General features: G+C 43.6%; 1 protein-coding gene and 1 non-coding gene across 2 annotated transcripts; both read right to left on the bottom strand.

Annotated features, from left to right (window-relative positions):
- Positions 1-28,606: 28,606 nt before the first annotated feature.
- On the bottom strand, positions 28,607-103,092 carry LOC126937294 (putative uncharacterized protein C9orf92). The gene is made up of 6 exons (XM_050760701.1): positions 103,030-103,092; positions 102,815-102,830; positions 102,248-102,362; positions 41,405-41,532; positions 40,845-40,908; positions 28,607-28,710 (listed from the first exon to the last, which is right to left on the bottom strand). Exons 1-6 carry the CDS (start codon positions 103,090-103,092, stop codon positions 28,638-28,640), a joined length of 459 nt encoding a protein of 152 aa, XP_050616658.1. The 3' UTR covers positions 28,607-28,637.
- Positions 29,841-29,947, bottom strand: LOC126938215 (U6 spliceosomal RNA). Its single transcript, XR_007720026.1, has one exon. It is a non-coding gene; the product is annotated as a U6 spliceosomal RNA (small nuclear RNA).
- Positions 103,093-144,179: the final 41,087 nt, after the last annotated feature.

The raw sequence follows: 144,179 nt of genomic DNA, 5'->3' as shown, positions 1-144,179 counted from the left end.
TCATCTTTGAATCTACTCTGTTAGTTTGCATACTGTGTTTAATTTTGTCAGGTTTCTCCAAAATCCAGTTGCTAATAGGACCTAAATCTATAAAATATTGACTCCAGCTTTGCCATGCAGCAACATTATTCCGTTAATAATGCAGTTCTGTTAAACATCATTGATACCGAAAGTGGAATAACGTCTCAGTTCGAGTGGCTGTGTTTCCTCTCAGGCGAGATACTAGAGAGGGCTTTTCTGACTTGATGTTAGCCAGTTTCTACTACCGTGGGGATGCTCGTGAAAGAAAAAATTGACCGAATTAAAATTGGCCTGTGGGCTTTATTTTTTATTTCCTGTAGCTAAAAGTGTATAAATTGAACTGCGCTAAATAAAACACAATAATTTGTTCTCGAAATTAGCAAACACACATTCCACCCATAAAACTGTTGCTCTGTGATGTGAGACTGGATTTCATTTCAGTGGTCTTGATTTATTGTTTGGTTTGTTTTATTTTGAGGGGGTGGGGCTGAGACCTCTGCAGGACAAATCTATTAAAATGGTTGACCAGAGCAGATTTGTGAAGGTTTATTAATCTTTAAAAAGTCTGAGTCAGTGAATTGAAAGTTTTTAAATGTTAGAAATGATTTTTAAAGGCCTTCAAGATGAATATATGTAGCTTAAACCAAAAGATTTGTGTGAGCTCAGACAGATCTTCCTCTATGTATTTCGCTCTTCTCTTGAAGGTCATTCTCTATGGACTTGCATTTTGTGCTTAAGGGACAGATTTTGTGTCATGCGATTTGAGAACATAGTGAACTAGGATACCTTAGCTGGCCTGACAAGGGTCTGGATGCTGCTCAAGTAACCTCCCCTACAGCTTCCCACCAGCCCCCCTGCTCACTACATCCATGTGCATCCTCTGAAATGAGTGGGCATAGATGGGAAAGGTGAGAGGCATGTTAGTTGAAATTGGGAGCCAGGGGGTGATTTGGAGAGAGGAGATGGGTTTCCGTCGACTCCCTTGGGCTAGTTTTAAGTTTCTCTAGGAAAGCAGACTAAAGGCAAAAGCCATCAGAACAGCTCAAAAGAGGCTTAGTGAGTATCGAGGTGTAGATATCTTTATGAAGTGGTGATTTCATTTCTTTTGGGTATATTCCTTTGTGTTGCTAAATCATGTGGTAGCCTTATTCACAATAGCCAAGATATGGAAGAAATCGAAGTGTCCATCAATGGACGAATTAATAAACAAATTGAGATATGTATATGTATATATATATAATTTAAGGCTAAATTTATACCTATATATAGAGATATATAATCTCTTTATACACATTATATATACATATTTTATATATATATATATTCATATTCCATAAGGAAGAAGATCCTGCCATTTGGAACAACACAACATAAATGAACCTAGACCACATTATGCTCAATGAAATAAGTCAATCACAGAAAGAAAAATACTGTATGACCTCACTTATATGTAGAATCTCAAAATAACAACAACTTAGAGAGTAGAAAGGTGGTTATCAGGAGTAAGAGAAATGGGGAGATGGAGGTCAAAATACCAAGTTGCAGTTATGTAGGATAAATGAATCTAAAGACCTAATATACAGCATGAGGACGATAGTTTTAGTAATATTGTACACTGGAAATTTGCTGAAAGTAGATTTTAGATAGTCTTACCACACACAAAAAAGTTAACTATGTGAGATGATGGGTATGTTAATTTGCTTGATTAGTAATCATTTCATTATGTTTATGCATATCAAAGCATCACGTTATATATCTTAAATATACACAGTAAATAATGTGCTAAGGAAAAATAGACTTGGGAAGTTGCTGGACGCACGCGTAAGTGCTTTGGGGCTCAGGATTCTTAGTTCTAGTGGCACCTAGTCTAAGGAAAAGAAAAAAAGAACTTACTGGTTCATGTGAGTGATAGGAATTACCTGGTTTTAGCTCTCAGGTTGTCCCAGGGACCCAAATGATGTCACCCTTCCCTTTCTCTTGGCTCTGTTCCCTACTAGTTGGCTTCATAACCAGACTCCATGCAGTGGCAAGATGGCTGACAACAGTTCAAGTCCAGCAGAAAGAATTCTAGCCTCTCTCCCAGCCTACCCAGCAAAAATGCCTTTGCATCTTGTTGCTTCTGATGGGGCCACCTGACCGTCTCAAATCAATTGCAAGGTCCAGGGGAATGAACGCTCTGATTGGTCAGGCCTGAGTCATAGGCCCAACCATGGAGCCAGGCCCACTTCTGGCACTGGCAGAAGAGGATAGATGGTTACCCAGAGGAAAAGAAGGTGTTTGAAAAACAGGTGGCAGAAACAACAGAAAGCTGGGTGCTCTCTGCAGGGTAACAGAGAGACGGTAGAAGAGAACGAACAGGGCCAGCTCCACAGGTGGCTGCTGCTGTCACAGTTTGGGACATGAAAGGCATCCCTTTGGGAACTCCCAGAAATAGCTGAGAAACACTCTGAGGGGGCTAGTTTCTGGCAATTAAATGGACTTGGACCATTATGATTTGGGTATAAAAACAATGTGTTGATTTTCCTTCCAAAGCAAGGCCTAGGGCATTTGATTCTACTTGGAAATCTAGTAAGACAGATGTCACTTAACAAAGTTGTATGAACATATGTCATCAAATCCCTAAAATACTCTGTTTAAACCCTTCTTATGGTTTGTTTTTGCAGTTTTTAAATGTCTCATTCTGGTAAAAATTCATTTATAGACTGATTCTGAGGACCTGGAGACAAAGAAGTCTTTATCTAAGGCAGTTATTAAGTTGAAATTTTCTGAGGCAACCTCAGCAGCTAAGAGATGTGATTGCATTTGTCTCCTAAAATGCATTCAGTCTCTTCAGTATCTGTGACTGTGCCATTTATTCTTCATTCCTCATGTTGTAGGTTTTAGTTTTCTCTCTTTATTTCTTATGCTTGCCAGGGATTGGTTAATTTTGTCTTTTCAAAGAACCACTTTGGTTTTACTAGTCACTTACACTTTGCTATTTATATTTTTCTAAAATTAGCCATAGCAATTTCTAAAATTGCTATTTCATTTTTATATAATTTATCTTCCACCTTTGTTTTAGTTGATTTTTTGCTGTCATTTTTCTATTTCCTTAAGTTACATGTTTAGTTTGCTTGTTTCCTTAAATACTAAAACTATACATTTTATTTTGAATACAGCATTAGCCACTACTCATAAATTTGTATCATGTCATTTTTCTGCTAATTTTCTATGTAATTTATTATTTGATTTGATTTCTGCTTTGATTCAGGAATTGTTTAAAATTTTCCTTTGAATTACCAGATGAGTAAGTTTTGTTTGGTTACCTTTTTGTTGTGGTTATGGCTGGTTTCTAGCTTTATTTCATTATACTGAGAGAATATGACCCTTATGGACTCAACATTTTACATTTGTACAGTTTTCTTTTTGGTCAAGCACACTATCAGTTTTTTACATATATGTATATAACATAATAAGAAAAATGAATCTTTGTAACATACATATGTGCATGTGTGTGTGTATATATACTCGCACATGTGAAATATTAGAATTTATTATTTTACTCCTTTATATCTTTTTTTGTTGCCAAAATTCACCTGTTGGAATCTCAGAGAACTGAAGTTCCCCACTATGATTATGGTTTTACCTAATTGTTTGTATATGGTTAAAATGTTTTTTATATATGACTTATTGCTACTATATTTTGCTCACTTCAACAACTCAAAATATTCCTTGTTACCTAATTTCATGCTTTGGCCTCAAGTACTACTTAATCTGACATTAATATTGGTATTCTTCCTTTCGTTTGGTTTGTGTTTGGATGATATAACGGTAGCTATCATTTATTTTTAAACATTTTCATTTTGTTTTAGGTATCTATAATCTTCTAAACAGTGCCCGATTAAATTTTGTTTTTTGTTGGTTGGTTTCTTTTTCTAACCTAATCTGTGAGTCTTTGTCTATTAATCAGAAAAATAAAGCCATTCACATTAATTGTGATATCTGATATGTTTGTTCTGATGCCTTCCATGTTATATTTTCTTTAATTCTTATTTTTTCTTCTTCTTCCCTGATTTGAATATTTTTAAAATCCTCTTTTCTTCCTTTAATATGAAATTCTGCTATGTTTCTTATTTTGTTGATAAAGTTATATCTATAAAAGTCATTTTTAAACATATGTCTCTGCCACAATTAAGTAACAACTGTATGCCTGCCCCCCTCTCCTAAAAAGCACAGGGCCTTCAGCAGGGTTTTTGCCTTCTCACTCTTAATTCCTACACCTACCTCTACCCCCACTCCCAATTTTGAGTATTGTTTAATTAATATGAGATTTTAATTCAGACAATTATTAAACTTTTATTATAATACATCTGTTTTCAAACATTCTTTTTTATCATTCACATTATCATTTATACTTGCATTATTATGAGGCTATGCATGGCATTACCATATACAGAGTAAATGTGCAGGTTCTGAAATCAGTTTATCTGACTTTAGATCTTGGTTGAATGAGCTTGGACGAGTTACCAAAGGAAAAGTAATAGCAAAATGTGATATTTGCCTCTAATGTGGGGAAAGTAATAGTAAATAATAGATATAATGTACTTAGAAAAATGTTGACAGATGGTAGGTAGTCAAAATCTGTAAGGTAGTATCATCATCATTGCATTTAGATCGAATTGTAAACGTCATTGCATTGTTGCATTTGGTCTCCTCTAATTCTTACACTCCATTATCTGCTACCTTGAGATTTGCATTCTGATTTTATTTTTATGTGACTTTCACATTTTATTAAGTAATTCCTTTATAAGAGGTACAAGAGTCTTTGTTGTGTGGAAATGTCTTTCTTTGGCCATCCCAGTATCTTGGCCAGGTAGATAATTTTGAAATTATAATCCTTTTCTTACATATAAGAAAACCAATGCCTGTCTCATTCTGTTCTGTGTTAAGTAAATCATTCTCCCTCTATTGTCTGATTTCAGAAACTTTATCATCCAGTTATAGCTAGCTTTGTTTCTTTTGTCTTATTAAGTCTGCCTGGCACTAAGCAAGCATTTTTTTTATCTGAAAATGCAAGTCATTTTTTATGTAAGAGGAATTGTCTTCTAAAATGCATTTGATTGTTCTCTTCAAACTATTCCTTCCTTTCCTTGTAGACTGCTATTTTCACATTATAGATGTCCTGGATCCATCTTCCACATCTCTTATCTTTTTATTCATTATTACCATTTCTTTATATTCTCTGTCTTGTGAGATAATTTGTCCATTTAATCTTCCAAGTCACTAGTTGAGTATTCATCATGGTCCAGTTTATTGTTCAATTTTCCTATTCTAGTTTAATGTTTAGAAATTATATTTTTATTCTAGAAAGATTTATGTTCTTGGGTTGTTCCATTGCAACCTCATCTTTTATCATTTTAAGAGTTTTCATTTTAGTTTTATATTGTATTTTGTTTTATATCCTCTTTCTATCATTAAATCAGCCGCAATAGCAGCCATGTACCCTGGTTTTAGCTTGGTTTCCTTTTCTGGAGTCTACTGATTTTACTTGCAATCTTTCTATTAGTGTGAGTTGTTTGGGGACCTGTGTAGATAAGGCTACCAGTGTCTACTGGGCATGTATACATAGTGGAAGATTGACAAGTGAACAAAGGAAAAGGAGGACTATGTTTTCCACCAGTTAGTTACCAACAGATTAGCAAATTGAGTCCTGTTGTCTGGGACATGGGGAGCCCTCTAAGATCTTATTTTTCTCCATGACTGACAGGGAAGCACTGTCTTCAAGTCTATGGAAGGGAAGCTGTTCATCCCAAGATTGTTGTTCTTGAAGGCAGCCAGAACCAATGAGATGAACAGTTGTTTCCCAGGGTTGCATCCAGCAAACAGATGGGGCAGTTTCTGTGCCTGTGCCGCAGAATCCATTGACTCAGTTGGGGATCCCCCTTAGGCAGCCAGGGGAGAAGTGATCTCACCTGGTGAGCCCTTCAAAGCCAGACCACATCCTTCAGCTCTCCTCCCCACCAACCCTTAGTGTCAAAAACATGGCTCAGAAAAGCTACCCTTCATTGGCCCCTCATAGCACTTCTTCTTAAGAACCCAAAGTGTCAATTGCATGTAGATTCCCTCGAGGCTCCAACAATAGACCTCGCTCAATCTACAGGTTTTCTTCTGTGATCGTATTTGAATTGTAAGGCTTCCTATGACACCATTTAGTGCTAGACATTTCTGTTGGGAAATAAATAGTTTTCTTTCTTCTTTAAAGAAAAAATAGAATATTGTTCCTTTCATATTTGGAGAGAGAGAGAGAGAGAGAGAGAGAAAGAGAGAGAAAGAGAAAGAAACTGTATAGATTTCATGCGACAGTTAAACAATTTTTTTCTTCTTTGTGCCTGAAGACAGAGGGCTCAGAGGAAGCAGGAAAGGTGAAATTTCCTAACTCTATGTTTTCCAAACTGCATGTGGCAGACATTGTTAAGTAGCCCCCACTTATCTGCTGTGATGCTTTCCATGGTTTCAGTTACCCACAGTCAACTGCCTCCGAAAATGGATGAGTACAATACAGTAAGATATTTTGAGAGAGAGAGAGAGACCGCATTCATATAACTTTTATTACCGTATATTGTTATAATTATTCTATTAGTGGCTATTAATCTTTTACTTTAATTTGTGAATTAAACTTTATCATAGGAATGCATGTGTAGGAAAAAACATAGTATATATGGCATTCTGTACTACCGGTGATTTCAGGCAACCATTGAGAGTCTTGGAACTTGTCAGCTATGGATAAAGGGAGGCCTTACATTTGTCTATCCAATAGATATTTCCTGCCTCCTTATTCCCAGTTAGCCAGTTAAATGAATCAGGATTAGTCTAAACCAGTCATGGGAATTCTATTCCACTTTGCCAGAACTTACATTCCAGCCTCCCTTGTAGCTAGAGAGAATCATAGCAAGTGTCACCCAAAGAGATTTATATGTATATATTTTGGAGGGCCTGTCCCTTACCTTTCATTCTTCTTGGAATGATAGTATGAAAAGGAATGCCTGGAGCTATGGTAACCATTTTGTGATCATGAAAAAACAAAACAAGACCATCATAGAGAGCCAACACATTGAAGATGGTGTATTAACTTAGGCTCGGAAGAGTCAGGTCACTGACGACAGAGTTGAACCACTTAAACATGTTAAGTCATAATGTAGGTACCAATGGCTTAACCCACTATGGTTGGGTATTCTGTTACCTGCAGCTGAAACCCTTTCTAATTGACACACTGATGTTTGGGTTGGTATACTGCAGTTATGCAAAGGTCAAAGATGAACATTATTTTGTTTTTAAAACAAATACCAATGTATTATAAAAAGAATTCAAAACCCACATGAATTTTTAAAATAAAACAGGAAGCATCAAAGTGAATTTCTATTTGCCAGGAAGTTCTTTGGCTTATGCCTATGGATGGTCACTCTCCTGTGCCCTTAGGAATTTGGAGGGCAAGAGTTTCAGAAAGACACTAGAGAGGCAGACCAATGTTTTTTGTTTAATAAAGATCAATAGTCATGCAGATTATTGCTGCCACTACTGCTGCTGTTATTGCTGCTGCTGTTGCTGTGATATCATTATTTTTCCACCAGTAATGGAAGAAGAACACATTGCTGACGACTGTAAGACATTGATGCCAAATATCCCAGCCTGGGAAATACCTGATTTCACCATAAAGATTCAGGGAGAATTACAAATACATTTTTCAATTGAATTAAAGTTAAATGAGGCTGTGATTCATAACAGTTAGGGGTTTGTGTTATTTATTATATTTTGAGTTGCCTCTGAGGTGAGCTGCTCTTTAAGTACTTTTTCTTTCCAAAAGGGAAAATGGGCAAAATAATAATGAATGCTACCTATTAGGTACATATCATGTGCCATTCACTGTGCTGAGCACTTCATAGGCATCATCTCATGAAGTCCTTCCAAGAATTCTAGAACAAGCTGTCATAGTCATTGTTTTACAAATAGGCAACTCAGGGCTTAGAAGCATTGTATAACTAGTGGGAGAAATTTGTATCTGCCAAGCCCATATTCTTAATATAACACTATGCTATCTTCCATAAAGTAATTTAATGCCACTTCAAGGCCATGAAACTTACAGTTTAACATAGTGGTCTGGATCTTTTAACCAAGGTATCTATTTAATAGTGACATATTTTGAACTTCAGATTTAGTTTTTTATTACTTTACACATCTTTGAAATTGAATTGGCAGAATTACACCAACTGATTATCAACAGAATATGGCATGATTTGTTTCTTCATTATCAACCAGGGCAGTGTTTATCAATAGTCACATGTATACTTTCATTGTATTAAGTTTTTGAAAAATCAAATTCAGCACAGTACAGATAGTCCATGAGCCATTGACTAAGTGAGAAAAAAAATCAAGGGGATAGTGAGGCACATCACAGATAATTTGGACATAGAACAGTAGTTTTCTTAGTTTTCTTCATAAGACAGTGCTCAATAGTCTCTGACTATTTTTCTATATTGACAAAAAATAATTCCAATTTTCACACTGTCATGGTACAAATAGAAGTGTGACTTACATCTCACAATTTGCATAGCTGATTTCCTGTCCTTTTGACCATTCCATCATCTGTATGACAGTTACAAAATTGTTTTTCTTTGGGACATCATTGGTATATGCTTATGCTTCAAGGAGTTTCCAAATTAAGCCATGGGTTTATTACATGACACACAAGGAATCTGATCCCAAGTAGCATGATAACCAGACTCTGCAACTCAATAAATCAGGCTTCACTGATACTCAGAGCTGCAACTCCAGCCTCAGGAAGCACTTGGCTTTACTCTGGGTACCAAGCTACTCAGATAACCAGTTGTGAATAATAAATAGACTCAGCCTTCCTGAGGCCTGGAGTTAACCAGTTCGGAATCCTATTCTCCTGATATAGAACAGCCCTGCTATATACTTAGTGTGAACACTGTAGAGATGGGGTTTCACTATGTCAGCCAGGCTGGTCTCCAACTCCTGCCCTCAGGTGACCCACCCGCCTCAGCCTCCCAAAGTGTTGGGATTACAGACGTGAGCCACTGCACCCAGCCATTTAATGGTCTTTACTTGTAAATATGGGGATAATGAAGGAAACCTGGATGACTCTCAGATGAGACCAGTCACCTGCTTTAGTCACACTTCTCACCTTGATTATGCTGGTATAGCACTAAGACTACCTGGCATGCCAATGTTCCCCTTCTTGGAGAAACTTCCCTCCCTACAGCTTCTACTTAAAAGTCTTAGGGCTGTCATCTTTGATACCATATGACTTGGACCAGGTATGGATGACTGGACCAGGGATGGGCAGTGCTCTAAGGAAGCCAAGCCAAAGACACAAGGCATGGCCTGACCCCCCAAAAGATGAGCTGAATCAACCAAGATCTTCATTTGAGCTGAGAGAATGCAATGAGGTATCATCGATGGGAGGTGAAGTAGAAAGGACATCCTGGGGTAGAATCAGGCTGGACAAGATCCTGGGGAAACAAATTCTGAGATGAGGAAGTAGATATTATAGGGACACAGGAGCTATGAGGCAGGGAATATATGTAATGCAAAAACGTGGTGACAGGGTGAATGTAGGTCACTGAAGGATGGAAGAGAAAGAGATGTACAGGGAGAAGCAGAGTGTGAGAGACAAGAAAGAAGAAACAAATAGATGGAGAGACAAGAGAGAACTAGTCTCTAAAACTGATGAAACTGTCTCTAATGCTAACAGTTTTCCCATTCCTGCCCATGACTGGATATTCACAATAAACCCTCCTTGTTTTGCTGGATGTTGTGCCCCGTCAGGCCATTTTCAGAGGCAGAGAGTTTGAGAGGCTTTCTCTAAAATGTGTCTTAGAAGTCTGGAAATTGAAGTTGGCTCCACTCGGTATGACCTTGACTATGACCTAAGCAGTGTTATTACTAAGAACTAACCCTTAAGAAGGGGCACGCCTAGTAACTAATTCAGATAAGCAGAGTTTGCTTGGTTGGGAATCCTCTGGACTGCCTGTGGCCTAATTCTATGAACAAAACCACAGAGAAGAGCCACTGCTTATGGCTGAGGGAGGGGTCCATTTACTTAAATAGGGTCCAACATGCTGGTAGCTTGATGCTTTGACAAGTGGGAAAGGACAAGTGGAATCATCTAAATGGCTCTGGCTATTTATCTATATATTGTAAGTGCTGTATTTCCTGGAAAGAAGCTGGGAGTTAAGAAAATAGTTTTAACCTGTTCTCTCAACTTCCTGGCTGCCGTGATACTCAGACCACATTTCAATATTCCTGGGTTTTGTCTGCCAAAGTAGAAGTGTGTGGAGGTAGAGGTGAGGAGGGGAGGAAGGAGGAGGATGTAGTGAAGATGAAATCATAAAACCGGAAGGAATTCAAAGGGTCAGACACTATAGGCCCCATCTGCAAGCGAGACTGTTCTAAAATGGGGGGAGATGCACCTCCTGTTTCAAATTGGCAACAAGGGCATTCTATGTATTTAGGCCATTTTGCTCACGCTGCCAAAAGCCTCCTTTGTCAAGGAGAGTAGACCTGATATCTGATCTATCTGAAGGAGTACCAGGTAGTTGCCCTTTTTTCCAATCTCTCTTCCATTGCTGCCTTAAAATTTTGTAAGTTAAAAGTCATCTGTTTGGGCTACCTATCTCCAGGCATTCTCTTTCGATCTTTATATAAACTTATCAAATAACATTTCTCTAGGGCAGTAGGGAATTACTGAGTGATTTTGAGATTACTGGGCGTCTATGTGGACTGTGGAAAAAAACAAAGCAAAACTATGATATGATATGGTGTGATATGATATATGAAATGATATGACACCATCAATCTGTGGTTTTTAAAATTCTTCATGTATTTATCTCATTTTTTCCCCACAACACAAAAGACAGATACTTTTATTATTCCTGTCTCTCAGATGAGAGAAACCAAGGCTTTGAGAGATTGCATGACTTTTCCAAGCTCTAGACTTAAGGGGCAGAGTCTAGGTGTGACTCGGGTCCTTGGGTTGGGTGGTTTTTTTCCTGCTCTAGGTGGGTTCTCCAGGGAACTGAAGATATTCACAAACTGTTTCAGGTTGGTTTTTTAGCCAGTGACCAGCAGCCAGCAGAATGCAGGGGTAGCAGCATGCAGTGGGCCTTCCTTTCGCCATGAGCAGACCAAGCCCTCTCCAGGAGGGGAGCCTCCGGGAGGTCATGGCACCCCCGAGGAGTAGCAGCCTGGCCAGCCCATTGGGAGAGATGACAAGAGTTGTCTCTTTACCTAGCACATAAAGTTTTGCAATAAATTACCAATCCTATTCTCTGCCTTCTCTTTCCACTCAAAGGCATGTCACTTTCAGACAGAAATCTAACTCAAAATTTACTGTCATCATCTATATTAGTTATCTATTGGTGCATAATAGCTTACCCCAACATTTAGCAGCTTAAAACAATAAACATTAATTATCTTAGTTTCTGTGGGTCAGACATTTCAGAGTAGCATAGCTTAGGAGTTCCAGCTCCAGGTCTCTCCACGGCTGCAGCCTCTCCACAGCTCTCCAGGCCATGAATGGGCTGGAGGACCCACTTCTGAAATGGCTCACCCAATGGCTATTGGCAAGAGATTTCAGCTCCTTGTTGGCTGTTGGCAGGAAGCCTCACTTCCTTGCCACGTGGACCTGCCCCTGGGCCTGCTTGAGTGTCTTCATGACATGGCAGCGAGCTTTCCCCAGAGTGAGTAATCCAAGGTAAAGGAGGAAGTCCTGGTGCCATTTATGTTTGAATCCTGGGAGACCCACACTGCCCCTCTGGCACACTCCATTCCTTAGAACAAGTCACTAAGTACAGCTCACATTTTAGAGAGGGAATTAGGGCATACCTATTGAAGGAAATAATATCAAAGTATTCGTGGATGTTTATTATTTCTATTTTATTTTATTTTCCATTTTTTGAAACGGGGTGTCACTCTGTCACCCAGGCTAGAGTACAGTGGTGTGATCATGGCCCACTGAAAACTCAAACTTCTGCATCAGCTTCCCAAGTAGCTAGGACTACAGGTGAGCAGCACCATGCCTGGCTAACTTTTTAAGTTTTTTGTAAAGACCAGGTTTTGCCATGTTGCTCAGGCTGATCTTGAACTCCTGGCCTCAAGCAATCCTCCCGCCTCGGCCTCCCGAAATGCTGGGATTACAAGTGTGAGCCATCATGCTGGGCCTATTTGTGGATATTTAAAAACCACCATGCAGGCCCACAGGAGCACTCAGAAATGTCAACAACATTCAAGAAATGTGTGACTCTCACAATTGTCAGTTAATAAAACCAGAAGGATGAAGGTTTATCTTAGTTATGCACCTCATTAGACTAGATTATAGGATTGTTTTGATGGAGCTCTGAGAAACATTCCGAGAAGCACACAGTTCTAAATATAGCAGGCAGATGATTACAGTCCATTGCACACAGTGCACTAACCACCATGGCCAGGATGTATTGATAGTTTACTGTGTGCCCACCATTGCCAGAGAGGTTCTACTTGCATTAACTCAACCTTCACAACAACACTATGAGATAGGTACTGACATTATCCCCATTTTACTTACAGGGACAGCTCATAATTGGTAGAGCTGGGATTTAAAAAAAGGCGTGAACAGAGTGCTGGCGGAGTCCAGCGGGGAGGAGCCTCTTCCTGCCTGGGTGGGGGTGAGAGTCTGAAAGCCATTCTGAAAGAGAAGATATTTGAGATGGACTATAAAGAATGAGTAGAAGTTTTTTGAGCAGTCAAGCTAGAAGAGAACACAGTTTGGGCAGGGAATTATGACTACTGAGGTTAGGTTGTGTAGAGCTGCTGGGATTTTCTTACAGAACCCCTTATATTCAGGTAGATGCAGACAGATTTTCTGTAATGTTTGCATCTGAGTCTTACACAAGTCGTGCCCACAGTCTGATCTTGGTCCCTCCCCAAATAGAATTTCCCACACCAATAGGCCTTTGAGGAGACAGTGGTGGGTGTGGGAGAAAGAGGAAAATGTCTTCATGTTGCCTGTGTCTAGTTAGACTGGGCAGACTGGGAATGAAGTGAGTCTCTTGATTTCATTTCCCACATGGTCTGGTTTGTTTTCTTTGATGCCTGCCACAAACGGTAACCACCACTAGCTAGTTTTCCCACTGGTGTGTCTGGCTGGTCATGCTCAAGCTGGGTAAGTTCCATCCACTTTACTGGGGGTAACTGAGAAGCCTTAAAGCACACATGTTAATGACAGAAACCATACATCTACAGGAAAAGTCACATCATGGCCATAGCAAGCTCCTACTTAGCATGGCTGGGTAAGTAAAGTTGTAGTGGTTAATTGACTATTTCATTTAACTAAGGGTTACCCATACCTTACTGATTTTCAAATAGTTAGAATCCAGTTAGGCACCACTTTGGTCTGAAGTAACTCTGTGCCTGATTCAATATTTCTATCAAGACTCACTATCAAGAAGGCACTGCAGATTTTGTGGGTTCTTAAAGTCCGTGTTGTAAAGATAGGTTAGGTATATGAGGTTGAGAGGGAAAAACAGGGCAAAGAATGTTTTCCTGTGGAAACCACCAAGTTTGCTCTGGGGGCTGAGTGTGGATGTCAACTTAGGAAGTCATGGGTCTTCCAGGTTATTCCTGGAATGAGAAGACCTTCAAAGAGCAACATGGGGCCATTCCAGAGGACAGATGCCACCACAGGCAGTGTCTTGGGTCTTCTCTGACCCAGAGCTAGAAAGGCATCTATGAAAAAAATTCCCTTCTAATCAAAACCAGCTGCTGAGTAGGGTCTATGTGCAGTTTTTCAGGCGCATTGCTTCCTATGGGAGCACTGAAGTATCACTTAATGCTAAACCTTACTGGAAATGTAACAAGATGAGAAAAGTTGTATTCATCAAAAGTACATATGTAGATGGAATATTTCAATTAAATATTCTTTGCAGAAGGTTGGGGTTTCACAATACTTGCATGTCTTTTCATCTTCAAAGGAAATCAGGTCTCGTTTGCTGCAGAACTTTTGTTTATTTGAGTGGGATATGCAAATTTGAGGCAGAGCAGAATTGTTAGAAGAGCAAAGGAGAGGCCCATCACATTTATCAGCTGTCCTTTTTCTCTTTCCCTTACTCCTCCACAAAAATGTTGAACAGATATTTAAAGAAAATATGGAGGCATGCTCCATTATTAGGCTTCCTACTAAGACCATCATGTCAGGGTCCGGCTTTGTTCCTAATGCATTGATTGTTTAAAGCTCACTGGCCAACTTATCTTGTGACCCTAATCACCATGTTCACTGTTAATCATACTTTCATGGCAAAACGGGAAGGATAAAAAAGAAATAAGGAAGGGAATCTAAAACATCAAGTATTCTACTTTTTGACGATTCTAACTTTTAAAAGGGGTAAAAATCAATGGAGAGGGTTCAAATGAATGTTTAAATGAGGTTTAGCACATGGAGGCCAGTTGGGGGGTGTAGGGGGCAAGTGGACGGAGAGCATTAGGACAAATAGCTAATATATGTGAGGCTTAAAACCTAGATGACACGTTGATAGGTGCAGCAAACCACCATGGCACACGTATACCTATGCAACAAACCTACACGTTTTACACTTGTATCCCAGAACTTAAAGTAAAATAAAAATGAGGTTTAAAAGTTGCCTATATCTGACTTTTAAAATCATGTACACTTAAAGGGATTTTCAAGAGGCTTTGCAGATGAGGAGGCATTGCAGATTTTCAAACTGACTGCAGGTCATGATGCTATTTTTTTTTTTTTTTTTTTTTTTTTGAGACGGAGTCTCGCTCTGTCGCCCAGGCTGGAGTGCAGTGACCGGATCTCAGCTCACTGCAAGCTCCACCTCCCGGGTTCACGCCATTCTCCTGCCTCAGCCTCCCAAGTAGCTGGGACTACAGGCACCTGCCACCTTGCCTGGCTAGTTTTTTGTATTTTTTAGTAGAGACGGGGTTTCACTGTGTTAGCCAGGATGGTCTTGATCTCCTGACCTCGTGATCCGCCCGTCTCGGCCTCCCAAAGTGCTGGGATTACAGGCGTGAGCCACCGCGCCCGGCTTGTCATGGTGCTATTATAACGTGTAATAAAGCTAATCAATGAGGTACAGGAAAGGGTCCCTAAGATGGAAAAAGTATCAAGGATGTGTCTGTCTGGTCATCACGTCTTTTCCTTTTTCTTTCCTTTTTTTTTTTTTTTTTTTTTTTTTTGGAGATAGGGTCTCACTCTGTCACCCAGGCTGTAGTGCAGTGGTGCGATACTAGCTCACTGCAGCCTTGACCTCCCGGGCTCAGGTGATCCTCTTATCTCAGTCTCCTGGTAGCTGTGGCTATAGGTATGCACCACCACACCTGGCTGATTTTTGTATTTTTTTTTTTTTTTTTTTTTTTTTTTTTTTTTTTTTTTTAGAGACAGGGTTTCGCTGTGTTGCCCAGCCTGGTTTCCAGCACATGGGCTCAAGTGATCCACCATCTCGGCCTCCCAGAGTGCTGGGATTCCAGGTGTGAGCCACTGTGTATGGCCCTGGTCATCATTTCTTTGTGTTCTTTTCTTCCTTTTACCTAATGAGAGATAGGGGAAAAGGCCCCCAGGATTACTCAGGAAATAGCACAACCAGCCTGGGTTATGTACTTTTATTTGACAAAGATTTATATAGTGGTTATTATGTGTCAGATACTGTTCCAGCAGATTCTGAATATTAACCCATTTTATGACCATCACAACCCCATTAGGCAGGTACTGTTGTTATTTCCATTTTATAGATGAGGCAACCAAGGCACACCACCAGTCCATGACAGCACTGGGGTGCACACAGACAATCTGGCTCAGAATCCATGCTGTTAGCCAGTAAACCTGCCTGACCTCAGAGCTTTGTTCTTTAAATTTTTCCAGAAATCTTTACTGAAATCCCCTGTGATCTGCCTAAACTAATGAACATACAGAGATGTGGTGCCAGTGGGAGCACACAGACTTTGCTATCTGGGAAGGGGTCCCTGGAAGGGCCTTCAGGATGGAACAATAGAGCAACAGGATGACTCCCAGAGGAAATTTCCCAAGTTTCACACAACTTGGGAGCAGAGGGAGGAAGGCGGGGAGGGTGAGTCTGTGGCTGGAAGATGCAGTCCATATGGGATTACATGAAGACATCTGTATATATGTGTTTGGAAGTCTGTGTACATGTGGTTCTGGTTGGGTGTCCCTGCGTGTGAAAGTGTTCATGCATTTCTGTTCTAATACCCACCATACGTGTGTGTGTGTGTGTGTGTGTATGTTTGTGCACGTGTATGTGTATGTGTATGTATATACATCCTCGGGCTTGTTAATATACACGAAAGGTGCAAGAATAGACTCCTTGTAAAGTGACTTGGTTTCTGTCTTCTTAGTGAATTCAAATTCACATCCAACAATTCTAAAATCAACAATTTTTATTTTTCCTGAAAGGGCCATTAATTGCTTAGAAGTCCATAGGATGAGCAATACATTTGGCATTTTTCTCTTATCTTTACTGAAGCTGAGGCCCAGTTGGAGATGAACACAGAGTTCCCTGGTATGCAGGCTCCCTAAGCCAGAGCCCATTCCTGTGGGCAGTCAGGACCTGTCCCTGGGGCTCGTAGGCATTAGCCACCCAGCTATCAAATAGAGATATGTAAAGACCCTCCAGGTTCTATTTCTCCAAACCTTTAAATCTTAAGATCCCATCCAAGACCAGCCCTTCTGACCCCAGCAACACTGTTTATTCAAGGGCTTTTCAGGGAGCCACTGCCTACGCTGACAGGGACAAGGAGGCAGAGCATATTGCTGTCTGTTGCTGCTGCTGCTGCAGTTTTAGCACAAACTGTGAGCACGTCTGTGGGCATTTGTCTGTCAGCAGAGAGGTCAGTCCAGACTTCTCTCACGGGAAGGCGATGGCTGAAGTGCTATTCCTAAGGAAGCAAAGAATAAGGGGTGGAGAGAGGAGTCCCCGGAATTGCATGGCTTGGGGCTTGGTCCAGACTGCGTGGCGAGGAGGGAAAGCAGGCCCAGCAGAGGGCGCCACCGCGCTGGCTCTCATCTCCCTGGCAATGCAGGCAACGGGGCGGTGTTCAGGAAGGCCAAGGAAGGATCGATTCAATACTGTACCCCCACCCCACCCGCCTCTGCCTCCCTCCTTCTCCTATCTCTTCTCTCCTCCCTGCCCCCTCCCTCCCTTCCCACCCCTCTCTCAGTCTTTCTTTCTTTCCATCTCTAGCCCCCTCATCCCCCTCCCCAACTTGAGCAGCTCACCCCAGGGAACCTCAAGTCTAGTAACTGAGTGTTAATTATGTCTGAGTGGATTCTGGAGAAAAAGAAAACCATATACTGTATCAGCAGAGAAATGGTTTCACTATGAGGAAACTAATGATGCTTTTATCAGGAACAATATAAAGATTGCTTTTTTACTAGTGTGTGTCCCATAGGGTTCAGGGCTATGAGATATTTCTGTATCTGGCTTTAGGTTCCTCTGAGCTTTTACATAATCAAATCAATAGAGCCATGATTCACCCTCTGGCAACAACTGCTCCTTGCAAGTTTGCTGTTGCTTCTTTAGTGGCGAAAGAGAAAATAAATAAATATATGGAAAGGAACTTATTATGAATCTGTAAACATTGATTTGTTTCGTCTTCAGTCTTCCTTTTTAATTGCTCTGCATACACATGTACACACACTGTGAGTGTCTAAGTTCACAGCCGGTCAGAGAATGAGGTGACTGACGATTGCCCAGGTATTTGCCATTGTCTGATGGGAAGATACGGGTTCTGTTGAGCAGAATCAGAGGTGGAGATGTGCTGCTTGCCTGTCCTCCCGTGTCCTTTTCAGACATTTTATTCATCTTCTTTCCCATCCCTGTGAATTCCCTACATTCCAGGCATGATTTTGGTTCTTCCCTTTTTTTTGAGTTGTATTGTTTTTATCAGAAATTTCTCTCCCCTCCGCCTGGCAGAAATGATCACCCTTGGACCTACATCTGTCCCCAGCAGCATCAGTGAGGCCGCAGACTTCTCACCCTCCTCAGCCCCCATTCTAAGAACAGCTGGTTAGGACCTCAATGAGAATACAAGATGGGAGTGGGCAGGAGCAGAGAGAGCAGATCTCACCATTTACTCTGGAGACACATCTTTCCTTCTCATTTCTCCTATCCCCAAACCTCCGAGTTCATAGAAAGACAGCGCCAGTAATAACTCCTGAATTCTTTCAGGACACATGCAGTTTGCCACTCCTTTCCCTCCTTTCTTTAAGTAAATAAGCAAAGGCATCTTTCAGGCTAAAACACGGGGGAGGATTTAGTGTTGTGCTACTGTGTCATCGACTTTTCACAGGCAAATTTGGATGACCAGGGCCTCAAAATACAGGTGTTTCAGTGTCACTTGCTGCTTTGCATTGACGAAGTCAACTGATAAAATAGGTATGTTCAGCTGGGCTTGGAGAAATAAAAACAGGGCCTCACTGGCAATCCAGCTGGTCACAGGGACAGGCAATGGTTGTTTTGTATTTTCTACTCCAGTCCTCAACTTACAGGCCTTCTTCATAGATATGCTTCATTTTTCCCATCCTTCAGAAGAAGAAAAACATTAGAAGAAATAACAGAGACGAGGAAGGAAAGAAAAGCCACTTATGTAATCAGGTGTGCTGGGCCCTGGGGATGACAGTATCACAAAAATAAAATGGCTCCCTAAGGATGACAGTCTTATTACCAAAGCCATGTTCCTGTGACCATGCTGCCAGGCTCCTCTGAGAGGACAGCAATGACAGAATTCTGTAAGGACCTGCCTTCTTTGGGTAAATATTTGTCCCTAAAGAACATCATCTTTCAGGACCCTCAATCCTCCTATATTCTGGGAGTTCTAGGCATTTGGACAGATGGGATCTAGCTTGGGTTTCAGGAAAGAAAGGGACTTTCACACAGCACTGGGGATTGTGATACCAGCAACACAGTGTATTAGCATACAGACAATTGCAATGGTGGCCATTTATTGAACATCTACCTTGTACCAAAGACTGTGCCAGGAGCTTTGTGCGGATTATTGCATAAGTTAACTTTAACCCTTAAGACAGTACAGCAAAGAAAGGCTTATTATTCCCATAATTGGGAATTGAGACTCAAAAAGATTACATAATTTGCTCAAGGCCACAGACCTGGTACAAGATTGAGCAGGGGTTCCAACTAAGTCTCTTTGAGCCTCAAATCTCTGGTCTTCCTGCCATGCCAGCATCATAGAAAGTGTTGAAAACATGCCAAGTTAACCTTCAATGGATCCTGGACAACTTTATTTAAAAATTATGTAATTATGTACTTTAAAAAAATTCAAAATCTTATGGTTACCACATTAAATCAGGAATATTATTCTTAGAAAAAGGCTATTCTTTGGCTTACAAAAAAGGGAATCACTGTAAATCAATTAAGTAAATATATTGAGATGACAGGGAGGATAGATACAGTCAAAATCATGAAGGAGATGAACAGATGACTGGAGGTTGGGGGATGCCACAGCTGGCTGTGCTGCCTTGAAGGGCAGTGAGAATGTTGTTAGTAGCTGCTTACAATGTTGTGTAGAGAAGGAGTCTGAGGCCCCACATGTTGTCTGTTAGTGACGTCTGCCATGGCGCACGGGCAGCCCTGGGGGTTGCTGGGGGTAACAGCAACTTGTGAGGTCTCCTTGCTCTCTTGAATCAAGCCCAACATGCTCCTTTTTCAGAGGAGGAGGAAGCCCAGAGAAATTAACTGAACTCTTCAAATGTCTCAAGGCAATGATTCTATAACCAGTTGCCTCTTTATAACAGGCCCAATCATTTACTCGTGGTTCCCAGTCAATATATTTTGTCTTTTGGGGAGTGGGGATCACGGTTTTGAATAATTTCACCCAGTTTAGATTCTTTCCAGTAGAAAGGCAGACCTGGTTGAGAATCCTGCCTTATTCCACGTGTGCTACAGGAAGTAACCATATCCCTTTTAACCTCTGAAGTTTCTTCCTCTGTGTAGTGAAGAACATCATCATCACAGTGCTGCTGTGAGGGTTGAATGAAATAAACTACATACAGCACCAATTACGAAATGCAAAGTAGAAGTTCGATAAATGGTACCTAATGTTCTCTCTTTCCCTTGTCTACAAAATGGATACTTGTTAAAAACCTACCAGGTGCCTCAACCTTTAACCAGTAGGGTTTTCACTACCATGAAAGCAAGGGGCAATTCCATTTTCCAAGCATGCTCAGGAGGCTCTGCTGACTCTCCCAGGCCTTCATGGTCATCATCATTGGGCATGCAGCCCGCCACCCTCCCAGCACAGACACACAGATCCCGACCACATACTCTCAACCAGAAATATCCAAAAATACACTAAGAAAAATCTAATAATACTTACTTGAGGTTTTTAAACTCCTTGGGGGTAGGTAGATACAAGGCAGTAAACCAGCATAGGGAAAGAAAAATAGCAAAAAAAAAAAAAAAAAAAAAAAAAACCCTAATAAATCCCATAGGAAGGAAATTGAACCCCCCCACCCACCCCAAAATGGATCTAAATTGTGTGGTTGCTGGAGCTGCTTTCCTGAAAAGAGGGCCAGAAACTGAGAGCATGGAGCGCTTAGACCGGAATTGTTTTCTAAATAGATTTTTTTAGGGTATATTTTTCACTATATTACCCTTTCTCAAAACGGCCTGGCCAAAAGTAGTAAAAATGCTGTACTATTAAACTTAAATTAGGGGCCTGTGTCGGCTGAGGGACCCAGCTGGGTTTCTTCTGGCGGCTGGAGAAAGAAGGGGGCAGGAAAGTGCCACTGCACCCTGTTACCCTCAGGTGCCCATTTGGTGCCGACTGGGGGATGCTTGATTGGACTTGGCCCCCAGCTAAGAACAGTGAGGGTAGAAGTGGGGGGAAAAGTAAGAGAAAGTTTAGAAAATAATGCAGGGACATAGGTATATTGAGAGAAAAAAAAAAAAAAAAGAAAAATCACGTCTGCATATTTTCTGAACCAGCAAGAGAGGCTATAATTACAGCTTCATTTTGTGTTTCTTGTTAAAAAGAGGCAGGGCTTCTTAGGACTTGGCAGAGGTGCCTAGAGGTAGGGTAAGAAGAGGGTGGAGAATGGCCCAAGTTTTATTCAAAACAGTAGGTTTTAGCTAAAGCCAAGTTGGGCAAAAGACATGTTCACAAGTCATCACCAGTTGTGGCCAAAGAAAGGTCACTTTCCATCTTGTGATTTTCCACGGTCCTTGGGGACCAAATTGAAAGCTTTAGGGCTTTGCCTTTGTCCTCATGAAAGCAAACTCAGCTTGAAGTACAAGTCCCTGGTGGCACACTGGGTCACATTGCCACAATGAAAGTCCAGCACACCCTGACTTGTTGGAGGCTACCTGAGGAAAGGTCTGTAGTGAGAGCTGAGTGAGTTTATTGATCTCATTTGAAAATGGGCATTTCAGCTTCTCTCCAAGGAACCAGCCCAGATGTGTCAGCAAAGAGTCCGTTTGGACACATCGACCCAAGCTGAAAAATGTACGAAAACACTTCATGTCTACTGATTCTGGTACTGCTAGCTATACTGTCTGATGATCCATCCAAGAAGAAAGGGAGGGACTGGGAACAGTGACTGCCTCTCTCTCAAGTCCTGTGTCTGCACCAGAGCAACCTCACAGGCCTATGGACAGGCATGGAAGCTGTCAAGGACCCACTAAGCCTTGGCACAAAGATTGTTGCAATTGGGAAGAACCTTTAGCTTACAGATGTTTTGCAGCAATGGATGGAACAAAAAAAAAAATGTCTGTTAGTGCCACCAGGCCTTGCAGTTGGAATCTGAGTTTGGGCTGCTAGAACATGACCAAAGGAAACAAATGTTTGACCAGACATCTGAGAACATCTGTTGTGTTTTGCTTGTGTGGATGCAGACTGCTGGGCTGAGGTGTCTGCTTTTGGCTGAGATGCAACATAGAGGCCCATTGCAGACATGCGCCATGCCAAATACAGGCAAAGCCAACCTAGAGGATTGCACTGGTTTCTGTTTAAATCCCTCAGTAAGATGGGTTTCCCCCTGTTCTATTCCAAATCTAAACTTACGGTGGTTGAAGAGACGGGACAAAAAAACGGATGTGTGGTTTGAACTCTCTGGACTTTGAGCTCTTTGTGTCTCTCCTTTTCCTAACTTGGATACCAAAGAGCCTCAACTCACCACTGCTTGGACCACCCCACAATAGCCCCACTTCTTTTCTGACGAGGACAAGAAAGGGGCTCCTGAGGGAAAGGGTTTATAATAGACCCATCCTGGGAAACCCTGGAGGCAGTAAAATAAAAGGAAAGAAAGAAAGAAAACCAATTCTGTTCTGGTGATGTTTACGTGGGCTTTTTAAGAATGTCCAGGCTCCTGTCCAGTGGTGGCTGCCGTTTCTCGGTGGCAGAGATAATGCCTGGTTTATTCTTAGTAAAGTGTTTAGGACGCTGAGCCTGAGGGGCTCTGGAATGAAAAAACAACAAAATAAACAAACCGGAGGCCTGCTCTGCCTGGCTCCCAGAGACATGCCAAGCTGGGCAAAGGAAGGAGATTGAGGTGGGACTGAGACATTGTTGCATTGTGAATGCCCCGTTTCCCCACCTCCTGCCCCCCAAATCATGATTGTTTTATGTGGTTATTTTTCCCTTTGGTGAGGAAAATGGGATGTGGTGTCAATTACTGGGAAAAATATACAAAGTCCTAATGGCTAATCTATTCTTCTAAGTATGTGGAAGGCTACTACACCTAAGAGACTTGATCTAATTGTATAATAAAACTCAAATCATTTCCAGCCAGATTGGACATGCCAGGGCCGCCGCTGCCGCCGCTGCTGCCGCTGCCCTGGGCAGAAGAGAGGTGAGCTGACCCTGGAAATTGCTCGTGGGTAAAATCAGCGGAGGATCTGAAGGCAGTCGGGAATATGGCTGCAGGGAGCAATGAGGGACCATAAAGATGTTGTACCGTAAATAGTATCTTCTTGTTTTATGTGTCTCGGTGATGGCAGTTGTTTTCTCCGCTAGAATGTCTATGTCAAGAGTCTAACCTTGGAGAGAAATCCACAATCCTGCTCCATGATGTTCTCTCCCTTCTTCCCCCTTCCCTGGACTCGTCGTTTATAGGTTGTCGTTTAAAAAACTCACAGCGCCAAGCATTTTCACATAATTTGTCTAGTTTAATTTCATCCTCCCAATGACCCTCCCAGGAAAATCCAATTATCATTTTACAGATGAAAAATCGAAGAGAGGCTAAGTTGTCCAAAGTTGAATGGCTAAAAAATGATGGTGCCAGGACTCAAACCCAAGCTTTCTAACTCATGTTGGCCTTTTCTGCTCTTCCACAGCTGTCCCAGTTTGGGGCCAGCAGGCCCTCTTTGCAAAGCCCTGTTAAGTGATTTTGGTGTCAGGGCATGGTGGAGACCTGAGGCTTGGGAGGAAGGTGTGCGCAGTGTGGAGGTGGTGGAAACACATTTTCTAAAATTAGCTTTCTCCTTTCAACTCTTTCTGATCTGATCTAAAAACATGAAAAGGCTTGCAACCACCCCCTTGCATGTAAATCCATTGACAGCGTCTTAGGCCACCACAAAAGGCAAAGCCTCTGTTTATTTAAGCATTGGGATTTACAAAAGAAAAAAAAAGAACAATACATCTGGGAGTAGAAGTCTTTTGGTTATAAATGAGCTCTCGCCCCACCAAAGAAAAAAATAATAATTATAATAAAAATAATGGCACCGTATTCTCTGATAAACCAGTGCCAGAAAAGCTCTTGGGGATCAAGTTTTGTCAGTCCCCAGCTTTTACCAATTTAAATTCTTGGCAGAGTATTAAAAAAAAAAAAAAAAAGTATAAGGTATTTGAAACTCCAGTCCCTCAGGTACTAAATCTAGCGTTTCCTGGCAATAGATGAATGTTGCTGGAGTGAAAACCTAGCATCACAGGACCATATCTCCATGGCTGTTCATATTTATACTTAACAGACAAATATGTCATTCTTTCCGGATCCCTTTATGGGGCCAATTTTTTTTTCTCACGTGTTACCCACCCACTTCTGATAAAAAAGCCCAGGACACAGACTTTGAGTAAGGAGGATGCTCTGTGGTATCAAAAACCATGCTTCCCCCCAGCTGCTTAATTCCCTAAGCCACAGGTATAATAAAGTAGGAACAGGATTCTAGACACTCAAACCTCAGTGGAGATTGTGAGCGGGCGCAGGATCGATGTAGCCTGGTGACATTCACTCCTTGGTCCCTTCACATGTTCTTGTTCTTCATAGGGTGGTTGTGATCCACAGAGAGAGTTGGAGCTAAGATGATCTTGCCAGAACTTGGATTGGCAGAGGCTGTGTGACTCTTTCTGGGCAGTTAGCAAAAGGACCACTTTTCAGTGTTAAGGTCTACACTCGTTCATAAACTATGGATCATTTTCTCTATTCGGGGGTCCTGCAGTTCCACTTCATCATAAAGTGTTCTCTAGTTGCCTTTCAGAATCAGAATATCTTTTCTATTCCACTCCTTTTTTTTTTTTGAGATGGAGTCTGGCTCTGTCGCCCAGGCTGGAGTACAATGGCACAATCTCGCCTCACTGCAACCTCCACCTCCCGGGTTCAAGCGATTCTCCTGCCTCAGCCTCCTGAGTAGCTGCGACTGCAGGCGCCTACCACTATGCCCGGGTAATTTTTGTATCTTTAGTAGAGACAGGGTTTCACTGTCTTAGCCAGGATGGTCTCAATCTCCTGACCTCGTGATCCACCTGCCTCGGCCTCCCAAAGTGCTGGGATTACAGGCATGAGCCACCGCGCCTGGTCTATTCTCCTAATTAAGTTTCTTCTCTTTCCTCTCCTCTAACCCCTGCTAATGGCATTAAGTGTAGCCTGGAAATATCTCAGATTATTCACCTCCCTGAGTCTACAGACCGCATTTCAACCTTTATCACATAAGAAGGGAAGAGGACACACATTAATTGAACACCTACTAGCCTTTGGGCTCTGTGCTTACTCCTTACCCACCTTTAAACTTGCATGGAGAAAGGAATGGAATTAACATCTTCAGTACTTTGAGGCCCTGAGAAACACTGATAAAATATTGCAATGTGACATGTCCATTTCTTTGTCCAATCTAGAGTTTCATATTTTTGTAAGTGGAAAATGCATCCTTTAACTTTCAGAAACACGAGTTTTCAGTTAAAGTGTTAAGGTATCTCAACCCTCTGTGTTTCATAAAATATTTATACCATAACCTGAGGGACACAGAGATGTCTCAGCAGGAATGGAAAATAACTGGGGTGAGGATTTTCAATAAGAAGTTGCCACGGGAACTTTCCACATATTCTGTGAGTACCACTTAAGCTTTAGCCCACACGGCAGCCTTTCCTTAGCTCAGGCTGATGAGATGCTACTCAGCTGTCTAAGGCAACCTGAGAACCACAGCATCTTCTGGTAACAGCAACAAGGTCGACTTTTCTTTTCGTTCTCCTGCTCCCAAAATAAGGCAGCTGCCCAAGGCAGCCTCTTGCTCTCTGCCCTTTCTTTCTGTTCCCTTTATAGAGTTGCTCATCTATTCTCTCAATTTCAGCCATGCCCCATGCTGACCCCTCCTTAGGGTCTCAGTCCTATGTGCTTAGCTGCTTGTGGGACATTTAAACATGCTTGCCTCACTTCAAACTCAATATGCCCCGAAACAAACCCTTTTCCTCCCAGAGTTTCAAATTTGAGCCAGTTGTCCCAATTTTCTGAGTACACACATCTGAAATACCAAAACTATTCTCACTCTCCTGTCTTTCGTAATATTAACAATGGTTGCCATGTATTAATAATCATAGCTAATTTTAGTTAGATTCTTCCATATGCCATTGTCATTTTACAGATGAGGAACAAGCTCATAGATGGGAAGGGACTGGCCCAAGGTCACCTCACTGCCTGTGATGCTACAAGAGGTGGGTCTCAATTCTGATCTGGGTCTGTCCCTCCTGAGAGCCTGCACTCACAACCTCTCCACACTTTGTGGCAATCAGGCAGAGCCCCATGAGTTCTTCCCAAGAAATATCTCTTGAAGCCATAAACATTGGTCTATTCCCAGTTCAGCTTGTCCCTCACCGCCTTTCTCCTGAACTGATTTCCCCGGCACCATGATTTCCCTGGCTTCAACCTTTTTCCATCAGAAACAACATCAACAGCTCATCTTGTTAAGGTGTGCCATGTTTACCATATTGAGCAAGAAGCAACCTCCAGTGGTTCCCAGGAGAGCAGCCTTGCCCAAACTGTTTCTGGAGTATTCCACATACATCCCCTCATTGAAGGAGTGAGAATCTGCTCTGTGCCAGGAAGTCAATGAGACAAATGAATGGAGTTTCATGGTAATAAAAAAGTAGACGTTGAATTAAAAACTGCACAGGTGATGAATGTTTCGAAGAAAAATACAGAATGCTTTTGGGAGCCCCTGAAAGGTGAGCCAATCTCACCTAGCTGGCTGGTCAGGGAGGTTTGCTGTTTGTGGGTGTATACTGGGTTGAGGAAAGCTAAAGCCATGTCTTTGTTCTAGGTCTTCTCAGAGCGTGACAATGTGCTAGAATGTAGTATGACTTTTTTGAGGCGATGACTTTGTACACAGCATCTTCCAAGTGTCCTTCATGTTGCTGCCCTCTTTTGTGAAGCATCTTAGAGGGTGGGTGTTCCATAGCATACTAGTTTAAGAAAGACTGCCCTAGAGGATAAAGTCCAAGTTTGTTATCCTGGCCTTGGTGTTCCAAACACAATGACTAACTTGACTTGAATATCGTTGCCCTGCCCTGCCCATCCACCTCACCTCCTGTTAGTGCATCCCCTTCCACAGTAGTGTAGCCATTTGCTATTAACGTGGCTCTATGCTGCTCATCAGACACACAGGCCCCCCTCCCACAGAGAATACTGCCTTTTCCCCCAACCCTTGTCAAGTCGTTCTCCACTCTCCAAGGTCCAACTGGAAATTCCTACTACCACCAAGAAAACACTGTTTCCCTTTCACTTTATTAGTTCATGTGTCTCTTGCATTTTTCAGTCCTCTAACCCTTAGCTATATGATTCAATTAGATTAGGTAGCTATTGGAATCTAAAGACCTTGTTTCTAGTCCCTGCTGTGAATCCACTCTGTGCAACCCTATGCTCTTGGCCTTTCTAAGTTTCAGCTTTCTCATCAGTGAAAAAGAAGTACTGTTCCCTCAGAAGCTGAATTAGTTTTTCCTCTAACGAGTGTCTTTTTGTTGTTGTTGTTTAAAACAAAACAAAAACAAAACAAACAAACAAGAATGTGGAGAGAACACATCTTTGCAGAAACGCTGTCTCTTGGTCTTTGAGCTAGTCCATCCAGGCTCTGTGCAGAATTCTCCATGAGTTCTTTGTGAGTCCAAGCAGCACGTTTTGGTTGTTTCCCTCAACTCTGCTTCTCTGTTCCCAATACTTCTATCAAAGGAATGAATCAAAGAAGAGCAGTAATGAGTCTAGTAAAGCAGATGATTGGCGGCTAGGAGCTGTGTGATTGGCCTGCCGGTTGGGGACTGGGTGCCGTGGGAGGGCTCATGTGAATCCACGTGTGAGATTCAGCTGCGTATTGATCAAGTCCATTTGCACGGGAACCTCATCATCAGCTCCTGCTTAAGCCCTCGCTTCCCCGGTAATTGACTCTCGCATATTGATTAAGATGTTGATGTGTCCCAGGATTTCTCGGTGGTGATGCAGGCGCGCCTCCCGGCAGGGCAGGCTGGCAAAGCTCTTGCTGCACGGCTGTCACCAGGCACTCCTTAATGGATAAAGCTGTCATCTGAGAGCTGGAATGTCTTGCAGGCACAAAGACGAAATTAACTGTTCAATAATGTATGGGGCACGGAAAAAACTTTACCCAACAACTCGAATTGATTGCTGTAAGTGTTTTGACTGCACTTGCCTGCTTTGCATAAAGTCAGCGACTTTGGCAAGCCTGATGTTCACGTACATCCATTTCTCGGTTTCTTTCAGAATAAGAGTTGCGAGACTTCAGCGGCTGCCAGGAATGGGCTGTCTGGAGGGAAGGGGGAAAAGGGGTTGGGGAGTAGATGGCACCACTGACACCTCTCCCTTGAGAGCCTTCAGCAATTTCTGGGCTTTAAAACAATGTGTTACTGGCAGTTTATTGGAATCTTGCTGGAATGGATCAGCTTGGGCGAGTTGGGTGAATCACCGGGTATGGAATTCCTGGAGCTCTGTGTCCTCACTTTGCCCCTGGCTTGCCTCCTCCCCTTCCCTGTTAGGCTGGGACCTCTTGCAGAGAGAGGCTGTCAGTCAGACCTATGGGAGGAGGTCTGCTCTTGGTCACACATTTAACACCAGTTTGATAAACAATTTTCATGCATTTAAGTTGGACCCTGCTTATTATTTGGGAGTTGGTTAAACACGTGCTGTCTGACGATCCCACAGGTACTAGAAACCACTGTATGTGTCTCCTCCACTTCTCCCTCTCTCACCTGGAAAAGGAGGAAAATACCAAGGTAGCAAAGCTATACTCTACATGTTTTCTGCCAAGCTCAGCCCTTTAAAAACATAACAAGATCCTTTGAACATAGCTCTGTTTTATCACAGGATCTTTATTGAAGTTTTAATCAACACAAGCAGCTGACAAAATAGGAGACTGTAGATTCGGCTGTACATTATGTATCTTCCTTGTGAGTCTGAAAAAAAAATCATCACATTAAAAGAAGAGAAAATAAACAGCCTCGTTTAAAAAACAAACGAATCCCACCAAACCAAGGAAATCCTTTCACACCCGAAGGAAGGCCTGCCGTGTGGCGTGCCGACTGCAGCTCCAGAGTTTGGAGCCTCATGGAGATCATTACCATAAGACAAATAACCATCTCATTTTTTTTTTTTTTTTTTTTTTTTTTTATTTTTGATTTATTTATTATTATTATACTTTAAGTTGTAGGGTACATGTGCATAACGTGCAGGTTTGTTACATATGTATACTTGTGCCATGTTGCTGTGCTGCACCCATCAACTCGTCATTTACATCAGGTATAACTCCCAATGCAATCCCTCCCCCCTCCCCCCTCCCCATGATAGGCCCCGGTGTGTGATGTTCCCCTTCCTGAGTCCGAGTGATCTCATTGTTCAGTTCCCACCTATGAGTGAGAACATGCGGTGTTTGGTTTTCTGTTCTTGTGATAGTTTGCTAAGAATGATGGATTCCAGCTGCATCCAAGTCCCTACAAAGGACTCAAACTCATCCTTTTTGATGGCTGCATAGTATTCCATGGTGTATATGTGCCACATTTTCTTAATCCAATCTGTCACTGATGGACATTTGGGTTGATTCCAAGTCTTTGCTATTGTGAATAGTGCTGCAATAAACATACGTGTGCATGTGTCTTTATAGCAGCATAATTTATAATCCTTTGGGTATATACCCAGTAATGGGATGGCTGGGTCATATGGTACCTCTAGTTCTAGATCCTTGAGGAATCGCCATACTGTTTTCCATAATGGTTGAACTAGTTTACAATCCCACCAACAGTGTAAAAGTGTTCCTATTTCTCCACATCCTCTCCAGCACCTGTTGTTTCCTGACTTTTTAATGATTGCCATTCTAACTGGTGTGAGATGGTATCTCATTGTGGTTTTGATTTGCATTTCTCTGATGGCCAGTGATGATGAGCATTTTTTCATGTGTCTGTTGGCTGTATGAATGTCTTCTTTTGAGAAATGTCTGTTCATGTCCTTTGCCCACTTTTTGATGGGGTTGTTTGTTTTTTTCTTGTAAATTTGTTTGAGTTCTTTGTAGGTTCTGGATATTAGCCCTTTGAAAAATATGGAACGCTTCACGAATTTGCGTGTCATCCTTGCGCAGGGGCCATGCTAATCTTCTCTGTATCGTTCCAATTTTAGTATATGTGCTGCCGAAGCGAGCACAACCATCTCATTTTTGTCACCCACTATGAGTGAACTCAAAACCTCAGGCCCACATCCAGAGATTCCTTCTCCACAGGCCCAGCCAGCTACGAAGGGAAGGAGGGTACCAGCCCCTATATCCAAATCCGTATCCTTTTCTCGGTCCAGCCACTGTGCCATGGCTCTGGATGGTGATGCAACATTCTGGCTGGCAGAGTCCCCTCCTCACCACTGCCTCCATCTCCTTTACTTGCTTCCTTTCTTCCCAAAGGAAGGGTCTCCACTTAGTGTGTGAGGGATCACTGGACGAGAGGGAGGAGTGCTTTCCTCTTTCTATCCCAATCTCAGTTCCCTTTTTGAAGCCCTTCTGCTGTCTTGCACTCCAAGAAAGGTGTCTCCCAGGCCGACACAGTGATGTTATTTCCACAAGTGGTGTATGGAAACTATTGAAGAGATGGATCCTGGGGGCTACAGCCCAACTGATGAGACTCTTGCTTTTCCGGTCAAAGTGATGTCTCTTTTCACTGAGAAAAGAAGCTAAGTCTATGTCAAAGAGGCCTCAGGGGCGGGTGGTGCTGTGGAGTGTTGTCATGGAGAACCAGGCTCTTTAGTTGTTTAGATCTGGATTTGAATCTCAGCTCCGCCTCTCACAAAGTATGGGCCTGGCACGTGGTAAGTTTCTCGAAATATGCATTGACAGAAGGAATGCATAGGGAGGAGGAGGATGGGCAGGATGTGGTCCAGACGGGGCACCCGAGCAAGGAGAACATACAAAGTGTGAGAAAGATGAGCTGGATGTGGTCCCTCAGAAAGATTTCTTGAAATAACAGATGAATACCTATTGGCACAGAAGCATTGAAAGGTCCGAGCTAGGACTAAGCACACTGGGGATGACAGGATTGGCCTGAGCATCTTTGGGGAGTCTGGAGGGTTGTGTGGTGCCACCGGCACTGTTGGAGAGCCTCAAAGGCCAGGTGGGGCCTGGGAATGAGCATCTGATTCTGGAATAGGACAGTGGCAGGATCTGTCCTTTGGGAATGATTACTTGGCCATAGTGGAATGACGCTGAGTGGGCCAGCAGGAGCCTAGACACAGGCATTGTCCAGGATGGCCATCTTGTGTTGGATATCAAGGACCAGAGCTAAGACTGTCAGCATCAGATAAGGAAATGACATAGTCTTGGCAGGTCTTGGGGGAGATGGCTGCCCAGTCATCCTGATCCTATGAATACTGTGGTGACATTCATATCAGAGTTTCCATCTGAGAGTAAGATTTTCCAGGGAGCTTCCCTGGAAGTTCTGTTTCTGTGCATCTTATCAATTTGCAACCACATCCAGGGAACTGGGCCAGTAGGCCAAGACTTCTTCCTGTCATCCTTCCCCTCCCTTGCTTTCCTCAGATACTTGTTCCCTGTGTGCTCTGGCAGATGGTGGAGATACAATGATGAGACACATCAGGTTCCTCATTCCCAGATGTTCTCAGCCCAAAGGAGGTAGACAAACCAATACGCAGGCATGGCCAAAGTGCAGAGGAGGCCAAGAGAACAGGATGACTAACTCAAATGGGAAGCATAGTTCACAGAGACTCCTAACTCCCTATTGATCAAGAGTACAGAGGAACTTGGCCTCTCCAAAAAAGTAAGAGAGGTTCCAAACCTTACTCATTGCAGTGGGATGAAAGATTGGGAGAAAATGGAAGAAATACACAGGAGAGTATGATTGGCTCTTATCTGAGTCCATTTGTGCTGCTACAACAAAATACCTCAGACTAGGTCATTTTCAAATAATAGCAATGTGTCTCTTATAGCTCTAGAGGCAGGGAAGTCCAAGATCAAGGTGCCAGCAGGTTTGGTGTCTGGCAAGGCCTTGCCTCTGCTTCAGAGATGGCCCCTTGTGCTGAGTCCTCACATGGCAGAAGGGAGAGCAGAGGTGGGTGGGGTGAACTTATTTCCTCAAGCCCTTTTTATAAGGGCACTAATTCCATTCATGAGGGCTAATCACCTCCAAAAGGCCCCACCTCTTAATGCTATTGGATTGGGAATTAATTTTCAACATGCCTTTTGCAGGAACACAAACAGTCAAACTACAGATCTGTCCAGGTATGTGATTTGGTAGAAAACCCAGGCAAGCCCAGCCACAGCAGCTCATTTGAGCACTCGGGCCTGCAAGAGGCCACTTCGGAGTCAACACACAGGTACAGGATCCTCAGAAAAACTTTGCAATTATTCTGGCCACCTTTAACTTCTAGATTTCCCTGGGATACAGAGAGTACTTGCCCTTCAGCCTTAGGGAAGATAAGTAAATTAGGTCAGAACTGCATTTTGTCCTCATGGGTAAATGGGGGGAATTGTCGCAGAGCTTAGGTAACCAACGGCCAACTCCCCCATTCTGTCTCAAGGCAATTACAGTAAGTGATCTGAAGTGGTGAGAATGGAAATGATTTATTCTGAGAACCTTGTCAGTACTGCTGTTAAATCATTTGTATTTCATTATGGACCATGAGCGGGCTAGACTACATTCCTTTGCTTCAGGCCCCCGTGCCATTTCCACAACTGGTTATTTCAGGTGACAATTAACAGGAAATGATGCTAACAGCCCCAGGGTGGTCACTTTTCTGGGGGACTCTGTGTATTAAGTTTCAATTACTTAGAGTCTCCCATCTAAGTCTCCAAAAGGAAATGAACTGCCTTTATAGTTGTCACAGAAAATCAGTTACTTCTTCTTTTTTTTTTTTTTTTTTTTTTTTTTTTTATCTTTCCCAGTCTCTGTTTTGTCAGTCAAGTTTTGGAAAGTTAAACTAAGAGTTAAACCCAAGGTTCTCTGGGGTCTCATCTGTAAGAAACTCATCTATTTCTTCTACAATCCAAACACCAAAGACAAAAAATGAAAAGCATACGAAGCAAATCATAATGTGGAATAAAATAGTGTTTGTCTTTTTCCCTTCGGTATTTTAATCCCATGTTATGGAGAATGCTCTCAGCAGGGAACCCAGCATTTCCTGCCCCGATGGTCTCCATGTTCTTTCCTTCTTTTCTGAGGACTTCTGCTTCAGGACCACGGAATAGGATGTGTTGGTTTCCAGTGCAGTGTAGCAAACGGAGGTCCTGCCCAGACAGGCAGGATGTGCAGCATTTTCTGCTGACCGCAGCCGTCGCAGCTGCTGTGGTGCCTTTCTGCTAAGACAGCGAGCAGTGTCTGTTTGAAGTCTGGTCTTTGGGAAGGAGACCCAAGAGAACTTGAGCTGGGCTTGTCTGGATATCAAAGTCCAAATTAAAAATTTATTCTAGTGTTTGAAAAATTCCTGGCCAAAACCTTCATATGGATTTAAAAAATACAAACTCACTGCTTTCTTCAGTGTCTCCGATTGAGGACGAGAGGATTTATTTCTATAAAGAAAAAATGAAAGTGAGTCCGAACAGTTCCATAAAAGGACTCAGGTCAGACGGCCTCTTAGCTAAATCTGTAAGAAAAGTAATCTGTTAAACCACTTTGGGCAACTGGGAAGCGCTTGTATTAGTTATCATTTGTGAATCTTCGTTTTCCCCCTTTCCTATTGCATGTCGGATCACCTGGCTCTTTCTGCTGGATGTAAAGGGTGAAGAATGAGAGAGTTCCTATTCCACACCCCATACTCCTACCCCATTAGACAGAAAAGTAGAGGAGAAAGCTCTGTTTAAAAGTCGTGATATTGGGAAGGAAAAAAAAGATTGCCAAGCAGATAATGTAATAGTAATTATGAAATTATCGATAAAAAGAACATAAAAATCATTAGGCCAAAACAGAAAAAAATTAAACAAGGAAAGGGTGAACATTTAAGCAATAAAATTAAACCAAGGCCATTAACAAAATATACAGAAGAAGTAGAACTACCTGACATGGGACATTATTAGTGTAATGTGATTTTGGTGGTGGTTGTTATTACTGTTTTTGTTTGTTTGTTTGAGATGGAGTCTCTCTCTGTCACCCAGGCTGGAGTGCAATGGCGCGATCTCTGCTCACTTGCAACCTCTGCCTCCTGAACTCAAGTGATTCTCTTGCCTCAGCCTCCTGAGTAGCTGGGATTATAGGTACCCACCACCACACCCAGCTAATTTTTTTTGTATTTTTAGTAGAGACGGGGTTTCACCATGTTGGCCAGGCTAGTTTCAAACTCCTGACCTCAAATGATCCACCCGCCTTGGCCTCCCAAAGTGTTGGGATTACAGGCGTGAGCCACCACGCCCAGCCGTGAGCCAACACACCCAGCCATGAAATGTTGAAACAGAAGTTGAGAATGAGAAATTCGCTCCAAGGGCAGAACAACTCGATGAAGGATCAGGATGAATATATCAAGTTTAGATTGAAAGCAAAGTGCTGAATAAAAGAAAGTGACAGAACCATGTCAACAGACAGAAGCAATGGCAACTATGAAGGCAGACAGCCCCAGAACTACAAAGACACAAAACAGCCTGCAAAAATGAATGCTAAGCCTCAAATGAATTCATACAGATCCTCTGGTAAAGGGTTTTTGCTATTGTGGTTGTTTTGGTAAACTTCATAATTTGAAGTATATCTAAGATACCTAGCATTAGTGTATAGTTTGATTAATTTTTCAGAGTGAACACACCTACGTGACCACCATTTGGACCTGGCCATGGAATAATGCCATTTCTGTAAGGCTACCATCTTGACTCCCACTTTCCAAGAGTGACCCCTCTTTGGACAGCCATCAGTATAGATTAGTCTGTCATTGAAGGTCCATAGAGTCATACAATATCTTTTATTTCTTCCTTCACTCAACATTATAATTTTTATCCATACTGTTGCACATAGTGGTAGTTTGTGCATTCTCAGTGCTATATAGTATTCCATTGTATATATGCCATAATGAACACCTTTCTCCTGTTGATAGACATTTGTGTTGCTTCTAGGCTCTGGCTAGTAGAAATAGCACTGCTATGAATATTCTTGTGTGTGACTTTTGATGCCGTTATATGTACATCTCTTTGTGTATATATCTAGGAGAATGGTTGTCAGAGACTATGCATATGTTAGCTTCAGTAGATACCACAAAAACAATTTTTCAAAGCATGGCATCAGGTTCCATGCCTGCTAATGGCATGTAAGAATTCCCATCACTTCAGATTCTCACCAGTATTCAGCATTGTCAATTTATCTTAAATTTATATTCTGATAAGAAAGTGGCTTAATATTGAATTGTGATTCTAAGTTTGCATACTTTCATAAGTTTGTTACCAATTTAGACATCTTCTTTTGTAAAAGGACTGTTCAATAATTTTTTGTCCATTTTTAATACATTATATGCCATCTTGTTGTTATATAAGAAATATTTAAATATTCTGGATATATTTTTGGAAATACCTTCTCCCACTCTATGACTGGCCCTTTGATTCTCTTAAATGTATGTCTGTGTTTTCTTTACTTTTCTTTTTTTCATGAGAAGTTGTTAATTTTAACGAGACCAATTCATCAATCTTTAGTTTTATAGTTAGCAAATTTTATGCATTGTTTTGATTTATCTACACCAAGCTCATGAAGATATTCTCATATGTTATATTTTAGAAGCTTTATTGTTCAACCTTTTACACTTAGGCCTACGTTCCATCTGTAAGGGACTTTTGTGTGTGGTGTGAGATGGGGGTCAAATAATTTTTTTTCTTTTGGAAATCCAATTCACCCAGCCATTTATTTTCACACACTACATTGCAGTGGTGCCTGTGTTGTACATCAGGTAATTTCTATGCAGCTCTGTTTCTGGACTCTCAACTCTGTTCCATGGATCCATTTGTCTCTATTTACACCAATATCATATTGCCTTAATTACTGTGGCTTTATAAGTTTTGATATCTGGTAGTACAAGTCCTTCAGGTTTCTTCTTTTTCAATTTTGTCTTGACTATTTTTGACACTTTGTATTTCTAGGTAAATTTTGGAATTAGCTTACCAATTTTAGGAAGGAAGGGAGAGAGGGAGGGAGGGTGGATGGGAGCGAAGAAGGAAGGAGAGAGAAAGAAAACCTGCTGGAATTTTGACTAGTATTGCATGGAAGCATAGGCCAATTTGCAGAGCATTAACATTTTTACAACTGTGGGTCTCCCAATCCAATTTACATGTTAAATCTCCTCATTTATTTAAGTCTTTAAAAACTATTCTCTGTAATGTTCTGCGTTTGCTATGCATTGGTCAAGTGCATATTTTGCTAAGTTTATTCCTAACAAGGTGCTTAATTTTTTAAATACTATTATAAATGGCATCGAATTTAAAGTATTATTTTCTAATATTTGTTGCAAGTATACCAAAACATAGCTGATTTTTGTATGTTGACTTTATATTAATTAGTTTAGCTAAATTTGCTGACTCATCCTAATAATTCACCTGTAGATTCTATGCATATAATCATGTCCACAGATAATATCAGGTTTGTGTCTTTTCTAATCCTTAAATTTTGAAATTTCTTTTTCTTGTCTAAACTATGCTGGCTAGAACCTCCAGTACACTGTTAGACAGAAGCGGTAAGAGCAAACATCCTTGTCTTGTTCCTGGTCTCCAGTAGGAGTGTTCCTATTTCATTATTAAGTATAGACTTTTATAGATGAAAGGGTTCCCTTCTAATCCTAATTTGATGCCAGTTATATTTTCAGTGATAAACAAATTCTGAGTTTTACCAAATGCTTTTTATTCATCTTTTGAGGTATTCATATGGTTTTTCTTCTTCTTTATTCTGTTTCTGTGGTGAATTATATTGATTTTTAAGTGTTAAACCAACCTTGCATTTTTAAAAGAAACTATTTTGTCATGCTATCTGATACTTTAAAAATATCTCTAGATTTGGTTTGCCACTATTTTGCTCAACAGTTTTATATCTATATTACAATGAAGGATTGGCCTATAATTTTCTTCTCCTGGAATGTCCTTGACAAGTTTCAGTATCAAAGTAATGCTGGCCTCATAAAATGAGTAGCAAAGTATTTCTTCCTTTTTCCAATCCCTGGAAGAATTTGTGTAACACTCATATTTTTTCTCATATGTTTGAAATAACTCCTCACTCAAATGTCTAGGCCTCATTTCTTTGTAGGAATTTTAAATTATATATTCAATTTCTCTAGCAAATATGTGAATATTCAAATTATCCATTTTTTTCTTCTACCAATTTTTGCATTTTTCTAGGAATTTGTCCATTTCACCTGCATGTTCAGAGACATTGACATAAAATTCTTCATAATATCATCTTAATATTTTGTTTAATGTTTGTAGGGTGTGTGTTAGTAGTTTATGCTTTTGTTTTATCTAGGTTAGTCTCTCCAGGGATCTATTTATTAGGCTTTCCCTGAAAATATGGACAAATACATAGAAATTCATTATTCAATAAAAAGTTAAGAGAATGCCAACTGAAAGATATATAGTGTGTTGGTAGTTAAAAGCAAGATTTATAATTGATTGGGAAGCTCACAGGGACTTAAAGTGGGAAATAATTAAGATAAACCTTGAAGGAAAGTAGAATGTTGACAGTATTAATAGAAAAGGCGTTGTTGGCATAAGAGAAATTTGGATAATGTGTAGCAGAAAATTGGGAAAAGATGGGACGGTCTGGACAATCAAGAGATTTGAGTCATAGACAATGAGAAGACACTGAATTAATATTTTCAGTATTTTCATATGTTGACTATTTGGAAAATATGAGGAATGATGTTGAGGAAAGACACTAAGTTTTCCAGCCTAGTGACTGGGAGAAGAAAAAGAAGGCAAGAGGAAGAGCATTTCAGGGTTAGAAATGTAGACTTTGTAGGTCCTAGTCAAAAGTTGCAGGCTGGAGCCAAGACAGTGGAGGAGCTGTCAAGACAAGGAACAGCACAAGGATGTGATCAAGCTGTGTCCAGAACCATGAGCTTTCTCTCTTTACAGCATAAGAGGAGGAAGGAGTCAGTGAGCACAGACCAGAGAATGGAGCCTGGAGCCACACAAGCCAAGAAAACGGGCTTTCTAGTAGGGCAGAGTTGATTCTATCAGACTCTACAGCTCAGCCGAGGGATGAGGACCCAGAAAGCCACTGGACTCAGCATATGGGAAGTCACTGTGGGCCTTTGTGGTATATAGGGAGATAGTAAATGTCTGGCGTCATTGGGAAGAGAGAGAAGAGAGGGCTTCATTCTAAGGGGCATGCTTTTCCAAGCTGTGCAACCCACTATGTCTTCCATTCACAATTATTTGTTGGTTGCCTCCCTATTCCAGGCACAATGCTAGGTATTCGTTATATAGTAGTGAGTAAAATAGACATGATCCCTCTCCTATTGAGCTCATATCTAATGAGGAGCTAAACATCAAATAAATATAAAGAAATGATTAAAAATCATGATTAGTGCTTGGGGAGAAGGAAGAGGGAATTATGAGAGAGAATAAAAGAAGGAGGCCAATTTAGATTGCAGCGGGGATTGGGGAACGCCTGACCATGGATTACACGTAGAAGCATGAAAGAGTTCTGACAGCATTGAAATAACAAGATGGGCTGTTCGAGTGCCTCCTTCAGGGGCCAAGTAAATTCTGGGGTTCTAGAACTTGCCGGGCATCATGACCCCACAACTTCATCTAATTCCCAAACCTCCCTCCCCATCACATGCCTGTCTTCCGGAGACAGAGAAATCAGTCAGAAAGCAGAAACCACCACAAATCAAAGGAGAAAATGTGTAGCTCAAGGCAAAATCTTCTTCCAAAGAACACAAAGAAGATGAATCTACCATTGTTGAGTTATAACGCTGGGAGATTATGAAGGCTAATATGATTAATTGTAATTATCATTTATAATGTATACTCATAATGATATTGCTTCTAGAACATCTTCATTATCTTTCACTTTTGAAATGCTTGGGCTTCCCAACAGATTTCAGAAGGGGCTTTTATTGGGCCCAGATCATCAATCCAAACCTTTTAAGGTAAGGGTGTTGCTACCTCAGAAGCCAAAGACACATTTCCTATCCTGGAAAGCACTAAGTAGTCATTAGCTTCTTCAATCTGTTTACCAGCCCGCCTGTCACTGGGGTTCGACAGGCCTCAAAATTAATACTCTGCTCTATTTGTCCATCACAGGGCTGTCCCACAGACTGCGGTTCTCAAGTGGCCTCAGGCAAGCCTTATTTCGTGCCAGAGCTGAGTTCCTGGGGAAAAACATGTCTAAATTGAATTTGGTTTATTCAGTTCCATTTGAAATGAAGCCTTGTTTAAAAGAAAGCCATACTCGATTTTTTTCCAAGCAAATCTTCACCGTCTGACCTAATTGGTCTCAGAGACCCTAATTTGGAGAGTTTTCATGCCCTTCATTTATCATTGTGGCAATGTCAAAATCAGGATGGTTTCTTTCAACCACCTATGCTGCCTTTGTAAGAGCAAGGATGCTCCAAGCAACACTGGTCTCCCCAAGCGTCATCGAGGCCCCTCTCTCCATAATCTCTGGCCACCCTCTGTCTGTCTCAGTTTCCTCTGACTACACTGTAGGGCTCCCCAGGCCTCCTCAGTCTTGTCTCACTTGGACACCTGCTCAGTGGGAACCCACGTCCTTGACCATCTCGGCTGGCCCATGCACCTTGGCCTGTTTATATTCAGACCCTTTGGAATCCACAGGGACAACTCACCAGTGACCAGGGGCAGAGCAGCTGTATCAACTCAGCTTGGGGAAGCTCAAGTATCCAGTGATCTTGGCTGTGTGGAGTTTGAAATTAAGCCCAATGTATTACTCACAGCAAAACCAGGGGCCAGCCAAGTTAAATAGAGCACTCCCCGAAACATTCACGGACTGATTAGAGAAGGAAGCTCTGATTTGAAGAGAGGCTATTTTGTGTCTCCTTTTATTTTTTTAAACAACACACTTTCTATGAGTGAGATGGGAAAAGTAGAAACCTCAAAGAATGATATTTATTAATTTTAAAAGTTCAGGTCTGTGACCATATGCCATGTCCCTTTAACTTCATAATAATGGCCACACTTTTATTGAGGTCTTCCTTTGTCCAGAAACTGTGGTAAGCACTTTGTAAGCATGTTCTCATTTAATCTTTAGGAAAACTCTGTGATGTAGGTACCATTCTTATTCCCCTTTGCAGATGGGCAAGCCGAGGTCCAGAGAGAGTAAGCACACACACGTTTTAAGTGGTAGAGCTAAAATTTGAACCCTGGCAGTCTGCCTTCCTATTCTTGCCCACTCTTAAACAAATGCAAGTACCCAGGAGCTTTCATGAAGAGAACCCCTCAAGAGAAAGCTGTGACATCATCCCATGGGTTCATAAGTGGGCGAAAGTTTTTTTTTTTTTTTTTTGAAAGATCTCTGAAGGCCAGGAATTCAATAAGGCGGAACACACCCCACTGAACCTAGCAGGGCTTGAGTTTGCAGATTATTTTCCAACCAGAAGGAGTTCACTGACTTGGAGGAAGAAAGGAGATCATTTAATGGACTTACAGAAAATATTTTTGTTTTCACCTTTTTTCTCTCGCAGAACACTTCAAATCTTCCAGGCCATGGTTCATTCCCTCTGTTGGCCTTTCTACCTGGGATTGTTATGAGAGGCCTGAAGCTAAGTCCCCGTGTCCCCCACTGGCCAGGCCTGCCCTCTGGTTTGGTCAGGGCACCCACACTGCCTTTGCAGCTGCATATCCACATAGACATGTTTATTGGAGCGCTGAGAATCTCACTTCTCAAAAAGCCCCGGGAATTAGATTGTTTTCCACACTGAAAGTTTTCGTTTGAAAAATAACCCTCTTTGTTTAACTAATGAAAAGGAGGGGCTGCTGCTCGCTTCTCAGGCTGGGTAAGAATTCCATGGGCAGTAATTCTGTTTCTCAGTGGAAAATGTTTCGGTTTCTTAATGTTGTTTTGCAGACTGGTCCCTGCCCGGCCCTTGCTCCCAGGACCACACATACACACATGTGCACATTCACCCATGCACAGTGCAGCATTTTCCACCCTTCCCTGTTGGGGATGGTTGCATCCTCTTTCCAACACCTGCAGAACAAAAACTAGGTGGGTCAGTGGCTGTCACCCAGCCAGAGGCACCCCTGCATGTACGGGAACAGAACGCTTTCCCTGGCCACACTTTCAACCCCAGAGGCTGGGTGGGCCACAGAGGAAGGAAATTGGACTCCAAACTTCTCTTGTTTCTGTGCATCTCCATGTCAAGCAATTCTCTCACACCGTGGAGGGGGTGTTCTGTAACATTCCCTCCTCATTAGGTTCGTATGAAATGGCGATAAACACAGTGCTGTCATCATTGGACTTACAGTGTGGCCAGCATGGTGCTGAGTAGTCTGGACTGCACAAAACAAATCAAAACATGGCCCCAGGAGACAACTTAGTGGTGGTAGAAAAAGCATGGATGCTTGCATTTAGACAGACCTGCACTGTCACTTAAACAGCTCAGCCCACGTGCAAGCAACTGCTGAACTACTCCGAGCCTTTGATTCCACAGCTACGGACAAGAGAAGTTATATAACTCACTCACAGGCAGGTGCCGTGCCCTGGGTGGTGGTTCTCACATAGTAGATGTTCAAGGAACATCTCTCTTCTTCCCTCTCCTTTGTTCTCTGAAAACTAGCCGTCTCCCCTCTAGCTGGGGGCCAAGCCCCATTCCTGCAAAACAAGTTACAAACAATTGAGTGCAGCCACAGCAGAGCTGAGTCCAGAGCAGGGTGTCCTCACCAAGGTCCACTACAGAGTTAATGTGTACTGTCAAGGGGGTGCTGTGTGCTGTAGGGCTGGGGGATCCAACACCAGTGGGAACTGTTAGGTCTGTTATCCCGAAATTTGAAGTATTCCTTCTCTCTACAGTCTTTTTGTGAGACAGATATATCTGCCCTGAGTATGTGGCTTAAACACAGTTCTGCTTAAAGCAGGCAAAAGGACTGGGCAAAATAACCGCCACGTGAAAATAGACATTTAGGAGATCCACATGCATTAAATGTAAAGAGAAGATTAGCTGTTAGCATGGGGCAAATGAATAGCTTTAAAAGTAGACAGGGATAGTATGAAACAAGTCTGTCAGTCAGACTGCTTTTAGTTTTAAGCGATGAAAACCTTCTTCTATATTACCTCTAGCAAATAAATAAATGAGTAATTTATTGGTTCATATAACCAAGACATTCTGGGTTAGAGCTTCAGCTGGGGCTGAACACACAAAGTCATATGATGCTGGTAGGGCTGGCTGCTTTGCTGGCTCTCTTTCTCTCTCCATATTTTCATTTTGTCTAATAGCCTAATTCTCTCCTCTTTTGAATTAGCATCCTATTCTCGACTTAGTAAGTCCAACAGAGAAATTCTGTCTCTTGGCATAGGTACATCAAAACCAGGGAGGATTCTAATGGACCCAACCCTGAACATATTACTGGCTAGAGGATAAGGCACTATACTTTCTCTGCTACAGAAAGTGCAGATCTAGACAGATCTGTTTAAGTGACACCCTCTCTAAGTGGCAGTGCAGGTCAAAGTCTCCACTCAACCCAACGTTTTAGCGTCTACTCCGTTCCAGCTATGATCTAGCCACTGGGAACACAGCAGTGGACAGGGGAGGCGATGCCCGGCTCCCAGGCAGCTTACGGTCTTGTGAAACGCCAACACTTTAGTTGAATCCTGTTACTTCCTACTACTCTGCATCAAGAACCCAACAGAAGTACAGAGTCCTCTCAGTTCACAAAAAAAGCCAATTTCTTTATAAAATTAACAAAGTCACCAAATACAGTTCTATAAACTGAAAGTTTCCACATGTAAAGCAAGCATACGTATTGTCTCACATTCCAGCCAGCAGGGCAGCCTCAGTGTGGAACCTGCCTGTTGAATGACACCTCCAGAAGGTATGCAGCAGGCAGTACTGCCAACCAGAAACAGCTGGGGCTTTCAGAAGACATCACTGCTTTGGAGCTTCTTGCAGAAAACTTTCACATTCATCTCACACACAAGGAATGCAAACTACTTCCATCACGTATATATGTATATTCCTCTGTGTGTGTGTGTGTGTATATATATATATATATGTTCTCTGATCAAAAGAAAGTGGGATACTCCGTAATACTCTGTAATCAATGATATGAAATGGAATTACACCCTCAGTACACTATAACGGGCATTGTGGATTTAGGTTAGGGGAGAAAAGGCCTCCCAAAATTGCTGTATTTGGAGGGACCAGTAGACTTGTTTTTTGATGACTTGGATGTGTGATGGTATGGGAGGGCAGTCTCATCAAATATAATTTACTCAGTATTTATTGAGTGCCTACTATGTACCAATCCTCTGGTTATATAAAAACAGATAATACAGCATTTCTGCTTCATGGATAGAGTGGCTAAGTTGGTGACCTGCACATAAACCAAGCACACTACAAGTGGGTAAGTGTTCTAAGCATATGTGCACAGCACATTACACTATGACATGTCTAAGGCATGCAGTAATCTCTTAGTGCCTATGGTGGGGATTAATGGTTTTCTCCTCATCTCTGAATGGCTGGCTGGAACCCCAGCATGGAGCCTTGGCTGGAAACTAGAGGATTCTGGACAAAGACGAGGACAGGCTTTAATGTCAGACCTTGGAACCATCTGAGGCCACTGCCTGTTAAGCACGCTTAACCTCTGTGGACCCAAGGTGGTGTGTGACAAGCATCCCCAGGGCTTTGCTGGGCAATGATTACTTTTTATTATGTTTCTTACTGTCAGGTGCTCTGAAATCCACATGGACTGCTTTTATGATTTCAGGTTATCCCAAAAGAGAAACTCAAGAATCAGTGATGAGCACAGCGGGGAGTGAGCCGGCTGCCTATCTCAAAAGGGCACATCACCATAATCACAGATATACCGTGAGCATATGCAGAAAGAATGTACCAAGGGAGTGTGTGTCAGGAGCAGCCAAGAGGATACATACACCAGGTGCCCCTCCCAGCATCCCTCTCCCCCACCAAAGCGGTGCCTTTAAAATATGTGATAGGTGCCAACATCATCTCTCTGGCCCTGCAGAACAGCCCTCCCCCAACAGCCACCTTTGCTGCTCTTCCTCTAAATCCACCCTGGGTCTCCCCTGGGCTGGCTGTTGCCTTCATATTTCATGCGGAATGTGCAGCTTCCCAGGAGCCGGAGGCATGCCCTGCATTCTGATGCATCGGCTGGCTCTGACACCAGCCAGCTCCAGAGCATGCCTAATGAGGAGGCTGACACTGAGGCAGAAGAGCCAGGCCAGGCTGCGGACGGCCCGCTGCAAACATGGAGTGGGGTGACAGGAAGGCACCAAGGGTGAACCTGGGGGAAAGATGGCGGTTGCCTTTTTAAGACACTACTCTAGCATCAGATACCACAAACATGGGCCAATTTAAACCACACCAGGAATGAATCACAGCCTTGAATAAAGAGCAATTTGGATCAAGGAACATCCTTGGGGAAAGCATAAAATTAAAAGAGGAAGGAGAAGCGGCAAAGACTAAGAGAAGGCAGAAGCTTTGAAATCACTCATATTTCAGTAGGCAGAGTGGTTGCACATTTTAGTTTTTCTTCCAGTGTAGAGCGCCTTCAAGTTTCCTTAGAGACCACTTCATTATCTAAAAGATCCTGCTGAACAGAAGTTTTTCCTTTCCTTAAAGCCTCATCTACCTTAATTTCATGCATTATTCCTCGTTTTGACTGGCTCTATCAGGATAAATTGACCCTTGCTTCCATGGTATTTCTGGCATTTATCCTTGGGGTAGAGCGAGTACCTATAGTCACCATCCCAAAGCTTCGAGGATGCAATGGTAACAGGCTCATCAGCCATCTACCTAACACTTTGCCCAAGCCTGGTCCCGTTTCATCATTCCAGCAACTGGATGAGTTAGGTGCAGATGAGAAAACCAAGAATGACACAAGTTTATCCAAGGCCATACATCAGACCAAAGGTCTCAAACATGGGCCTGCCTTCAGTACTTTCAAATGAGCTGGATACCCACTAAAAAAAAAAAATCAAAATCTACCATTCCACTTGGTTCTATGTGGAATGATGTGGCAAATCATGATTTCTAATTATTTAATGTAGATAAAATGTAAGCAAATGAAACTTCACATTGACAAAGGAAAGATTGTTATTTACATCATGGACTCTTAACAAAGAAATTTCCTTTAAAGCTTTTATTTTGTCATTTGTGTTTCTCTCTCTCTTTCTCTCTCTTTCTGTGTGTGTGTGTGTGTGTGTGTGTGTGTGTGTGTAATAAGCCTTTGGTTTTGACTCTGAAGACGCTAATTTCACAATGAAATTCATAGTTCTTTATTGAATACTTAATGAAATTTGTAGTTCTTTATTGAATGCTTACCATATGTCTCACAGTTTTCATTAATTGTCTCATGTCATCCTCCTGACACTGTGAACCAGGTGATATTGTCCCACTTTGCAGATGAGGAAACTATTGTTCAGACAGGTTACACAGATGGACCAAGAACACAAAGCTCTTAAGTGACAGGACAGGAACCTGCCTGGATTAAAGCTACAGATACTGCTCATAGTAAACCACCCTGTTTTGCAGCCATGTGGTATCAAATGTATTTAATATCATTCAATGCCCTGTGTTTCCCAGCATCATTGTTCTTCTTGTACTTCCTGCCCACTGGGTTCTTGAAATATTTTCCCTGTTAATTCTTGCCCTTTTCCAGAGGAATTGAGTATCAGGATATCAAAGAGATATCTGCATTCCAGTGTCCACGACAGCATTATTCACAACAGCCAAGACATGAAAGCAACCTGAATGTTCATCAACAACTGAATAAAGAAAATGTGGTGTATACATATCACGAAATACTACTCAGCCTTAAAAAGAAGGAAATCCTGCCTTTTTTTTTTTTTTTTTTTTTTTTGAGATGGAGTCTTGCTCTGTCACCCAGGCTGGAGTGCAGTGACGTGATCTTGGCTCACCCCTCCGCCTCCTGGGTTCAAGCAATTCTCCTGTCTCAGCCTCCTGAGTAGCTGGGACTACAGATGCCCACCCCACCTGGCTAATTTTTGTATTTTTAGTAGAGACGAGGTTTCACCATGTTGGCCAGGCTGGTCTCAAACTCCTGACCTCATGATCTGCCTGCTGTGGCCTCCCAAAGTGCTGAGATTACAGGCATGAGCCACTGCACCTGGCCCCTGCCCTTTTTGATAGCATAGATGAACCTGGAGTCCGCTGTGCTAAGTCAAAAAAAGCCCAACACGGAAGGACAAATACTACATGGTCTCACTTATGTTAGGAATCTAAAATGGTCAAACTCAAGCAGAAAGTAGAATGGTGGTTGCCAGGGTAAGAGGGAGGGAAAAAATGAGGAGAAGTTGGACAAAGGGCATGAAGTTATGTGACACACATAAGTCCTGGAGAGCTACTACACAGTGTGGTCCCTAGAGTTAACAGTATTGTGCTGTATACCTAAAATTTTGCTAAGAGAGTAGATCTTAGGATAAATGTAAAAGAAAACTTGCACTTTTTGGTCGGGTGCAGTGGCTCACGCCTGTAATCCCAACACTTTGGGAGGCCAAGGTGGGCGGATTACCCAAGGTCAGGAGTTTGAGACCAGCCTAGCCAATGTGGTGAAACCCCATCTCTACTAAAAATACAAAAATTATCCAGGTGTGGTGGTGCACGCCTGTAATCCCAGTTTACTTGGGAGGCTGAGGCAGGACAATTGCTTGAGCCCAGGAGGCAGAGATTGTGCCACTGCACTCCAGCCTGGCCAACAGAGTGAAACTCTATCTCAAAAAACAAAACAAAACAAAAATTTGCACCTTTTCTTGTGTAGAATTACATTTTACTGGTTCTTTTTTAATGCTTGTTTAGATTCTGTCCTTTCTAAAAACAGAACAATTCCTAATTTAAAATCTTCAGGTAATTTTTTGTTTCCAAATACTTTTGGAGTTAGAAGCATAGAATTTTATAATTGAAGGAAATCTTGGAGATTATCCATCCCCGGCTTGCGGGAATTTTCCCTATAATAGCTCCAGAAACTGGTCATCTCATCATCTCCACTTACACATCCTCAATACTACAAAGCACACTACACCAAAAGGCAGCTCAGCCCACACTCAGACCATCTGAAGTGTTAGAATGCTCTTCCTTTGTGCTTTCTTCAACATACAAATCTGGGGATATAAGGAGGGGGGGGATTCAAACCCTAACAGTCTCTTGTCTGCAAATCAATGCTTTAGACACATGAAGAAGTCAGTTGTGTGATCCCTGAAGCTTCTCTTTTTCTGGTTTAACAGCCTCCAACTTTTCGCCAGACTCCTCTGTCCTGGGAGTCTCTTCTGAACGCACTCTTCTCTTTGTCAGCGCCTGAAAGGGTGGCACCCTGCCAGCTGGGCTCAGAGGACCCTACTTCCCCATGTCCGCTCTGGTCGAGTTCACACACTCCGCTGCCTATGTGTGCAGAGCTAGATGTATATTGATCACAGGCTCTGCTAATTCTCTCAGGTCCTGATCACATGGATGATTCTTAAACCTGGACTCCCACATCCAGTACTATGCTATTTGATTCTCCTTCTAGAACATCAACAAAACAACCCTGGCCAAAGAGAGATCCTTTTAGTACTTTGCTGAAAACCTCTTTTCTGCGTTTGGGGCTGTGCCACGTATTTGAGGGTCTTTCCATTTCTCACTGCTGCAAACCCTATTCTAGTCTTCACATGAAATCCAACAAAGAAAGGAAGATATGTGAAGCAGTGTAAAGCCACCATATTTGCTAATTCTGAAACTCCTGAAACTGAAGTATGCAAAGAGCTGGAGTTTGTTTGGCAAACTCAGTTTTTCAGAAACTTGCCATGTTAATTTCTCATTGTCCTGTTGTCTTGTACATAGTGAGGCTTTTTCTCTTAAGATTTGTTCCCTTTTCTTGCAAAACATTGAACTTCCCAGTTCTATGTTTTCCCTGGATTATTTCCAGGGAAATAATGCTTCCCTATTCTGGAAATCAGTCCCACATGTCTTCTTTTAATACTTCTGATAAATCCCCCCTTTCAGTCCTTTAACAAGTTCACTTCTTAAGCAATTGTTTTGATCAGTTTCTAATTTGGGGGCAGGGAAGGGCAATTCCTTCAAATCTACTGATCCGTATTCTCCAAGAGCACCCTATCTCTTTAGGCTTCCTTTCGAGATATCAAAGAACTAAGGCGGGGCCGTAAAGAAATCAGGAAGTGGAAAGAGGGTAAAACAAGTAGCAGGCTTACAAGAAGAAAACAGTCAAATCGGTTTTTCAAAATTCTCTTTGTGGAATATGAGGTAGGAGAACTCTAGTCCCGAGTGGAAAGTCTCGTGGAACAGGAAGGAGAAAGGTAGGGGGACGTGGGATTATAGAGGGACCTGAATTGCCATGGCATGTGAAAAAGATAACTCCACCAACCCAAGCCACATCCAGGTCATGAATTCAGGTCTGAATTCTTCCAGGACAAGTTCTGGAATTTCTAGAAAGCAGGGATGTCCTAATATATTTTACACTGGGAGCATGTCATTGTTTAACACCCTCACCTATATCACATTAATTTTTAGGAATCGGCATGTAGCATTCGATGATAAAATTTTTGCTATTTAGTTTTAAAACAATTAGCAATTTTAAAAGGAGAAATATCAACCTTAAAGATACTAGTCAAAGTCAGCAAAATATTTCATGCATGTACTAAAATGTATATTTATTAAACAAAAACATTACATCTCACAGTTTGCCCTATTTCACTGTCTTGAATTTCAAACACAAAAACTCCAAGAGGTCACATAAAATGACAACATTGATATAACCTAAGTTTTGTTTTTTCATCCTTACAATCACATACCATCACTTTAAAGAAAAAAAAAAAAATCTGTTGTTAAGGCTGGCAAGATGGCCCAATAGGAATAGCTCTGGTCTACAGCTCCCAGAGAGATCAACACAGAAGGCGAGTAATTCCTGCATTTCCAGCTGAGGTACCCGGTTCATCTCACTGGGACTGGTTGGACAGTGGGTGCAGCCCATGGAGGGCAAGCCAAAGCAGGCTGGGGCGTGGCCTCACCCAGGAAGTGCAAGGGGTCAGGGAATTTTCTCCCCTACCCAAGGGAAGCCATGAGGGACTGAGTCCAAGGAATTCCGGCACAGTAACTGCGCTTCGCAACTGTCTTCGCAACCCACAAACCAGGAGATTCCCTTAGGTGCCTACCCTACAAGGGCTGTGGGTTTCAAGCACAAAACGGGGCGGCCATTTGGGCAGACACCAAACTAGCATCAGGAGTTCTTTTTTTCCATACCCCAGTGGTACCTGGAACACCAGCGAGACAGAACCATTCACTCCACTGGAAAGGGGTGCTGAAGCCAGGGAGCCAAGTGGCCTGGCTCTGCAGGTCCCACCCCCATGGAGCCCAGCAAACTAAGATCTACTGACTTGAAATTCTCACTGCCGGCACAGCAGCAGTCTGAGATTCACCTGGGATGCTCGAGTTTGGTGGGGGGAGTGGGCGTCTGCCATTGCTGAAGCTTGAGTAGGCAGTTTCATGCTCATGGTCTAAACAAAGCTGCTGGGAAGTTCCAACTGGGTGGAGCCCACTGCAGCTCAGCAAGGCTGCTGTGGCCAGACTGACAGATTTCTCTTCTCTGGGCAGGGCATCTCTGAAAAAAAGGCAGCAGCCCTAGTCAGGGACATATAGATAAAACCCCCATCTCCCTGGGACAGAGCACCTGGGAGAAGGGGCGGTTGTAGGTGCAGCTTCAGCAGACTTAAACGTCCCTGCCTGACCGCTCTGAAGAGAGCAGCGGATCTCCCAGCACAGTATTTGAGCTCTGCTAAGGATTAGTCTGCCTCTTCAAGTGGGTCCCTGACCCCGTGTATCCTGACTGGGAGACACCCCCCAGTAGGGGCCAACAGACATATAGGAGAGCTCTGGCTGGCATCTGGCAGGTGCCCCTCTGGGATGAAGCTTCCAGAGGAAAGATGAGACAGCAATCTTTGCTGTTCTATAGCCTCCGTTCGTGATACCCAGTCAAACAGGGTCAGGAGTGGACCTCCAGCAAACTCCAGCAGACTGGCAGCAGAGAGCCCTGTCAGAAGGAAAGCTAACAGAAAGAAATAGCATGCCCACTCAAACACCCCACCCAAAGGTCACCAACATCAAAGACCAAAGGCAGATAAATCCACAAGGATGAGGAGAAACCACCGCAAAAAGGCTGAAAATTCCCAAAACCAGAATGCCTCTTCTACTTCAAGGGATCACAACTCCTCACCAGTGAGGGAACAAAACTGGATGGAGAATGAGTTTGATGAAATGACAGAAGTAGGCTTCAGAAGGTGGGTAATAATAAACTCCTTCAAGCTAAAGGAGCATGTTCTAACCCAACGCAAGGAAGCTAAGAATGTTGATAAAAGGTTAGAGGAATTGCTAACTAGAATAACCAGTTTAGAGAAGTACATAAATAACCCGATGGAGCTGAAAAACACAGCACAAGAACCTCATGAAGCATACACAAGTATTAGTAGCCAAACTGATCACCCAGAAAAAAAGGATATCAGAGATTGAAGATCAACTTAATGAAATAAAGAGAGAAGACAAGATTAGAGAAAAAATTAGAAAGAATGAAAAAGCCTCTAAGAAATATGGGACTATGTGAAAAGACCAAATTTACGTTTGATTGGTGTGCCTGAAAGTGACGAGGTAAATGGAACCACGTTGGAAAACACTCTTCAGGATATTATTCAGGAGAACTTCCCCAACCCAACAAGACAGGCCAACATTCAAATTCAGGAAATACAGAGAATGCCACAAAGATACTCCTCGAGAAGAGCAACCCTAAGATACATAATCATCAGATTCACCAAGGTTGAAATGAAGGAAAAAATGTTAAGGGAAGCCAGAGAGAAAGGTCGGGTTACCTACAAAGGGAAGCCCATCAGACTAACAGTGGATCTCTTGGCAAATACCCTACAAGCCAGAACAGAGTGGGGGCCAATATTCAACATTCTTAAGGAAAAGGATTTTCAACCCAGAATTTCATATCCAGCCAAAGGAAGCTTCATAAGCAATAAAGAAATAAAATCCTTTACAGACAAGCAAATGCTGAGAGATTTTCTCACCACCAGTCCTGCCTTACAAGAGCTCCTGAAGGAAGCACTAAACATGGAAAGGAACAACCAGTATCAGCCACTGCAAAAACATACCAAATTGTAAAGAACATCCTGAAGAAACTGCATCAACTAACAGGCAAAACAACCAGCTAGCGTCATAATGACAGGATCAAATTCACACATAACAATATTAACCTTAAATTTAAACGGGCTAAATACCCCCAATTAAAAGACCCAGACTGGCAAATTGGATAGAGTCAAGACCCAACAGTGTGCTGTATTCAGGAGACCCATCTCATGTGGGAAGACACACAAAGGCTCAAAATAAAGGGGTGGAGCAATATTTACCATGCAAATGGAAAGCAAAAAAAAAAAAAAAAAAAAAAAGAAAGAAAGAAAAAAAAGCAGCAATTGCAATTCTAATCTCTGATAAAACAGACTTTAAACCAACAAAGATCAAAAGAGACAAAGAAGTACATAACATAATGGCAAAGGGATCAATGCAGCAAGAAGAGCTAACTATCCTAAATATATATGTACCCAATACAGGAGCACCCAGATTCATAAAGCAAGTTCTTGGAGACCTACAAAAAGACTTAGACTGCCACACAATAATAGTGGGAGACTTTAACACCCCACTGTCAATATTAGACAGATCAACGAGACAGAAAATTAACAAGGATATTCAGGACTTGAACTCAGCTCTGGACCAAGCAGACCTAACTGACATCTATAGTACTCTCCATCCCAAATCAACAGAATATACATTCTTTTCAGCACCTCATCACACTTATTCTCAAATTGACCACATAATTGGAAGTAAAACACTTCTCAGCAAATGCAAGAGAACAGAAATCATAACAAAGTTTCTCAAACCACAGTGCAATCAAATTAGAGCTCAGGATTAAGAAACTCACTCAAAACTGCACAACTATATGGAAACTGAACAACCTGCTCCTGAATGACTACTGGGTAAATAACAAAATGAAGGCAGAAATAAAGATGTTTTTTGAAACCAGTGAGAATGAAGAAGACACAACATACCAGAATCTCTGGGACACAGTTAAAGCAGTGTTTAGAGGGAAATTTATAGCACTAAATACCCATGAGAGAAAGCAGGAAAGATCTAAAATTGACACCCTAACAACAAAATTAAAAGAACTAGAGAAGTAACAGCAAACGAATTCAAAATCTAGCAGAAGACAAGAAATAACTAAGATCAGAGCAGAACTGAAGGACACAGATACACAAAAAACCCTTCAGAAAATCAGTGAATCCAGGAGCTGCGTTTTTGAAAAGATCAACAAAATAGACCGCTAGCCAGACTAATAAAGAAGCAAAGAGAGAAGAATCAAATAGACACAATAAAAAATGATATAGGGAATATCACCAAAGATCCCACAGAAATACAAATTACCATCAGAGAATACTATAAACACCTCTATCCAAATAAACTAGAAAATATAGAAGAAATGGATATATTCCTGGACACATACACCCTCCCAAGTCTAAACCAGGAAGAAACCAAATCCCTGAATAAACCAATAACAAGTTCTGAAATTGGGACAGTAATTAATAGCCTACCAACCAAAAAAAAGCCCAAGACCAGATGGATTCACAGCCAAATTCTACTAGAGGTACAAAGAGGAGCTGGTGCCATTCCTTCTGAAAAATAGTCCAAACAATAGAAAAAGAGGGACGCCTCTCTAACTCATTTTATGAGGCCAGCATCATCCTGATACCAAATCCTGGCAGAGACACAACAAAAAAAGAAAATTTCAGGCCAATATCCCTGATGAACATTGATGTGAAAATCCTCAATAAAATACTGGTAAACAGAATCCAGAAGCACAGCAAAAAGTTTATCCACTACAATCAAGTCGGCTTCATCCCTGGGATGCAAGGTTGATTCAACATACACAAATCAATAAACATAATCCATCACATAAACAGAACCAATGACAAAAACCACATAATTATCTCAATAAATGCAGAAAAGCCCTTTGACAAAATTCAACACCCCTTCATGCTAAAAACTCAACAAACTAGGTATAATGAAATGTATCTCAAAATAAGAGCTATTTATGACAAACCCACAGCCAATATCATACTGAATGGGCAAAAACTTGAAGCATTCCCTTTGAAAACTGGCACAAGACAAGGATGCCCTCTCTTATCACTCCTATTCAACATAGTACTGAAAGTTCTGGCCAGGGCAATCAGGCAAGAGAAAGCAATAAAGGGGATTCAAATAGAAAGAGAGGAAGTCAAATTGTATCTGTTTACAGATAACATGATTGTATATTTAGAAAACCCCATTGTCTCAGTCCAAAATCTCCTTAAGCTGATAAGCAACTTTAGCAAAGTCTCAGGATACAAAATCAATGTGCAAAAAATCACAAGCATTCCTATACACCAACAACAGACAAACAGAGAGCCAAATCATGAGTGAACTCCCATTCACAATTGCTACTAAGAGAATAAAATACCTAGGAATACAACTTACAAGGGATGTGAAGGACCTTTTCAAGGAGAACTACAAACCACTGCCCAAGGAAATAAGAAAGGATACAAACAAATGGAAAAACATTCCGTGCTCATGGATAGGAATAATCAATATCATGAAAATGGCCATACTGCCCAAAGTAATTTATAGATTCAATGCTATCCCTATCAAGTTACCACTGCCTTTCATCACAGAATTGGAAAAAACTACTTTAAACTTCATATGGAACCAAAACAGAGCCCACATAACCAAGACAATCCTGGGCAAGAAGAACAAAGCTAGAGGCATCATGCTATCTGACTTTGAACTATACTACAAGGCTGCGGTAACCAAAACAGCATGGTACTGGTACCAAAACAGATATATAGACCAATGAAACCAAACAGAGGCTTCAGAAACAACACCACACATCTAACAACCATCTGATCTTTGACAAACCTGACACAAACAAGCAATGGGGAAAAGATTCCCTATTTAATAAATAGTGTTGGGAAAACTGGCTAGCCATATGCAGAAAACTGAATCTGGACCCCTTCCTTACACCTTATACAAAAATCAACTCAAGATGGATCAACGACTTAAACATAAGACCTAGGACCATAAAAATCCTAGAAGAAAACCTGGGCAATACCATTCAGGACATAGGCATGGGCAAAGACTTCATGTCTAAAACACCAAAAGCAATGGCAACAAAAGGCAAAACTGACAAATGGGGTCTAATTAAACTAAAGAGCTTCTGCACAGCAAAAGAAACTATCAGCAGAGTGAACAGGCAACCTACAGAATGGGAGAAAATTTTTGCAATCTACTCATCTGACAAAGGGCTAATATCCAGAATCTACAAAGAACTTAAACAAATTTACAAGAAAAAAAACGCCATCAAAAAGCGGGCAAAGGATATGAACAGACACTTCTCAAAAGAAGACATTTATGTAGCCAAGAGACATATGAAAAAATGATCATCACTGGTCGTTAGAGAAATGCAAATCAAAACCACAGTGAGATACCATCTCACACCAGTTAGAATGGCTATCATTAAAAAGTCAGGAAACAACATATGCCAGAGAGGATGTGGAGAAATAGGAAAGCTTTTACACTGTTGGTGGGAGTGTAAATTAGTTCAACCATTGTGGAACACAGTGTGGTGACTCCTCAAGGATCTAGAACTAGAAATACCATTTGATTCAGCAATCCTGTTACTCGGTATATACCCAAAGGATTATAAATAATTCTTCTATAAAGACACCTGCACACCTATGTTTATTGTGGCACTATTCACAAAAGACTTGGAACCAATCCAAGTATCTATTAATAATAGACTGGATAAAGAAAATGTGGCACATATGCACCATGGAATACTATGCAGCCATAAAAAAAGATGAGTTCATGTCTTTTGCAGGGACATGGATGAAGCTGGAAACCATCATTCTCAGCAAACTAACACAAGAACAGAAAACCAAACACTGCATGTTCTCACTCACAAGTGGGAGTTGAACAATGAGAACACATGGACACAAAGGAGGGAACATCACACACAGGGGCCTGTCAGGGGGTAGGGGGCTAGGGGAGGGATAACATTTCGAGAAGTACTTAATGTAGGTGATGGGTTGATGGGTGCAGCAAACCACTCTGGCACGTGTATACCTATGTAACAAAACTGCACATTCTGCACGTGCATCCCAGGACTTAAAGTATAATAATAATAAGAAAATCTGTTGTTTAAAAGCAGGGATATGTTCTATCACAGTAGTGGAAGGCATAAACCTGGACTCCCTGCAAATACTGCACCCAAAGTGAACCCCAACAATCTGTACCTGCACGAATTTACTCTCAAAAGGAAGATAAATATCTGTGTCTATCTGTATTGAAGACCATGTGGATGAGAATTTATCAATTAACTTCCACGTGGAATACAATGTTTATTAAATTATAAACAATAAAAATGTACACATATGTAAATAACACGCTATAGAAATTTTCAACAGTTGCTTAACATTATCCACCAGAGGATTTTGGGAGGTAGGGGAGGCATATTTTATCACTGACTTTTTTTTAGAATCACGGGTGTATAGTGATAATAAAGATCTGGCCAACAATACTCCAATACTGGGGCCTTTAGCTCTGGCTGCCCCATCCTTGACGTCTACATCTAAAAAGTCATGGGAATGGTGAGCAGAACTGGACACTCAGATATGCCTGGAGTACTGTTGCAGGCAACAAAAATTAGGGCTTGAAATAAGGGTCTGGGTATGGTTTGGTTAAATTATACATGGTTATTTCATTTCACAAAATTATGCTTTGTCTCCTTAGCTCTATAGATATCTTCAGGGAATTGTCATCATGAGCTGTTTGAGGGCCAAAATCCTGTTTTGTGCTTCTCTGGATGGTACCCCCTCTGACTGTCTCCTCAGGTGCTTGGCACACCTGAAGTCCTCTGTAAATGTCCACTGATGGAGAGATTTCTCTGGTATCATCAACAGTTTAAAAGCAGCTCATCCTCTTTGTGCTATTCGAATTCATGAATTGCACTCTCCTCGTCTTTCATTTATTACCTACACTAGTGGGCTTGTTTTTCCCTAAGACAGTTATATAAGACTCTTGATTCTCTGCAACCCTATTAGCTCATCTTCACTTCTTTGGCTTCCACTGCCTCGGAAGACCAACACTGGGGAAGGAAGACAGGCAGGCAGGAAGCAGGAAGAAGATCCCCAAAGATTTAAGTGCGTTGGATCCGCCTGTGATGATTCAAATCCGGTTCTTAGCGCCCCAGGCCTGGTGAGGTTTCCCGATTATCTTTACAAAATGGAAGTAACATGTCCATAAAGGTGTCCCGGGATCCAGGTTGGAGTATCTAGTGGGGGCCACAAGATGTAGCCCTTAGGAAACTCTGCCTGCCCTTGTGTGCCTTCCTCAGGGAGAGATTCAGCTCTGTTAGTTGGAGCAATTCCTCCTGCCCACTTCCAGACCCCGCATTTAGCTCTTCATTAAAAGAAAGTCCATCGAGGGGCTTAAACACAAAACTCCCTATAATGGTGAATACTCAGAATTACTTTCCACCTGATACTGCTTCATTTAATTGGACTAAAGCAGGCTCCCCTGGCTCCAGGCTCCCTTGAAATCCTGCCCAAATTTGCCTGGCTCCTGCGTGGGCCTGAGTAAATATGCGGCAGGTGCGCCGAGGGGTTGCGAGCTGGGCGCCCATGAACCGTAATGGTTGCTGCATGACTGATTCCCCAGCCCCTCCGCCCTCCTGCTAAATCCCAGGACCCTCCCTGCTTATGCAAAGAGCGGGCTCCCCAGTGCTGCCTTATGAAGAAGTGGTAGAGCAATTTCATTTAATATTGCTAGTGCTTCCATTAACCTGAGTATATTGCTCTCCATCCTCAATTTAAGACTCCCTCTTTCTCTTGATTATCGCTGTATTTCAGAGCACCTGAATGTCCTCCCCAGACCTCTAAGCCAGCCTGGAATAAGTTGATGATCAAAAGCTACAGCTCCTTGAATTTTCTGGCTTTGGAGTAGTGCAACCTTCCTGTGGCCCACCTGGAGGCCTTGAAAACCCGCCTGGGTTCTCCACTTTGCTCTGAATGAGGCTCCCTTTGGTTGGCTCTGGTGTTGCCTGTACTCTCCACTAGCACTTTCCTTCCTTCCTTTTTTTTTTCTCATTCTTTTGACTGTTGATATTTGCGAGACAGGAAAGTGTTTTGAAGCTTTGCAGGGTGAGGTGCAAGTGGACACAAGTCGGCTATGGACTATTTTGAATCTACTGGGTCATTACTTGGATATGTCTATGACTCTACATGATTGATAAAATCATTAATTCAGCAACCCTGTATTAAGTGCCTACTATGTGCCAGGCACTCTTTTTGGTGCTGAGAATGAATTCTGAGCCAAACTAGTAAAAGTTTTGCTCAGGAAGCTTAAATTCTAGTAGGGACAGATAGTAAGCAAACATGTTTCCAGCAGATGCTGATAAATGGTATGAAGAAAAATAAAATAGGGTAAGGGCTGGAGAGTGGTGCAGAGGCCACCATGAGCACTCTGGTGCACATACACCCTCCTTTGAGTGATACAGGCCTCCCTACACCTGAAGTCTACATAATCTACAATAAGAAGGATGGTGGGGGCGAGCTAAGGACACCGTTCCTAGGGAGATCAGAACTGGCAGTATACTTGAGTCAACTCCACCCATCCGCTAGCCTCCCTGTCATGGCTCGCAGGAAGCTGGGGCAGTCCCTCAGGGACACAACCCCAGGCTTTCCTCTGGAGGGTAGGCCTGGGAGGGGGAGGCATTGATATGACTATAGCATACACAGTGGTAATGCATCCTGCCCCATCCTGTCACCACCATCAGAACCACTCACTCTACCTCTATGCCCTTGCCAAGCTTTAGGGAAAGGCTATTGCTCACCCTGCCATCCCTTGACTGCTGTGGGCAACTCAAGAAGGAATTAAAGCTGGCTTTTCAAAATCTGTGATCAAGGCCAAGTGCCGTAACTCAGGCCTATAATTCCAGCACTTTGGGAGGTCAAGATGGGAGGATCACTGGAGCCCAGGAGTGTGAGACCAGCCCTGGCAACATAGTGAGACACCATCTCTACCCAAAAAAAGAAAAATTAGCCAGATGTGGTGGTGCATGCAGGTAGTCCCAGCTACTCGGAGGTTAAGGTGGGAGGACTACTTAAGCCTGAAAGGTCAAGGCTGCAGCAAGCCTTGATTGCACCACTGCATTCCAGCCTGGGTGACAAAGGAAGATCCTGTCTCAAAAAAAAAAAAATCTGTGATCATTGGGCAACCAGATTCCTAATGCCTTCAGGGCAGTAGGCTAGGCCTGGCCTGAATCGAAGTACAGCCTTCTGAACTTGGGGGAAAAAATGGAAATTGTGGGGTCAAATGCTCCAAGGAAAAGACAGTTTCCCAAGACAAAGATGCCAGGTCAAGGATGGGTCCCCAGGGGGAGAAAGATCATATGCCGTCCATGCAGATGAGTTTCTAGGCCATTGTGTGCAGCTAATGACTGAGGGAAAGCTCTACGGCCAGACTTGGTTTTGAATCTCGGCTGCACACATCTCTAGTTACCTGGCCTTGGATAAGTCACAAACGCTATCTGAGCCATTGGGTCCTTGTTGATAGAGTTGGCCAGTCATACCTTCTTCATAGAGCTGTTGTGATTATTAAAAGAAAAATATAAATGGACACTGCTGAGCCCAGGGCAAGAGTTGGCACTGAGTTGATGAACCTAGATGTCATTTCCAGGATTGTGCTTAAGTAGGAAGATGTCCTTATTTTGTGAATATGTGCACTAAAGAAATTAGGAGTGAAACATCATGTCCATAATTTACTTTGAAACGTTCCAAAACATATTGTGAAGTAAATATGACACCTTTCTTCCTTCCCTGGAGGACCTCTAGCCAGCACAATACTTATTCACTTGTATTCAAAATCCAGGTAACATCATTCATTGCCATGGTTTTAAAAACCATCTACTTGTCAACAACTCCAGTTTTATATCTGCAAGCCAGACCTGTTTAAGAACTCTGGACTCAAATATTTGCCTGCCAATTTGACATCTCAGTGCCAACATGTCCTAAATGGAATATTTTGTTTCTCATCCCCAAACCTACCCCAACAACCTAGTTCCCTGCCTACCCTATCCCACCTTTCCCATCTTGACAAATAGGACCACTGTTCACCGAGATGTTTGACTCAGAAGCCTGTGCAATAGTCCTGGTCCCTCATCTTTCTGATGGCAGTGGCAGCCTGTGTGCAGTGGCTGCTGAAATGACAACAATTGCAGTGGGCCACTCATGGCTGGGGCAGTGCACTCCATGGAGCTGGCAGGAGTCCTACCCCCTCTCAAGTTGGAGGGGTGGAAGCCCCACCCTCCCAGGTGTAGCTGCAGCCACCCAACCATGGCTGCAGACCCGGGCATCCCTGTGTTCTTGGGGACCAGGGAAACCCCTCTGTCCCTGCAGACTCAAAGTGTCTGCTCCTGCTGCCTGGCCTTTCCCCACTCACAGCACCTGCTCTGATTTCACAGCAAAGTTGTGGCTCAGCCCAGGCACTATCACGACCCGGTCTGGTGTGCACGTGCTTGGGGCAGTGCTAACATGCCAGCCCTCTGCTGCCTTGGCCCTCTCTGAACTTTAGGCACCAAAGAGCATGGGAGGGAGGCCAAGAGGAGGCTGAGGACAGCTTGCTGTGGGCCTGCAGGCACCTCTTGCCACGAACAGCCTGGGGACCATGGACACCGTAGATGACATATGGATGGCAGCAGGAGGCAGACAGGCTCTTGGGTGGAAAGGGGTAGGCCCCTGTTGAGGTCCCACCTTCAAGCCAGGGCCAGGCTGCCAGTTCTGTGGACTAGAGTGAGAATTTTTGGTGCTTTTTCTGGGCCCACCTATGGCCACCCATGGATCAGTCAGCACACACATTCTCCCCTCGGAAGCTCATAAAAACCCCAGACTCAGCCAGACTCGGGCAGAGGACAGAATGACCTGCCTATGAATAGGAACCCACTCCAGGTCTCCACTCCATTGAGGGTTGCAGATCATGGGGTGACCTGCCTGAGGATAGGAGCTACCCACCCCAGGTCTCCTCTCTACTGAGGGCTGCACAGACATTGGGGTGACCTGCCTGTGGGAGGGAGCTACCCACTTCAAGTCTCCTCACCTCTAAGAGCTGGACACTCACAGGGACAACCTGCCTGCAGGAAGGAGCTACCCACTTTGGGTCTCCTGAGGACTGTTCTGCTGCTCAATAAAGCTCTTCTCTGCCTTGCAAACCCTCCAGTTGTCTACGTGCCTCATTCTTCTTGGACACAGAATAGGACTCAGAACCCACCAAATGGTGAAACTAAGAGAGCTGTAACACAAACAGGGCTGAAACACGCCCCTGCTCCCCACACCCTGCTCACCATGTTGCAGACAACAAGGAGAGAAGAGCTCTAGCCCTTTGGGATCCCAGACCTAGGGGCTCCCCAAGCCAGGGCTGTGACACCTTTTTAGGTTTCTGTGGTTCCTGGCATCTCCATGCTTCCAGGCAGCACTACATTCCCCTCATCCGGAAATGTGTGGCCTCAGAGGAAGCCACATATAGTATATCTGGTGCAGCTGCAACCTTGCACAGAGCCGGCACCTGGAGTTGCCTGCCCTGCCGCAACAGCCAGTGTGTCTAGCTGTGAACAGTGGCTGGACGCCATGCTTGCTTGCCCACACACCCCTCGCCACTCTGTATGTGGCTCCTGCTTGGCAGGTGTGGGATCCTGGCCAGTAGTGCAAAATAAGTAGCGCACAGCCTGCTGGGCCAAGTGGTCAGAACAACCCCAGTGGGCATGAGCAATACTCAGGCAGAAGGTGCCACCAGCCACAGAGGTTTCTGGCTGGCGCCATGACTCCTCCTCACTGCCACATCTGGTCCATCAGCATTCCCTGCTGATCTTACCCTAAAGACTGCCTGCCCTCTTCCCACCATATCCACTGTGACCCATATCTACACCACAGCAGCAGCCTACGAAGTTCACCTCCCTGCTTTGACTCTTGCTCCTTGTAATTCACCCCCTCTATGGCCAGCATGAAGGCATAAACCCAATAATTTCACTTGCCTATTAACAACTACAAGTTCCCTTGTGTATACAGTTAAATCCAAATGCCTCACCTTGGCCTGTAAAACCAGGCATGACTCCCATCTTCATCTCCACCATCTTCCTCCTCCTCTCCTGCTCTGCCTTTCACTGTACTCCAGCCACACTGGCCCCCTTTCTGTCTCTCCAACGTGCCAATCTCTTTCCCCTTCCAGGCTTTCCATTAGACTGTTTCCTCTGGCTTGAATTCTCTCTCCCTTCCTCTTCCTGTTTCTAGCTCATTCCCATCCTTCTAGTGTCAGCTTAAATTTTATCTCTGAGTGTCCTTCTATGACACCTAAATCTCAAATAGACCCCTCTGTCATTCTCATAGCTCCCTAATCTCTTAACTTTCATAAACAGAAGTATCAGCTGTTTACCACGTATATCCAGTGCTTGGCATAGGACTCATGAAGTACCTGTTCTGCAAATGAATTGAATGAATTAAACGTTCTACTGCCCTTATTTCAAATTCCTATCTCTGAGCCCCACTTCTCCATTCTCAGCCCCAGGTTCCAGGTCACACCCATCTGCCAGCCACACTGTGGCCAGAGACCCCCTCTCTGTGAGGCTCTGCAGCTCTCTCATACTTCCTACCTGCTTACCACTCTGCATCCCAGGGCTTTTGGAAGGCAGGTTGGTTGACTTGGTAGATGAAGTGGTACCTATGGTCCAACACACTGTTGTGTACACATACGTAAGTGTTAGTTCTGTGTGTTTCGTATGCAATCTTTTTGCTTGCAACAACTGCTGCCACTAGGTTGCCCGTCCAACAACTTCTGCAAAATGGGACCATGCAAACATGAATGGCAGACTACATGCCCTCATTTTCTCATGTTGGGGCTCCTTCTCCTTGAGCCTTTTGCGGTGATTTTCTGCTATTGCTGGGGTCAGCGTTTGGACCAGCTTTGAACGTGGAAGCCTCTCCCATCCCAGGGTGACTCTGGCTTTCCTATGAGACTCTGCGCTAATGAGAAGTGAATGCTGCAATCGCAGTGCTCACTCTGAGGTCGCAATTACGTAAGGATTATTAATGAAGCAACAATGTCAAAATTGTGTGAAATCAAACTCAGATTTAAGTACTTAAAATAAACAGATATAAAGTAACAGATGTCCCGTTTTGTTCTCAGATGATTTCATCCCTTGTTAAAAATAAATGTCTGGCTTGAAAGGAGAAAAAAAATAAAAGGGACTTTACTTCCATGTTAAAAATTAATTGAATCCAGAGATTGGTAAAGCAACTAAGTGGTGTGGGTTCTTTTTTATTATTATTATTAAGGCAAAGACATATTTGTGTTGATTTTTATTTCAGCAAGTAATAAATTCATTGCATAGCCCCAACTTTCGTAGGCCTAAATCACATCCTTTGAAACCCAAAGGGAAAATTTCTCCAAAGTTATTATGTAGATAAGAATGAGGCCTCGTGTGTCTATCTGAGAAGAATTTAGTTTGACGCTAAACCCCGAAGGATGCAATAGCAGAGGCTTCGAAAATCAGGGCTCCAGAGTGTCATTTTCCGAAGCCACAAATTCCCATTGTGGAGCTCTTGCCTTGGAATTTCAGCGTGGAATTCCCAGAGACGACTCCTACTGAAATTAGTAATGGGAAAGGCAAATTAGGTCATCTTGTCCGTCCCCCTGCCAGTTTCCTACACTGTGGTTAATTTTCTCCTCCTTTGATCAGATACATTTTAAATGTTTCAAGAGATGGAAATTGCACCAGTTGTCTCTCTCCAGAGTCTTACCGTCTACTGAAGTTACAGGACTCCATTTTCCGCCCGTGAGACTCAGAGGAATTTTTCCAAGAGTGGAAGGTTGTTTGTGGGCTGGAAACTGTCTTTACCTCCCCCAAATTTCTCATCATTTTCTGGTCATGGCCCAATTCATGGGGATTAGGAATCCAGAGGTATGTTCATCTGCCCCAAATCACAAAATGGCCCCCAGAACATTCAAAGAAAATAATTTATTTGTAGAATCTGAGTACTAACACAAGGGGATTGATACTGATGCCCTTGAATAAAAGATGGGGCAGCTTGGCCCTGATACCAGATTTCTGTGCAAGAGAGTTACACATAACATTTATTGGAGGGGGATAAATAATCCAGATCAGAAACCACATGTTCCCAGGAAGGAACTACATGTCTTTCTAAACTGTTAGACACATCCAATAGTAAAAGCTCTTTGGGTTTTTGAATGAATTAAACATTTCACTGCCTTTATTTCCAATCTCCATCTCTGAACCCTACATCTGGAAAACCCAACATTACATTAGCAATGAAAAGCAAAATACAGAATAGTGGCAATGATTGCACAAGAAGTACATTGTAGACGCAGTCAATGCCACTGAATTCTAAACTTAGAAATGGTTAAAATGGCAAAGAAAACATGTAAAAAACCAAAGCCATTCTAACTGTACCAGAGGACAGCAGGGGGGCTTTCTGCAATGGGTAGTGTGGGTGGCCACCGGAGAAAGGGGGACCTCTTCTTCCTTGCTTTAAAGCACACCTCTTGGCTCTAGGAGATGAGACGTGGGGTGACGGAGTGGGCAGTGGGCTGAGAGGCAGAGACTGGTGTGGTTTCACACAGGTCCTTCCCTTCCCTTCTCAGCACTTCCCTCTGCACCTTTTCCATAGAGGAATCGGGTGGGACAACATGTTCTCTGAGGTCCTTTCAGCCCTAGCATGCTGCTGTTTATGGCAGACACTGTTATTGCCAATTCCCCATCCATTCTCCTTTCCACTTACTAGTAGAACCTCCTTTTTGATTTTGCATGTCACCATGCCAAATTATTTTAAATAAATAAAAATTAAAAGCTCTCTTCCACAGGCTCCCTTGCAGCTAGGGGTTGGCTATGTGACTCAGTTCTAGCCGATGAGATGTCAGCAGAAGTCACTGAGGAGGTAGTCTCTGTGTCTTCCACCTTTTTCATCCTCTTTGCCCCATCGTGGTTGCAATACTTCATGTGATCTTCTTGCAACCATGGGGATGAAGCAGGAAGAGAGAGGGAAGTTTGGCCTGTAGTGATGGAATAGAGCTGCCACATAAGCCCTGGAGAGACGAATCAACAATTTGCGTAGGTGTGGCTGTGAGTATGAATGTGTGTCTATCATAAACACCTTTACTTCTTTAAGCCACTGTAGTATGGCTTTCTGTTACAGCCAAAGGCATTCTTAACTGATATAAATTTCATGTCAATGACATTTGAAATTCCACATTCCTCCTTTGAATGAAGTGCTGAAGGTTTGTATTAAAATACAAATGCTTTTTGGAAGGGGAACATTTTAAGTTATAATAAGCCATTGATATCCTAAATTCAAGAGCATTTATCAAAATAGCTATCCGGTCCAATGGCAGGAACCTAGAGGAATAGGAGACATGGACTTGGGTGTGAGGGAGGTTCCTTTAGCAAGGTTCTGATGTAAAGGAGCTTCCTTACTGAGTCACAGTACAGATGGAGTCCTGAGGTCTGGGTCAGGGGTGCTGGGCGAGGTGGACAGAGCTTATGGAGAGATGGAGAAAGGCTGGAAAGAATAAGGAGAATGATATGGTTTGGCTGAGTCCCCACCCAAATCTCATCTTGAATTGTAACTCCCACAATTCCCCCATGTCATGGGGGGAACCTGGTGGGAAGTAATTGAATCTTTGGGGCGTATCTTTCCCATGTTGTTCTTATGATAGTGAATAAGTCTCACGAGATCTGATGGTTTTAAAAACGGGAGTCTCCCTGCACAAGCTCTCTTTTTGCCTGCTGCCATCCATGTAAGATGTGACTTGATCCCTTTTGCCTTCTGCCACGGTTGTGAGGCCTCCCCAGCCATGTGGAACTGTAAGTTCATTAAACTTCTTTCTTTTGTAAATTGCGCAGTCTTGGGTATATCTTTATCAGCAGCGTGAAAATGGACTAATACAGAGAATGCCAAATTATTCCTTGGATTTGTCTCCTATAGAGGAAGCTTCAATGCTGAATGGCACCTGTAGGCTCTCAGAGTGGCTCTCAGACATTTAACAGGGAGACAGGAAATTTTGTAGGATTTATCCTGGGAGTTTAGAATTTAGTTTGAAGATACCTCCAATTGTGCTTTCTCCTGCTTAGGTGTGTGTTCCCTCCCGTACAGCCACTTCTTATCTTACCCCTTCCTCCAGAGGCTGTTCAAAGCCCAGAGCCTGCACTGTCTCTTTCTACCCCCTGGAACCCGCCACAGTGTGTCTGTGCTGGCTTCCCAGCTCTTCCCTCCCACTGCAAATATGTACTGCCTCAGCCCTTTTGGCCCAGGCGTCCCCTGAGCCTGGTGTCTCCTGCAGCACCAAATGCCTCATGGCCCTTTCTTTCTTTAACCACATTGAGTACTCACAGCCCAGCACCATTCTAAACTGTATCTATGAACCAGCTCCTTCCATCCTGGCCCTCGGCTCACCCCATCCCAGCCAGGGCCCAGGGCCCTCAGTGTTGCCCTGACAGAACAGGGGCCCCTGTCAGCTGTGTAATAACCCTAAGCCTGTTCATCCTCCTCCTCCTCCTCCCTGCAACCCTCACTTGAAGTAACCTCCTGGCTTCTCCTGCCAACAAGTGCCATGCCCTGTGCTATTTTTGCTGTTTAAAGAGGGACCAGTCCCTATAACATTTTTTATGAAGGAAATGACTGATGAGGCTCAGGGTCAGAGGCAGAAAACAAGGACCCTGGAGAAAGGGCATTCTGAAGAGGTCCCACGCAAGCCAGTCTCACACAGCACAGGCAGGAAGCTCCCATCCCTGAATACCCAAAAGGCCCTGATAAACTCACCCAGGGGCGGCGAGCAGAGGCGTTCTTGAGGGGCAGAGTTAAATGCATGGATTTAGCCATCAGACGGACCTGATTTATGTCCCCACTCTGCCACCACATAGCTGTGTGACCTGGGGCAAGCCACTTAGCATCTCTTAGCCTCAGTTACCTCATCTGTGAATAGGAAGTATAGTTTTAATAGCTCATCTCTCCCAGGCTTCTATGAGAATGCAGTGAGATAAGCCACTAAAAGTAGTATCAGTCAGTGTCCTGTCAGGAAACAGAAACCACCCTGGGTATTTCAACAAAGGAAGTTTAATGCAAGTGATTGGGTATGAATGTTTTGGAAGGGCTGCTGGAGCAAAACCAGGAAGGCAGTATTGTTCAGAGATAGGTACCTACAGGAAGACCCTGCCCTCTGGGACAGAAGCCCACAGGGAGGTGGGGTTGCCCATAGCTCACAAGCTGTGCCCCATGGGGCTGCTATGGTGCCTCCGCTTCCTCTACTGTTGTTACCTTGGCTGCCATGATGAGAAAGCAAGGACCTGGGCCTTTGTGGTCACTGCAGGGGCCCAGGAGCTCGACAAACCCCAGGGCATTGTCACTCACCGGCTATGTTAGGGGCCCCATGGTCACCTGCTGCTGTTTGCTGCTGCAGCCGCCAGCACAAGACACTGGATTAGTTAAAAATATCAAAATAATGACTTTTTGCTCCCATTTGCCAGTATTCTGTGAGTGCTTCCTATTGACAGAATGGAACTGAACCTGGCAAGGACGTCTGGGAGATACAGTTTTCAGGCTTCCAAGCCCTGGATACAGAACAGGAAATCACTAACACAAACAACACAACTCCTGGCAAATAGTAAGTGCTTGATTATTTTAACCCTCATCATCATCATTGTTGTTATTTGCAGCATACCTTGTTTTTTTTCTCTTCCTGCAACTGACAAGTAGTGGGGTCTCGATCAAATTATTTCACCTCTTCACGCTTTCATTTCTTTATCTTTAAAGAGAATGGATGAGTGCCGGGGCCACATGCAACAAATACTTTTCTTCTTTCCCTCATTTATCCAATCAACAAACATTGCTAAGTATCCTGTATCAGCCAGGCATGGAGCAGGCAACCATGGATATAAGATCAGCAAGATCAGGTTTGTGCTAAAGGTCGCTGTCTGCAGTGAAATGAAAAAATGTGCTTCTTAGCCATCTTGAATTCACCCTGCTAGTTAGAAGCAAAACAAATGGACTCCCAGTCCAGTGCTCTTTCCTGTATATTTTATTACCTCTCTAATTGTTCTAGCAAAGCCCATGGTCAGGGAACATTTCTTCTTCTGTTTCTGGGTGTGCACATAACCAATAGTCCCTTTCTCCAATAAGTTCCATTACCCACTGCCCTTCATCCACCCACCCCCGCCCTGCCATCACCTGGGCCCCCATATCAACTTGTCAATGATGTAGCAGGGAGATGAGCTGCAGAGTGGGTCAGCAGCCTGGGGCCCTGGTCAGCACCTGCAGAGCAATCAGGGTAATAAAGAATGTAAAAATATGAATGCTCTGGGTCTCCATGATTTCCCTGTTTGCCCAATCCGTCACTCTGCTATCCATGGATTTCCCACTATTACTCATGACCCTAATGTGGAGTGGGAGACCCTGTGTATTCCATCTCTTATTCCTGCGCGCTCCGAATGCATTTCAAATATTGCCGTGGAAACGTCAATTCCCCAAGCCAAGAAGACCCCCGTTTCCCAGAAGCTACTTCTACAAACTCTAGAATATAGATGAGCCTGGCCCAATCACGCGCTGCATCTGGGCCCAGCGGATTTGCAGCACACCTGCATTGGAGGTAAATCGATTGGCGCTTCTTAATCCTGGCTACTACCAGGCAGGTTCTCTCCTACTCATTGAAGCTTAGTAGCAACATGCCCTTCACTGTAAAGAGAATTTTTTGTCCTCTCACTTGGGACTAAAGGTCAAAGTTTAAATCTATATTTAATGCCATTTTCTGAAAACTGGATTTGTGATTCCCTTTATGTTGGTATTACATATCTTAAGGGATTTCAGGGGGAGAAAGCTGGGAAGCCCAGTTTCTGAGAATGACCTTTACTTTAAATGTGTAAATAGGATGGAGCTTGTGTTTCTGGTTTTTAAACTTTCTAATTGTGCTTCCAAAGACAGCTCTGGAAAGCATGGACTGTGGTGAGTGGTTATACAGAAGCCACTTTGAAAAGGAAAGACTTTGATTTTTGTCTTATACACATGAAAGGCCGGAGGCCATAAGGGCTCATGCTCTTTTGGCCTGCTAGGGACAGTTTCTTTTGAAGCTTTGTACCTCCAGCTACAGTGATCCCACATTAGAATATGCAAATAGTACGGCCTTTAAGTGTCTCGGAAAAGGGAAAGTTCAAATTTACTTAATTCTATTTTTCCTCTGAATTTTATAAAACATTATTGAAGTGGCATCAGAATATCATTCAGAATGTCAGTTTTAGAATATTTCAAATATTTACCTAAAGGTTTTTTAACAGCAGCTTTTACAGTCTGAATGTGGCACTAAAAGCAGATATAAAATCGACTTTTTTTGTACTTCATAAGCTCACACTTGCATATTTAGAAGGTAGGGATAAGGGTCTCTCAGTTTGCCAAGTATCTCCAGCCAGGATTAATGGATGGATGGCTAGATAGACAGATAGGATAGATTAGATAAAGAGAGATGAATAACTGTAATAATAAATATGCCATGATAAACTTATTTTTTAAAAAACAGATCGACCCTCATATTATTATCACATAATCCCCAGCTCTCAGACTCCTAAAATTTGGCATCTGTTATTTTGAAACAAGATATGATTTGTCCTCCCTGGCTATACAGAAAAGAAGGGTGACTATAAAATTATATTTTTGTATTACTTAACACCATCGTAAAATCTGGCTCTGGGAAATTTGCTCTCTGAGTCCTACCAGATTCTTCTGCCCTCACACCTCCCTGCCACTCCCACAGCAAAGGTACGGCCCCCTCCGCTGCCAGCCACTGTCTGGATGCTAACTCTGCACATTGATGAGAACTGTGAGGACATCACAGCCCAGGCTCAATTCAAAAGTGACAGGACCAGGTCACAATCCCCAGCCTTTCTGACCCAAAACCCACATCCTCCCTCTTTATGCCACTCGGGTGCAAAGTGAAGCTCACTGGGCCTTCAACTTGGAAAAAAAATGTCTTCTTTACAGAGCGAGCCATTTCTTGTAGCATTTAATTTTTTTACCCTCATTCACCCATGTCTATCAGATGCCTCCTCCATCAGAAAGCAAACTCCCAGAAACAGGTTATGGTAGATTTGGGCTGGTGTTTGCAGCCACTCTAATGACCAGATTAGGTCTCTGTGTGGTAAGCACTGAGCTGGCCAGATGGACCAAAGCTGTACATGCCTGGGGCACATCTGTTCACAGTTTATAGCCACAGTGAACTTCAGTTTTTAGAGAGACATCTAAGTACCCTCTTATGACTGCCCCAAGCTTTCCTCTGCCTCCTGTGGTCATACAGGCCTTAACTGCCACCCTCCCACCTGCAACTTCCGGCCCCCAAACACCCCCTAGGGAGGAATACAGCCCTTCTCCTGCCTGTGTCCCTCCATTGATTTCCTGGTTGGTGTTTGTTTCCTCATTCTTGCAAACTGGGCTCCTCCCACTGTCTTCCCACCTTTGTTACCTTGCCCCCGAATAGCTGTCACTGAAACCACTGTTGACCCTAGACTTTCCAGAATGCCTCCCCTCCTCGCCCTGCATCCTTTATTTAACGGTGGCTGCCTTAGGCGAAGCTGATTAATCTCACCTCCTCCACGGCCACGCTTTCTTCCCTGGGGCTCTGTACTACCTCTGCGCTTTGTTTCCAGATGACCTCCTCTATTCCATCACTTTTAACTGTAGCAGACTCAGGGAATGTCTTACACACACACACACACACACACACACACACACACACACACGCGCGGAACTTGAATTCACCACCGTGTCTCTCCCAGCTCCTCCTTCTTTTAAGGAAAGTTGCCACCATGTCAAACTACAATCAAGTTTTACTGTCTTTGCCTGAGGCCATTTTCTTCCTCATTCTCAACTCCTCATCTTCAAGCCTAAGGTACTCATATGATTTATCATATTGAGACTCTCTTTTCCTTAGGATCTCCAGGAATCTTCCACTTCATTCTCAGCAAAAATGTCTTAATTCAGGGCCCTGTCTCTTACACCTCAGCGAATGTAATGTTTGACTTTTCGTGATGTAGCCCAAGACAAAAAACAAGACGGTCACATTTAAGGCAACCTTGAGGGGCTCATGTAGTAGTACAACACATTAGAAGCACCTTGTTCATTGTGGATATTTAATAAATTTTGAAACAGGGAGGAAATAGTTAAGAATGTGGTCCCTGGAGTCAGGCAGACCAGGGTTCAAATTCTGCCTACATCCCTTACCATCTCTGAGACCCCAGGGAAGTGACTGAATCCCTCTGAGCCTCACTTCCTCTTCCATAAAAGATAAATTATAATCAGAGTCGTTCTTTCCTGGGCTTGTTGTGAAGATTAAGTGAAATAATGTGTGTGAAGGCTTAGCCCCAAGTCTGGTATAAAATATTAGTTGGAAAATATTATCTTTTATTAAATATTAGGTTGATGCAAAAGTAATACCAGTTTTTGGCATTACTTTTAATGGCAAAAAGCACAATTACTTTTGCACCAACCTAATAGCATTCAATAGACAAAGAACAAACCCTTTGGTTTAGGGCCGTAGCCTCTTACAGCTTACTTTTGAGTCTAATTTTTGTTTTTAAAAATCTCTGCTTATTTCTAGGCTTAATTGACCAAAAATGATTACCATTGCCCCCTAGGCCAATTTCTAGTTTCTTGCTTCTGCCATACATTTTGGGTCTGAAGTTCAACAGGAATCAGGCCGTCTCCCCGCTTTTTCTACCACTCTCAGAATTCACCTCTTCACTCTCTATGGCCTTCCACTGTCTGAGAGCTTGGAGGTAGCTAGGGGTCATGTTGGAGGACAAGCATATGGCTTGGAAAGCATTCTCTTTGACTCACTTTACCCCCCACCCAGCTGTATGCATTGTATAGATTTTTAAGCCAAACACATGAAAGGCATGAAATTCTTCCACGGAAGTCTCACCACCAGTTCAACTCTTGTAATTAATTGGCCAGTAAATTCAATCAAAGAAACAGGGAATTCAGTTCAGTCATAGGTTTAGATTTTGCTCCCCGCTTTTTTTTTGGTTAGTTGTGGCTGAGCCACCACTGCAATTGAGACAAAAGAGTTGGATCTGGATTACATCAACTGCCTTTAAGCACTTTCAAGGAAACTTGCCTTGGCTCCGGAGGGCTAAGAAGTAGGCATTTCACTACCTTTTCAGCAAATGGTGATTTTCCTTGTCAGCCCCATAAAGTGAAAGTTCTAGCTGTTCCTAGGAGAAAAAAGAAAAAAAGAAAAAAGGAGCTCAGTTTCACTGTCAAGGCCAAGAACTGGAAGCCAGAACACTTAGAGCTCTTGGTTCTGTTGCATGATTAATTCTCCATGAAAGCACTTAATTTTCTCTCCCTCATCTTCTGCATCTGTAAAATAGGAGTAAGCAATACCCTAGAGTTGCCAGAGATCAATGGGCAGGGACAGGCATTAATGAGGCAGCATATGAAATATTCAGTGAGATTCTTGGATAAGGAGTTACCAATGATAACATGCTTGCTTACCAACTTCCAGATTTAGCAAATCTGTCGTGTTAGTGCATACTAAAAATTAAAGGATAGCAAGAAGTACAAATTTAATTTGTAAAAACTCTTCAATTACTGGTTTGGAAATGCCCCTTGGAGATACAGGCTTCATTCTGGCTTGCTTTTCGAACTCAGTCACTAACCACGGGGTGTGAGGGTCCCGCTCCTGCAGTCTTCAGGGCCACTGGCTCCACTCTCCACCCCCAGCTTTGTGCTATAGCTTCCAATCTGATTTCACAATAAAAGGTCACATAGCTGCCTTTGGCTGCCAAGTTTCAAATATGCCCTGATGTTAACCCTTTAGAGGCTACAGAGCAGTGGCATTTTTCTCAGTGCTGTTCCAGTATTCACATAATGGGTCATCTAAGTCCCAAGAATATGCCTCCCCTCCACTCTCCACATAGGACTCCATAAAGCCATTTCATTGAATGAAAATGTAAGATGCCTAAATGTGAGATGAGAATGTAAGATTTCCTAAATTGATTTTATTGTGAAGAAAGTTGTGTTGTACTATTCCACCCTCAGAGTGTCTTAACCAGTGAGCATCTTGTAGACAGCCCTTCCCAGACATCCTGCAACACCTTACCCCATCCCCTCCAAAGTCTCTGGGGACTGAAGAAGGCTAGAGCCTCCAGCTTTCCTCGGAGAGGGGACCTGGGCCTTGGGCTTCCTGAACCTCATTCCGACTCTCCTTCATGTTCTTCTTTATCCTGCTGCTTGAAAAAGCCAACTTGGAGCATACATGGACAAGCTCCAGAAAGCAGTGTGCTCTCATCAGTGAGCCCATCTAGTGAGGAAGCCAGACGGAGTCAGGCCTCTGGACCCCCGCGGTGGAACCAGGCCAGCAGTCAGCTTAGAATGTCTAAGGAAGGAGACTCCAGCAGCCAATCTAACCTCACAACCCCACAACTCCTCCCTGCCATGAATCACTCTTTCCTTGCTGGTCCATAGAGCTTTGGTGCAGCCCTTCAGAGACCCGGGTGCATTGCTGACGTGCCTGTCTAGCCCACTCCCCTCTGAGGCCTCGTGGGCAGTGTTATGATTTTCTCTGTGCTTCTCTGTGCCTAGCACCGTGCCTGACACTTGAGAAGCCCTAATTGTCAGATGAATCAACAAAGATAAAATATCAGTTGACAATTAACCTACTTCAAAGGATGAACAACTCTATTTCTGGAAACTGTATTGAAGTAATTGGTTCACAGATTAAATTGCTAAAGTTCTTACTGGACAAGTGAGTGAGTGACTTTTTTGGCATGCTTCATAGTAAGTGACACATCTTTGACCAGTCACCAGGAATGTGAGTTTATCCACCAAGCATTTATTGAGACCCGCATACGTGCCCAGGACTGTTCCAGTACAGTGGGGGAGGGTAGCAGGGAAAGGGAAATAGAACAGAATTGTGAGTGCTGGGTCCTGTCCTCCAGCATCTTCATCCTAATGAGGAGGAACAGATCCAGAAAGCCTGTGGCAGAACACTTGGGACACTCCAAGCTGGCCCCTCAACCCTGGACAAACTTGCTGAGATGTAGACATGGCTCAGCCAGCCAGATTTGTTCCGGGCAGAGTGTCTCGGGACCACATCATGTCACAATGCAGTATGGTCACATCATTAAAACATCCAGACATGCCTTCAACCATCATGTAGCCAAACCAGTGTCTGTGGGGAGATGAGTGGTTTCAGTGAAATCACAAGTCTGAGAGCAGAAATGGCAAATGAAGAACTTCACTGAGCAAAACCCCTGGAAAAGCGAGGGGGCCGTGCCAGCCTCTTCCTTCAGAGCCCAGAGCTGTTACCGCTTCCTCCCACCTGCCTAGGTTTCCTAACTTCTCTTGAGAAGTGGGTGTGGCTAACACATTAAAAAAAAAAATAACTTGGCACCTATCCAACCCCCCTTTTCTTCACCTCTGTCTGCTATAGCAGCTGGAAAATCTAAATATGGTATTTCCCAGCCTTCCTGGTGATCTCCTGGCCAACGAGACAGAAGCACAAGTCAGCTGGAGGCTTCTTAGAGAGTTTCAGCTCTCCTGACACCACCCCTACCCAAGCCCCTTTTCTGTCTTGAACACAGACATGACCGCTCAAGGTGAGGCAAGCCTCTTGTGAACACGAGAGAAAGGTTAAAATCAGCACAGAGACATTGGTCCCGACACCACGGAGGCCAAAGCAGCCTTCAGATGTCTTGTTACGTCAGAAAATACAATTCTGTTTAAGTCACTGTTACGTTGTCTGTTATATGCAGCTAAACATATTCCTAACTGGATTAGAGAGTTTAAAATTTCCTTTTCTTTATATGAGGAATGATCAATAAGATAGCAAAAGTGAATAACAAATAGGAAAGAGGAATATGGTAGCAGAGAAACTAGTATCCCTGGGGCGTGCGATGACATTTATGGAACAGCCCATTGTGACTGGCTGTGGACACAAAGTGGGCCCTTTCCTGCCTCCCGGTTAACACAGCATAGAACCTTTTAAAATAAATAGTGTTTTTAACAATAAAACCTCAATTAGTCATCTAACTATCCTCTAACTAGAACTCTCAAGTCGTTGGACAAGCTCATGTTATTCATGACCAATATTTGGACTGATGCTTTAAAGTTTTAGAAAGCACTTTTATATACATCATCTGGTATCATCTCTGCCACCTTTATCAGCCCCTTAAATACAGATAGGCACAAGAGTGCCTGCCTGGCTTTGGAGAGGCAATCCTTGAATCTTCCAGAAAATTAACTTATTAGTCATCATATGTGAAATATATTCTGGTTTTATTTTTTTAAATACGCTTTTGTTAGGCAATACAGCGTAGTTGGTTCATAGGAACATTACTCACCAGAGCCACAAAGTGGAGACAACCCAAATGTGTATCAACTAACGAATGGATAAGCAAAATGTGGTATAACTATACAATGGGATATCATTTGACCATAAAAAGGATTGACATTCTGATACATACCACACCATGGCTGAGCCTTGAAAGCATCTTGCTAAGTGAAAAACAAGCCAGACACAACGACTACGTATTATATGATTCCATTTATGTGCCACATGGAATAGGCAAACTTGTAGAGACAGAAGGTAGATTAGTGGTTACGAGGAGGGGGAAGAGGGAATGGGGAGTAATGCTAATGGATCTCAAGCTTCTTTTGGGGTGATAAAAGTGTTCTAAAATTAGATAGTGGCGATGGTTGTACAACTTTGAACATACTAAAAATTGCTGAATTATACACTTTAAAGCGTTTTATGGTATGTAAATTATAACTCAATTAAGCTGATATCTTTATCATATCTCATGATGGTATAAAGCCATCTTCTTGGGTTTGAATCCCAACTCTGCCACATACTGACTGTGTGATTTTCCTTAACTTCTCTGAGCCTCAGTTTCCTCTTCTGTACAGTGGCTGTAGTAAGATACCTTATCTCATAGGACTGTTGGGAGGATTAATTAAAACATATAAATTTCTCAGAATTGTATCTTTCATACAGGGAACACTGTGAAAAAGTGTCTGCTATTACTATCATCATTATTCAAGCCTGGGATTTTTATTTGACACAAAGACCATTCTTTGTGCCCAGCTGTGGATAAATGTGTTTAGAATTATAGATGACTTTTTGGTGTGGAGTTTGTCCTTTCCTTGTCTATTTGCTATGGAAGTGGGTATCTATTTTGTGCTTGGTTGCTTGTAGGTACAAAGGTAGTAATTTGGAGCACAAATAAATACAACCCAGGTCTCACCAGCTGGTGATTATACACACACACACAACAAGCTATGATTTTGAACCCTGCATATCTCCAGAAAGGAGCTTGCACGAGTCTGCAGTTTGTTGTTGGAGCTTCAGTGGGCACCAGGTGTCCGCATTTCTTTCCTTTCCTTCCTCTATGGCTCCCATAGAGCTGCCTAAAGGAGCCCCTGCTGCCCCAGGACAGTGAGTGTCCCCAGAGCGCCATTTTCCACCCAGGCTGCCATCTGTGATGTGCCCAGAGCAGGCTGCGGATCCTTGCAGGGAAGAGGAGGATAGAAGCTTCCATGGCTACAGGATCACCTGGGCCCCAAAGCAGTGGATCCATGCCAGAATCTCACCTTCTCAGGAGAGCAGCTCTCTTGTTCTCTGGCTCTCATTCCTCTAGGCATGGGTTCAAACCCTGTCTGCCAGACCAGACTCAAAATAGCTGTTCTTGCATGCTAGCCAGTATCTCCCTTTTCCTTCTGCCTCTTTCCCAAAGAAAATGTTACCCATGCAGTTAAAGGAACAGTCACAAACAGGTGCAAATAAGGTGTGAAAAGTGGGCCTGTCTACACTAGCAACACCTGGGACCCAGCTTGGCCAGCCAAACTCTCTATCCTAATGTGGATAGAGAACCACCATCTTGACATTACACAGGAATGAGGTGTAACAGGGCAGTCTTTCAAAGGAGCAGGCATCACTGATCATTGAATAAATAGTTATTGATCACATACTATGGCCTGGCACTAGAGTGGTGCTAGGGATATCATTATGAATAAATGTAGAACTGCCTTATTCCTCATTTGCAATGAGGAGAAACAAAAGATGAATGTTGAACACAATTTTCTTTTCCATGGAAACATCAATGGTATGCTACCACATTTGGATCAACAAGACACTTTCCCAGCCTGGCCCCTCCGATTCCCTCCTAGGAGAACCAGAAAGATAAACATTCTTTTATATGAAGTTGACATGGTTTTATTTTCATGAACTAGGAGTGGCCTTAATAGACAACAGGCCCTGCTCTCCAGTCACTGCCAGAAAGAAGAGCTACAGACCTTTTATTCTGAAACCACATCCCCAAATCCTTAACTGACTCCAGGTTCACAGTCCTATGCAACCGTTACCTTTTGGCCTATAACATGGCTAAACATATTTGATGCTTCTCATCTAAAACTCCAGGATAGCACATTAAACATCTAGTTGCCAGGTGGTCATGCTATACTATTCCTCTAGGATAATGAAAATTCTCCTAGGACAGGTTGTGGAACCCATCTAAGAAACAGAATAAAATATTTTGGGAAGAATTATAGTAAGCATGATTGAAACAAACATGAAAAGATCTAATTAATCCTCTGTTAGCCAGAATATTCTCTACCTCTTAGAATTCTGGTTGTTTGAAGTTTTCTTATGCCCTCAGGATTTGTCATAACCCACTCAAAGTATTGCCCAGCAAGTCTTTATGGGGGCTGCTCCAACGTTTGAGTGGTTCATACTTCCACTTCTGATATACACCCCAAAGAACTGAAGTGAGGACTGGAATGAATATACACAAGCACATGAAAAAATGCTCAGATTCACTAATCATTAGGGAAATGCAAATCAAAACCACGATGAGATACCACCTCACATCCATTAGGATGGCTACTAACAACAACAAAAAAGCCAGCTGAAAATACCAAGTGTTGGTGAGGATGCAGAGACATTGGAACCCTTCTGCACAGTTAGTGGAAATGTAAAATGGTGCAAATGCTATGGAAAACAGTATGGAGCCTCTCCAAAAAATCAGAAATAGAATTACTGTATGATCTGGAAATTCTACTTCTTGGTATATGCTCAAAACAATTGAAGGCAGAGTCTGGAGGAAATATTTATAGACCCATGTTCATAGTAGCATTATTCACAATGACCAAAAAGTGAAAGCAACACAAGTGTTCATAGATGGCTGAATGGATAAACAAAAGATGGTATGTACCTACAACAGAATACTATGCAGGCTTAAAAAAGAATGGAATTCTGGTACATGCTACAACATGGATGAACCTTGAAGACGTTATATGAAGTGAAATAAGGCAGGCACAAAGAGAACAATATAGTGTGATTTCACTTATATGAGGTACCTGGAGTAGTTAAATTCATAGAAACAGAACGTAGAATAGAGGTTACCAGGGGCTGGAAGGATGCAGTGACCAGAGCCTGGAAGGAGTTGTTGTTGAATGAGTAGCGTTTCAGTATGGAAAGATGGAAAAGGTCTAGAGATGGATGTGGTGATGGTTGCCCAATGATGTGAATGTACTTAATGCCATTGAATTGTCCACCTAAAAATGCTAAATTTGTTATTTATATTTTACCACAGTAAAAAGAAAATTAAATAGAAAAGGAATAGGTGTACTTAGAATGCCTCTTGCATGGATATGAGAAATGATCACAGTAAACTCTTCTCTCCACAGCCTTAAGGTCTTTCCTTTTCCTGGTTGTTTATGCCTCAGAAGATGCTCAGCCCCATGGTCTCTATTCTTATCATCCAATAAGGAGTGTCTAAGTGGCACTGCTGCATCCACATGTAATTTACAAAAATAATATTTCATCCTTGCTATTGGTACTGTCTGTGACTGCCTGCTGAATGGGAATCATTTCACAAGGTTCCAGCTGGCCTTCCTCAAAAGATAAAATCCTGTAAAGGATGATTTCTGGGATCTACTAAGAAGAGCATAATGAAGGTTGTAGAACAAACCAACTTAAAAAGGTGGTGGCAGGGGGTAGATATTGCCAACTTGCAGAAATTCCCTCTGCCCCCTTTACACCAAAGGAGCCATATCTTCATCTTGTAATAAATGCAAACTTGGAAAGGCTCACAAGCCCGCCTGCCTCTTCAGCTAATGACAGCTTCAATTATGGGGCCTAATCCTGCATTCCTGACACTCCCCTTATCCCTGCATAACTTCCAGGGGAGTCAAAGGGCCCTCTGCCCTGGCCCTGGTGAGGGAGACATTAGTTATGCAGGAGCAGTGCCTGGGGCGTGCTGGCAAATTTAAGGGTCTGTTCATATAACTGCACACACTTGGAAGCCTTAAATCCTCATACTTTGACTCTTCACCTTATACTGAAATAAAAAGCCACAGTAACTCCATTAAAAAGTGTAAAATTCCTCTACAGGAAATGAATACTAGTTTGCTTCCAACTTACATTGGTTTTAGGTTTCTTCTTCCCACCCCCTTTTTACTTTTAATGTTGGTGTTCAATTCCATGGAAAATATTTTCTATGAGGAAAAAAAACAACAAACACAAGCACCATGCAGGGTCTTTGCATTTTATTTACTAAACTAGGCAAAACGTCTTTGATTTGCTGGCTCTTACTCCCTGGTAAATCAGTGGGAATTCCTCACACATACAAGGTTGGCTTAAGTCACCCTATGGGGACACCTAATGACCTCTGGCTTATTGAGAAGTGGCCTTGTTTTATATACTAATCATCCACCCAGCTGTATTAGTAACGAGACTATAACTCATTTTCATCCTAGGCACACACTGTGCATTATCAGTCTCCTAATTAATCCCAGACAATTCAGGGGGCACGTATTCTTAGTTCTGATTTTCCTCATTGCTCCTCAAGCCAGAGAATCAGAGAGTCGGCAAACAGAGGGTCGTGCTCTGTGTCCCGGAGGCATGCCCCTATGTCCCAGCCCAGAGCCCACTTCCCCCCAACACACTCCCTCTGGACTGGGGAAGCCCTGGGAAGCAGCACACCTCTGCTGCTCTCTGAGGCAGTGGGGCTTCCTCGGGGGAGAAGGAACCTGGGGTCAGCAGACATCCTGCAAGCCCGCTTAATGGACACAGTCAACAGCAGCCTCCCCAGAGGCGGAAAATAAATTCAAAGCATTGGTAGACAGCAAGCAGGCTGGGCTCCGTGCTCTGGGCGGCTGAGACTCCCACACATTTGCCTCAAGCCCTCATTGCATTCACCTTTGTCTCCTGGGATGCAGGGGAATGGCTCTAGCCTCCCCTCCCCACCTCTCTGAAGAGACAAAAACAGGTAACACATTGCTAGGCATCAGTTCCAAAACACTGAGCTGGTATTAGCTCCTTTTCAAAAAGGAAGACACGAGCAGTTGTACATTTTCAATCATTTAACTGCTTATTTTTAATGTCCCCAGTTAAAAGGGAAAAGCGGCACCTACAGTAGCCAAGCTCTTAGCTTGAATGCCTGATCTCATTTTATCTTCACGCAACCCCGTGAGGTAAGTGCTATGAGCCCTCTGTTACAGATGAGAAAACTTAGAAGCTACGTATCTTGCCCGGTATCACACAACTGGCGGGTAGATGAGCTAGGCTTTCAATGTGGGCCTGCCTGAGCACAAAGCCCATCTCATCCTGTACAACTCCATTTCAGGCTCTATGCCAGAGAAGAATCTGAGGGTTCATATGCTTGAAAACATGTTCATCTATGAATGTCTAGTATTGCTAAATGGAGTATAATTGCTTCTGCTTTATTTCTTTGTAAAAATCACCATAAATCATCCCCCGGCTTCCCTTTCTCCCCAGGTTCTGAAATCTGGCAAGGTGAGTATTAAACTATGAGCACTGGCATCTATAAACACCTTCAAAAGAGGACCAGTTCTTTTCACTACTGGGGCCCTCCAATGCTGGGAAACCTTCCCTTGTTGGGTTTAAAGGAGCACTAGGTTTAGGGTCAGGAGCTCTGTGTTCAATTTCTAACCTCCCCAAGCCTTGGTTTTCTTTTTTTTTTTTTTTTAATACTTTAAGTTCTAGGGTACATGTACACAACATGCAGGTTTGTCACATATGTATACGTGTGCTATGTTGGTGTGCTGCACCCATTAACTCGTCATTTACATTAGGTATATCTCCTAATGCTATCCCTCCCCCCTCCCCCTACCCCACATCAGGGCCCGGTGTGTGATGTTCCCCTTCCTGTGTCCAAGTGATCTCATTATTCAATTCCCACCTATGAGTGAGAACATGTGGTGTTTGTTTTTCTGTTCTTGCGAGAGTTTGCTGAGAATGATGGTTCCAGCTGCATCCATGTCCCTACAAAGGACATTAATTCATCCTTTTTTATGGCTGCATAGTATTCTATGGTGTACATGTGCCACATTTTCTTAATCCAATCTGTCATTGATGGACATTTGGGTTGGTTCCAAGTCTTTTCCTCATCTTTATAATGGAGATCATAATACGTATATTGCTGCTGTCTTTGCAGGATGGTTGTGAAACAATAGTCCTCAGCCTCCTTTCTAAGCTTCTATTCTAATCAGTCAGTATGTTTTGGAAGGCCTCAGTAAAGCAGTCTTGAGCATCTCTCTTCTTATTCCATCTCCCTAGGCAATTCTTGTCCACCCCAATAGTGAGGATGTCAGCACTCCACCCAGCTGCCCTGGGATCTCTTTTTAGGGTTTCTGTGCCCCACCCCTCACCAGCTGTGGTGTGCTTTCAGCTGCACCTGCAGCCGTTGGAGGAGGAAGAGGTGGAGGAAGATTGCCCTCAGGGATTGCCCAGGAGTTTGCACAGCCCTTCCCAGTGAGGTTCCTTTGCAATAGTTGGGGAAGCTGTGACTTACTCACCAGAGCCCCTGAGAGATCAGGCTAAAGCCTGTCCTCTGCAGGCATCACCCCTTGATAATACCTTACCCTGAGGTAACCCCATGCTCAGCTTCTTCCCTCCCCTGCTCCACTCCCCACTCCCTGACCAGTCTCCCAGGGGAACACAGCCTTAATAAGTAACTTGTACATGACCCCTCATCTCAGGGTGTTTCTAAGGACCTCCTCCAAAAAAAATAATGGTTTCTGTTGCACCTATTCCAGGCTTCTCTGAGCTCCAGATCCAAGAACTGAAATTGTTCCTTGACATCTTTCATATTTCTCAATGGCAGCCTCAAGGTCAAACACCCAAAACAGAACTTGTGATCTTTTCATGTCCCCAGTGCCTTCCAGTGTTCCCCAGCTCAGTAACCCCTCCTTCTGTCCCCTCTCATCCATCTTTCAAGGTGGAATCCTAGGAATCTCTCAAGGCTTTCTCACCTTTCAACCTACCTTCCTCCTCCCCAATTCCATACAAACCATCTGCAAGCTCCTATCATTTTCATCCCCTAAATGTACCTAAAATCTGTAAAATTCCCTCCATCAACTTCTACCTCCACCCTGTCCAAGCCACCATCAACTCTTCTCAAGATACTCATAATTCCCTCTAATAGGTTTGCATACCTCTCTTTCAGTTTCCAGTATTAATGATCTTTCCCATCTAATCATACCACTTCCCTACACGAAGCTCTTCGGGAGATTTTTATTGTTCCTAAGCTAAGCAGAAGACTCGTGGCGAGGCTCACTAGGCCGTGCATGGCGCCAGCCTCACCTTTCTTTGCACTCCAGCCCCGGGTACTTGCCTCCTTCAGTTCTTTCGACCAGAATGCTTTCCCTCTCCTCTTCCTTTTCATTCTTCCCAGCCTTCCACTCAGCTCAAGCATCGCCTCCTCATCTCCCTGCCTAAGATGAATTCCCTATTTAAGATTCCTATAACACCACGTACACCTTCTTCTTAAGATCTGCCACTGTTGCAAGGAGTTGCAGTCAAATGATTACCAGCATGCATCTGTGTGGTCACGTGGCTCAGCAACCCTGGTACAAGTGCTTTGAGAACAAGGGCTACATGAGTGGTTTTTTTTTTTTTTTTTGCCACTTTATCCTCAGTAGCACCTAGCAGGCGCTCAGTGAACTGCATCATGACTAAGAAACTGCAGCACCACATGGAGAGGATTTTAGGAGGGGTGTTTCCCTCAATGCAAGCAGGGGCAGTGTCTCTTGTCACTGAGCTATTGCTGTTGCTGTTCTGCTTCAGGCTGGTGTGACCCAGAGAATCAGAGAAATACGCTATCAAATGATGAGTTATTCTCTCTGAAGACAGGACATGAAACACATTGTAGGCATCAGTTCCAAAACATTGAGCCAGTATTAGCTCCTTTTAAAAAAGGAAGACACAAACAATTGCACATGTTCAACCATCTAACTGCTTATTTTTCAATGACCCCAGTTAAAAGGGGAAAGGGGCAATTGTGGAGTGCCTACAACAGCCAAGCTCTCAGCCCTGAATGCATGATCTCATTTTATCATCACAGCAACTCCATGAGGTCAGTACCATGAGTCCCATGTTATAGATGAAGAAATTGAGAAGCTACGTGTCTTGCGCAGTATCACACAACTAGTGAGGAGATGAGCTAGGCTTTCAATCCGGGCCTGCCTGAGCATAAATTCCATCTTCTTGTCCTGTAGAACTCCTTTTAAGGCTCTACTCGAGACAAAAATCTGGGAGTTTGTGTGCTTGAAAACGTGTTCACCTGTGAATATCCAGTATTCCTAAATGAAGTATAACTGCTTCTGCTTTATTTATTTGTAAAAATCATTATAAAAGCTTTTTCTCTTGATCCAATAGATACTATATTTTGAAAGAGTGTGATTCAAAGTAGAGACCACGAGTTTGTGTACAACAAGGACCAGGTAGTATTTATTTTGCGCATGCCCTGAAGCTAGTAGGTGCTCAATAAACATTTGTGAAATGAAATTCAACTTCTCTCTTATTGAACTATTGTGTTAATATGAAATGTTAGAGATTTGTGGTTCCATTTATTTTCTTCTCTCAGCATTCAAGACCAAGAGTTTGATTTGTTTTATGAAAATTAAATAATGTATTTGGAAGCACAGTAGTGACATTTTTCTCTTTAATTGCTGCATGACTCAATCACAGTATTGCAGAGTGTGGGAATGGGAAGGAATCCATTTCGAGGAAGGCTGGTGCTTTTTAGCAGGGAAGCACATCTGCGCATCTTCGTGTTTTACCCCATTCACTACACAGAATCTGTAGAGCCTGAGGTAAGCAATATACCTGAAACCGATTCTTTGTCTAGGACTTCCTGGCAGGCCACAAGCAGTGACCATAGCCTCAGTGTCCCTGTGGCAAGGGAGGCTCTATGTTTGGAAAGACAAAGGGTGTCCTTCCCAGTTCCTCCCGGAATCAGTGTTATATGTGTTGTATGCTTTATACTTCTTTTTTGCCAGCTTTGTCTTGTTGAAGTTTGCCTTGATTTGACAACCCTTACAGTCTAGTCAGATTGAAGGGGACAGAAGAGAAATATCGAATTCTCAGCCTCGGAAAAGGCTCTTGATAATGTCACTCAGAGCCAGCATTTTGGCCACACTGTGTGCTCTAAACAATACCTTTATACATTAACTTTAGGACTGAAGCCTGCTGCCCTCATTCTAGATGTTCTGTCCCAGATGTTTCCTCCTCCTGGTTCAGATCTCAACTCAATGCCATTTACCCTGACCACCGGTAGGGGCAGGGCTTTGCACAGCTATGCATTTGTTCCCAAGCTCTTGTCAATCTCTGAAATTATCTTGTTTATTTTTCTGTTTATTTATCTCTTTCCCCCACACTAGAATGTCAACCATGCAAGGGCAGGGATCTGTCTTTATTACTCCTCCCTTCCTACAACATGCCTGGCACATTAAAAGCACTCAAGATTACCTGTCATATTGGTGAATGAGTAACGATTTCATCTGAGCATCATGGGCCGTTTTAGGGCAAGGGAATGCTCACCTCCGTTTTAGAGAAGAGGCACCTACATCTCTGTGACACTCAGCGATCAGCCTGAAATCACAGGTAGGTCTGTAGCAGAGTCGTGACTTGAACCCAGGTCTTCTGTCTATGATCTGGGAAGCAGAGTGAACTTTTGCCCAAAACTTAGGTCATGAAGGTACTCTTAAAAAAACAAGGGCCCCATCAAAGATGATCAAATGCCAGCTGCTTTGGGTATAAAGGCCTGATTCAACCCTGAATCCGTTCCCCGTACCAGAGATGAAAACTCGTCTACAAGATGAACTTGCAGGTGCGGCCAAAGACTGCTTCCTGCACCAGCTTCTGCGTTTGTGCACCGGGACCTGCACTCATCCCTCCGTGGCCTTGGCCTCGGGCCACACTGGCCTCTGGGTCCCTCATTCCAGGAGGCTCTGGCTTGACTCTAGACTTTCGGCAATTTTTCTGATGTCCTAATTTCTTGATCACCTGTGCTGACACGATCCTGATTTCCTTCAATATGTCTTTTTTCCACTCCTGGGAAATTTATGTCTGCTCCAGCATATGTCCCCATCTTCCTTTGTGAAAAGAGAGGCAAGGAGCGGGAGTGGGGGAGAGCCATTTAATATTTTTGAGCGATGTCTTCATGTTCTGTCAATAAATTGCCTCTGCCAGCTTTTAGAGGCCCTATTGGCTGTTGTACTGACCTCTTGTTCCTTCTGTACTTGAAAAATGCCTTATTATTTATCTTAGCCTCTCTCGCAATCTTTTCATTCCTCACCTTTGCTTTCCTTATCATGTTTTTGCACTTTAACTTTGTGCTATAATTTCTCTAGCTGAGTCGCTGTTTGATTTTTTTTTTTTCATACTTTCTCGCTTTCCTAGTTTTGATTACTTCCCCTACCACACCACATCCTCTTTAGAGCTATTTGCTTGGCCTATTCTCTACACTTCGTGTATTTGTTGCTAGGTAGCACGTATTTTCTTTGGGCAGTTTCTATTCATTTCTCTCTGATTACACTCTTCCATCGGCGGCTGTTCTTTTCAATCTCTTCGTGCCCTTGGCTTTTCTTGGTAGGAGCTGACTACTTTATTTGATCTGGGATCTCCTGCATGTCCTTCAAAGAGGGTCCTAATGCCTGCTGAGCCTTATATGGGGTGTGTATTCGTTTGCTAGGGTTGCCCTAACAAAATACCACAGACTGAGTGGTTTAAACAACTTATTTTTTCACAGTTCTGGAGTTTGGAAGTCCAAGATCCAGGTGCCGTCAGGGCTGGTCTCCTTTGAGGTCCCTGTCCTTGGCTTGTGGAAGGTCACCCTGTTGCTGCCTCTTCACATGGACTTTTCTTTATGTGAGCATATCCCTTGTGTCTCTTTTTGTGTCCAAATTTCCTCTTCTTATAAGGACACCAGTTAGATTACATCAGGGCCCACCCTAATGGCCTCATGGCCTCATTTTCAACTTAGTCATCTCTTGAAAGGCTCTAGCTCCAAACATAGTCACATTCTGAGACACTGGGAGTTAGGACTTCAACATGTATATTTAAGGAGACATAACTCAGCCCATAACAGAATAAGCAGTAACTCCTGACATTCGACCATGGGTCAAGAGGAAGCTAGGTGCCTCAGTTTACATGTCATCCAAGTTTCCCCAAGTCAGACTGCCTGTAGGTACAAGTGGAGTCGCCTTACAGTAATATTCTACAGATACTGGCAGGCCCTCAAGCCCTACCAAATACTTTTCTACATACTTCAGTGAATCTCAGAGAGTGAATTCCACTAACAAGACAGTCAGATGAGAATGGTATCTTCTGGACTCCTCAGCCAATATCTACCTTCTGGATGTCTCTGACCACTTGGCACTAGTGCTGATGCTGGGCACCTCTGCCACTTCTGCTGGGTATTGCCATTGGCTGGCACCACCTCCTAGGTGCTGCCAGACACCTGCAGTGCCATGGTGCAGACTGCAGTTCTTAAGATCCCAAAGCCACACCACGAAGGTGGAAGGCAGAAGCCTTTTTACCTTCCATACTATGCTTTGTCCTCAGGTGCCAAGATGGTGATGCCCTATGCCACACGTTTTCTCGATCTTTCAGTGAAGCAGCCTGATTTGTTTTAACTTCCAGCTCCCCTTTCTTAGTATTCAGGCAGGAGTCCATGCAGCTTGAGACAGGCACACTCAAACACTATCTGCTTGTCTGCCATTGAGGTGACATACATCCACCAATTTTATCATCCGTTAGAACGAGTTCTCCCACGTGTCTCCTTGGTACCTCCTGCAAGAAGACTTGGGGTAAACGCACTTAGCTATGGCTATCAGCTATGGACTCAATGTTTGTGCATCTCCCCCAAATTCATATGTTGAAATCTTAACCCTCAATGTTGATGGTATCAGGAGGTGGGGCCCTTGGGAGGTAATTAATTCATGAGGATGGAACCCTCGTAAATGGGATTAGTGCCCTTATAAAAAAAGACATGAAAGCACTTGTTTTTCTACCTCTAGTTTCCTCTGTGTTAGGATAAATGAGAAGATGGCCATCTGCAAACCAAGAAGCAGGTCCTCACCAGACATTGGATCTGTCAGCACCTTGATTGCTCTGGAACTGTGAGAAATAAGCCACCCGGTCTATGGTACTTTTCTTAGAGCAGCCCAGACTAAGACACTATTCTATAGTGGTCACAGTTTAGGACCCTCTGCATACATATGCAATTTGGACACAAGTTGAGTCCAGTTCTGACATCTGTAAAATCTCTGTTCTCAGTCTTCCACTGAAACAGCATACTGAGTATGCCTCTCTCCCACCATGGGAAGCTGCAGGTAACAGACAATTACAGTGAATGGAAAATTGAGAATGAAGGTGATGGCAGAAAAAACTGGGACAATCAAAGTTTATTGAGCCTTACAGGTGCCTGATGCTGTGCTATTTTCTGGAATTGCAATGGTAAACATGAATGCATATGATTAAAGTGTTTACCCTTATTTTAGGATTTAAATTGTGATGAAGGATAAATTAAGATAAATTTTTATAATATTTTCAGTGTTAAAGGTTTGTACAATTGCAGCACAGAGAGCCAAAAGTCTACCCTGGATGCTTATGGCAGATTTCCTGTGTTTCCAGAGTGCTCACATGAGTACATGCACCTTAGTAAATATGCTGGGCATCACCTCCCTATCCACGCCCACTCACACCTTGAAAGGTGACATTCAGCTGGGTGTGCTCGCTCATGCCTGTAATCCCAGCACTTTGGGAGGCCGACGTGTGCACACTGCTTGAGCTCAGGAGTTCAAGACCAGCCTAAACAACATGATGAAACTCCATCTCTACAAAAAATACAAAAAATTATCCAGGCATGGCAGCAGGCAGCTGTGGTCCCAGCTAGCTGGGAGGCTGAGGTGTGAGGATTACCTGAGTCTGGGAAATCAAGGCTGCAGTGAGCCAAGATTGCACCACTGCACTCCAGCCTGGGTGACAGAGCGAGACCCTGTCTCAAAAAAAAAAAAAAAAAAAAAAAAAAAAAAGAAAGAAAGAAAAGAAAGAAAGGTGACATGATATATAACCTTACCCCTTCTGGCTCCAGGCACCAATTTACCAATCAGATATCAATGACTTAATCAGAGCCAGCTGGGTTCTCTGTCCTCAGCAGTAGAACACTGAGGGATGGAGTCAGGTGTGCCCACAGGATGATAGGCACTTTACCTGAAAGGTTATAGGAGATTGGTCCTGAAGTTGATGCCAGAGCAAGCCAGGAATGCCTATGAGGAAAAGATATGGGATTCCTAGGCCACATGGAACCAGAGAAGAATGGACCTCAGAAAGACGGGGAGTGGACAGAGGCACAGAGCTTGGAGGTTGCAAGTCCCTGTACCTCTGTCAGGAATTGACACTGGATCATGGTTTCCTGGGTCCAGTCCCCATGGCAACCCACAGCCCTTCTTTCCTCTTACTTTCCGTTAAGATTCTCTGTTGTACTTCCGTGGTAATTCTCCTCATAACTTCAGCTCGTTTAACTGAACTTTTTTGCTCTGCAACCAGAGCCTTCATTGTAATAGCCTTGTGGTTACTCAACTATAGTGTTTGGTACAATTTTTCCTTCTTTACCGTGCTCAGTCTTTATTAAGCAGCCTCAGTGTCACCTCCTCTCTGAAGCATTCCCTGACAGCTCTCTCCTTTATGATCCCTCAGGATTCTGTTCATAATCATCGTATTGCAGTGTAATTTATCTGTTTATAAACATTTTACTCCCAGACCACAAGATCCTCAAAGGCAGAGCTCTGGTACCTACAAGGCACTCAGTAAATGTTTGCGGAATTGCCTTAGTGGCTCTGAGTTGGTTCTGGAAGCAGCCTGCCAGTCAGTATGCCATCCAATCTGCTGCTCAACCTTCCAGCCACTTGAGGGGCTCTGCATTTACACTGACTTCGCTGCCTCACCCCTTTACTCTCAGTTCTATCTTTTCTCAGTCCTCCTAGTGTCCAGGCTTGCTTGTTTGCTGGGTCCCCCTGCTCTGTGCAAACTTGACTACCTTTGGATCAGTGACAATTCCAAGGCGACCCCCCCTGGGGCAGGGCACAATCTGTTTCCCAGGGTTCTAGAACTCTTTGCTGAGTTTTGGCTCCTCTTAATGGCTTTGTGTGGTTGCCTGGGGCCCATGCTACCTGTGTGTCTGCTCATGACAGCATCCTCCACCCGATCCAGCCATCTGTTTATTTTGGCTGCATCTCCGTCTTTATGTTCCCTCTTCTGAGAAATAGTGAATGGTAGCTACTCTCTTTAATCAGCCAGAGGCCCTCACTACCTTGTCCATCGGAGAAAAATTGACTCCAGATCTGTAGCAGCTTTCTTGCATGGGAGAAAACACCGGTGCTCATTTGCTCAGGAAAAACAACAACAACAACAACAAAAACCTCTTGCTCTGCTGAGACAATTTTCCTTTATGGATTGCAGGGCCCCCTAGCAAGCCCACCGGGTTTTCCTGCCAACTGCAGCTATATATCCAAGCTGCTGACTCACCCGCTGTCAGCCTGGGGCAGGGGGTGGCGACTGGAGAGTTTCACAGCCTCAGGATGTTTATTTGCTTCACTTTCTGTTCTCTGATAGGGAAGGTTTTGCAAGAGGGGTTTCTGCCAGTGCACCTACTGTGCTATCCTCAGTACTGATAGATATGTGATTGCCTGGGAGAGCAGGGGCTTAAACACACTGGGGTTCTGACACCTTTGCCCTCACCTTGGGACACCTTTCTGGCTTCTGCTTTTGGGAGGGGAAAAGAAAAGACAGACAGACAGATTCAAGTTTAGCGTTGAGAATTTCAAAATGGACTCTCTTGCCTCTCTCTCTGAACCCCACCTCTCACGTAGATAGCTTGGGCTTTTTATAGATGCTGTGACCTTCATGTTTATTGGTCTGGAAATAAATAAAAGAGTAATAAAAGAGAAAGAGTAAGAACTTCTGGCTAAAATATTGCCCGCTGGCTTCACGTGCCCAGGCTGTTTCTGGTCCCCGCAGGGGTCAATGCTGTGTGTCCGACTGGATACACGTCAACTCAGGATGGGCCAGTATCTTGAAAGGCTCCTCCTTGCTTGAGATTAAAGAAACAGCACTCCTCTGCCAGGCAATACTTCAGACTCTCCTTTCAGCCTTTGGCTGTGGGGCAGGACATGGACCGAGAAATGAAGACAGCCTCCAGCCAGGGCTGAGAGCCCTGAGTGATGAGCAGGGGAGTGGACAGTGCCTGTCTTGACTTTCTTCCTCTCCATGGTTTGCTTCGTTCTCCATTAGGATATCTCAGCACATCAAAATATTAGCTAAGAAGATACTTTAATCTGAGGACAAAGTGATACCTATGTAAACTAACTTATCAACAAAGACAGCTAGAAGGTTTTTTGCACCTGACCATAAATGATACCCCAAAGCTTTTCTATGAAAAACTGATTTTGTGATTTGGGGCAGCCTAAAAGTATGTGTAATAAAAGAGAAAGAGCACTTAACCCGAGGCGGGAGCCTCAGTTTCTAACGCTAGACTCATTACTAACGATGCCACTTTGGGCAAATAATTCTATTTATCTGGCTTCATTAGTGACTTCAGTGGGAGCAGCTTTAGCAGAGAAACTGACATTGTAATTGCCAGATCCATAGGCTAATTTTCATTCCTCATCCTCCTTGACAACTCCACCACATTTGGCACTCTTGACTGCTCTTTTCCTTCTCGAGACCATCTCTGCTCTGGGCTCCTGGGACCCAGCCTCTGTGAATTCTTCTCCCCGCTCTCTCCCAGCCCTTCGTACCCTCCTTCTCTATGCCCCATAATCCCCCAACCCAGCACCGCCTGTCCATTGCCTGGTGGTGTTCCCCAAAGCTGTCTCTTTTCCCCTCTTCTCCTCACACATCTGTGTCATACATAATCCTGTTCACTCCCACGGATCCAGCCACCATCACTTTGCTGGTAACTGCCATATCTCTTCTTCAGAACTCTCCCCACACCTCTCCCGAATGCAGACCGGCCTTTCCAGTGGCCTGGAAGATGCCTCATCTACATTGCACGTTGAGCACTTCAAACTCAGTCAGCCCTTGACCGAGCTCATCGTCTCTGACATGTGTCCTACCCAGCCCTTAAACCTGAATCCTTGCAGGGCGGGTTGCGGGGGACCGATTCTGCCCTCTATATTTCAGTCAGTTTCAGGAGCTATACTATCTTTCAAGCTTCACTCTCCCTAACAAGATGTTGCTGCCAAGTCTACCTGAGAGCCGTTCCTCACATCTTCATGCCACTGGCTGCTGTAGTTGGGTAATCAGGGGCTGTCACCTGGATCTATGAAACAGTACCAGAAAGAGTTAAGAATAGGTTTAGCTGATATAACAGGAAGCTGAACTTGCCGTGGCTTAACCAAATAGTGATTTTTTCCTCACACAGTAAGAAATGCAGTTGTAGGAGATCCAGAGTCAACATGGCCACCCCACAATGCCTCCAGGGACCCCACATGCCTCCTATCTTTCCAGTCAGCCACTCTTGCCATATGGTTATCCTCGGTATGCTTGTCACCTCATGGTCGCAAAATGGTTACCTTCTTCTACATCCACATTCCAGGTTAGGAGAAAGGGAAGGGCAAAGGAGAAAAAGCAACTGCCTCCTGAATCTGACCCTTTTCAAAGAGCTCTCCTGGAAGCTCCACCCAGGGAAATGTCCCTTGACATTTCATTGGCCAGAACTGTGTAGTGTGACCTCTCCCTCTGCAAGGAAGGTTGGGAATGGTAGTGGGGGTTTTGTTTCTTTTGTGTTCTTTCGCATGCAGCGCCCATTGCCTCTCTGAATAAAATTGAGGTTCTGTTAGGAAGGAAGAAAATGAGAACTGATACTGAATAAGCAAATAGCTGTGTCTGCAACAGCCTGGTCTTGGTCCCCCAGCCATCAAACTCTTTCCCTACTTCTCTACCCTTCATGTCCCTAAAAAGGGATTGGACCATATTGTTCCCCATTCTAACTATCTGTGTTGATTCCTTGTTGGCTACAGAATAAAGAACAAACACCATAGCCCACAGTCTGGGTCCCATCTTCTTTTCTATGCTCTCCTCTTGCCATCACCCTCTCCCCTGAGAACACACCATAGGTCCCACAGAAATCACCATGGTTTCCTCTGCCCACAGTGCTGTGCCTTTCCACATGCTATTCTAGTGCCCTATTGACTTTCCCATTGTTGGCCATTTATTCAGCCCTCATTGCTGGGGAGGGAAGAGGCATATATCAACTCGGATTTCTTCCTTAACCTTTAGAAGATAGACCTTCTTCACACTTCTGAGTCCTCCCCATTCGCTGTGGGCTCCACTCCATGGGACAAGGTGCTCAGCCTGAGAAGACAGAGCCCAGCCTTAAGTGGGTCATGTTTCCTAGAGGGTGGGGTCACTGAGTTGAAAGAGAACACAAATCCCCAAGCATGGTGTATTCCACTTCTGGCTCTCTCAGAGAAGCCCTGGATCATCCCCATTACTATTATTTCACAGCTGCTCCCTTGAGTAAAGTGCCCTTGAGTGGGACATCCGTCATCTAGGGCAGCAGCTTGTCCTGACCAGTTCACCCCACTTCTGTAATTCATCCATGCAGTTGCTTCAGGAAGTTGGCTTACCATCTTCTCAACAGACTTAGAAGTCTTTCTTGTCCTCTCTGTGGACAACCTGAGCAGAAGGTCCCAGCACTGCTCTCATGGAAGTTAGGGTCCCCAGGCCAAAGGCATGGATGTGAGTTTTTATCAGAACTTTGCATTGTGGTATAAGCCTTTGCCAGTCATCTAATAAAATCAATGTTGAGTTTTTCATACAGCCAGGGATTCTTGTATGCAGACAATGGTGTGCTGATCGGTGTTTAACACCTGGGTCTGGGGGCAGGGGTAGCTGTAGAAGAAGAGCTCTGGCTTGTAGAGTTTGCCAATTTCTGTGGTGTAAATACTCCCACCATGGCTAAATTCAAGCTACCAATGCGATACAACTGAAAATGCAGTAGGAAAGAGGTTGGCATGACGGGCTCCCTGGGCCAGTTTGACCTGGCTCCAATGCAACAGCAGGAGACCTCAACCGGGGAAAAGGATGTGGATTGAAGTCTAGGCACAAAAGCCATACCCAGAACTCTGCAACCACCTCCTTAGCAACATGTTCTCTAAACCTACCCCCATCCTTCAGATGGATCCCTATTTTCCCTGCGATTACACAACTCTGTGATGATTCTTCTCCCACAGCATTGTTTTAAAAAATCTTCTTTTGGGCAAATAAGTTTACTTTTCCTTGGTATATATGCCATCAATCATTGACGCCACAAAGAGGCTGTGAAAGCCTTGCTCTATTGAATGATGAGCAATGCCCTGTTGAATCCTCGTCTCACTGAGGAAGCCGCCACACCTTGGGTCACCACTAGGAGTCACTCTTTAGCACCAGGAATAGACAGACTCAATAGCACTTAGCACATAGTAGGGCTAAATGCCCACGTGTTGAAGGCATGGAAGAACTACCAAATGTGGGGTAGATGCCCCCTCTTGGGGGTCCCATAAACCTTTGAAATCAGTGGACATTATCATCCTATATACCAAGATTTTGTAGTATCATGTGGTAGGGTGTCCTATGAGTAGGTATGACTGCCCCATCTCTAGGTCATTCACCTTAGTATGCGGAAACCTAGCACAGTGTCCAACATGAAGAAGCTACTCAGTAGACATCTGCAGAATGAGTGATGGAGCCGAATATGCAGTACTTTAAAATATTCCCTAAGGAGGTTTAGTTTCATTTCTTTTTTCATTTTCTTCTTTTGTTACTATTACTATTGTTTTTCCCACAAAATTCCTGCTTTCAACATGATGGTACCAAAAGAAAAAGAGAGAGAGAGAGAGAGAGAAAAGAGTTCAATGAATTGCAGCTCCCAGCTGGTTATTATTATTATTTAAATTTTGGCTTTAACTTTGTGGGCAGCTGAAGCCTATGATTTAAGCCATCTCTAGCTGAGCAAGGGGCTGTGCCCGCCCAACCACTCTGATTTCCAGAATGCACTTTGCTGTGTCAATATACATTACTTGTCACATTGCCATGAGTCTGAGAAGTTTGATCTCTGCTCTTAGATTGTTGTCATGTGTCAAAGCATACAGCCCAGGGGGAATGACTACATTGCGCAGGAAAAGCAGACATCGAGCCGTGGTCAGACCGCCTCAAAGATAAACACTGCTGTGTGGACCAGAAGAAGAAAGGTCGAAAAACAATCTGAAGCCTCAGACACTGTGAGGTTTTTTCACTGTCATTTTCTCGCCACTCTGAGGCTTCCATTTTATCAGCATGTGCAAATATACATTTTTCTTCCAACTGACCTTCCGACAGCCTGTCCCACAATACGGGACTAGCTTGAGTAGGTGGCCCTGTCATTGGTGAAACGGGGTGGTATCTATGATGCCCTCAAATGGAAGCTGAGTCTGCAAGCCCCCACCCACTGTGCCCTGCAAAATGAAAGCTCAGAGAAAATGTAAAAATATAAGTAAACTCAGGGAAGAAAAGTCCACTTCAGTGAGTATGAGCTACCCAAGCAGGAAGGCTGAAATCATTGGTTGCTGCTGCTGCTGCTGCTGGTGCGTTTTCTATTTTTTGAAGTCGGCTAAAAACAAACAAACAAATGAGTACGAGTAGTTCTCATTAAAAAAGGAAAGGGCAGAAGTCAATCTCCCTGTTTAAAGACGCCCACACACTTGAAATAGTTTCCTAGAAAGGCAGATAGAATTTAACTGGGTGTAGCTTAGCACACTCACGGAGCATTTTTACAACACCTCCCGAATCCTCAATGGCTGATCCCGTGGTATGACAGCAGCATGCCACATTCATTGCACCAGACAAGGATTAGGGAGTAAAATTTGTCATGTATGTAAATTGTAATCACAGTGGATGGTTGTATGTGCTCATTTAGGCATTTTAACAGTGTGTGATGCTATCCTCTCCGCAGGACTAATAAGCATTAGCCATAATGAGGTCAGTCAGTCAGGCATTATCAGGGGATTTAATTGGGACATGGGTCTCTGCTGAAGTGAAAATTAATAACTTTTGTCAATGTTCTGGTGAAATGTTCTGTCTTATTAAACTATGAGGGTCAATTAGAAAGCATTATGTAATAAAGTCCCCAGCAGCAGAACTCAAATTGAGTTATACCACAGTCATTATTCCAGGGCGAATGCATTTGAAAATGGAAAACCAGAGTGCCATATGGAGGATTTGGGTCAGATTTACAAGCATTGCATGTTAAGGCTTCCACAAGAAGGAAACAATTAAACGTAATACCGAAATAAATCAGCGCACCGAGTGGGCTGTGCAGGGCCAGGAGCCTGGGGCGGGCCATGGCCCTGGAGTCGCGACACTGCAAAATGGCATTGTCAGGAGCCTTCCATGGGCTGCGTCAGGCAGCACCAGCCTACAAATCGCTCGGAGTGCTTAAAATCTGGGGCACACCTGGAAGGCTCAGGCCTGCACATTGACTCATATAAATAATTCTTTATTGTGTAGCTATTAAGACGAGAGATTGCTTTTATTAAAGTGCAAGTTATTGTGGCACAGCAAATTAAAGAATTTTAAAGCATACTAAACAGCCACTGCTATTCCCCATTCGGTCATGTTTTACGGTTCTTTAAATGGGCAGTATATTGTTAGGGAGATATAAACTCTGTGCCAAGACTGGGATCTGACACAATGGTTCAGGCACTTTTTCTGGCCAGGAAGGATTGGGAGGGGTGGAGCAGTGCTGGTGAGGACACTGTCCTGGGCCCGGATGTGTGTGTAGAGGTGGAGGTTGGTGTGTGGTAGGGGGTTGGATGTCACCTCTCTTCTGGAAGACTGGGGAGGTGGCTTTTGTCTGCTCCATTCTGGTAGAGAAGGTTATCTTCAAACTGAGCAGAGTTTTAGAGATGGTCTTCAGATAAGGTAGTTAGAAGATGGAAGAAAGGGAGAAAGGAAGAGAGGGAGGGAAGGAGGCGTACGTATGTGCAGAGGGTCTGTAGTGCCCATTACTAAAGAATCACAGCTTCCTCCAACTGTCTTATCTTGACCAACCCCATTTTCTCTGAACCTTCTCTTCTCTAGTGAATTGAGCTGAGGTCTGATTATTTCCCCATTGGCCCCCAACGTTGATTATGTTTCTAATTAAAAATACATGGCAGCAATGCCTCTCCTTGACTCCACATCATCCTGGGACCTAGCCCATCCCCTCCCTCTCACCTCCATGACTGCTGCTTCAAGTGAGCTCCATCACCTCCCGTGAGGCCCGACAGTTGCAGTTTTCGCTTTAGCCCCCTCCTACCCATTCTCTTCACAGCAGTCATAGTAATCTTTAAAAAACACAGATCTGACCATGTCACTCCCCTACTGAAAAATCCTTTAACGCCTTCCGTTTGCACATAGGATAAAACTCAAATCCTTTCGCTGGCCCACAGAGCCCCTCCCTGAAGTGTCAGGGCTCACCTGGAGGCATGCTTCCCTCTCACGTAATTCCCCCAAGTTCTAGAACATACGAAGCTCTTGTTCTAGCCAGAGGTTTTGCCCATGCAGTTCTCTGAGACTGGAATCCTCTTCCTCCTGACCATGTGTGGCTGGTGCCTCTCAAGCTTCGATATTCATTCTCTGGGAGGCCTTTCCTGACCATTCTACCTAAAATAGATCCATCCAGAGCTCTGTATCCTCACCCGATGGGTGTTTCTACAGTAGTACTTACAGTTTCTAATTTAAAAACAAACCAGACAACAACAACAAAAACAAAAAACTTTTTAGTGGCCTACTCCTTTTTTCTCTGACATCTTCCGTGGTCTGAAATTCTGGGATGGCCAAGACTGTACCTGTTTTGTTTTCCACTGAATCTAGCAATGGGGGCAAATAGCAGGTGTTCATCATGTGTTCAGTGAGTGAACAACTGATTGAATTCGAAGGTTGCCTTAGAAGAGTATCTGAAGCTTATCCAACTCAGCTTCTTTACTGAAAAAGTGTTTCTGAGAATGGTGAGATAACATGTACAAGGAAGACGATTAGGAGAGTTGGGAGCTAGGGCCTGGTTTACTTCCAAAATGTTACTTCCTGGCAGGGCGCACGGTGGCTCATACCTGTAATCTGAGCACTTTGGGAGGCTGAAGCGGGCGGATCACCTGAGGTCAGGAGTTTGAGACCAGCCTGGCCAAAATGGTGAAACTCCGTCTCTACTATTACTTAAAATACCAAAAACAACAACAAAAACTAGCCAGGCATGGTGGTGCATGCCTGTAATCCCAGCTACTCAAGAGGCTAAGGCAGGACCATCTCTTGAAGCCGGGAGGCAGAGGTTACAGTGAGCTAAGGTCGCTGTACTGCACTCCAGCCTGGGCGACAGAGTGACTCCATCTCAAAAAAAAAAAAGTTTCTTACTTCCTTTGCCCAATCACCTAGTCCTATTTAACCACACTTTGGCTTTACCTCTACTGGAATAAACACTACTGTAATGGACTGAATGTTTTTGCCCTTGAAATTCATATGCCGAAATACTAACCCTCAACATGATGGCATCAGGAGGTGGGGCCTTCGGGAGGTGATTAGGTCTGAGCAGGGAGCCCTCGTGAGTAGGATTAATGCCCTCAGAAAAGGGAGCCCAGGAATTCACTCACCCCCTTTCTGCCACGTGAGGACACACGGAGAAGTCAGCAGTCTGCAAATGGAAGAGGGCCCTCACCAGAACCTGGCCGTGCCGACACCCCCCTCAGACCTGCAGCCTCCAAAACTGCAAGAAATGTGTTTCTGTGGTATAAACCAAAGATTATGTCTTTGGTATTTTGTTACAGCAGCCTGAACTAAGACAAGTACCCTAAATCCTACAGTGAAAGCGTGTTTAAAATAAATGCAAAGACTAAAGCTGCACTATCAAGAAGAGAAGAGACGACTGATTTCTGGTATATTCATAAATGGAATACAATGGAATGAGAATGAATGAACCAAACCTAGAGGCATAAAAACTGTCAAATCACAAACACATAGCATTGACTAAAAAGAGCAAGTCTCAAAAGAATACATACCTGGTGATGGCATTTATATGGAGTTTAAAAGATAAGCAAGACTAAGTGATATATGGTTAGTGGATATGTGGTCAAACTATGCTACAAAATAGGAATAAAGAATATTGTTTTAAAAAATAAAAACACCATTCAGATAGTAGTTCCTTGCCATGTATTCCGATGATGGGAAGGAAAGGGCCAAGTGTGAGGAAGAAACCCCGGGATGGAGTGGAGGGTGACAGTGTTATTTATCATTAATAGGGTGGAAGTTTCATGGCTCTTCATTTATTTCTCATGCTTCATAGTTTGTAAGTTTATATTTAGAAAATAATTGATAAGTTGAAAAAAAACTAAAATCAACATGATTTCACCTTTGCCCAGATATACCTCGTCTCGGGAAGAAGAGCTTCTTCCCCCTTCTTCAGGGAGCCCTCAAAGAGCTTCACCCCAGCTGCCTATTCACTTTTCTTGTTTCTGCTGAGGGAAGACCAATACTTATTTTCATCTTCAGGTCTACCAAATGAGAAACTGAGGCATAGTACGAGGTGAGTCTCTGGAACCCAGAACAACACTCAAGGGACAAATGCTCCCCATCTCAGTGGAGTTGCTCATGACATTTACATACAATGACTACCTGCAGAAAAGGCCTAATGAAATAGTGTCAGTTTCTAAGGCAGGCGACCATGTCAAAAGTCAGATCATCTTTGCATCCAGGCTTTTGTTCTCTGACTGTGCTGGGGACAACCACATAAGCCACGTATCCTAATACTACTCTGCATGTGTTCACTTCTGAGTCTCTTATGAGAGTCTGTCACATACATGACCTCATTTGATTCCCCCCATGACACGGCATGGAAGACGCACAGTAGATACTTTAGTTCTCATTTCAAGAATGCTGTTTCCTGTATATGTTGATGCCTTTCTTCCAGCTGTCAACGCCCATTTAATGCTGACAGAATAGAATCCCTGCAGCCCGTTCCTGAAACAGGTCAACACTGTATAAAAAACAGTATTTGGAAGATGACTTTGGAGGCAGACATTGGGCAGGGGCCCCAAGCAAAAGTAACCTCCTTACTGGTCCTTCCACTATTAGCAAACTATTCTTTGCTATCTTCAAGGCCTTTTCACTTTTTACAATCCCTTATTAAAATGCAAATACTCCTGAGAGTATCCACATTAAAAAAAAAAAAAAAAAGAAAACCATTAATGATCTTCATTAACTGAAAATGGACGGGAGATGGAAGCCGGCACCAGGGCAGGAGTGGGCACCAGTGAAGGGAAGGGGAATGAATGAAGAAGGAAGAGAAGGAGACAAGGAAGCCCAAAGGCAAATCGTGCCAACATCACCCTTTGGTACAGGGCAGCCTTGCCCTATTTTTCTGCACAAGCTCATTTACTTCACGCTCTCACTTGACTGGAGCCCCTAGACTTGCTACTGGCACAGGATGGCCTGAGATGGCCAGTCGATGTCCCTCTGATAGTTTGCCACATGCTGTCGTCCCCATCCTTGAGCAATTCTGTTCTGTTAGTGGAGGGAGTTCCCACAATAAGGGTTACTGGATCATTTGTGCTGCTGGTCTCCCTGGGTCACACTTCTGTTTCGGGAGAGAGTTTTCGCATTGGGCTCTTTCTGACGCGTCAGGCTGAAAAGTGAATTTGAGCCAAGAGTTCTGTTGTTTCATTTCAGTTATTTATGAGAAGCTGGTATTTTCTGCTCACGAAGACAATATGAAATTTCAAAACCTAAACATTATCAAGCTATTGGGATACTGGTGAGAAAAATAGAAATTGCAAAGTATTTCTCAAACAGTCTGAGTAATTTTCCTGCGCTATTTTGTCCCCGGGAGTAATAACAAATAGAAATGCTACTTGTCTTTTGGAATATTTTTTGCTGAAAAGTATGAAGTGATTCCAGAGATATTCTGAACAGAGGGACCCCATCAGCATGTGGTCCTATAGGAAAATGCAATCTGTCTGCACCTTCTTCCCAAGGGGGCCAGTGAATGAATGAACGAAAGAATAAATGAATGAACAAACCATTCAGCTACACACACTTAATTTTACAGAGCAAATGCCTGCTAGTCATGCATTACTATCCCAGCTTGAGACCCAATTATTTCTTTATCTAAATAATGTGGGTGTTTTCTTTGATCATAAATGTAATATGTGCTCATTATAAAACGCTTAGAAGATACAGAAAAGTATAAAGAAGACAATAAAAGTTATCCATAATCATACCCCACAGAAAAGTCTTATTAATATTGAGGTTTATATCATACATGTGTTCTTCTGAGCTCATAAACAATACATGGCTGAGATCTTGCTGCATATATACGACTGGTATCTGTGTTAGACAGAATTCTAAGATGATCCCGGAGTCCACAGGCCTTTATATAATCCCTTCCCCCTTGAATGTGGGCAGGTGGGACCTGTGACTATTCTGGGCCATCACTCTCATGATTTGGTTATGTTCCATGGCATGACTTTAAGGGTGGGAGATGATCCTGGGTTGGTCTGGCCTGTTCAGGTGAGTCTTGACAGAGATTGGGCTTTTCCTGGAGACAGATATGAAGCATGAGAGGGACTTAAAACAAGGGAGTGTCTCCTTTGGTGACTTTGAAGATAGAGAGCCCAACATGGCAAAGAATGCTAGAAGCCTCCAGGACCTGAGAGCAATCCCCAGTTGACACCCAGCAAGGAAAATAGGGACCTTGGGCCTGCAACCACAGGAACTCAGTTCTACCAAAAATCTGAATGAGCTTGAAAGAAGATCCCAGCTCTAGATGAGAACACAGCCTGACCAACACCTTAATTTTGGTCTTATGAGACCGTGGGCAGAAAACCTAAACAAGACTGCTGGGTTTTTAACCTACAGAACCATGAGATAGTAAATGGGTATTGCTGTAAGTGGCTAAACTTACGATTTGTTATGCAGCAATAGAAAATAATATAATGTTCTATTTTTTCACTTCACATTACAACTTGAACTTTGTCTCCTATTAATGTTAACTAAACATTTAATGTCTATGTCTAATGTATGTATTTGGATTATAATCAATGTAATGAGTCTGAATGATTCGGCGTTTAAATGTAGCCAATATTTGTATTAGGTATTTGTTATTTGGAAGTTGTGTTGTTTTGTTATTTGTGTTTGTTTTGACTCTTGCAGTCACAGGAGAGAAAGATGAAACATCTTTCTCAACAACTGCTGTGCTATAACCCTGACAGAGAGAGAAAGAAAATGTACTTCTGAAAGGTTATTTTGCTTATTTAAAGGAGACTGTGGTACTTTGTGAGAGGGCTTTGAGAAAGGGCTTTGTGTTTCAAAGACAGAGGCCCTTGACACCTGTAGACTACATCGTCCAAGGAAGAGGATTAAGGATGTGGGCTGCAGACGTTCAACAGATGGGCTCCTCCCTGGCTGCATGACTCCCCAGGACTGGGAAAAGAAATAAGACTTGAAATGTGACCTATGGTGGAGATACGGCCCTATCTGAGCCCGATGCTCTGGGTGACCTCAGGTGGGCACTGCTACATGGCTGTCTATGTGGCTGACACCGCACACTATGGCTAGAGAGGTTCTGCCGACCCAGCTGGGGTGAAGGAATTCAGCGCTCTTCTCACCACCCTTGACTGGTATCGACTTCTATCAGGTTTCATTTCACTTTAGAAAATATAGAAACGTGGCATTTCATACAGTCCTGGGATGTGGGACATTCCTACCTGTTCCATAAATAGTACTATGATATATAATTCTACAGAAATGTGTCACCATTTTTATCATTATTTTAATAGATTTCTAGCAATAGGTCAAAAGATATACACATTTTAAGGTTCTTTATATAAATGATAAAATTGGCAGATTCCTAGACCTATAAGCGAAAGTATATATAAGACGCTAGATTCATCATAAAGTCTCCCTTTGGCCTCTGCCCCAAACCATCCCAACATACAACTCCTAAACATCCAAGGCCCGCAGGAGCACATCCAGGCGCTGGCTGGGCACTCATCCAGGAAACCAGCAGTGTGCAGGCTACACTGCATAACCGCGGGGACAGGCAGGGCCTGGGTACATACACACCAGCTCCACCACCCACAGGCTGGGTGAGCTTGTGTAGTTACATCCTGGGGCTCCCGTATAAAGTACCATGGGCTAGGTGGCTTCAACAACAAACATATACTGTCTCATGGTTCTGGAAGCTAGATGTCTGCTATCAGGGTGTTGGTAGGGTTGGCTCTCTCTGAGGACTATAAGGGAAGGATCTCGTCTAGGCCTCCCTCCTAGCAATCACTGGTATTCCTCAGCTTACAGTTGGCTGTCCTTCCTCTTCTCCCTGAGTCTTCACATGGTCTTCCCTCTGTGTCCAAATCTCCCTGGTTTTTCTATCAGTCATATTGGATCAGGACCCATCCTAATGACCCCTTCCTAACTTGATCATCCACAGAGACCCTTTTTCCAAATAATGTCACATTCACGGGTGGGCAAGGCTAGGATTTCGACACATTTCTTGGGGTCAGGGACACAATTCAATCTGTAGTACCTTGGCAAATCTCATATACTCTCTAATGCACTGTTTCCAGATCACGTCGACAGGGATGACACTGCCTTCCCCACTGTGAGGATTCAATTTAGATGACAAGTGAAAAGAGAGGTAAATGATAGGTAAAGCATTTACCCAGTGTCTGGCCCATGGTTGTTGCTCAACAAATATTGGCTAAGTTATCAATGAAAATTCTTGCTATAAGTATCTCATGACACACACATGCTCAACTGGGCAGGGATGTGCGTTTATGTGGCCCCCCAGTGTCCCTAGAGAAGATTCTCTCTTACTTTTCAAGTGTCTTTGGCCTTTTTCTCTTCCAGCCTCTACAAGCAGGTTGTTTGCCCAGACACAGACCTCTCTCCCACAAAGACCACTTTGGAGATCGGCGCCCGCCTTCTGCTGCTAGTTAGTTGTTTGAAAAGTGCTGACGCTTCTCTTCATCCACTGTGCCAGGACTCTGTGCCAAAGCTGCCCACACAAGCAAGGCTCGCCCTGCATGCCAGGGTTTCAGAAAGTGGACCTGGCACCAACCAAGCGTAGGAAGAGAGTCCCTTGTGGTACGGCCCCCTGACACACTCACACACACACATACACCAGCCGGAGACCAGAGACCCCAATCAGTACTTTTAAAAGGAATAAAAATTGCTCAATCTCTTTGATGATATTCAAAGAGTCTTTTTTAATATATGAGAAAGCACATTCTGAATTCTTAACACATCTGGTGTCACCCGCTCTTTTCCCCCCTAAACTCTCTTAATTCCATAATTTAGAAGGTCTTAAGATACCGAAGGATCTCGCTGAGGCATAATTGGGTATCTTTTGCGCTCCAAGTTGCATCTGATGCCCCACCTCACCCCGGAAACTTTTCCACTGAGTTGGAGAGAAAAGGTTTGGGGGCTGGGGGAGCAAGGACAGTGCCCTACCTGCTCAAGTGGCCTTTGACAGGAGAGCTGAACTGCCTGCAGGAAAATGTTTGCTATTCATTTTGCCCTGACACTCCAGGAGAGGAGCACAATTTCTTTTGTGATTGGAGGTAATGTAATCTACAGGAAAATCAATGTGGGCTGACAGGAGACTCGCCCAGCTGATCTGCAGACCAGAGACACTGAATCACAGCAGCTGAAGCCGGCATGGCCGTGAGGCCGTTCCCGCAGCCTCCGGGAGAAAGTGGTCTTGGAAACCTCACAACCTGGGGTGCTCCTAACCTCAAAGGAGCCCATGGACCCAGGTGCCCAAGCCACCAAGAGTTAAGTGGCAAAGGGCTCAGTTGTGGGGACAGTGCTGGGGGTACAGAGGACCACAACATGCTCTGCTGGGTCACTGAGAACAGAGAGATACACACAGAAGAAAGAAGACAGACGGAGGACCTGAGATTGTAAGATACAGACAGAAAGAGATAGGGAGGGAGCAAGAAATAGACAGACACACACACAGACACACACAAACAGGGACCTCTGTTTCAAATTGTCTCCTACTACAAATTGTCCTTTACTACTTTTTAAATTAAAAATTCAGACCATGTCTCCACCATCCCCAAACAGCAATTACTTTAGTAATCAGCAAAGAAAATGTTGCAAAAATAAATAAATAAAATAGACTTAACAAAAAATAACTCTCGCCACCCCAAAAACGTCTGCGCATCTGCTGGCCCCTTACTGGCCTGGTTCAGCTGACTTCAGCACTCACAGCAGCAACGGCAGCGGCAGCACCAGCAGCAAAGTTAGCAGGTGTCACCCCAGTATGGCTGCGAACCGCTTCTCAGGATTCAGAGACATAAATCAGAACAACAGGCCCATACTACCCCCTTCCCATATGTCCCATGTACCTAAGCCACAACCACTCACAGCCTTCTGGTCCCTGGATGCTTGCTTTAAGTCATTACAAACACTCACCCCCCCAACTTTGGAGGTGAGGGTGCTTTTCTAGAATCTGTGTAACCTTTCTGTGTAGTCAAAACACCAGGTCATTTATTATTCATACCTGAAGCATGTGGAAAATTGCATTTGGGAAAGGAGTGTGATAACTAACAAGCAGAGCCCGGACCTGGAGTGCTGGGAGAGAGGCTGGTGGTTCCCACTGGTACCCGTCAATGCCCACTGCTAATCTCTGACATGAGGAGGCCGGAGAGGCCCAGGGTGGGGTGGGGCAAAGAATTGCCAACACATGCAGGCCTCTTGGTGGCCCCTCCCTCCTGCCTATAACAAAAATCCTTCCCCCATCTCTCCTTCTGCCTGCAGTGTGTAACAGGCCTCTTCTATCCCCTCACAAACTTCCTGGCAGAGGCTTCCTATTTCACCTATTATGTTCCTGGCAGAAACTTTTAAGGCCACCGAGGCAGCAGTCTCAAACACAGTCTTTTCAAAGACTTGGGGGCAATTCCGAGCCTGAATTGGCTCCGTTTTCTTCCCCTGTACAGTCCCCGCTCTGCAGTGGAGCTGACAAGGGCTCTGGACAGCGGGACAGCGGGATCCAATAAATCTGAGGCCTGTCTAGGTGCTTCATTTATCAAGAGGCCTAATTTACCCAGGCCCTTTAGACTAATTGCAGATTTGCAAAAACTGCTGAGAGTGTAGAACCGTGTATTGTGAGTGTCCCTTGCCATATTTCTGCTAATGTGTTTCATCTGGAGTACATAAAGAGGCAGGGATGCTGATTTTAGACACAGCACTTTGGGGCTAATCCAGCTAAATGATTAGCCCTAAAATTCTGCAGTGATGTCATTTTCCCTACAGTGCTCTGCCAGTCGGGTTGTTTGCTTTATAGTGAGAAATATGTACTCGCAGACACAGGCTCGCTCTCTCAGCATCACAGGGAACTCTGCCCTTCGTGGCTGACTGCGGGGAATCAGCACCCTGCCCACGGTCTCTGGGTCTCCTCTGAAGATGACAAGGGCTGCCAGCAGGAAAACAATCACGGGAAAATATCCCTTCTTTAAGGGACCCAGATAAGAATCACTCTCCGCTAGCACGCACACGCATCCGTGACTGGGTTACAGGAGAATTCACCCAGGTTCTGGGCAAGGAGCAGGTCTAAGCTGTGTGGGCATGTGTGGGTTACTTGACCTCTCTGAGCCTCAGTTTTCTTCTCTACAAAAGAGAGACACGAACACCTGTCTTGCTGAATGCCTCAGGACAGCTGACAAGGTGATTACCATGGAGTTTAGAGTGAGAGGGTTCAAGTCCCAGCTCTCTCACTTCTGAGCTCTGGTTACTCATCTCCTCTGAGCCCTGGGCTCCTCCAGCATAGATTTGAATAATAAAAGTAGCCTTCTGAGGCTATTGGACTGAGCGCTTACCCAGCATCCGGCTCTGCACGCCACACAGTGTAGTTGCTCCAAAAGTAGCAACTCTGACTCGGGTTCATTGGGCCCATGTATTTGTTTCAGAAGGAGGAGTTGAGCTGCAGTTGATGGTTTTTAAAATACCTCTGGCACCCTAGAAAGTTATTTTCCCAGTAAGTGCAAGTAGGGTTTGCACTTGGTACAATGTCAGAATTTACAGATCCAAGTTCCCGAGGCTTTCCACATTTCTTTGATATACAGTCGACCCTTGAACACCACAGAGGTTAGCAATGCCAACCCCCCGCACAACCGAAAATTCACATGTTACTTTTGACTGCCCCAAAACTTAGCTTCTAATTGCCTACTAATGACTGGAAGCCTTATCAATAACATAAACAGTCAATTAACACATATTTTTATATGTTATGTGTATCATATACTATATTCTTACAATAAAGTAAGCTAGAGAAAAAGGAAGTGTTAAGAAAAGCATAAGGAAGAAAAAATATATTTACTGTTTATTAAGTGGAAGTGGATCATCATAAAGGTCTTCATCTCCCTCATCTTAGGTTGAGTAGGCTGAGGAGGAGGAGGAGGAGGAGGAGGACGTTGGTTTTGCTGTCTCATGGGTGGCAGAGGCAGAAGAAAATCCACTTATAAGTGGATCAACAGAGTTCAAACCCATGCTGTTCAAAGGTCAACTGTATTGTGGATAAGGGGCAGAAATATCACCTTTCCATGTAGCCAAAGCCTTCACAGATTCCAAAGTACATATCCTATCTAATATTTATAACCTTTACTAGGTGCCTGGTTATGCCAAGCAATGTAACATAAGCATTTTACATACAACTGCCCATCCAATCTTAACCCTAGCTCTCCAAAGGAAGAACTATTTTTATGTCTATCTTACTGATGAGGAAAGTGATGCTTCATGAGATTAAATAATTCATCCATGATTGCACAGCTGGAAAGAGGTACAGTAGAAACTGTAACCTTAGTCCAGCTGCCCCGATGTGGGTCCTTTTAGCCAGGACATTACACAGAAGCAAAACCATAGAAAGGGACACCGCCAAACCTAGGACACAACCCAGCAATGTTTTACTGAGGGTCAAGTACTTTGCTGCGTACTGTCCACGCAGGGTCTCTAGTCTTCCAAATCATGCTGCAAAGTAGGAATTTCTACTGTTGCCCCCATGGTACAGATGAAGAAAGTAAGACTTGTGTATTCTCACAAGTTACTCAACTTACAACTGGAGGAGTTGGGAGAGGAAGTGAAGGCCAGTTGCCCCTTGAGGCTGCCTCTTAATCTCTGTTCTGCTGGGAGGAAGATCAGCCCTTCCAATGGGCTTGTAAAGTAGATGCCCGTGATGGGATTGCTGGGCCCATCACCTTTAGACACTGGCTCTGGTCCTCTTGTAAGCATGATCTTCACAACTCGTCCAGAGTAAATGAGGTTATGCTTTAGACACCTCACAAAGGCCTATGCTTTCCTAAAAACTCTAGGACACGATCTTTTAGCCTAGAGAATTGTTGAAGAACAGCCCAGGAGAAGCTGAGGGCAAAGTACTCCATGTTCTGAGAGGCTGGGTGTTAAGCCATCTTATTAATTGGCCTTCCTAGTGGGAGTGTTTGTCCTGATGGGTCAAAGCTTGAAACAGACAGCACCCAAACCCTGGAGATAACATTTGTCTTACATCCCCCATCTCTGGTTAAGCAGCTGGGGGCATGGGCCAAATTGCATGATGGATTCCTCACACATCGTACCATAAATTTACCCCTGAGAGCCGGGTGCTGTGGGTCCCACCTGTGTCAGCACGCTAACACGCAGCCTCAGAACCATAACATAGTGTTCTTGGGGGAGGCTGAAATTAATGAAACTCTAGCTGACATTTTGAGCACGCACACACATATCTCAAGATTATCCCACAAGTATATTTCTTGTGGAGAGAGTAGTTTTTCCATATTAAAAGATGGCATTAACCTTCAATAGTCCATCACTTGCTTTAATCCTTTCCACCTGTAAATATTTCAGATAAAAATATCACAGCGGCTGTGCCTGCATCTTACAAATGTGGCTTAGATCCGGGCTTAGGGGGAGATGACAGGTTGAACTTTTTCACTTTCAAATATCCACCAAAACTAGAGTCAATGGGTGGTAGTGGAGGAAGCATGGAATTTGGAGTCTGAAAGGCCTGGGTTCAAATCCCTGTTTCTTCACTGCTAGCCCAGGGAGTTTGGAAAAGTTGCTTGCCATTTACCACCATCAGCTGTAGAGTTTCTGCCCTGACAAAGAGAGCTTTGTACAGTTTGTCTGTTCAGAGGAGGTATATATTCCAAAGTCATCGGCCTGAGGATGTAGCTTTTAATTTCAGTCACCATAAGCATGAATTGCAGCCCTCTTCTTGGCTTCTTCAAGGCTTATCAACCACATCTGTAAAATCAAGACCATTCCTTCTTTTCCAAGCCTTGAGCTTGAGAGGTGCTGTGTGCAAAATCCAAGCACCACACTCCTATCACGGAAGGCAGGCCCAGGGCAGTCCTGGGTAACTGCTCACGGGTCTGAAACTAGGGTTGCAAAATGGCAGCCTGTGGGTGCCATTCCAGCTATGCGTTTTATTTGACTTGCACAAAAATCAGGAAATTGTCCCACAAAACCCCGTATTTCCGGTTCCTCTAGACAAAGCCAAATATCTGGACACACAGGACAGTATTTCCACAGATCAATAGCCAGCAAGACCTGCAAGGACGAGGAGCTGCTTCCTCTAGACAGGCAAGCTCACTCCAGGTCCCACAGACCCCAGCTGTCAGCCAGCACGTGCGCCTACACCCGCCATCTCACTTACATCCACTCTGGCTTCTGCGGCCCCTGCAGTCTGAGATGTCCAGAGCCTTGCTTCTCAAAGTGTGGTTTCTGCCCCAGCGGCACCTGGGAGTGTGTTCAAAATGCAGAATCTCAGGTCCCGGCCCAGGATCTACATTTTAGCAAGATCCTGAAGTGATGAGTGTGCGCATGAAGCTTTTGAGAAGCTCTGATCTAGAATAGGGGCAGCGATCTGTGGCCAAATCCAGCCAGCAACTTGCTTTAGTAAATTAAGTTTTCTTGGAACACAGCCATGCCCATTTGTTTATGAGTTGTATGTTGCTGCTTTCACTTACAATGGCAGAGTTGAGTTGTTGCAACAGGGCTCAAAGACTAAAATATTTATTCTCTGGCTCTTTACAGAAAGAGTTTGCTGACCCCTGGTCTAGAAGAATGCTCTAAAAAATAGATTTTATAGTCTGTTTAATTGGACATTCCAAGTACTACAGATACCACAAAGAATAAACATTCAGGAGAGTTTCTGCGGTCTAACCTGCTAACTTTCCCATCCCCAATTTTTTCTTTATTTGGGGATTTTAGCTGTCAGCCCTTAGAGAGCCCACAAAGCCATGAAGGCTAGCCAAAGAGATCTTCACCCTGGACATCCCATCTCCTCTTCGCCTCTCTCTCTCAGCCTTCCAGCCTTTTCCTCTCTTTTTTTGTCTTTTCTTCAGGGTTCTTCCTCTTCTCTTGCTTGGTCTTTCAGCTTAGTCTAGTGTCCTGGGTGACTTGGGAAAGTAGAATACTGGGCAGGAGGTGGAAGACAGGAGGGTACTCTCTCAGACTGGTTTCTGCAATACGAGCAGGCCTTCCACCCTGCCCAGATCCACAGCGCTTCTACACCAGGATTTTGCCTAAAAAAAAAAAAAAAGAAAGAAAAGTCTCCGCTGATATCCCAGCCTTGTGTCTACAGACTGCAAGAGGCAAAAAGGGAGAAGGAGACTAGAACTGTCCTAAAACATACGTCAAGCACCTGGCCCACAGAAGGCGCTCAGCAGGTGACAGTGGGTCTTCCGCACCTAAGGCATCTCGTGCTTCTTGACTTATCCTGAGGTAGAAAACCCTGTGACATACTGCAACACAAAATCATTTTTGAGCCCCAAAACTGTCTAGAATGATACTGAACTTCCATATGTGGTATGATGAGTTTTTAACTGACCAGTCAACAAAGACCGTTCATCTTCAAAGTGGAATGCAGCATTTCAGAAGGCGTGGCAGCCAGCAACGTGTTCACCACACGGGGCGTCCCGCAAACATCCACAGTGACTGGAAATTTCAGGTGGGCCTTAGGACTCACTGAGTCTCTGGAGGCGCAGTCCCACACCTGTCCCTGACAGAGGAGGAGGCTGGGGCCACAGAGGCACATGGCGGCAGGCAGTTTTTCATCTAGTCCTGCCTTCCCACCCCACTGCCTGCTGCAGACTCTTGGCCTGCTCAAATGTGATTCCAGTGGGGAGGATTTCCAGAGACCGGCATGTAAGTCTGCAGTCCTTTTGAGCCTGTTGTGGAACTCATACCCAGTCTGTTGGGAAGTGATCCTTAAAGCAGAGTTGATTCCATCTTGCCACACTCTCCGCTTTCCGTTTATTTCATCTTTTCCAGAGAAGCACCAGTTGCCGTTTTCTCCTTAATAATCTTTTCATCTCAGAGAATGGCTCCCCATCCCCTCAGTCATCTCCTCTCCAAGTTAATAATTGTAGTTCTTTTCCTCTTTCCCCATTAGTCCTGTTTTTCAACTCTTAAAATCACTACCTTCAAACCATTTCCAAATTCCCTGCATCCCTATGAACCTGCTTTGTATTTTAAAAATTATATAGAAATGTACTGAGTAAGCATATGGACAGGGCGGCTGTGTAGGTACTAATACACTCCATCACGTCACGGACTTCGCCAAGATTTCTTCTGAAGGAAATGTTCAAAAATGGAGAGTAGTGAAAACAGAAAATGCTACCTGCATTTTCTCATTTATTTGCTATTTTGGAGTCAGGGGATGAGGGAGATGGTTAACAAAGACCTACTAATAAATCATAATGGTAAAATTAATAATGATAATAGTATTTGATATGCATGATGTTCAGGGCACCAGCTAAGATTTACACATATTATCTCACTCAATCCTCCTGATAAACCTGTGAGAAAGTACCATTATCATGCCCATTTTGAAAACAAAGGAATTCAAGATTAAGTAACATATTGAAAGGTATCCTCTGGTAACATAAGGTGATCTCCCAAAAATGTTTCCATCTTACTCCCAAGGATATAGAATTTTCCACAGAAGCAAGAGAGAACTTGAGAAGCCTATTCAGAGAAGCTTTATTCCCACTGATCCCCTAGCCTCCAGCAACGTGCCTGGCACACAGTAGGTGCTCAGCAAATGTTTAGAATAAATGGATAAACCTTACTGCCCACTTTGAACGTGATGTAAGGGATCAATGGACAACTTAAGCTGAGATTCAGGTGATAGCACTTAATTCAGAAGACCATCACATGACTGATACGGTTTGGCTGTGTCCCCACCCAAATCTCATCTTTAATTGTAGCTCCCATAATCCCCACATGTTGTGGGAGGGACACAGTGGGAGATAATTGAATCACAGGGGCAGGTTTTACCCATGCTGTTCTAGTGATAGGGAATAAGTCTCATGAGATCTGATGGTTTTATAAAGGGCAGTTGCCCTGTACACGTTCTCTTGACTACCACCATGTAAGACATGCCTTTACGCTCTATTTGCCTTCCGCCACGATTCTGAGTCCTCCCCAGCCATGTGAAACTGTGAGTCCGTTAATCCTCCTTTCCTTTATAAATTACTCAGTCTCAGGTATGTCTTTATAGCAGCATGAGAACGGACTAATTATGATGACTTAGGAAGGCATTTTCCATTCTGGCTGGGCCATAGAACCACCCAGAGAGCTCTGGAAGGGTACAGCTTCTCTGGGCCCATCCCAGACATCCTAAATTGGAAACTTCCAGGGGCAGCCTGGGAATTTGTATTTGTTACCAAACCTCTCCAGGTGACTGTGAGGCACAGCTGCATTCAGTGTGACCTTCCCCCACCCTCTTTGTGCCCAAGGAATGAAAACTTTATAGGCCACACTCAGATGTGCTCCACTGCTCTCTGGCTTTGGATTAGGTTCAGCCACAGTGAGGCACTAGCAGATCAGAAGCTGGGAGAAGAGTGGAGTGGGGTGTTCATGCCCCAACTTCCTCCAACCAAGCCACAGGGTGACCATGGCTGGTTCTTCTCCCAGAGTTCCTCGGGTGGCCCTCCCTCAGCCACGGCTGCCTCTCCAGGTTCACTCACTGCTCCTCCCCCCACCCCATCAGCCCTCCTGGTGCTTGGCTGTGCTCAGCGTGGGTGCTTCTCCAGGACCTTTTGGACTTCCCTTATCACTGCCCACACCTCTGAAAACAGTCCCTTCACTAACCTCCTTTCAATCCCCCTGTTGTAATGTGCTGTCAGCTTCCCACTGAGACCCTGACTGAATATCAATGAAATTATCCTGAAACTGGGTTTTTACAAATCCATGGGACAGGGTATAAAGGGGGCTGTCATGGACACCTTTCTAGGAGCTTGCTCATGGGACCGCCCTAAGCCCTCTATCGCTCTGTCCTACTGCTGGGACCCAGAGGGTAACAGCAGACAAGGTCTTCCCTGGCCCTGACTGACCAGGGCAGCCCAGGTGATAGTTGTCATATTTTGTTCAAAGGAAGAAGGGAGATCCAAATAATATCTTTTGGAGTCACTGAGCTGTGCCATCAGAAGCTTGACTTTAAAGGCCATATTAAAAAGAAAGCCATTTTCTTCTGCGGTTTCCACGTACAAATTATTGAAAAGCCAATCTGTTTGAGGTAGCTCTCTTCACTTACGCCCTGCATCTTAGAAGGCCGGGGCGGTGGGTGAAAAAAATATATGAGCGTTATGGGAATGAGGCTGGGGAGAGAGGCCAGAATTCCCTCCAGAAGGTGGAACTCAGGTTTCAATCACTTCCCCCAAAATCTCAAAGTGAAAACTACTCATAGCCCCAGGCTTTGCCTGTTTTTTGCCCAAGCCCAGTAAATCAGCCCATTCACATACCACCCCGACCAGCCTCTGCTGAAACAGACTCAGCCCCTGAAGAAACCCAAGCTGAGAAAGCTCTCTGCAAACCCAGCCTAGAGCTTGCGAACCTTGGCCAACCTTTCCCAAGTCCTTGGCCCAGCATGCGGGTCTGTGCCTGGTTTAGGGTTTCATAGTGGCAGTTTCAAAGCCGTCTCATTATTACTGATGACCGGGGCTTGCTGAGCGCAATTGTGTTTTATAGCCCACTGAGCAGAGGGCCCCAGGAGCTGTGGAGGACTTGCTGCCTCTGAACTTGTACAAAGCACTGATTTCGAAGGTGGGTGGAGGCCACATGCTTAGCTGAAGCTGTTCTAAGTGAACATTGCAAAAGCAGACACCCAGCATCCATGCACCCATGCAGCAGCCTAAAGATGGGGCAGGCACATCCAGGTGTGGCACCCCCTCATCTGCAGCCTTCCCCACTGCCTGAAAAAACTCAAGGAACTTGTGTGTAACTGCCAGAGATTTGGGGCATGTTTTAGTCACTCGGGACATTATCCGATGCCCTTAGGATAACTCCCGTTTCAAATTGGATGTATTTTTCAACCTATTGCCTGGGCCATTTGAGTTGGACTGAAACCTGAGCTTCCATTATTTACCAAGCCCAATTTCCTTATTATCACCATTCATACCTCATTTTCTGGGGTTACAGAAGTTCTGAGAAAAATTAGAGTTGGAGGTTTGGGGAGCATAAGGAATAATATTTATCAAGGTGCCAGACAGATTTCATCCTTGGACACATTTAACCTTCATTACAACATAAGAGGTAGCGGCTATAATTACTTTGATTCTATGGCTAAGAAGACTGCTCAGATTTCTATGCAAGTCTTACAGGTAGAAAAGAGAGGCCAGGTTTGTGTGATCCAGAGTCAGGGTAAACCACATGCACTGCCCTACTGCGTAGGGTGCAGACAGGGAGATTTATCTGCAGCCCACACTTAATTTTATACTCTACTTTTTATTTGCAAAATACGAGAAATGACAAAAGAGAAAATAAAATTTATAGACAGTCTCATCAGCTTTTAAGATACAAATAAATTAGGAAGTGGAAGTCATTCAGCTCCTGAAATCCCAAACCCTCATTAGTATAACAGTTGGGAGGCCTCTGGCAAATGGAAGAGAACACACAGAGCTTCTGTTGATACAGGCAATAGGACATTGACTATTTTACATAATAGGAAGTCACGAAGCAGCATGGTTCCAGTGTTGGTTAACTCAGTAACTCACATCAATGAGAACACAGGTTTCTTTTATCTTTCCTCTCTGCTATTCTCCACGTATGGACTTGGTCCCCAGGTTAGCTCTCCTCATGGTTCCCAAATGGCCATAGTGATTCCAAGTGTCACATTCAAACAAGACAACTTCAGCAGAAGGCATGACTCCATTTTTTTAAGACAGGGAGACCTTTCCCAGAAGCCCAACAGTAGATCCCCATCGCCTTTCATTGGCCAAGACCAAGTCACATACCCGTTCCTAACCAATCACCAGGAAGGAAACAGGACTACTAGGACTGGTGTAGACTCATCAGGATTTACCCCAGAGCTGGGAATACTATCTCTTTCCCTGTGGCGTGGATACCTAAAGTTAGGGTTCTGTTAGGAAGTAAGAATGAGGCAGTGGACCCTGGGTAGGCAGTCAATAATAATTGCCAAACACACACACATTTACACATACAACCACAGGTTACACCTCTTAATAGTTTGTTCATTATTCCTCAAAATTTTCACCATGCAAAAAATGTGTGTGTCATTGCTTTCTTATTAAGAGTGCACTATTGTATTTTTCACTAAATGAGGTTTTTTTCGTGGTAGAACACATAGATTTTATTTATTTTTCCTCCATGGGAAAATAGCTCTAATTGAAGAGGCAACCCATTTTTACTAACCATTCCCCTATTAATGGATATCCATGTCATTTCTAGCTTCACGGTACTGTAAACAGAACTTTAATTAAACACCCTTGCATGTGCACTTTGACCATTGCATCTCATTATTTCCATAGGACAGCTGCCTCGGGTACTTTTTCAAAAAATTTTAATAATTTGTACCAATTTACACTTGCATTAGTACTGTTCTAGAGTACCTTTGCCAGCAATTACAATTATCATTTTAATTTTTATCAATACACCAGATTTTAAAAACTGATTTTTTATAAAAAAATATTTCTGGAGTAAGCTATATGGTTTTTCAATGTTTATTGGGCATTTGTATTTCAACTGTGAATTGCCTTTTAACTCCTTGCCCACTTTTTCCCATTGGACCATTTCTTCTGGACCCCAGGTCCACTGCGGGGCTCAGATCTGGTTCCATTGTTGCTGTACCACCATCACAGTTCGCTGTGGTTGGAGTTGCCCCAGGCAAGCTCCACTCCCAGTGAACACTGTAATTCCTTTTTCTCCAAAGGAAAGGCATTTTTACCTTGAGTAGAAGCCTTAGATTTAAACTATGGACCAACCAGAGCCAACTTTATTCTGCCAGCTTCATGGTTGTGAAGTGTGAAATGTCCATGTTTCCTCCCACGATGTTCTTAGGATGCAACTTTTTGGATAGTCACAGCTTCTTTAACAGAGTCTAATACAGATCCTCCAGTTGGTAATAGTGAACCCCAGGATGGTGGTGATAGTGGACACCTCCACAAGGAAGCAACAGGGACCAGGGAGACCTCCCATCACTCCTCCCTATGTGAGACTGTCCCTTCCTTGAAAAGTCAGACAGGTCTTGATCATGGCAGGGCAGCCAGCAGGTTTCCTCGTACCAGCCCTTGTGGTGCTTGATGCCTCCATGAGCATCAGATCTGAAGGTGAAACTGAGCTTGAAGATGGAGCTCACGCCTCCTGGCTTTACCCTATCCTACCTGCCTTTGCCCCTTTCCATCATGATTGAACCCTGGATGGTTTAGAGAAGGGACTCTATGTGACTTAGGGCAAATTGGTTCTCTTTCCTCCATTTCCTTATCTGAAAAATAGGGATAATAATAACAAAACCTACCTCACAGGTTTGTGAGTTATCAGACATAAAGCACTCAGGACAAAGCCTCATGTATGGCAAGCCCTCTGTAAGTGTTTGATGCTGAAATTTATTATTATTATTCATCAACACACCTTGTTGAGTACTCTCAAGTATAGGCACTGGGAAGATCAAGATGAATTAGTAACTATCCTTGCCCTTAAGCAGTGCACACTCTAAGAGGGAAGGCAGAGAAGTGAAGACATAAGTAGGGTGAAGTGCTGCAGGTGTTGTGAAAGCCTCTGCAGAGCACCCAGGGGACAAGAGAGGGGTGACGTTTTACATACCTCCCTTCACTGTTTTGCCCCTTGCTAGTCCCGAGTCAGCATTCTACTACACTGAAAATTCATTAGGAGCTGACTCTGAAGACGAGCTTCCTCCATAGCAGAGTTTGAGCTGACTTAAGCTGTCCCAGGTGAGCAAGGGGGATCAGAGTGAGGAACAACCATGTGGCATGAAACGACCTAGAACATTCTGAGGACGACAAGTTCAGTGTAGCTGATCCCTAGGGAGGGGCCCCAGAGAAGGCTGAATGGGGAGGTAGGAAGGATGAGTAACAAAACTGGAAGTAGGAAAAGCAGTTAGAGAACTTTGTGGTGATCCAGGGGAGAGCTACTAAGGACCAGAACCAAAGCTGAGCCAGTGAAGAGGGCTAGGGGAGCTAGATAGGTGCATCGTTAAGGAGGTAACCCTGACAGTATGTCAGGTGTGAGCTGACCCAGACCTGCCTTCAGATCCCGGAGTCCCAGGAGACACGCAGATTAAACCCACTGGGACCCTCATCTATAGGGAAGAAAAGGTTTTGCTCAAGAAAAGCAACACTGTCTATCCTACTGGTAAGTTTGCAGGATGCTTTGTTCTTTTATCAGATGTTTTCTTCAAGGAAAAAGAAGTCATTTTATTTTGTGTGTGGAAACGGGATGAGTGTTCACAGTCAGGACTTCCAAGATGTTCTCCGGCCCCAAGGCTGCCTCTCACAGTCAGACCCCACTCTCCCCCTACTGGAGGTGTGAACAAAAAACTTATGGCTGCAGGCAAAGCAATGTAGCCCATGAAGTCAGATGTGACTCCACGATCTCAGAACTCATGCTTTTCTAAACTTCCCCTCTGTGTGAGAAGCATCTCAGGGTTTCAAAACAAACCCATGCTTCCCCAGCATTGCTTCTGGTGCACTGCAGGAGGCAAAGGAGACATGCCCGGTGGCCTGTTTGAGGACTCCCACCTGTGAGTCCTCCACCCCATCCAATAGCAGTGACATCAGGAAGCACAGAGCACAAAGCCTGCACGGGGAGCTCACTTTGGCTCCACCGTGATCGGAAGCATCTCGTTCTAAGAGCCTGCAAACATCTCTTTCTGTTTCAAATGTCAAAATTCCCTTCCTTGAAAAATGAAAAACAAGTCCAAATGTATCTCAGTGTATCATCTATCTTTACAAATGAACAAAGAAGGGAGAGTATTGGATATTAGCAAGTGTATTTTTTCCATTTTCATTTGGTTATGAATTTTTAATTCATAAAGCATTTCACCATTGTTAACAATTTTAAATAAACCATTAAACTGTCCTGGCACTGCCATCATTGGAATATTTTTAAGGCAAATATATTATTGACAGCACTTTTATCATATGTTCCATCCATTCAATTGCCTTCCTAACTGAAATGTCTTTCAAGAAGCACATGTTGTCAAGGTTGCCTGTCTTCTGTCCTGTTCCTATATGTTTGATGGTAAAATACACTGGCATTTGTCAAAAGAAACAGTAATGAGGCTGTCCAACAGCCAGGCTTAGCCTGCTTTATGCAATACATATGCTCCTACAAAGTTGTGGCAACATTTTTGGTAAGTTGTTTCATAGTCTGTGTCCTCTTAGGAAACAAAAAGCAGTACTAACCTCTTTTTTATGTATGAATTGAGATTCTGCATGCCAAGTTTCTTTAAATTGAAGTTTACCTGTACGAACCATTTTTTAAATTAGGTAAACATTTATTTATTAGTTTATTCAACATACATTTATTGAGTACCCACTGTGTACCAGACAAGGCTCTGAGAAGCTGGGAGCTACAGTAAATGAGCCAAAGTCCCTGCCTTCATGGTGACTGTAGTACTGTGGGACAGTCGGACTAAACAAGTAAATAATTGCATAATATACGTTCCGATAGCAAAAGAATGCTATAAAGAAAAATAATGCAGGCAAAAGGGATAGAAACTTGTCGAGGGAAGTATTTTAGATGGCGTACTCATTTTCTATTGTTGCCTAACAAATGACCACAGACTTAGTGGCTGACAAGGAGATACACAGGAATCAAGGCCTGAGTTACCTGAGTTCCCTGGTTAGGTCTCCCAAGGCTGTAATCACAGGGTCAGCCAGAGCTGGGGTCTCATCCAAGGCTTGGGGTTCTCTTCCAAACTCATGGGCTTGTTGGAAGAACTTATTTCCTTGCAGCTGGAGGACTCATGGAGGCTGTGCTGCCAAGGGCAGGAGGAGAATGTCTGTTACTGCTTCTTTCTCATCTAAGGGCTCACCAGATTGGGTCAGGCCCATTCAGGATAATCTTTCTTTTCACTGAGTCAAAGTCAAGTGAATAGTAACCTCATGACAGGGGTTATATCCCCTTGAATCATAGTTTCCACCTGCACGAGGACATTACACCAGTGGGTAGGGATGGGCCATCTTAGAATATTGCCTACCACAGCCAGGGTGGTCAGGGACAGCTTTTTTTATGGAGATGACATTTGAACAAAGATCTGAAAAAAGGCAGAGACTGAGCTACCTAAAACTTTGGCACAAAAGCATTACTGGCTTGTGCAAAGGCCCTGTGGCAGAAATTGGTGCATTCAAGAAATGCAAAGAGGCCAATGGAGTTGGAGGCTAGTGAATGTTAGGAGACAGCATGGAGTGAGATCAGAGAGGAAGGCAGGCCACAGAACCTTACAGGTCATGGTGATGTATATGGAAGGCTCTTGCTGGGGGGTGGCAGAATCTGGTTTGTATTTCAGAAGCCCTCTCTGACTTCTTTGTGAAGAAGGAATTGCAGGGGAAATCTAGAATGAAAGCAAAGAGACTATTAACAAGCCTGTTGCTAAAGTCCAGGCATAAAGTAAAGGTAGTTTGAACTATATGGTAGTTATTGAGTTGGATAAAACAAATTCAAGGCAGATTTTGAAGGGTAGGGTCAATTAGACATACTTAAAATGGAACAATTTAGGAGTATAGGCCCTGGGAACAAACTTCCTAAGTTCAAATCTTTCATCTACCACATGCTAGCCATATGAGCTTGAGCAAGTTATTAAACTTCTCTGAACCTTAATGTCCTCATCTGAAAATTAAGACTTAGTACCTATCTCACAGGGTTTTGTGAGCATTAAATGAGATAATAAAGGCGAAGCACTTAACACAGTAGTTGGGCACATAATAACCGATATTTATGTAAATGGCATTTATGTATACATAAATGGCTATTGTTATTATATCTAGTGATGACGGATTGAACATGTGATATTTTCTCATATCAAGAAATTAAGGATATTCTCAAGGGCTTTGGCTCGTGTAACTGGGAGCATAGTGGAATGAGGACAACTGAAGGATGCTTTGGTATCAGCTTTTCTAATAGTCTAAAGATCAGAATAGACAATGCATGCACGGGATGTTAGGAGAAAGGTGGGCTTTACAGATTAGGATCTGAAACCCAGCTTTGCCACAAACTCACTATAAGACCCTGACTAATAAACTAAACATCTATGAACGTGCTTCCTCATCTGAAAAAGTAATGGATTTGCAGGATAGAATGAGGTAAAGCCCATGGGAGCCCCGGGCACCCAGTAGGGCCTCAGAAAATGTGTGCATTATGGTCTGAATGTTTATGCCTCCCAAAATTCATATGTTGAAATCCTAACCCCCAATGTGATGGTGTTAAGAGGTGGGGCCTTGGGGAGATACTTAAGTCATGAAGGTGGAGCCCTCATAAACGGGATTAGTGCCCTTACAAGGAGAGGCATAAGAGCTCTCTCACCCTCCCTCCACCATGTGAGAATCAAATGAGAAGTCCACAGTCTGCAACCCAAAAGAGGGCTCTCACCAGAACCCAATCATGCTGGCACCCTCATCTCAAACTTACAGACCCAGAACTTTGAGAAATAAAATTCTGTTGTTTATAAGCCATCCAGTCTACTGCACTTTATTATAGCAGTCCAAAGGGACTGAGGCAGTGAGGATCTCATGCCCCTAGAAAGCAGACGGATAGGAGAGAAGGAGTTTTTCAATTCTTGTTTTAGACTCTGATGTACAAGCTGTCGCCTGTGCACTCACTTAGCCAGGGGGTCATTCTGTAGTGCGCAGTGCTTTGGCACTCACTTAAAACAGCCTGTGAAAGTTTTGGGGGCTGTCACCAGAAAGCCACTAAATAGAAAAGACTTTGACTTCCACTGTCCATTTGGCTATCTGGGATTCTAGCTATGGTCTGACAGAAAGCAGAAGTAATTGACTCTCTCACCCGGAATGATGTGGCGAAGTGTTCCGCCCCTCAATCACCTCAGGACTCTGTCAGCAATGCTGGGATCCTCCCAAATTCACACACTCACACTCTGGGACACAGAAAAGAGCAATTGTGCCCAAAGAATCAAGAAGGAATGAATTTTCTCATTGCTAACCTAGTCCAGTTATTCCTAATTCTTAAGATAAAATGTTAATTTCTCTTTAATAGTTTTAGAATCAAGTAATTCTCACAGAACGTAAAAACTGGAAAGAACCTTGGATTTACTGTCTAGTTGGCCATTGTTTCTCCTTTAAGACCTCAGATTCAAGTTTGAGGGATCATGGTGGACGGGAAACAGGACTAGATTGCAGCTGCAGGAAGAGCAGCATCTGGAGGCTTGCGTCGTGAATTTTACCTCCAGGTTGAATACAAGAACAAAACAGCAATCCCAAGAGGACCCACAAACCCTCTGAAAGAAGCAGACTGCTCCTGCAGGACCTGGGAGATCCCCCAAACACTGTGAGTGCCCCAACTGCAGAAGTGGGAAAGGGAGAGCCTCCTCCCCCGAACACACACCCCACTGGAAAAGCTGAAGGTCTGTTTGCAGGAGAAACTTCCAACTTTACCTGGAGCTGAGCCAAGTTAGAGAGCCGAGTGAGATACAGGGGTAGAGGAAGCAGCAGAAAGGCCCTGGGAGGCCCGCTGGGTGCCCAAGCAGCCCATTCCTGCCTGGCACCAAAGGAATCCACTGGAAGGGTGGCCAGAGGAGGGGCGGGGGGCAGTGAAACTCCACAGGGAGAAGGAATTCTCTAGTCAAACTTTGTAACAACTTGTATGGGGCAAGAAGCCTCCTGGCCAGAACTCTAGGGGAAGAACTAAAGCCCTTTCCTTTTTTTTCTTTCCCAGCTGAAAGGCGGATTGCCTTGGGCAAGTTTTCAAGCCCCTCTCACCCTCCACCTGGAAACGGATTCAGGGCTGTTGGTGGGGCACGGTGGGAGTGAGACCAGCCCTTTGGTTTGTGTGGGAGCTGGGTGGGGCCTGGGACTGCCGGCTTACCCCCACTTCCCTGACAACCTGCATGACTCAGCAGAGGGAGCCGTAATCACAGGTACACAACTCCAGTGACCTGGGAGTCTCACCCCCATCCCCCATGGCAGCTGCAGCATGATTCGCCCAAGGAGAGTCTGAACTCACACAGACCTAGCCCTGTCCCCACTCGATGGTCCTCCCCTACCCACCCAGGTAGCAAAAGACAAAGAACACATAATCTTAGGAGTTCTAGGGCCCCGCCCACCACTGATCCCTCTCCACACTACTACAGCTGATGCTTTCTGGAAAGTGCCACCTCCTGGCAGGAGGCCAACCGGCACAAAAATAGATCCTTAAACTGCCAAAGCTAAGAACCCTCACGTAGTCAGTCCACTGCACCCTCCGCCACCTCCACCAGAACAGGTGCTGGCATCCATGGCTGAGAGACCCAGAGACAGTTCACATCACAGGACTCTGTGCACACAGCCCCCAGTACCAGCCCAGAACCAGGTAGACTCGCTGGGTGGCTAGACCCAGAAGAGAGACAACAATCACTGCAGTTCAGCTCACAGGAAGCCACATGCATAGGAAAAAGGGGAGAGTACTACATCAAGGAATGCCCCGTGGGACAAAAGAATCTGAACAACAGCCTTCAGCTCTAGACCCTCCCTCTGACAAAGCCTGCTCAAATGAGAAGGCACCAGAAAACCAACCCTGGTAATATGACAAAACAAGACTCTTCGGCATCCCCAAAAAATCACACTAGTTCACCAGCAAGGGATCCAAGCCAATAAAAAATTCCTGATTTACCTGAGAAAGAACTCAGGAAATTAGTTATTAAGCTAATCAGGGAGGCACCAGAGAAAGGCGAAGCCCAATGCAAGGAAATCCAAAACATGATACAAGAAGTAAAGGGAGAAATATTCAATGAAGTAGATAGCTTAAAGAAAAAACAGTAAGAAATTCAGGAAACTTTGGACACACTTTTAGATATGCAAAATGCTCTGGAAAGTCTCAGCAAAAGAACTGAACAAGTAGAAGAAATTCAGAGCTCGAAGACAAGGTCTTTGAATTAACCCAATCCAACAAAGACAAAGAGAAAAGAATAAGAAAATATGGACAAGGCCTCCAAGAAGTCTGGGATTATGTTAAATGACCAAACCTAAGAATAATTGGTGTTCCTGAGGAAGAAGACAATTCTAAAAGCTTGGAAAACATATTTGGGGGAATAATCAAGGAAAACTTCTCCAGCCTAGCTAGAGACCTAGACATAAAAATACAAGAAGCACAAAGAACACCTGGGAAATTCATTCAAAAAGATCTTCACCTAGGCACATTGTCATCAGGTTATCCAAAGTTAAGACAAAAGAAAGAATCTTAAGAACTGTGAGACAGAAGCATCAGGTAACCTATAATGGAAAACCTATAGATTAACAGCATATTTCTCAGCAGAAACCCTACAATCTAGAAAGGATTGGGGCCCTATCTTCAGCCTCCTCAAACAAAACAATTATCAGCGAAGAATTTTGTATCCAGCCAAACTAAGCATCATATATGAAGGAAAGATACAGTTGTTTCCCAACAAACAAATGCTGAGATAATTCGCCATTACCAAGCCACCACCATAAGATGGACTATTAAAAGGAGCTCTAAATCTTGAAACGAATCCTGGCAACATGTCAGAACAGAACCCTTTTAAAGCATAAATCACACGAGACCTATAAAACAAAAATACAAGCTAAAAAGTAAAAGCAAAAAACCAAAAAAATACCAAAGTACACAAGCAACAAAGAGCACGATGAATGCAATGATACCTCACCTTTCAGTACAAACGTTGAATGTAAATGGCCTAAATGCTCCACTTAAAAGATACAAAAATGCAGAATGGATAAGAACTCACCAACCATCTGCCGTCTTCAGGAGACTCACCTAACACATAAGGATTCACATAAAGTAAAGGGGTAGAAAAAGGCATTTCATGCAAGTGGACACCAAAAGTGAGCAGGGGTAGCTATTCTTATACAAGACAAAACAAACTTTAAAGCAACAGCAATTAAAAGAGACAAAGAGAGGCAGTATATAATGGTAAAACGCCTTGTCCAACAGGAAAATATCACAATAATAAAAACATATATGCACCTAACACTGGAGCTCCCAATTTATTTATAAAACAATTACTGGCCGGGCACGGTGGCTCAAGCCTGTAATCCCAGCACTTTGGGAGGCCGAGACGGGTGGATCACGAGGTCAGGAGATCGAGACCATCCTGGCTAACACGGTGAAACCCCGTCTCTACTAAAAAATACAAAAAACTAGCCGGGCGAGGTGGCGGGCGCCTGTAGTCCCAGCTACTCGGGAGGCTGAGGCAGGAGAATGGCGGGAACCCGGGAGGCGGAGCTTGCAGTGAGCTGAGATCCGGCCACTGCACTCCAGCCGGGGTGACAGAGAGAGACTCCGTCTCAAAAAAAAAAAAACAAAAAACAAACAAACAAACAAAAAAAACAATTACTAATAGACCCAAGAAATGAGATAGACAGCAACACAATAATAGTGGGGGACTTCAATACTCCACTGACAACACTAGACGGGTCATCAAGACAGAAAATCAACAAAGAAACAATGGATTTAAACTGTACCTTGGAACAAATGGACTTAACAGATATATACAGAACATTTCATCCAACAACCACAGAAACACATTCTATTCAACAGCACATGGAACTGTCTCCAAGATAGACCATATGATAGGTCATAAAACGAGCCTCAATAAATTTAAGAAAATTGAAATTCTATCAAGCACTCTTTCAGACCACAATGGAATAAAACTGGAAATCAACTCCAAAAGGAACCTTCAAAGCCATGCAAATGCATGGAAATTAAATAACCTGCTCATGAATGAGCATTGGATCAAAAACAAAATCAAGATGGAAATTTAAAAATTATTTGAACTGAATGACAATAATGATACAACCTATCAAAACCTCTGGGATACAGCAAAGGTGATGCTAAAAGGAAAGTTCATAGCCCTAAATGCCTGCATCAAAAGGTCTGAAAGAACCCAAATAGACAATCTAAGGTTACACCTTAAGGAACTAGAGAAACAAGAACAAACCAAACCCAAACCCAGAAGAAGAAAGGAAATAACCAAGATCAGAGCAGAACTAAATACAATTGAAACAAACAAAAAATACAAAAGATAAATGAAACAAAAAGCTGGTTCTTTGAAAAGACAAATAAAATTGACAGACCATTAGCAAGATCAATCAAGAAAAGAAGAGAGAAAATCCAAATAACCTCACTAAGAAACAAAATAGGAGATATTATAACTGACACCACTGAAATAGAAAAGATCGTTCAAAGCTACTATGAACACCGTTACATACATAAACTAGAAAACCTAGAAGAGATGAATAAATTCCTAGAAAAATACAACCCTCTTAGCTTAAATCAGGAAGAATTAGATACCCTGAACAAACCAATAACAGGCAAGATTGAAATGGTAATTTAAAAATTACCAACAAAAAAAATCCAGGACCAGACAGATTCACAGCAGAATTCTACCAGACTTTCAAAGAAGAATTGGTACCCATCCTTTTGACCCTGTCCCACAAGATAAAGAAGGAACCCTCCCTAACTCATTCTATGAAGCCAACATCACCCTAATGCCAAAACCAGGAAAGGACACAACCAAAAAAGAAAACTACAGATGGATATCCTTGATGAACATAAATGTGAAAATTCTTAATAAAATATTAGCTAATCGAATCTAACAACATATAAAAAAGATATTCCACCATGATCAAGTGGGTTTCATACCAGGGATGCAAGGATGGTTTAACATAGGCAAGTCGATAAATGTGAAACACCACATAAACAGAATTAAAAACAAAAATCACATGATCACCCCAATAGATGCAGAAAAAACATCAACAAAATCCAGCATCACTTTATGATTAAAACTCTTGGCAAAATTGGCATACAAGGGACATACCTCAATGTAATAAAAGTCATCTATGACAAACCCACAGCAAACATAATACTGAATGGGGAAAAGTTGAAAGCATTCCCTCTGAGAACTGGAACAAGGCGAAGATGCCCGCTCTCACCTCTCCTCTTCAACATAATACTGGAGGTCCTAGCCAGAGCAATCAGGCAAGAAAAAGAAATAAAGGGCATCCAAACTGGTAAAGAGGAAGTCAGATTGTCACTGTTTGCTGACGATATGATCATTTATCTTGAAAACCCTAAGGACTCTTCTAGAAAGCTCCTAGAACTGATAAAAGTATTCAGTTCTTTTATCAGTTAAAAGTTTCCGGATATGAGATTAATGTACACAAATCAGTAGCTCTTCTATACACCAACAGCGACCAAGTGGAGAATCAAAAAACTCAATCCCTTTTACAATACCTACCAAAAAAAAAAAAAAAAAAAAAAAACTTAGGAATATACCTAACAAAGGAGTTGAAAGACCTCTACAAGGAAAACTACAGAACACTGCTGAAAGAAATCATAGATGACACAAACAAAAGGAAACACATCCCATGCTCATGGATGGGTAGAATCAATATTGTGAAAATGACCATACCGCCAAAAGCAATCTACAAATTCAATGCAATCCCCATTAAGATACCACCATCATTCTCCATAGAATTAGAGAAAAACAATTCTAAAATTCATATGAAGCCAAAAAAGAGTCCACATAGACAAAGCAAGACTAAGCCAAAAGAACAAATCTGGAGGCATCACGTTACCTGATTTCAAACTATACTATAAGGTCACTGCCACCAAAACAGTGTGGTACTGGTATAAAAATAGACACATAGACCAATGGAACAGAATGGAAAACCCATAAATAAACCCAAGTACTTACAGCCAACTGATCTTCAACAAAGCAAACAAAAACAAAGTGGAGAAAGGACACCCCTTTCAACAAATGGTGCTGGGCTAATTGGCTAGCCACATGTAGGAGAATGAAACTGGATCCTCATCTCTCACCTTATACAAAAATCAACTCAAGATCGGTTAAAGACCTAAACCTAAGACCTGAAACTATAAAAATTCTAGAAGAAAACATCAGAAAAACCTTTCTAGACATTGGCTTAGGCAAGGATTTCATAACCAAGAACCCAAAAGCAAATGCAATAAAAACAAATATAAATAGCTGGGACCTGATTAAACTAAAGAGCTTTTGCACCACAAAAGGAACAGTCAGCATAGTACATAGACAACCCACAATGTGGGAGAAAATCTTCGCAATCTATACATCTGACAAAGGACTAATATCCAGAATCTACAATGAACTCAAACAAATCAATAAGGAAAAAACAATCCCATCAAAAAGTGGGCTAAGGACATGAATAGACAATTCTCAAAAGAAGATATACAAATGGCCAAGGAACATATGAAAAATGCTCAACATCAAAAATAATCAGGGAAATGCAAATCAAAATCACAATGTGATACCACCTTACTCCTGCAAGAATAACCATAATCAAAAACTCAAAAAACAGTAGATGTTGGCATGGATGCAGCAAACAGGGAACAATACTTCTACATTGCTACTGGAAATGTAAACTAGTACAGCCACTATGGAAAACAGTGTGGAGATGCCTTAAAGAACTAAAAGTAGAACTACCATTTGATCAAGCAATCCCACTACTGGGTATCTACCCAGGGGAAGAGAAATCATCATTTGAAAAAGACACTTGCAGACACATATTTATAGCAGCACAATTCACAATTGCAAAATTGTGGAACCAATGTAAATGCCCATCAATCAAAGAGTGGATAAAGAAACTGGGGTATATATATATATACCACTGCATTTCCAGTGACCTGGACAAGATTGAAGACTATTATTCTAAGTGAAGTAACTCAGGAGTGGAAAACCAAACATTGCATGTTCTCATTGATATATGGGAGCTAAGCTATGAGGACACAAAGGCATCAGAATGATACAGTGGACTTTGGGGACTTGGGGGGAAGAATGACAGGGAGGCAAGAGATAAGAGACTACAAATATGGTGCAGTGTATAATGCTTGGGGGATGGGTGCACCAAAATCTCACAAATCACCACTAAAGAACTTACTCATGTAACCAAATACCACCTGTACCCCAATAGCTTATGGAAAAATGAAATTAAAATAAATTAATTTTTTAAAAAATCCTCAGATTCCTAAGATCAGCTCTCCATGGAAACGTACCCTAACCCCCTAGACTAGTTCAGGACTTCTTGTATAATCTCAAGGCTCCCTGTAATGTGTCTTCATGGTCCTCACAGTTCATAATTATTGCTTAAAGTCTCTGTCCCCTCCTAATCTATAAGCTTTGTGTAGACAGAGACAATATCAGTTTTGCTCACCACCATATCACTAGTGCCTTACTGTCTTGGTCCATTTGTGCTGCTGTAACAAAATATCTTAGACTGGGTAATTTACAAACAACAGAAATGTGTTGCTCACAGTTCTAGAAGTTGGGAGGTCCAAGATCAAAGTGGCAGCAGATTCAGTGTCTGATAAGGGCCTGTTTCTCATAAATGGCAGCTTCTATGTGTCTACACGTGACTGAAGGAATAGGCAATACCAACTGTTTCGCAGGTCCTGGGCAAGGCAGTGGGAATATGATGGTTTGCAAGATATGATCCTTGTCATTTAGGGTTTTACAAGCAATGTGATTGTTAGCACTTGCACCAATGGTGAACTGAGGTGGGATACTGGTGGAAGGGAATGTGCTGGTATTTTCATATCTCAGGTTTTGAGGAAATATAAGGATTACAGAATTGGATGGCTGTTGCTGGAAGTTATTGACACCTTGCTTCCCAGCAAGAGTCCCATTAAACTTGAAGCTACAAGAACCTCCTAGTCACTTCAGGCTTCTGGAGACAAGAGGCCTTCAGGCAAGAAGGGAAGTAACCTATCTTAACAGGGGTAAATGGCCCTAATCAGGCCCATATGAGGCAGGGCTGCTGTCACATAATATCTTTTAACTTGGGTTTTGTAAGTGAAGTCTGATAGGACCATGCAGCACACATGTGAGCAGAGGAGACAGGCACAGTACGAGTATCTGCTGTCCCTTGCCATCCCCTTCACATAGAGCATTTGCCCCGTGGCAGAGAATGTCAGAAACCCATGGACAAGACTCAAAGTGAGTACAAGGTAAGTGTGTTACGTCTACAAATAAAGTGAATAGGCTGGGGGTGGTGGGAAAGGGGCTGTGCTGAGACCCCTGAGAGACTTCGTCCTCATTTGAACTAGAATTTGCTTCAAACACAGAAAGAGGGCAATGGCATTCTAGGAAATATAAACATCCTTTCTTGCTGTTATGACTTCCCTTTATTAGCCAGCCACTTACACTGAAAATAAGGGAACAGAAGAGATAGGACAGCCCACAGCTCCTTTTCCTTAATCAGCAGTTAGCTGAAGGTAGAGTGTTGGTAGAATGCATGCATATCAAGAACCGAAATAAAACAGTTGGGTTAGTTTTGTGGAGTGCTTCCGCCATTCTAGCAACAATGAGATACGTGTGCAAGCTACGAAATACAAATTGTGTAATTTTGATGACTCCACATCAGTTAAATGCTGTAATAAAAGTGGCCTTTTGCAATATAAAGCTGAATGTAAATGTATGCTAATAATTCAAGATTTTTCATTTTTTCATGTAAATGGCATTAAAAAGCAAATTTTAAAACCCATGGTAAGACTAGAGAGAGACTACAGAGGAAAGGAAAAAGCTTTCTATTTCTATAGCATTAGTGGCATTTTTTTCTGCTTTCTAAAAAAGGGACCTGCATTTTTGTTTTGCACTGGGCCCCGCAAATGTAGGTAGACTTGGAAAGGAAGTTGTAGAGCTGGTGCTATTAGGTGCTATATCATATTGCATCCACAAGGTAAGTCCCTTTCTCATAACCACTGATGTACAATGGTAAGAAGGGCTGTGTGGACCACCATTATGCTATATCCTGTCTGCCACATAGTCCTCTGGCCATGGCCTTGAACTTCAATTTCAAGCCTCAGTTTCTTCAGCGGCAGTGTGGGGGCAGTGCAGGCGTCTATGAGAATTAAGTGGTGTAGAGTATGTGAACATGTTGAGCAACTGTTATCAATACTCATGTAAAGACTTGTGATTTTTATTGCATATATGCTCCCAACGAAGGGCAAGACTGTCATTGCAGGCCAGGTGGAACCAAACTTACGGGAGGAGTCAAGGGACAGGGCTGGTGATTTGTTGATGAGTAGAGATTAGCTGTTTTCCAACATTTCTAAGATTAGCAAGTTTTCTAACTTGAAGCACCTCATGGAGATGACATACTTTCCACTGAGTTTTGTGAAGGAAAAGTGGCTTTGTGTCACATCCAAAGAATGAGGATGAAAGCACTCCCTGAAAGATTTGGGAAGAGTGACAATGTCAGCAGTGTTTGAACAACAGTGACTCCCTCTTGAATAGGGGCTGGGTAAAATTAGTCTGAGACCAACTTGGCTGCATTACCAGGAGGTTAGGCATTCTTAGTCACAGGATGAGATAGGAGGTTGGCACAAGGTACATGTCACAAAGACCTTACTTATAAAACAGGTTATGGTAAAGAAGCCAGCCAAAACCCACCAAAATCAAGATGGCCATGAAAGTGACCCCTGGTCCTCCTCACTACTCATTATACACTAACTATAACATATTAGCGGGCTAAAAGACACCCCCACAAGCGCCATGGCAGTTTACAAATGCCATGGCAATGTCAGGAAGTTACCCTATATGGTCTAAAAAGGGGAAGGACCCTCAGCTCTGGGAATTGCCCACCCCTTTCCCAGAAAACTCATGAATAATCCACCCTGTGTTTCGCATATAATCAAGAAATAACCATAAAAATGGCCAACCAGCAGCCCTCAGGGCTGCTCTGCCTATACAGTGGCCATTTCTTCTATTCCTTTACCTTCCTAATAAACTTGCTTTCACTTTACTCTATGGATTTGCCTTGAATTCTTTCTTGTGCAAGATCCAAGAACCCTCTCTTGAGGTCTGGATCGGGACCCCTTTCCGGTAACAACAAGACACCAGAAACTCAATATCATACTAAGCATCACTGAGTCAAAATCCTCTGCCCCGAAACTCAAGTGAATCCACGATGAACCCCTGGCCAAACTCAGCAGTTGAAAAGTTCATGTGAACTTTGGGGTTTTGTGCAAAACGAGTAATCAGGCCAGGTTTCAGGTTCCATAACAAAAGTTCTTCCCAGACTGGTGACCGCAAACCAGTCTGACATTTGTAAGTGCATTTCCATGGAAAAAGAAGGCGCTGCTTAATTGCGTTAGGAGAATAGTACCCCATTCCGTGGGAGAACACTGACATGCTTTGACAAGCATAAGGAAAACATACTCCTCTCTGTGCTGTGTCCATTTTCTTTGGGGTCATGGCCGTTATCGTGGAGATGGCATGCAAAGAAGAACTAGAGTTTATTCCCCGAATGAAAACCAAACTGGCAGTTCTTCCTTAGTAATGACCACAGCAAACACCCAGCATACTGCTCCCAAACCATCCTACTTTCTTCCAGCCACAAGGATTGTAATTCTGTTCTCCACAATGCCCTCCTGGCTTAAGAGCTCCTCCAAATGAAAAGGGTGCTAAATGAGGAGACAGTCTCCAGTTGCAGAGAAAGAGCAAATAGGTAGATTTAACACATATTGCTGATTTCGTGTTGTTTGTCAGCCAGAAAAATAGAGAAAAGATGTGGAATGAAATCCTTCAAAGACAGTCTTTCAAAGAACATACGACTCTGGGGAAAGTGTTTTAGGAAGGAAGTCGAAAATTATAGATGCTTCCAACAGGAAAATTGTATAAATGGACATTTCCTAGAAGGGGAGTGTTTAACGGTGCTTCATGAAAGCTAAGAACCATATTTCTGTAACAAGGATAATATTTTGCAAATATTACACTTCTAACTTTTCAGTTTCCTCTTAAATCACCTTCCCCTGCCGTCTTCCACCTCCAAGGCTGAGGCACGAGGCTTATGGCCCCAGGGATACTGCCTAGAACAAAGAGGCCATTGATCAGTTTGAATCTCAAAGCTGACTTTCTTGACCTCTTAAGCAAGAAAATAGTCTTCAAAGCCAGGCATTGTTGAGAAGGAAAGGGATTTTCTAAATTCCTTTAGCTCCCATTAGTGTATCAAGAGCCATACCTGGTGGAATAGATCATAGAGATTTACTGTATGCCATCAGGATAGGCTGTGGAGGAGTGGAAAGCTGGCTGCTTTCAGCCTGAGGGATTGGATGACGAAGGCAGAGGACAGGGCAGTCAAGGGAAGCCAGTTAGGTCCCCAATTCTTCTTTCCAGTCCTGTGTCCTAGAAACAGGGGGCATGTTAGATAGACAGAGGGGAAGGCTGCAAATGTCAGGAGAGTGGTGAAGCACTTCTTGCCACTCATATCTGGGGATTCTAGTGGAAAGCTACAAGCCTTAAGGAGAAGTTCTGTGAGTGGTCACTGCCAGAATGGTGCAAGGCAATGGGGCAACAATGGAGGCAGAAAGTAATCAGCAAATGAGCCCAGAACAATGCTCCTAGGTCCCTACTGCCCTAGGGATGGCACACTGGGGAACTAGAGTATAGAGACGTGAAGGTGCTAAAAAGACTGGTGGGATAGATGAAAACCATGGTCAAAATGAAGAGGCCAGAAGCAGCCCTGAGATCAGAAAACACGGTCAGAAGTGGGTGCCAGCATGTTATCCCAGAATTCCAGGTAGACAGTGATTACCAGTACAGGAAGCAGGCTCCACCGGCCACTTTGCAGCAAAGACCAGCAAGAATCTGAAGGATCTCACATGATCCCCTTTCTCCTCTCCACCAAATAACAGGTGAGCCTCCTTAACCACCCTGAAATCACCTTGGGATGGAGAATGAGCTTTACCTAAAGAGGAGGAGATTTCTAAAAGGGAACATTTAAACCAGCCTTGGGAAAGGATTGAACATCTGATAAATAAACTATTTAAATTAAAATAAGAACATTTAACTTGGAGGAGACTGCTACAGTGTTAATTGGCAAATAGGGGAGTATCTAAAGATTAGCTCAGCTTTAGGAAACACAGAAACTATACAATATTGCACGTCTGAGTGAGTGTGAGTGAATTTGCAACTCTGCTACATCTTTATTCCTCACTGCTCCTTACCATTCTATTGCATGTGCACGTGTCAACTTTCTTTAAGTCAAAGCAAATTTGGTGTTTGGAAGTGTCCTCCGGGAAGCCTAGGGGCACAAGAAACTTGCTTTAAAGTCCCAAAAAGGCAAGAGCAATTTGAAGTTTGCAAGATATCCTCTTGAGAAGTCCTCGATGCTCACATCACTAGAATTAAAATCAAAGCTGCGGGAAGACTTGCTGAACCCCAGTGTGTTCCATGTGAAACTGGAGGTCAGCATTCTTCTGGGGGGAAAATAGTGTTGCCAACTGTTGGGAGGAAATGGAAGACGTGGACCGAAAATCACAAGAGCTTATCTCCTTTATAGTCTCCATTGAACCTACGATGTGGTGAAGCAAACTAGGCAAACTCAAGTTTGCACAAGAAGAAAGAATAAAATTAGTGGGGAGAGGTAACTAGCAACAGTTGGTGAACAGGGCTCCATCTAAATCCACATCTATCTATTCTACCGCCTTCACCCCCTAGATGTGCAGGGCACTGCTTAGTAGACACATACATATGTGACCCAGGCATAGCCCAAGAACCCTTTCAAAGACATCAGAAAGCTACACTTCAAGAGCAAAGCTGCAGGCTGGGCAACAGAGTGAGACTGTGTCTCAAAAAAAAAAAAAAAAAAAAAAAAAAAAAAAAAAAAAGGAGAAAAGCTGAATATGGGGGACAGAGTCAGAAAAACAGTCATATGACTTAAGTCAGCTCCAGGGTGCTAAACTGCTGTTGAAAGCCTACTCTATTGTCACCGACTGTTTTTATGGAGCTACCCATACTCAGAAGCTGCTCTACCCTGGCTTTGCCAACCCTCATTGATTTTCAGCAGTTTCTGAAAATCATGCCCAGTGCAGGAGGAGCTCAACTTCTTACAAAAAAACACGGAGCATCGGAAAAGTTCATACTCAAGGTGACTGGCTGACTTGAGCATTGAGGATTAAAGTATGACCCGGGCTGCTTTATCGCTGAACACTAGGTGTTCCACAGCACAGAAACATTCAGAATAACGGTTCTCTTGCTTTTCAGCAGTGTGCCACCACCTTTCAGGCTTAGTGTAAAATTGATTCCTGGTAAAACAGGGATACATTCTCTTCAGGTGATGTCTGTCAGGGAGAGGTAAGCTGAGCCAGCCCTGCAATTTGCAATCCCAAAAATTGCTCTTGCCTTTTTGGGACTTTAAAGCAAGTTTCTTGTGAGGGTGGAGTGGGGTCTCCTGCATGTGAGGATGTGTAAGAGGTGAGGCTGAAGAGAAGCTGGTGTCCAGGGCACGGGGTGTTCACTGGGACATGAGCTACCCCTCCTCAGGAAAGTAGAACAGTGTGTGACCCAGGCAGTCAACAAGTCTATTCCAAGGCAATTCAGCACTGTAGGGCAGGCAAGTGAATAGTCAAATGTCTGTGGATATAACTTAACTCCATCACATGTGCCACCAAAAATTCAGGTTCAAAGAGCACAGACAACAAAAGAGAGAGAACCAGAGGTTCAGTAAAATACATTCCTGAGGAAGAAAGTCATGCATCAAGAAAGCCGTGCCACATATACATTATTGGCGTAGGCTGACATACATTAATTCAACTCCTACCTTTGTGCTGGAAGGCATATCAAAAGTCATCTAGTTCCATCCATTCATGCTTCCATACACTGATCTTGTATACACGGACTATGCCAAAATAAGATGTAATCCCTGGCTTCAATGCACTCTCACTTAAGATGATATTGTATATTCTATGTCACAGAATTATAGATTCTCTCATTGGAAAGGGCTAAAATATTCACCACATCCAATTCCCCACATCTGATAAAATAACTCCAACCAAAACCTTCTCATCAAGTGGTCCTTCAACACTTGTAACTTAAGCACATCCAGTGACCAGAAACCTACTACCTCCTAAGGCAGCCCACCCTACCTTTGAAATTGTGGCTATAAATTACTAAATTACTCTTGGAAATTTCTCATGCTTTGTTTTTGGTTAATTATCTGTCATTAGCCAACCCTGGACATTAGTTTTCTATGTTTAAACTCTTCTCTGCAAGATATTACATGTGCATATGTAAATGCACACACTTAAACACAGAATCAGCTACTGTAGTACTTCCCAAATTAATAGGATTAATCAGAAATAGATTGCACTTTTGTGTGTTCACACACACACACACACACAAGCACACACATGCACATATATTGTCACTCCAGTGCTTAAATTGTCAGCAAGAATGGTTTATTTATTCAACCATTCACTGCTCTTTTTTTTGGAAATTATTAACAGACCTGAAAAAGATTAAAAAAAAAAAAAGCTCACCAATTTGCCTTGAGGCAGAAAAAAATAAGTGCAATTTATCATTTTGCCAAAGTAAGTAAACCTTGATGAGGTGATCACCCATCAATTTCATAAATAAGTCAATAATGGGGATGTCAGCATCGGAACCACCCATTCATTGTCTGGATATCACACAGGTAAACACAGCCAGTTTACACTCTCGCCTCAGCATATATCCAAATCATTTTTACAAGTTACACTGCAGAAATAATGATTACAAGTCTCATTGTCATTTTTTAAATATTAAATACTTTTTTTTCCTACTGTATTTCCTTGTTGCACACACTCTAAGACATATCACGTTAATACCACCTTTTGGTGGGCACTGATACATCTAATGCACATGTCAACTATAAGATGTCTCAATTTCAGAAATGGTGAGGAGTGGGTGGGGAGCATCCATCAGAGTTACAGAAATGCCTTGTTTTTTGTTTTTGTTTTGAAATGAAGTCTTACTCTGTGGCCCAGACTGGAGTGCAATGGCGCGATATTGGCTCACTGCAACCTCCACCTCCAGGTTCAAGTGATTCTCCTGCCTCAGCCTCCTGAGTAGCTGGGATTACAGGTGGCTGTCACCATGACTGGCTAATTTTTGTATTTTTGGTAGACACGGGGTTTCACCACGTTGGCCAGGTTTGTCTCAAACTCCTGACCTCAGGTGATCCATCTGTATCGGCCTTCTGAAGTGCTGGGATTACGGGTTTGAGCCACCACACCCAGCCCAGAAATGCATTGTTTACTTGCCTGAGCATCACAGAAATAATATGTAAGGGGTCTGTTCAACTGAACCACTGCAAAGAGGGATGTGCTTGGGTTTGTTAGGTGTGTCTGTGTCCTGTAACTTAACCCATCCCCTCCAGTTATGGTCTGGGTTCCCCCCTGTTTTCAGGAAGGCTGTACGTTCACTTCTGTTAGCATCTTCTCCTGGACACATTCACTTCTTCAGCTTTGATGTTTGGCAGTGGTGCTGAGTTTTTTTCTAGCCAACTGAAAAAACCAGGGCCAGCTCTAATCTGAAGGCATCTAGTTTTTTGTTTTGTTTTGTTTTGTTTTTTAAGCTCCAAGGCTGGTACATCCCAAAACCAGTTGCATCATGAGAAAGCCAGTCTATGAATTATGGACATAAATAGTATTGGGGAAGATTGACCTTCACACAGACAGATAAATAAGTGATAACTGTGAGACAAACAAGAGCATATAGATAAATAAGTGATAATCTCAAGAAAACTTTTCTTCTCTCTTAATTAGCAACCCCCAAACTTGGGAGTTCTTCCTTTCATTTACCAGAGAGCTGTGCGTAATTCCTCCGTAGATCATCGTGTACCCCAGCTGCTGGTCCCTAATGAAACCGAGGCCACCATGTCACATTCCCCAAGCTTCTTTTGTGCACATTGGCACAGTTTGTGAAGAGTGATGAGCACACTTTTTCTCTTTATGGAAAAGCGTCGTGGGCTGAGCCTGGGGATGGGGAGAGGCACTGGGGATTGGGAAGAGATCCCTTTTCCCCCGGAATAAGCTTTGCAAGACGTCAGCTTAAATGCTGGGAAGAAATTAAGGGCAGGTCAGAAGCTCTTCGGGTCACTGTTTGCCCATTCACTGGTAGTCCCTTCCTCAGCTTTGTTCAGCTAATTAATCCCCCCACTTACATTCACCACATGCAAATTATCACAGAAGGGCGCTTTTTTTTCCCCTGCTATTTTTTTCCAAACATTCACTTGAATTATACTCTTCTGACATCAGCTTCCAGCCCCACTGAGGGGTTTCCAACAGCCTAATAACAAACAGATTAGAGGCCAGAGGAGCGTGTACTCCTCGAGTCCCCCTCTGGCTCCAGCTGCGAGCTGCAAGACTGCGCCACGATTACCGGCAAAGGCAGCCCAGGCCGCGGCTCCAACTCTGATGTTCAAATGGAAACTCGGTGTGAAGGCCTCTGGGGGATTCGAGAACACTAACTTTGTTGCCCATCAGAAATGGATAATATTCCCTGTTCTGTTCCTGCTGGGATCAGTTCCAAGTTGGAAAGCGGCCTCTTCTCCTAATTCAAGCTGGGGCCAGAGTGGAGCAAGCCTTCTCAGATATTATAAGCCAGTGTGAGCTCAAAAAGGAATTCACCGCTCAAGGCCAAATAGCTTCAAAGCTAATAATCCTCCAGAGTCGGCGTGAGAGTGCTACAACTGTCAATGTCAACTCACACCATGCGCGGTGAGAGCGCAACTTCAATAATGACATCATGGAGGAGAGGGCAGAGGGCAGCCGCTGCACAGCGAAGTGCCCGGGCCCTTCAGATCTTTGAAAACCTGCAAGGATTTATCTGGACTAACATGTCTCCATGTAGTCATCGCAGTTTTAGGCTACTCTGATTAAGGATTTAGTGTATTCAAAGGGTTTCGGCGGTGCAAGATGACACGTTTTCAGGAGCGCTATTGGATTCCATTATCGTCTCCTCTCTTCTCCGAATGTATCCCCTCCCCAGCTAGGGCCCCCTCTTCCCTGTCACGTCCCCTACCAGGCTTCCAGACAGGCCTCCTCACACAAGCCACTGGCTCAGCCTGGGGTCCCTACTGCTCCCCAGTGCCTCCCCCTTCTTGTTCATGCCTGGGTTTGATTGTCAAACAGGCTCGGCCGCACTTGTACACTTGAGTGTCAGGATGCAGACCCCAGCAGACTTGAACAAATTCCTCGAGGACTCCCCTGGGCCCTGCATAACTTCTTTTTAGCCAGCTCAGTGGTGGAAGGAACACAGGTTCCTGTTAGAAGACACCCAGAGATATATACAGTCACGGTCACAGTTCAAAAGAATAAACTTTACAGAATCCTAGGGGAGGGAAGAGAGGGAGAACGTACAGCTCAGGGCAGGAGTAGAAGGTCAGGGAGGAATTTTCCCCCCACCGCGAAAGCCCATGAGGACAAGGCAATTCAACTTTGCAGTTGGTTGCAGTCCATGAATGATGCTAACAAGAACTCGTCACACAGTGTGAGTCTATCTGCCAGACACCGTGGTGACTGCAGAGAAGCCTGAGCTACAGAGGGCTCCTCCGGGATGGGAAGCTGCCCTGAAGATGCTGGCAGCAGAGCAGACAATGTGTACTCTGCAGCAGCAGGCATGTCTTGTGCCCTCCCACGGCAGAAGGAGGGGTCAGCCTGGCCCAGGGTAGGAAGCCCTGGAGTGCAGTGACAAGAACACAGCAACCTAATCTGACATACTTGAACATCAGTGCTGGTCTGACCAGCTGTGTGCTCTTGACAAGAGTTTTCACCTCTCCAAACCACCATCGTTTTCTAAAAAACGGAGACAATGCCTCACAGGGTCAGGGTTATGTGAAGATAACATAAAACAATGCAGGTAAATTACAGAACAAAGTATCTGGCCCCAGTATGTGTTCAATAAACGTTCACTGTTATTATCATCACTATCATTGTAATTCAAACAGCAGTTTTTACCTACTCCTGAAGCAGTTAAAAACATTGGAACTTCAGAGACACATAAAAACACTTTAGAGGGAAGAAATATAAACTTCTGTGGGTTCAAACATGCAGAGTTCCCCATAATGGTTAATGTAAATGCACTTCCAGATTGAACACTGCAAGTGTGGTCTTCAGGCACGACTCTGGAATGTTGTTGATGGGGTTCCACTCAGGAATAACCACAAAAAGCCTGGGACATATTATTGAATTAATCAATATCTGTCCTGGTCCTAACCCTTGGGTTTTTTCCTCTTTTGTTTCAAACTTTGGTTTCATATCAAACTCATTAAAGTGTAATTTACACACAATAAAGTGCACACATTTTAGGTATACAGTTTTGATGAGTTTTGGCCAATATGTTAACCCATGTAGCCACCAGGGCAATCAATCTAATGAATATTATCTGCACACCAAAAAGTTCCCTTGTAGCCCTTCTCAGTCAATACTTGCCTCACCCTCCGCCCTAGGCAACCATTGTTCTGCTTTCTGTCACTATACATTAGATTTGCCTGTTCTTGGTCTTCAGATAAATGGAATCAAACAGTGTGATTTCTTCTGTGTCTGGCTTCTTTTGCTCAGCATAATGTTATTAAGATTTGTTACTGGTTGCGAGCATTGGGCTTTATTCTTTTTCAGTTGCTGAGTGCCGTTTCATTGTATGGATATACCACATGTTGTTTATTCATTCACCTATTGATGAACATTTAGATTGTTTCCATTTGGGGATTATTATAAATAAAGCTTCTATAAACATGCATTTCATGTGTTTTCATTTCTCTTGGGTAAATATGTAGAAGTGCAATTTCTACAATTTTAAAAGAAACTGCCAAATAATTCTCCGAGGTGGCTGTACTACATCTCACACACACACACACATATCCCGCTGGGATGTGGCTCTACATCCTGGCCAAGAGAAGTGGGGTGCCAAGGGAGGGGTCTGTGGGAGAGGTCTGCCCTAGCTGGGGAGGAATATCTTATCACTGACATTGTTTAGAATTGCCGATGCATGGTGATAATAAAAAGCAGATTGTCTTTGCAGTTTTACTATTGTTTGAAAATTCTCTACAGAGAACGCACCCCCTTATTCAGCCTGCTTGCCCCACCCTGGACACACCACTGCTCACCCACGGTTGGTCGACAGCCTTACACATTAGCTACCTTAGTGTCTGCATGGTGCTATTTTACTGTGGCTTGAATTTGCCTTTCCCTGGCAACTGAAGTTGGACTTATTGGCCACTTGCATATCTTCTTCTGTGACGTGTCTACTCAAATCTTTTTCCTATTTCTTATTGGGCTATTTGTCTTCTTTTTTGTGTGTGTTGTAAGAGTTCTGCATGTATCCTGGATATGAGTGCTTCATCAGGTGTGTGTGTCGCAAGGATTGTCTCTCTGCGCAGTACCTAGCTCTTGACACTTTGCCCCCTAGCATCCTGCTCATCCAACCTTATGGGCCTGAATGGACCCTGGAGTTATGCCTCAACTACAACAGTTCACTAAATATGTTTGATTGCAGCTTCATGAGCTGCAGGAGTCACGGGTTCCATGATGCCCCTCATTGAAGGAGGCACTGTTCTTTGTTCTTCCTACGGCGGTTCTTGTTGCTGCTGTTATTGCTCCATTTCTAGACTCCATTTTGAAGCAGGAAGCTCTGTCTCCTGGTCCGCATGCTGCCAGGAATCATTCCCCCACTTCCAGTCCTTCCCACCACAACCCCATGCCACCTGAGCACCTCAGACGGTGTTTCCCAGGGTTTCGCTGCTGAACATTCCACTCTGGCCCTTCACCCTCCTTCATAGGAAAGGGCCCAGAGCTGGGCTTTATCCTTTTTGAGCACATTTCACCAATTTTTCTATTTCACAACTCCCACCCCATGGATTTACTTGTCTACTTCTTCATATCTGTCCATGAAACCTGGAACCTGGGTTGCGCCATTTGGAAGCCACCATACCCCTTCCCCATGGATCCATCAGGGGCTGGTCTTTCCAAAGATCTGAGGACTTCAGCACCTTCTAACATACGGCTGTGAGAGGCAGGGTACAGGGATGCAGTTCAGCAACAGGCTACCAGCTGGCAAGAGAAGGTAGAGTGGATGGGAGGCAGGAGAGACCAAGATCTGTTAAAATTGGCCCATGTGCCACCATAGGAAATATTAGTATCTAACTCCTGGGGAGACTGTGAGGATTAAAAGAGCTGCTACATAAAAGGCACTTAAGCGTAGCATCTCGCACCGAATAATTGCTCAATAACTGTTAGCTATTAGATCAGGGCCCCTTTTATCTGATGCAATGTGGACTGCTATTGGTCAGCTAATGGAAAAAGTTGTTCAAAAAGAGAAATCCAAGAAAATTATATGACACACCTTCGACATTTTAACTTAAAACACAAATGTACATCCTTTCACAGTCCTTAGATGTACGCACAACACCTTTCCTTTGAGTATGGGTCCCTGGATGGGCATGTCCAGCTGTCTTTCCTGAGCAAACCATCCCTGGCATTTCCAGCTTCCATTTCCTTAAAGTGATACAAAAATTTACACTTGCCAAGTAATCTGAATGAAGAATCATTTTTGATGTCTTCATTTTTCCCCAATCTTTTTCAGATTTGATTTTAATTGACAAATAATAATGTGTATATTTATGGGGTACAGTGTGAGGTTTTGATCCTAAGGTGAAGGAATGCCTACTAAGACTCTGTGGATCTTTGTTCCTTTTGCAAAAATAAGCCTATTGCAATAAGTAATTTAAGAAAATGTTCACAAACAGATGACACAATGAGAACAAAGAGGAAATGTTACTCCTATGAAAACTAAGTCAAATAGTGTGAGATCAAATGACCATGCGTCACTAGAAAGCATTGCTTTCTGTTATGTATAAATCTTTCTGTAATGTATACATTACATACATTACATACATATATATGGAACTTGCATGCTAGTTGTTGTTGAACTTTGCCCTGACCTGTAGGATTACTTCACACACCTCTGGGAAAGTCAGCAGGATGACCCTTGGGAGTTAGAAAACCTGGGTTCTAGTCCTGGTTGTCACTCACATACCTGGTGACCTTGGCAGACCCTCATCCCATTCACTAGAAGGAAAGCCTGATGCTTTGGTTAGTGAGAAATCTGCCCACATCACCCTTGAGGACTCTAATGAGATGGAGTGAGCAAAGCCCTGTCCACTTTAGGATGGGCTTCAGTCCGAGCAGCTTCTCTTGTCATGTTACCAGTTCCCAAAACCCAGATGCCAAAGGTCGGGCCATGTCACATTTAGGGGTTTTCAAATTCCAGGCCCCTGTCACTCAAGAGAAGAAAGGGCAAAGGTATGCTTCTGCTGTCAGTTCCCCTCAGCATCTGGCCTGAGCCTTCCCTCTGCCCTTTCACTGCTGCCAGAGCGCTGTTATCAGGCAGAGCCCCTCCAACCCTGGCTCTGGGCACCTCCGGGGTGGCAGCTGCCAAACTAGACCATCCTCAGCCAGGTCAGTAGGTCTAGTCCCTGCAAATGCCGTTAGCCACGGCCGGATCCATGCTCATTCTCAATGTGCCTCTACTTGGAGGGTGGGAATGTTGCTTGGAATGTGAAGAAGAAATGCATGTTAAATAATCCTAGCTACTGGGGAGGCTGAGGCAGGAGAATCACTTGAACCTGGGCAGCAGAGGTTGCAGTGAGCCAAGATCGCGCCACTGAACTCCAGCCTGGGCGACAGAGACTTCATCTCAAAAAAAAAAAAAGCAAGACAAGACCTTATCCTCAGAGCAGGCCTTTGAGGTGAGCAGGAGTCAGCAGCCCTCAACTTAGGGTGACTTCCGCACCCCCCGCCTCAGTGCTTCTGAGGCATGAGACTCCACACTTTCATAGCCGTTTGTCCCTGAAAATGCAAAACCTCCAGGAAGGGGTCACTTTATCTCAGTCCTTTTCCCTTTGGAGTAAATGAGTGAGAATCTTTCTGCAAAGCTAGTTTTTGTTGGGAGAGGGAGAGGAGAACTTGAGGACTTGAGAGAACAGAGAGGAAAAGGAGAGGTAGCGGGAAAGAACAAAAAGCAAGAGGTTCAGGAGAGGCCTGAGGACAGGAATAGAAGAAAAGCCTGAAAGCTAGCCTACACCTCTGCAATGTTCTCCAGCGAGCACCTTCATTTCCTGGAAATAGCTCAAGGAAGCACAACATGAGAACCAAACAATCATTTTCTGTACGTGTGTGTGTGCGTGTGTGTGTGTTGCCACACAAATCCTAAAATGATTTGTTAATTAAGTTTTTCATCCAGGATGAACATATTGGCATTCTGAGAATGTTTTTCCCCTATCTAAACCAAGCCCTGATTTTCCTCTCTCCATCTGTGTTTCTTTGGCAGAAACTTGTACGAAAAGAATGAAGGAGTGAACGGTCATTCTGGGAAGGACGGATGGGATGCAGGCCAAGCCGGGAATCCTCCCCGCAGTAATGCACTTCTGCCTCGGGGCCCTGCCACCGGCCACCCTGGGAAATGGACTGGTGAAGGAGTTTCAGAGCCCGGAGAGAAGACTGATCTGAAGATCCGTTTCTCACATGCTTGCTTTTACACCAGGTTCACAGCAGCTCCACATCAGGATTTTTTCAGTTTTATTTTTGTAAAAAAAATCTCCAGCCACGCTGTCCATACCACATGCTCTATGCAGGGGAGTCAGATGAGCTTCTGGAAAATTTGGAGCTGGAATTTCAACCCTGGGGTCTGTTCCCTGGAGGGAAGCAGTGTCCCCATACATCTGGAGGCAGAGGGATAAATCCTACATGTTTACTTTTAACCACTGAGTGCCTGGGTGGGCCCTGAAGAGGTGGTCCCTGTGACCTCCAGACAGCGAATCCTGATTGTTCCGCTCTGATGTGGCCCTTCTGGAAGGAACTGTCTCCCATAAGGGGCACAGCTCACTCTGAGCTGACTTACATTACAGGGTTCTCCCTTTCAGGCAAGTGGAGGACCCCTGGGGGAAGGAAAAGGAGTATGACAGTGGAATCCCAGTTCTGCCCCTTCTTGAGTGAGTCAATCTCTTTGAACCTCATGTTTAAATGTATCATAGACTTTATGGCAGGATAGCATGAGACCTGAGAACAGTTCCTGGCACAGGCGCTGAGGGTTGCAGCTACTTATATTACCTAATGTAGCTCCATGTCCTTGTCCCTGGTGAGTTCCCGGTGCCATCCAATGAGAGGGGCAGAGCCGGCTGGGCGGGGAGAGCCTGGCACAGATGGCCTTAGCGAAAGATTCAGAGCTACCAGTGTTCTGCTCCCCCATCCCCTTCCCTCAGCTGCTCCCCAGAGCCCTCCATGATGCAGGGGTAGCCCATGCAGCGGTTTTTATGACTCTAAGTGATTGCAGAGCAGCCTGTGGCTGCCCATCACTGCTGGAAAGGCCAAATTGTGCTAATAGGAAGTGATGGTTGATCCCATTTACTTGGAAACGTCTGGGAAAGCAGGATTTAAAGGAAGCTCACATTCTTCTGGCCCTTCTCCTGGGAGCTGAGGCTCAGGGGTGATAAACGTGGACTGAAATGCAGCAAGGGCTTGTGATTTGGGGAGGAGGAGGGGTAGGGACGGTGGGACTGGTGGCTGGCGGCTGGCCCTGCAGGCACCAAGGATGACACCATTTTTGCCAATCCTTTATTCAGACCAGGAAGGGGGAGAACAGGGGAAATATTGGGAAGGTTGAAAAGGGCCAGCCAGCAGAGCCTTCACAGAGGGGCAGACACAGGAGGAGCAGGCACGCAGGGTCTCGATGCAGTTATTCTGAGCGTGCCCAAAGAGGGACGGGGTGGTCAACCTGCCTGGATTTTGGCAGTCTGAGGCCTGGGCCAGTGAAATGTTCCACAGCTTTGTCAACAGTTTAAGAAATACAAAATTAAACAGTGCCGCCATCACTGTGCCAGCTCAAAGTGAAGACGGCATTGTTCCTTATTCTTTGTGACCCATGAGTGCCCTCTGGGGCAGTTGGGCATTTGGTATTATTGATCAGTCCCAGGAGGCGAGGACCGCTGGCTTTCTCTAGCATCCTTGTGCATCCAATGGAGGAGGTCTCTGTCAACACAGCCCCCAGAGCCAAACCTCCCTGTAAGAGAGGTGCCAGGCAGACTCAACTCTCTCTACCCACTTCCCCCTTCCCAGAAGAGCTGATGGGAATCACTTGGTTTGTCAAGGAGCAGCCCCTCAGGCACTAGCTCGACAGCTCTTGCCCACTGACAAGTCAGACCAGGTGGACCCAAGAAGCAGGAAGGCCACTTCAGTTGGGGTACAGGGCCACATTTTCCTGGAACCTCCTGCTCATGCATCTGTCGTACTGACTAGACTCTTCTCAGGGCAGGGACACACTGTCACTCCTAACACATCTCCTGGCACATTCCGTGTGTGCATTTTACTACAGACAACTGGATTCAAGTACAGCCTCTGACCACAAGGATCACTCAGCCTAGCTGGGCAGAGCAGATATATTATCTGTTAAATTTTAGAACAAGCAGAGAGTAGGTATCTGTGAATGTGATATATATCCACGGTGTCAAGTTGT

Source organism: Macaca thibetana, chromosome 15 (genome assembly GCF_024542745.1).
Source record: "Macaca thibetana thibetana isolate TM-01 chromosome 15, ASM2454274v1, whole genome shotgun sequence".
NCBI lineage: Eukaryota > Metazoa > Chordata > Mammalia > Primates > Cercopithecidae > Macaca > Macaca thibetana.
Note: the sequence above shows the minus strand (reverse complement) of the source record. Positions and strands in the feature narration are given on the sequence as shown.

What these genes read in the sequence shown, in the direction of transcription:
- LOC126937294 (XM_050760701.1), bottom strand. Translation starts at nt 103,092, where the DNA reads ATGCCGGCTTCAGCTGCTGTGATTCAGTGTCTCTGGTCTGCAGATCAG. An exon ending in AGGCCAAAGACACTTGAAAA is followed by an intron (nt 41,533 to 102,247) that starts GTAAGAGAGAAT and finishes CTTGTTTTGCAG; the next exon opens with GAATGGGGCTTGGCCCCCAG. An exon ending in AAATGCTGCACTGTGCATGG is followed by an intron (nt 28,711 to 40,844) that starts GTGAATGTGCAC and finishes TTTTTTTTTCAG; the next exon opens with ACTCACAAGGAAGATACATA.